At 33.9% G+C, this 134,442-nt stretch overlaps 9 protein-coding genes, 2 long non-coding RNA genes and 2 pseudogenes across 14 annotated transcripts; 2 read left to right on the top strand and 11 right to left on the bottom strand.

Annotated features, from left to right (window-relative positions):
* Window positions 1-18,734: 18,734 nt before the first annotated feature.
* Window positions 18,735-22,855, bottom strand: LOC100250293 (uncharacterized). Of its 3 annotated transcripts, none has more exons than XM_010649484.3 (4): window positions 22,577-22,851; window positions 21,345-21,773; window positions 20,378-20,631; window positions 18,735-19,091 (listed from the first exon to the last, which is right to left on the bottom strand). In XM_010649484.3, exons 1-3 carry the CDS (start codon window positions 22,679-22,681, stop codon window positions 20,404-20,406), a joined length of 762 nt encoding a protein of 253 aa, XP_010647786.1. In that variant the 5' UTR covers window positions 22,682-22,851; the 3' UTR covers window positions 18,735-19,091; window positions 20,378-20,403. The 3 variants fall into 3 exon arrangements, with proteins under 3 accessions (XP_010647786.1, XP_002284957.1, XP_010647787.1); XM_002284921.5 differs by lacking the exon at window positions 18,735-19,091 and adding an exon at window positions 19,110-19,451 and having other exon boundaries at window positions 22,577-22,855; XM_010649485.3 differs by lacking the exon at window positions 18,735-19,091 and adding an exon at window positions 19,110-19,426.
* A 3,604-nt stretch (window positions 22,856-26,459) lies between these two features.
* Window positions 26,460-35,143, bottom strand: LOC100255475 (probable N-acetyl-gamma-glutamyl-phosphate reductase, chloroplastic). 2 transcript variants are annotated; one of them, XM_010649486.3, is made up of 15 exons: window positions 34,923-35,119; window positions 34,769-34,835; window positions 33,970-34,125; window positions 33,608-33,715; window positions 32,296-32,382; window positions 32,129-32,179; window positions 31,935-32,006; window positions 31,002-31,121; window positions 29,831-29,891; window positions 29,642-29,722; window positions 28,157-28,236; window positions 27,966-28,055; window positions 27,416-27,544; window positions 27,180-27,305; window positions 26,460-26,734 (listed from the first exon to the last, which is right to left on the bottom strand). In XM_010649486.3, the coding sequence occupies exons 2-14, from the start codon at window positions 34,820-34,822 to the stop codon at window positions 27,198-27,200; spliced, it is 1,197 nt and encodes a 398-aa protein (XP_010647788.1). In that variant the 5' UTR covers window positions 34,823-34,835; window positions 34,923-35,119; the 3' UTR covers window positions 26,460-26,734; window positions 27,180-27,197. The 2 variants fall into 2 exon arrangements, with proteins under 2 accessions (XP_010647788.1, XP_002284953.1); XM_002284917.5 differs by having other exon boundaries at window positions 34,769-35,143.
* A 1,048-nt stretch (window positions 35,144-36,191) lies between these two features.
* LOC100255624 (kinesin-like protein KIN-12D) lies at window positions 36,192-51,676 on the bottom strand. Its single transcript, XM_059735891.1, has 38 exons — window positions 51,286-51,676; window positions 50,501-51,191; window positions 49,489-49,644; window positions 49,316-49,399; window positions 48,430-48,549; window positions 48,213-48,326; window positions 48,037-48,129; window positions 47,780-47,940; window positions 47,611-47,685; window positions 47,431-47,518; window positions 47,287-47,345; window positions 47,124-47,187; window positions 46,967-47,032; window positions 46,707-46,874; window positions 46,358-46,462; window positions 46,031-46,266; window positions 45,884-45,953; window positions 45,729-45,794; window positions 45,566-45,610; window positions 45,396-45,475; window positions 45,184-45,268; window positions 43,204-44,910; window positions 42,628-43,080; window positions 39,451-42,435; window positions 39,264-39,371; window positions 39,037-39,158; window positions 38,856-38,943; window positions 38,613-38,687; window positions 38,234-38,476; window positions 38,023-38,121; window positions 37,787-37,861; window positions 37,648-37,706; window positions 37,456-37,567; window positions 37,248-37,362; window positions 36,955-37,115; window positions 36,798-36,863; window positions 36,586-36,705; window positions 36,192-36,495 (listed from the first exon to the last, which is right to left on the bottom strand). Exons 2-38 carry the CDS (start codon window positions 51,188-51,190, stop codon window positions 36,358-36,360), a joined length of 9,351 nt encoding a protein of 3,116 aa, XP_059591874.1. The 5' UTR covers window position 51,191; window positions 51,286-51,676; the 3' UTR covers window positions 36,192-36,357.
* Window positions 51,677-59,269: 7,593 nt separating this feature from the next.
* Window positions 59,270-61,100, bottom strand: LOC104878793 (methyl jasmonate esterase 1-like). The gene is made up of 3 exons (XM_059735890.1): window positions 59,978-61,100; window positions 59,739-59,870; window positions 59,270-59,649 (listed from the first exon to the last, which is right to left on the bottom strand). Exons 1-3 carry the CDS (start codon window positions 60,428-60,430, stop codon window positions 59,368-59,370), a joined length of 867 nt encoding a protein of 288 aa, XP_059591873.1. The 5' UTR covers window positions 60,431-61,100; the 3' UTR covers window positions 59,270-59,367.
* Window positions 61,101-61,540: 440 nt separating this feature from the next.
* LOC132253559 (jasmonate-induced oxygenase 2-like) lies at window positions 61,541-63,055 on the bottom strand. The gene is made up of 3 exons (XM_059735889.1): window positions 62,499-63,055; window positions 62,091-62,418; window positions 61,541-61,990 (listed from the first exon to the last, which is right to left on the bottom strand). Exons 1-3 carry the CDS (start codon window positions 62,939-62,941, stop codon window positions 61,733-61,735), a joined length of 1,029 nt encoding a protein of 342 aa, XP_059591872.1. The 5' UTR covers window positions 62,942-63,055; the 3' UTR covers window positions 61,541-61,732.
* Window positions 63,056-70,306: 7,251 nt separating this feature from the next.
* LOC100260695 (jasmonate-induced oxygenase 2-like) lies at window positions 70,307-71,735 on the bottom strand (annotated as a pseudogene).
* A 6,581-nt stretch (window positions 71,736-78,316) lies between these two features.
* Window positions 78,317-79,003, top strand: LOC132253533 (uncharacterized). Its single transcript, XR_009465363.1, has 2 exons — window positions 78,317-78,463; window positions 78,646-79,003. It is a non-coding gene; the product is annotated as an uncharacterized LOC132253533 (long non-coding RNA).
* Window positions 79,004-91,393: 12,390 nt separating this feature from the next.
* LOC100260547 (methyl jasmonate esterase 1-like) lies at window positions 91,394-93,585 on the bottom strand. The gene is made up of 3 exons (XM_059735888.1): window positions 92,463-93,585; window positions 92,224-92,355; window positions 91,394-92,134 (listed from the first exon to the last, which is right to left on the bottom strand). Exons 1-3 carry the CDS (start codon window positions 92,913-92,915, stop codon window positions 91,853-91,855), a joined length of 867 nt encoding a protein of 288 aa, XP_059591871.1. The 5' UTR covers window positions 92,916-93,585; the 3' UTR covers window positions 91,394-91,852.
* A 440-nt stretch (window positions 93,586-94,025) lies between these two features.
* LOC100265761 (jasmonate-induced oxygenase 2) lies at window positions 94,026-95,540 on the bottom strand. Its single transcript, XM_003631570.4, has 3 exons — window positions 94,984-95,540; window positions 94,576-94,903; window positions 94,026-94,475 (listed from the first exon to the last, which is right to left on the bottom strand). Exons 1-3 carry the CDS (start codon window positions 95,424-95,426, stop codon window positions 94,218-94,220), a joined length of 1,029 nt encoding a protein of 342 aa, XP_003631618.1. The 5' UTR covers window positions 95,427-95,540; the 3' UTR covers window positions 94,026-94,217.
* A 7,251-nt stretch (window positions 95,541-102,791) lies between these two features.
* On the bottom strand, window positions 102,792-104,220 carry LOC132253558 (jasmonate-induced oxygenase 2-like; annotated as a pseudogene).
* A 6,581-nt stretch (window positions 104,221-110,801) lies between these two features.
* Window positions 110,802-111,488, top strand: LOC132253532 (uncharacterized). Its single transcript, XR_009465362.1, has 2 exons — window positions 110,802-110,948; window positions 111,131-111,488. It is a non-coding gene; the product is annotated as an uncharacterized LOC132253532 (long non-coding RNA).
* A 12,390-nt stretch (window positions 111,489-123,878) lies between these two features.
* Window positions 123,879-125,735, bottom strand: LOC100243439 (methyl jasmonate esterase 1-like). Its single transcript, XM_002284908.5, has 3 exons — window positions 124,948-125,735; window positions 124,709-124,840; window positions 123,879-124,619 (listed from the first exon to the last, which is right to left on the bottom strand). The coding sequence occupies exons 1-3, from the start codon at window positions 125,329-125,331 to the stop codon at window positions 124,338-124,340; spliced, it is 798 nt and encodes a 265-aa protein (XP_002284944.1). The 5' UTR covers window positions 125,332-125,735; the 3' UTR covers window positions 123,879-124,337.
* Window positions 125,736-131,531: 5,796 nt separating this feature from the next.
* On the bottom strand, window positions 131,532-133,132 carry LOC100253819 (jasmonate-induced oxygenase 2). Its single transcript, XM_059735886.1, has 4 exons — window positions 132,978-133,132; window positions 132,488-132,887; window positions 132,080-132,407; window positions 131,532-131,984 (listed from the first exon to the last, which is right to left on the bottom strand). Exons 1-4 carry the CDS (start codon window positions 133,081-133,083, stop codon window positions 131,727-131,729), a joined length of 1,092 nt encoding a protein of 363 aa, XP_059591869.1. The 5' UTR covers window positions 133,084-133,132; the 3' UTR covers window positions 131,532-131,726.
* Window positions 133,133-134,442: the final 1,310 nt, after the last annotated feature.

The following is a 134,442-nucleotide window of genomic DNA, read 5'->3' as shown; positions in this document are numbered from 1 at the left end:
CAGTTTGATAATACACCAGATTATTCTTACAAATGCACCACTGCACTACTCACTTATTTTATACATTGCCATTTTTATTTTAGTCCCGTTTGGATGCACTCTCTATTTTTTTTTTTAATTATTTTAAGGATACGTTTGATTGACAGGATAGGATATGATAAGATATGTATATCTTAAAATACCACATCCTATTGGATAAGATATGCATATTATAGGATATGATTTCTAATAAGATATGATATCTTGTATATATATATATATATATATATATATCCTATGAACATGATATTTTAAGGTAGTATATTATGTTTAATTTGTAAAATAAATAAAAACTAATATAAAATCTATATTAATTTCAATGTTTAAAATAAAATTTATTTCTAAAAAATGAAAATTTTATTATGTTGTTTAACAATATTCATGATTAAAATATTCAAATTTTACAAATAAAATGTTTTTATACTATGTTATTTAATATATAAAAATAATTTATATATCATATATTAAAAATATTTTAAAAATATTTTTTTTAGTTTTTCTTTTTTAATCATAAATTTAATTTATAATAAAAAAAATATTTTGTAAAATAAGTATATTAAAAAATAAAAAATTGATAAAAATTAATTTTTGAGACATGAGATATGTATATTTTATATTTGATCATGGGATGAATGTATCCCATGTGAAAGGGATAGAAAAAAGAGGTTGGATAGTATTTTCTATTACTTATCTTATCTTATATTTGGTTGAATATATGATAGGATAAGTGATTAAATAACTTATAGGTGAACAAATTTTTAGAATGTAATTGTATGAGAGTTCAAAACGACACCGTTTTTGGGAGGTTTCATAACATAACTTCCATTTCACTAGCATGGTTCCCGTTTTCCTCTATTTTTTCCTTGAAATGTTCATGACGTTACTCTCTATCCCTCTCAAGAAAGTCCCTTGATTTTCTTGGCTCCTCTCCTACAAGATTTATCTGAATTTCCCATCAGACTTGGAAGATGAATGAAGAAGATCAAGATGAGGACGAAGCAAACAAGGATGTCCTTCCAGAAACCATTGATCATCGCAAGATAAAGGTGGAGGCAGAAGAGGCCCCGAAAGGCGCAAATCCGCTCTTGCGCTTCTATGGTTATCCTCAATTCTCTACCTTCTTTATTTTAAATGATTTCTTTACTTTAACTGATTTCTTGTCTAGCCTTTACTTTCCTTCTTCACTTGTGTTTGTTTTGATGGAAAATGGCATGGAATCAGGGAAGAAAGAAATGAGGTGGTGTTGCCAATTGCCAATTGCTTGTTGCCTAGGATCAAGATTTGTTTGAACAATATTTTTCTTTCTCCTTTCTTTATTTCTTTCTTCTTCTTCTTCTTCTTCTTGTTTTCTTTTTTCTTTTCGGTTTTGGAGCGTCCATTATCAACCCCACTTCCAACCTTTTCTCTTTTAGTTCTCTCAATTAAGAGGGTACCTATACCTGCTTAAGATTTTTGTCTTATCTGATTTCTTCTTATAGACTCAGTACTACTAAGATAAGTTATAAAGATATCTATGACAAGTTGTCTTGATGCAGTGGGACTGTGTCTCTAGGATTTGGTTGAGTTGACCATTAAGCGTTCAGTCATTTTCTCTGGTAGATGCATGCATGGCTGATGAGTGTGCCTCATCCCCAGCTTCTGATAGGATAGGATTGTTGCGATGTAATGGTAATGCTGGAGGCATGCCCGATGGGGGTGCCTGATGCAATATGGCTAGAGGGTTTATGGGACCATAGTATGAAGGATCTGGAAGATGGTCATTTGGGATTGGGTAACTTGGGTGGGGCACTACAGTAAAATTAAGAAACTGATCAGATGTAATGAGCATTTAAAAAAGGGCACTTAAAACGGAAAAGACAACTTCCAGATGACTAAGGACATTGCTTGTATGGTTAATAACATTGACATTGAAAGAAACTTCTAATAAATTAAGAGCACCAGTTTTGCCTCCTGCCAAAAACCTTTCCATAAATTATAGGCTTCACAAAAATTTGTGTTTGTCTATATTATACTCCTCTGATTCACCCACACATGACTCACCCAATCAATCAGCAGGTCAGTAATCCGTCCTATCGATGACTCAATCTGCTTTCTTGTTCCACCCAATACCACTCTTCTATTTGTACCCACAAAGCATGGTCTAGTTTCAATCTGAAAAAAGCATGACAATTTTTATTCAACCCTCATACAACAAGGATGAAAATATTAGTAATCACGGATATATCGGTACTTCGATCTTACGAATATATCGGATATCTAGGAGATATATTGGTGGATATTCTTGAAAAAAATATCGGTAGGCTTAAAATTGTTAAAAACTCATGAAAATGCAAGGAAAATCTCACAATAATATAATTAGAAGTATAATAGACATTTTAAAGTTGTTTTATTGAAAAATTTGATATACATATGATATAATTTGTGATATTAGATGTAATTATATCATGTTGATCTATAAGAAATGTTAATTTTGTAATTGTTCTCATTATAAAGTCACATAAAATACTTCATTTCATTAAATATCAATAATTTGTACATATTACATTGCAATGTCCTTTTAGTACCAAAATGAGGATCGATGTAGTTCAATGGGATTGATAGATGAAGGAACCCCGGCTTGCTATTGGAGACAATATTGGTACCAACTCAATGAGCCTTGATAATATTGGTTATAAATTATAACATGCCATGCATATATCTCTTGAGTTCTGCCTATTGCCTCTACATGGATAAGATACTCAAAGTTCACCCATGTGTTAATGCCAAATCCTTCTTCATGTATCAAAAATTCATTTTTTTTTTATCAATTTTTGTTTTTTAATATTTTCATTTTACAAAATAATTTTTTTATTATTATAAACTAAAATTTAAGATTAAAAAATAAAAACTAAAAAAAATATTTATAAAACAATATTAATATATGATATATAAATTATTTTTATATATTAAATAACATAATATAAAATAACATTTGTAAAGTTTAAATATTTTAATTGTGAATATTGTTAAACATAATAAAATTTTCATTTTTTTAAATAGAAAATATTTGAATGTGATAAAAAAATTTTGAAACAAAAAAATAATATATATATTTCATATTATTTTTTATTTATTTCATAAATTAAATATACAATATACATATTCTATCATATCCTATCCTGTAACCTAAGTTAATAATTAATAACTTAAGATGAACAATAATTTACTCAAGAAAGAAAGATGTTGAGATGTTTAAATAGTTTTTTTTTTCGTAATAATTTTTATATGAAATGTATGATTTTTTTTTAACAAAAAGGATGAATTTACTCTATCATTTAAAAAAAATTAAAATTGAAGTAATAAAAATGTTTTAAATGCCTCTATTTGAAAAAGGAATCTCCGAGAAGAAGTGAGATAAATATCACTGATAAACACAAAAATTTAGTTCTAAATAAGAAATGTCAGTATATACATTTCTGGCCTTTACTTTCCTTCTTCACGTGTGTTTGTTTTGATGGATTTTGGAATCGGGGAAAAAAGAAATGAGGTGGTGTTGCCGGTTGTCAATTGCTTGTTGCCCAGGATCAAGATTTGTTTGAAAAATCTTTTTCTTTCTCCTTTCTTTATTTCTTTCTTTCTTCTTCTTATTCTTTTTGTTTTCCCTTTTTTTTCGGTTTTGGTGCGTCCATTATCAACCCCACTTCCAAGCTTTCCTCTTTTAGTTCTCTCAATTAAGAGAGTACCTACACCTGCTTAAGATTTTTGTCTTATCTGATTTCTTCTTATAGAACTATATTATTTATTTATGTTGGAAATTTTTACTGAGCTACTAATCTCATTGTTTTATTGGGTAGGAGTGATTTTAGAAATATTCTATGCATTGTTTCCTTTATTCTTCTCCTCGATCTTGATTCTCTTTCTTGAATTCTTTAAAGTGGACTAGACAGGCCATGTTTTGTCTGGTCTGTATTATTTCATTTTTGTTCATTTTCATCTGTTGTGCTTTTAAGTTTCTTCAACTGTTTGAAAGTAAACTCAGTACTACTAAGATAAGTTATAAAGATATCTATTGACAAGTTGTCTTGATGCAGTGGGACTGTGTCTCTGGGATTTGGTTGAGCTGACCATTAAGCATTGCATGCATGGCTGATGAGTGTGCCTCATCTCCAGCTTCTGATAGGATAGGATTGTTGCGATGTAATGGTAATGCTGGAGGCATGCCCGATGGGGGTGCCTGATGCAATATGCCTAGAGGTTTATGGGACCATAGTATGAAGGATCTGGAAGATGGTCATCTGGGATTAGGTAACTTTGGTGGAGAGATGTTAGGATAAGAGTTTGCATCGTTGAGATCTTTATCTCTGATGTTATCAACAGTCTGATGTGGAGAGGTTAATTTTAGAATAAGAGTTTGCATTGCGAACTCTATCTTTGATGCTGCTATCTTTTGTTGGAGAGATTTTAGGATTCAAATAAGAGTTTGAATAATCTACAACCCTATCTCTAATGGATAATGGGTGCTCCAAAGCTGGGAAAAAAAGGGAAAAAGAAAGAAATTAATAAAGCAAGGAGAAAGAACAAATTGTTCATACAAAGCTTGATCTTGGGCAACTATCATTTTCGAGGATGTTTTTCAAGACCCTTTGTGAACTACTTTGAAATTCCATCCTATCTATCACATGATCTATCCCCTGATGCAGGGGTAAAATTGTCAACAATTAATGTGCCTAATTCACAAAAATTTTGATATCATCTTTTAGAATCATCACAAGAATGATATTCATGTATGGCAATATGAATCACCACCTCATTTCTTTCTCGATTACACTTTCCATCAAAACAAATAAATAGAAGAAGAAAAATAAAGGCTACACAAGAAATCATTTAAAATATAGAATATGTTGAGAATTGAGGATAAGTACTGCAAAAGAGCAAGAGCGCATGGGAGTTGTTCATTCTCTAGATTTCACCTTCCTCCTCTTTCTCTTGAGACAATCAATGGTTTGGAAGGTCATCCATGCTTGCCTCATCTTCTTGTTATGAAATGATACTTGAACAACAGGCAAAAGTAGTTATATGGTAAAATCCCTCTTCATTTTCTTGTTATGAAATGATACTTGAGCAACAGGTAAAAGTAGTTGCGTGCTAAAATCCCTCTTAATTACAAGGGGACCTCCAATATCCATTATGAAGACATAATTACAACATCTCTCTCAATTATGAGGAGACAACATTAAAGCTTGCAAAAAGGATGAAGGCCTCCTTTTATAGCACAAGGAGGTTCCTTCTTTTTGTCTTCTTTAAATGTGAGATGACTTCAATCTTAACATTCTCCCACTTGAAGTCATTCTTTTATATCTTGCCCTAACACATGCATGTTGCTTACGTTACTTCTAAGCCATAAGAGGATCTGCACCAGCTGAATTTGTCAATATTAATTGGTTTTGTCAACGCATTTGCTAGATTATCCTTTGTATGAATTTTTTTGCATATTCACGTTCCTTGTTCCACCACGTCTCAAACAAAGTGATATTTAACTCCTATGTGTTTAGTCCTTAAATAAAAGGTGGGATTGCTTGCAATATGCAAGGCACTTTAATTGTCACAAGATAAGGAAATCTTTTTATTTTTATTTTTTATTTTAATGTCATTCCTAAGATATAAGAAGTCTAATTAATTTCATTTAAGAGGGATTAATCATTTAATTGCTACTTACTAACTTTAACCTTCGTCAATAGTAAGCAACATCTTTAAAAGTTATAAAGTTAAAGGCAACTTTATTATAATTCCTTAGGTAACCATATTTCATGGTACTTATCACTCCCACTAATATAAACATTCTTAGTGAACCACACATTATTAATTTTAACAATCACTCATGGTACTTCGATTGGGATTGTAAATCTTATAATCTTTAGGGTAGTAAGAGATACTTGACATACTTTCAGCTGATTAGCATTAAATTACGATTTTACTTGATATAACATAAGTATCCAATGTATAAAGAGTTTAGTAGCAATTATATCTAGCATTTACTACCTTAAAACATAATTGACTAACTTCATACTTTGATTCTATGTGCTGCTTAATCTCATTACATATATGCCTTCAAAAATAATAACCGTAGCCATTTTTCTTTTTTCTTTTTAGTTAAAACATGGTAGGCTTGAAATAATATATATATTATAAAAAATGATTTTGAAATATAAATATTTTACATCTCATTGGAAACATAATCATTGGTATTAAAACCAATCTTAGAAAAGGAAAACTTTAATTAAATATGATTTTAATCATAGAAAAGAACAAAACTTAATTTTTCTTTTAAATTGTATTTTAGAATTTATGCAATCTTTCAACTTTTCATAATTTTCCAATAAAGTGACACTCAACATTTTGAGTTTCCTTTTATGATTCTTGATAATTTCACAAGAATCATCTTTCAATTGGTTCATTCATAATTCTTGTGGGCCTTAATCATCAATTTTCATTAATTAATCTTGCTTCCTTTCAAAGAAATATGATGACTAATTCAATCATATCACACTCATTCTTAATAGTGTTTAGGATCGATTTGAAGTGGTCTATACTAAAACAAGATTACATAATACAAAAATTCATTCGTTATTCCCAAGATCTTTAGTATTGTAGTCATACAATTTTGAAGGACTCATTTCCTATGTATCATCAAATTTCATGATGATATTAATTAGTCTTTGGATATTCTTTATTTAGAAAAAAAAACTTAATATTGCAAAATAATTAGTAAATTTGAAGACAACATTGTAACATAAAATATCATGCTTTTCATGATTAAACTTGATAAACTATAAACAAAAAAATAACCAGATTCAAACAAATAATTTAAACAAACAACATATATATTGCAACTCTCCTTTTAGCAAATATTATAATATATAATAACTTTATAATGATACTTTTAATATTTTCTTTTAACTGATAACTTCATAGTCCATGTTAAAAATACATTTACAATCTTTGGATGTGCAAATAGTCTAACTAAAGCATATGATTTATCCCATCATATTCATTATTTTTAAAATGGTTAATTTACCTTTGGGTAAATTCTTAAATATCTTATGATTAATGAGCTTCAATATAGTCATTCATGAAGTACTTAAATATGTTTCAAGCATCCATAAGCAATAAGTAATTGAATAACATAAGCATGTATTACATAATCCGAAATTCATGAAACACTCAAGTTCGACCACTTTGGAGACTAACTTTACATTATATGAATTTTAAAATTTTGTAATAAACATCATTTACATCGTTAGAGGATGTTCATCAAACTTTCTGGTATAGTTACTTTGGTGACTAACACACTATAAATGATACAAAATTCAACATGATAATACAATTATCTTATAAACATTACTTTGTGATAAATCAATATTTAACTAGTATTATAAGTATTATATAATAGACAAACATATAAGTTTATTGGAAAACCATAATATTACAACAATTTATATGCAAAATTCAATTTATTATTGATACAAACTCATAATTTATATGCATAAATGTTACATCAACTGTCATAAGGTATATATATATATTAAAAACATTGGCAGTATAATCTATATAAAATATATGTTATTCAATTCACACACACACACACACACACACACACACACATATATATATATATATATATATATATATATATATATATATAATAAAGACACAATACCATAAACAAAATCATGCTTATGATTCAATCAAAAGTGGTTAATGCATAAATCAACTCAATAAATTTCATGAATCAAGAAAGCCATTCACTTCATATATTAGCCATTAAACATACACTATATTTTATTTATAATTCCTTTTTAGGTCTAATGGATTTATTTTCTATCATTCAACAATAATTTTTTTTATTTATTTGTGAGATTAGTTATCTTTTACTAATTACAAGAAGTGTTGAGATTAATTGATATTATTAAAATCCAGATAAAATTAAAGACAACCCTAGAAAAGTATAAAAGCAAATACATTATTTAGAAGGGGTAACTTTTTTCACCAAAATAGGATCCAATCATACACTTTTAGATTTTCACTTTTTCCTTTTAAATTGTGAGGTCGAAGGCATTAGAAACTCATATCGCTTAGCTAGCCCATATGAGATGGAAATCTTCCAAAGAAAACTCTTCCATTAAAAGTATTTCAAGTAAAAACATTAGGGTATGTTTGGTAGTGATTCTAGGAAGTATTTTTAATATTTATAATACTTTAAAGATAAAAAATTTTAAGTGTTAGAAATATTAGAAACACTTTCTAAAATTACTATCAAAGGCACTTTTAATATCTTAAACTATCACTATAGATGATTTTTCTATAGGAGTCCGAGTAACAATGTCTTTTGGAGTCCAAAGCGCTACCCTTATGCCACAGATCCACAACGTGTAAATCTTGTCCACTAAATATATTTGACTAAAAATTCCTAAATTTTTAATAGGAGGGTCACGGAAAGCGAACAGGTAATGAAGTACCTCCGAATTCAAATTTCCTTAATGGGTGAAACCAAAATGATACATAAAAGGAACTTGACCATTGAGTGAGGTGCATCATGCATCCAAGTTCGATTGACCCATTATTCTTATAAATGCACCACTACACTACTCACTGATTTTATACACTACCAATTTTATATTAGAAAGAGTATGAATTCCCTTGTCCTCTTATCAATTACCTTCAAAAGTTTAAAATTTGTGATAGTAAAATTTTTCATAAATTTTAATATTAGATTAACTTTCAGGCACATGTTTATAAATAATTTAGATCATCAGATAGAAATGATCATCGATATAAACTTGATATCCAAGGGAACTCATGATTTATGTGTGAGCAAATAAAAGCAATTTGTCCATATATCCAACAAAAAGGAAGAAATACTCAAGTGATGACTGCATGGTGACACACAAGGCCATCAAATCTTATCTGATGAAGCTAGCCTGCACCTCCACTTGCATTATCTAAGATCTTACCACAGAATTTACATCAGACCCTACTTCATCAGCCAACATTAATGCTAGGATTATTTATCTTTTTCTACAAAATGGAGATAAACCAAAAGAAGAAAAAAAAAAAGAAAAAAAAAAAAAGAAATATAGTGGTTAACCAGCACTACCTTCAGTTTGCAAGACAACAGTTCCCTGCTACTGAATGGTTGATTGCAGCTGGAGCTTGATGCTATGGGATGAAGGAAATTAAGCCGAATTCCCAACCTGTGAGAAACAAAAAAATAGAGAAAACATACACTAAAGAAAAACAATCACATGCAGAAAGATAGTATTTACGTGGTTCGGCAATTTGCCTACGTACACGGAGTTGTAGGGATATCACTATTATAAGGGAAGAATACAAAATACAACTTGTGGCTACAATATTTTCTCTCTATATAAAACACGGCAACCACACTACACTAAAAAACCCTAATTGCAAAAGGCGGTTCCACAATGGGTAAAACGGGCCCAAAAAAATATTGCACATTAAAAAAAAACCACGCAATATTATTTGGGTCGGGTCGTCAAACCAAATCAAACAAAACTAGGCTCCACAAAGCCCGATATGGGACTGTCTCTAGGATTTGGTTAAGTTGATCCTTTCTAAGTCGTTCTATCTTTCAGTTATTGTCTGTGGTTTTTGAGGCTTGTATTGATTTATGGATGTGAGTCTGCTTGATGCTCACAGTTTGTGATTGGATAGGATTAATTCTATCAAGTAATGGTAGTAGTGCATAGTAGGTTTCAAGTCGGGGTGCAGGAGGCATGATGCACCATGGGCTTGCCTGATATTGATTGTTTAAACGTATAGGATATTGTGAGGTGAGGTGATCTCTTGGCTGAAATGGTGGACGCAAGATTGACTGGTGCTCTATATTGTGAAAGCCTGGATACGGAGTATAGTAGTGGTCGCTTGGATGGGGAAGAGGAGTTGCAAGCTTGGGTGATGGGTTTTCTAGATGGTACCACGCAGTTGACGGGATGTGATAGTGACATGCAGGGAATTAAGCCAAATTCCCAGCTCGTGAGAAAAAAAAATAGAGAAAACACACACCAAAGAAAAACAATCACACGCACAAGACAGTATTTACGTGGCTCGGCAATTTGCCTATGTCCACAGAGTTGCAGGGATATCACTATTATCAGGGAAGAATACAGAGTACAACTTGCGGCTATAATATTTTCTCTCTATATAAAACACGACAACCACACCACACTAAAAAACCCTAATTACAAAAGGCGATTCAACAATGGGCAAAACGGGCCCAAAAAAATATTGCACGAATATTGCACATTAAAAAAAAAACACACACAATATTATTCGGGTCGGGTCGTCACACCATATCAAACAAAACTAGGCTCCACAAAGCCCGATATGGGAATGTCTCTGGGATTTGGTTGAGTTGATCCTTTCTAAGTCATTCTATCTTCCAATTATTGTTTGTGGTTTATGAGGCTTGTATTGATGTATGGCTGTGAGTCTACCTGATGCTCACAGTTTGTGATTGGATAGGATTAATGCTATGACGTAATGGTGGTGGTGCATAGTAGGTTTAGAGTCGGGGTGTAGGAGGCATGATGCACCATGGGCTTGCCTGATACTGACTGTTTAAACGAATAAGATATTGTGAGGTGAGGTGATCTCTTGGCTGAAATGGTGGATGCAAGATTGACTGGTGCTCCATATTGTGAAAGCCTGGATACAGAGTATGGTAGTAATGGCTTGGATGGGAAAGAGGAGTTGCAAGCTTGGGTGATGGGTTTTCTGGATGGTACCACGTAGCTGGCGGGATGTGATAGTGACCTGCAGGGAATTAAGCCAAATTCCCAGCCCGTGAGAAAAAAAAAATAAAGAAAACACACACCAAAGAAAACAATCACACTCACAAGACAGTATTTACGTGATTTGACAATTTTCCTATGTCCACGGAGTTGCAGGGATATCACTATTATCAGGGAAGAATACAAAGTACAACTTGCGGCTATAATATTTTCTCTCTATATAAAACACGACAACCACACCACACTAAAAAACCCTAATTACAAAAAGCGGTTCCACAATGGACAAAACGGACCCAAAAAAATATTGCACGAATATTGCACTTAAAAAAAACCACGCAATATTATTCGGGTCGGGTCGTCAAACCAGATCAAACAAAACTAGGCTCCACAAAGCTCGATATGGGACTATCTCTGGGATTTGGTTGAGTTGATCCTTTCTAAGTCGTTCTATCTTTCAATTATTGTATGTGGTTTCTGAGGCTTGTATTATTGTATGGCTGTGAGTCTGCCTGATGCTCACAGATTGTGATTTGATAGGATTAATGCTATCAAGTAATGGTGGTGGTGCATAGTAGGTTTCAAGTTGGGGTGCAGGAGGCATGATGCACCATGGGCTTACCTGATATTGACTGTTTAAACGGATAGGATATTGTGAGGTGAGGTGATCTCCTGGATGAAATGGTGGACGCAAGATTGACTGGTGCTCCATATTGTGAAAGCCTAAATACAAAGTATAGTAGTGGTGGCTTGGATGGGGAAGAGGAATTGCAAGCTTGGGTGATGGGTTTTTTGGATGGTACCACGCAGCTAGCGGGATGTGATAGTGACCTGCAGGGAATTATGCCAAATTCCCAGCCCGTGAGAAAAAAAGAAGAAGAGAAAACACACACCAAAGAAAACAATCATACGCACAAGACAGTATTTACGTGGTTCAACAATTTGCCTATGTCCACGAAGTTACAGGGATATCACTATTATCAGGGAAGAATACAAAGTACAACTTGCGGCTATAATATTTTTTTCTCTATATAAAACAAGACAACCACACCACACTAAAAAACCCTAATTACAAAAGGCAGTTCCACAATGGGCAAAACGGGTCCAAAAAAATATTGCACGAATATTGCACATTAAAAAAAAAACCACGCAATATTATTCGAGTCAGGTCGTCACACTAGATCAAACAAAACTAGGCTCCACAAAGCCCGATATGCCTAGAGGTTTATGGGACCATAGTATGAAGGATCTGGAAGATGGTCATCTGGGATTAGGTAACTTTGGTGGAGAGATGTTAGGATAAGAGTTTGCATCGTTGAGATCTTTATCTCTGATGTTATCAACAGTCTGATGTGGAGAGGTTAATTTTAGAATAAGAGTTTGCATTGCGAACTCTATCTTTGATGCTGCTATCTTTTGTTGGAGAGATTTTAGGATTCAAATAAGAGTTTGAATAATCTACAACCCTATCTCTAATGGATAATGGGTGCTCCAAAGCTGGGAAAAAAAGGGAAAAAGAAAGAAATTAATAAAGCAAGGAGAAAGAACAAATTGTTCATACAAAGCTTGATCTTGGGCAACTATCATTTTCGAGGATGTTTTTCAAGACCCTTTGTGAACTACTTTGAAATTCCATCCTATCTATCACATGATCTATCCCCTGATGCAGGGGTAAAATTGTCAACAATTAATGTGCCTAATTCACAAAAATTTTGATATCAACTTTTAGAATCATCACAAGAATGATATTCATGTATGACAATATGAATCACCACCTCATTTCTTTCTCGATTCCATTTTCCATCAAAACAAATAAATAGAAGAAGAAAAATAAAGGCAAATAGAAAAAGAAAAATAAAGGCTACACAAGAAATCATTTAAAATATAGAATATGTTGAGAATTGAGGATAAGTACTGCAAAAGAGCAAGAGCGCATGGGAGATTGTTCATTCTCTGGATTTCGCCTTCCTTCTCTTTCTCTTGAGACAATCAATGGTTTGGAAGGTCATCCATGCTTGCTTCATCTTCTTGTTATGAAATGATACTTGAACAACATGCAAAAGTAGTTATATGGTAAAATCCCTCTTCATCTTCTTGTTATGAAATGATACTTGAGCAACAGGTAAAAGTAGTTGCGTGGTAAATCCTTCTTAATTACAAGGGGACCTCCAATATCCATTATGAAGACATAATTACAACATCTCTCTCAATTATGAGGAGACAACATTAAAGCTTGCAAAAAGGATGAAGGCCTCATTTTATAACACAAGGAGGTTCCTTCTTTTTGTCTTCTTTAAATGTGAGATGACTTCAATCTTAACATTCTCCCACTTGAAGTCATTCTTCTATATCTTGCCCTAACACGTGCATGTTGCTTACGTTACTTCTAAGCCATAAGAGGATCTGCACCAGCTGAATTTGTCAATATTAATTGGTTTTGTCAACGCATTTGCTAGATTATCCTTTGTATGGATTTTTTTGCATATTCACGTTCCTTGTTCCACCACTTCTCAAACAAAGTGATATTTAACTCCTGTGTGTTTAGTCCTTAAATAAAATATGGGATTCCTTGCAATATGCAAGGCACTTTGAATGTCACAAAACAAGGAAATTTTTTTAAAAAAATTTTATTTTAATGTCATTCCTAATATATAAGAAGTCTAATTAATTTCATTTAAGAGTGATTAATCATTTAATTGCTACTTACTAACTTTAACCTTCGTCAATAGTAAACAACATCTTTAAAAGTTATAAAGTTAAAGGCAACTTTATTATAATTCCTTAGGTAACCAAACAAACCCATTGGGCAACAATATTCGTACGTCTCCTAGACCCACAACATCCAAGGCTGAACCATCAACCAAATACACCTTACCAAAATCACCTGTAGCATAATTCTATGTGATTTCTCAATGTGGGGTGGTATGAAACGAAGCTCCTAAATCCAAAACCCAATCATCAAGTGGACTGTCTACTGCAAGAAGTAATGCATCATGTACCTCTTATGTTATAGCATTAGAAAAATCATCTGCATTATTCTTCTTAGGACTTTTGCATTGCCTTCTAAAGTGGCATGTTTTCCCACAGTTCTAGCATTGTATTTGTTGGCCTGATCTAGATTTGCTTCTGTTCCAATTAGAATTTCTGGATTTTGATCTACCCCGGTTTGAATTTCTGTCATTACCTTTGCCTTTTGTCTCAAGGTTTAGGGCAGAACCAGATCCTGAGGTTTTGCCTACATCTCTTCGGCGAATCTCCTAAGCCAGAATTAAATCTCGTATATCATTGTACTTGGGTTTTTCCTTTCCCTTAGAATTGCTTACTGCCATCCTCATTGCCTCCCAACTGTTTGGGAAAGAAACCAAGATGATCAGAGCACAAATCTCATCATCAAAATCAATTTCTACATACAACAATTGATTTGTGATTGTATTAAATTCATTCAGATGTTGTGCTACTGATGCATTCTTTGCCATCTTCAAATTGAACAATTTCTTCATCAGATGCACTTTATTGTTTGCAGACAGCTTTTCATACATACCGGACAAAACCTTCATCAGATCTGTTGTGGTATTCTCCTTTACAACATTGTGTGCAACAGACCTAGACAGAGTTAACCTAATAACTCTTAGAACCTGTCTGTCAAGAAGCGCCCATTCCTTAGCCTTCATACTCTTAGGTTTTGTCTCCAAAAGAGGCAGATGCAATTTCCTCCCATAGAGATAATCTTCAATTTGCATCCTCCAATACGCAAAGTCTGTGCCATCAAAATTTTCTATTCTAGACGTCTTTCCTGTTTCCCCTGTCATTGCTCCCACTCAAACCTAACCCTAGGCTCTGATACCAATTGAAGGGAATTAAGCTGAATTCCCAACCTATGAGAAAAAAAAAAAAAACACACGCAAAAAAAAACAATCACACGCACAAGACAGTATTTACGTGGTTCGGCAATTTGTCTACGTCTACGGAGTTGTAAGGATATCACTATTATCAGGGAAGAATACAGAGTACAACTTGTGGCTACAATATTTTCTCTATATATAAAACACGGCAACCACACCACATTAAAAAACTCTAATTACAAAAGACCGTTCCACAATGGGCTAAACAGGCCAAAAAAATATTGCACGAATATTGCACATTAAAAGAAAGAAAAAAAGAAAGAAAATTGTCGTCAACTAATGTACCCAATTTCAAAGGAATCATCACAAGTACTTTACTAGAACCAAACTATCCCCAAGAATGATCGTATGTATCTATACGTACGACAACACCACCTTATTTCTTTTTTCCCTAATTCCATTTTCCATCAAAACAAACACAACTTCCAGTACTGAAGAAGTTAAAAGCTAGCCAATAAATCATTTAAAAGAATGTAGAGAATTAAGGATAACCATAGAAGGGCAAGGGCAAGGGCGCTGGAAAGAGTTCTCTTGAGATTTCTGCACTTCTTTTCCATACGTCTTTCTCTTATGGCAATCAATTTTTGAATCTTCTCTTTCTCGACCTTTCTCATCCATGCTACGTGTTGTCAGACTTTCCTAGTATGAGAGGAAATCTGGAGAAGTTTGTGCAGGAGGAAGGCCGACAATATCAAGAGACTTTCTTAGGAGGTATAGAGAAAAATGTTGCAAACATTTAAGGGGATAAATGGAGCGAAATGTGAACCTTGCTGGTGAAATGGAAGTTATGAAACCCCCTCTAAACGGTGTCGTTTGGAATCTCGCATAATGGCATTCCAAAAATTTTGTTCACTTCACTGACATTTCTGCAGATTTAGAACTCAATTTTTGAGTTTATGATGCCCTTTTAAGGAAAAGAAAATATAATTATTAATTATAATAATTTAAATATTTCATTATTGCCTCTCATTTTTCATTAATTTACACTTGATTGATTGAATATGATAGAATAAAATATGCATATACTAAAATCATACATTTTTTTCTATAATATGACATTTATATTTAATAGAAAAATATTTTATGATATGACATTTATTGATGTATTGGTAATTTTTTTTTCATTTTTACAATGGGGCAGATGCATCTTACGATGCACTATTTTATTGGTTATAGTCAAATTGGAACTCATTTAGAGTTGGTTAATCTTTTAGGTACATAGATGACAATAGAGAAATTATTCAAATTGGAAAGAGGCATTCAAATGTCCGAAAGGGCATTCAAACATCTCACATGGCCTTCCAAATGCCCCTTCCCCAAGTGAATTTATTTTCTTGTAATTTTTTTAGATTTATGGAGTTTTACGGAAACTCTTAGGTGATTTTTCTATATATAATTGGTGTTCTTATGTGAGTTTAGTTATCATTTACTCGTTGTTAAAAAGTGTTGAGATTAATTAATGTTATTAAAATCTAGATAAAATTAAAGAATTGGGATATCTTGCATAAAGTATTAATTTTTATATAAGTATCCAATGTATAAAGAGTTTAGTAGCAATTATATCTAGCATTTACTACCTTAAAACATAATTGACTAACTTCATACTTTAATTCTATGTGCTTCTTAATCTCATTACATATATACCTTAAAAAAAAAAAAAATCATAACTGTAGTCATTTTTCATTTTTCTTTTTAGTTAAAACATGGCAGGCTTGAAATAAATTAATATATATATATATATATATATATATATATATAGCTTGAAACGTTATATATTATAAAAAATGATTTTAAAATATAAAATATTTTACATCTCATTGGAAACATAATCATTGGTATTAAAACCAATCTTAGAAAATGAAAACTTTAATTAAATATGATTTTAATCCTACAATAGAACAAAAGTTAATTGTTCTTTTAACTTGTATTTTATAATTTTAACTTGTACTCAACATTTTGAGTTTCCTTTTATGATTCTTGATAATTTCATAAGAATCATCTTTTAATTGGTTCATTCATAATTCTTGTGGGCCTTAATCATCAATTTTCATTAATTAATCTTGCTTCCTTTCAAAGAAATAGGATGACTAATTCAATCATATCACACTCACTCTTAATAGTGTTTAGGAATGATTTGAAGAGGTCTATATTAAAACAAGATTACATAATACAAAAATTCATCAGTTATTCCCAAGATCTTTAGTCTTGTAGTCATATCATTTTGAAGGACTCATTTCATGACGATATTAATTAGTCTTCAATCATGGATATTCTTTATTTAGAAAAAAACAATAATAAACTTAATATTGCAAAATAATTAGTAAATTTGAAGATAATATTGTAACATAAAATACCATGCTTTTCATGATTAAACTTGATAAACTATAAACAAAAAAATAGCCAGATTCAAATAAATAATTTAAACAAACAACATATATATTGCAACTCTCTTTTTGACAGATATTATAATATATAATAACTTATAATGATACTTTTAATATTTTCTTTTAACCGATAACTTTATAGTCCATGTTAAAAATACATTTACAATCTTTGGATGTACAAATAGTCTAACTAAAGCATATGATTTACCTCATCATATTCATTATTTATAAAATGGTTAATTTACCTTTGGGTAAATTCTTAAATATCTTATGATTAATGAGCTTCAATATAGTTATTCGAGAAGTACTTAAATATGTTGCAAGCATCCATAAGCAATGAGTAATTGAATAGCATACATAATCTGAAATTCATGAAACACTCAAGTTTTGTCACTTTGGAGACTAACAATCTTTACAGTATATGAATTTTAAAATTTTGTAATAAACATCATTTACATCTTTAGAGGATGTGCATCAAACTTCCTAGTATGGTTACTTTGGTGACTAACACATTATAAATGATACGAAATCCAACATGATAATATAATTATCATATAAACATTACTTTGTGATAAATCAATATTTAACTATTATTATAAGTATTATATAATAGATAAACATATAAGTTTATTGAAAACCATAATATTACAACAATTTATATGCAAAATTCAATTTATTATTGATACAAAATCATAATTTATATGCATATATGTTACGTCAATAGTCATCAGGTATATATATATTAATAATAAAGATACAATACCATAAACAAAATCATACTTATGATTCAATCAAAAGTGGTTGATGTATAAATCAACTGAGTAAATTTCATGAATCAAGAAAGCCATTCACTTTACATACTAGCCATTAATCATACACTATATTTTACTTACAATTCCTTTTTAGGTCTAATGGATTTATTTTCTATCATTCAACCCATAATATTTTTTATATTTATGGAGTTCTTGAGAAACTCTTAGATGATTTTTCGATGTTATATTCGATGTTATTATGTGAGATTAGTTATCTTTTACTCATTACAAGAAGTGTTGAAATTAATTGATATTATTAAAATCCAGATAAAATTAAAGAATTGAGATATCTTGCATAAAGTATCAATAAGATATATATATATATATATATATATATATATATATATATATATATATATATATATATAACTTAGAATTATCATATCTCATAATATAAAAGAGATTTTATAACATATCTCATTGTTTTTGTGATGGAGTAACATGAGATAGAATAAATGATAATATGATTTACCCGTATTCAAACAACCAAACGTGACCTTAATCATTTACAATCAAATATGAAACAATTCTTAGGTTACATTAGATGATACTTTCTATTTTTATTTTTAAAAATAAAAATTTCTATATAAAATATAAGAACTTATGATCTTAAAAATAATTTTCAACATTTAAAATATTTAAGGAAGTGAAAAATTCCTAAGATATGTTTATGAATGTTTTTATAAACATTTCGCAAAAACCAATCTTCTAAAACAATTCTTAAAAACGGTGTTCAATTGACTATCACTTAAGAACATTTATCGAACATGTATCCCTCAACCTTTTGCATAAGAATCCCTAAACTTCCTATTTTCAAAAAAGGAAATGTGAAAAATATATTTGTAATAGAGAAAGGTTTTGAGCACGGACATCCGTGTGCTACACAATGAAAACGGCTTGAGAAAACGAACCCATTCACAGGAACATGGAAGGCCATATTGAAATAGAAAAGGAAATAAAAGAATATTTTCTGTGACAGGCACGTCTCGCTTAGCTAGCCCATATGAGATGGAAATCTTAAATCTATAATTATACTCTTCTCCCTCCATCATCTCAAGCTCAGTCACTCGGCCTGTATCAGTTGGATTATCCATACAATGAACCATTATAGAAGTTTTAACACAATCATCTTCCACAGTTCCACCCACTATAAATGTGATCCACAGTCTGCAAAAAGATCAAATATTTAGAAACCAGAAACTCTCTTTCTGTTTCTCTATAAATGATTTACTCTTTTAGTATTCTACAAGTCTACTACAACCATAACAACAAAAGAAATGCTATCTGACAGCAAAAAGCTTTATAATCCCCTAGTAGTTTCTACTCTCAGAAGGAAAAAGAAGAAAAAAAGGAATTGCGTAAAAGAGCTCATCATGTCTAGCATTCATCAAGTTTTCCCCAGGTGCCCAAGCACTAAATTATTCAAATTCTTATCAGTATCCACCATCTCCTGTGTCAAGTGATGGATCGATCAGCAGTGTAGACTGCCCAATCACCCCAACCTTCATCAATAAAAACAATTATCACCTGTAACAAGTCAGAAAACCTCAAGGATTTATTATGCCATGAAGCTCTTAAACTACATGAGAGAAGAATAACAAATAATTTGAAATAGACAAACTTGTTTGGTCATACATATGATCTTGACCAAGGTTTCTAGGAACATGTAGGGGAATCCAAGGTAGCAGCAATTTTAATGCAATGGTTGAAAAAGTTTCTTTCACTAAGAGGAGCTTTTGACTGATTCACCCAAAAAAAGAGGGAGAGGGAGAGGGAGGAGGCTGGCAGTGTGATTTGCAAACTTGAGAAACTAACATGTTAGAGGAATTGCTCTATTAAAAATCTACTAAATAACTTCACTGCCCATGGTTGATGTAAGGTACAAAACCATGGATCATGTGATAGTAAGATACTACAAGGAACTCAACTCACTAAGCATCATCCCAACCACTTGAGACAACTATGCCAATCATTTTACATTAGGGAACCAACTCTCAGTTCTTTAGGTTCAGTTCTGAAGATTCTGAAGCACGATACAGGAAAAAATTAGCTATTTAACAAAGTAAAGAAAAGATGAACAATTTGTAATGGTGTCAGGTGGGTGTGGGGGTGGAGGTGAGGACACCATAGGTCAACACTACTTTATTATGTAGTCATTTGAAGCATCAGATTATCATCAGCTAGAACAAGATGTGAGGCAAGCACATAAAACAAACATCAATACCATCACAATCTTCTTAACAAAATATGGAGCAAGACTAGTCTATGAATACCCGCACAATACTAATAAAAGATAGAATATGTTGGTAAATGCTATGTTCTTAGAAACTGGTTCATCAAAGAATCTGAATTATAAATAAAACCAATTTATTAATGCCAACCATGAAACCTAAGTAAAGAAACATATTCATGCACACATATACGCGCTCTCTCCAAGGGACAGCCTTTAATACCTGCTGCAAGGGATGTCCCAATAAAGTTAGGGTGTGTTTGGCACAGAACCACTGCCATTTAAAGATTTCCGCTGAAGAAGGGTTTCACGGGGCCTTCTATACCACAAAAACACAGACCACAGAGTCCTCAATAATCCCCCATTTGCAAAGTGTGGAATGAAAATGCGGCCCCAATATGGGTAATATGGGCCTGGCAATTTAAGCAATGTGAAGAAAATCGCAATTGCAATCAGATGCCAGGCAACTTCTGCATCCTGAAAATCAAACATGTAAAACTACAGTCAAATGAATATCCAACAAGAATTTCCTTTCATTTTTACATGGAAAGATAGGTCTTAGAAGTATGCAGTCAAATCAAATGTAGGGCACTTGAAAAAAAAAAAAAAAACCTACAAGAGCAACCCACCCAAAACAAGGTACATCTCGAACCCATGGGCTTCTACAACCATCCAAGAAGACACTCAAAACTGAAAGGATAACTATGAGATACTACATGGACAGTCCATATATGGCAGACTAGTTACTTTGGTACACATAACATAATGACTATATTCAGAAGGGAGGAATCCACCATTTCCAGTGTTCATCATGATGATCTCCTCTTTCAAAATATTGCACCATCAAATAAGATGAACCTAGACATTCTATGAGAATCCTCAGATATAGATCATATATGATCCAGGAAAAAAATAATCTGTGGCAATTAATTTTGTTGGTTTATTTTCAGATGAAGCATTATAGATGAGATCCACCAAATGCGGAAATGTAGCAACATTCACAAAATTTCTGGATACTTCTGTCAATTTCAGGTATTTAAATGTCAGGAGCACCTATTCCTCAGCATCAGCTTATGTTACTTCACACTGAATGTTTAACAAGAAGTTTTCAGTAGATCATATTTATAAACTACTCAAACAGTGTCTTAGGCATCCTAAATATATAATTCATGGAACATAAATATTTCAACCTTGAGAACTGGAGATAGCTCCAAGGCAGCATCTTTTAGAAGCCCAGCAACAACAATGCCAATAAGTAGTGGAATTGGGACAAGGAATAATTTCTTTTCATTCGCACAGTAGGACATCTCACTGAGTGAGGAAACAGCCAGCAATGGTGCACATAAGTATTTGATGACTGCCAAAGTAAGATCAAGGATAAGTTGAATAAAATTCTCCAATGTTCTGTTCCAAGGGAAGCTCTTGACTGGCTGAGGAGAACTATCCCACAATGTTCTTGCCTTCTCAATTATAGCATCCAAATTTAACTTTTCAGGGTCACCGGAGTGTCCTGCAGTCACCTTTATTTTTGACAGGAGATTCGACCTAGCATTCTGAAATTGCCCATTTGGTTTAAAACTTAAAATGCAGCCATTTGTCTTTGTATACCATGACAATCCCTGGTACAACAGAGAATCTTGTCAACTAAAAGAGATACTTCAGTATAGAAAGAAATTAAAATGAAAAGTTGAAAATAGATTATTTTGTTCCTCACTAACACATGACAAACATTATAAATGTTTCAACAGTAATGCAACATATTTCTATCCAAACAAAAGACCATACTTATGAAGAGAATCATTGAACTACAGAATGGTTATTGAAGGACCAAAGCACCATGCCCCATTGATTTGACCAGAAGATGGATGTATTAACACTCTTTGGAAGAACATAAACCATAATACCTTACAAATGCCATATAGCACAATATGCAATGAATTCTACCAAGGAAAAAAAAAAGAAAAAAAATCCAACCTACCTCCCAGGCAATTGAAAATTCAGAATGTCAGAACTCACCTAAACTAAGCCTAATATGGTTATAATTAGATTCATCTAGCCGCGGTTTTCATTTACCCCGAACCCAACAAGACAAAAATAAAAGGTTCAAGAGTTTAATTCTCTACTTTTGCTACCCTTTCTGAGCAACCAAACAGAAAAATACATAAACACAATGAACACACATAAAGAAGATATACTCTTCAAATCAATAAAATCCCCAAATAAGACCCACAAATCTTTGGTTTTCTTCTCATTTCTCAGCAACCAAACAAGGCTTCATATAACAAAAGCAGGCGAGAAAAATAAAAAGAAAATAAAACTTCAAAATCAACAAAAGTTCCAAATTGGAGATAACCAAGATATTCGAAAGAAAAATTTACAGGCATTTATAAATCAGATTTAGATCAAAAAACAAAAAACATACCTCGAATTTGGAAAGAAAAGGAGAATGGGTTCCAAGAGACATTTCAGAGGAAGGTCGACGGGGAGTGGAAGCAGTAAAGAAGTGGGTGGGATACGTAGACGACATTTGTGAGAAAGATGAAAGCTTTTTGAAGAAAAGGGTAATTCAGATGATGGGTTCGAACCAGGACGCCATGGATTGAGCTACAAGGACGAAGGATAAGATGCGCAGGGTTTAAGTGGTGAAGCTCAAAAATCCCCCACTAATGTGGCTTGTTTGGTTTGTTTCTCCTCTCATTATTTTCTGATTTTACAAAATTTTATAATTCTTTATATTTTAAAAAAACTACACCAAATTATGTACTTTCAATTAATTAATTAAAAGTTTTTTTTTTCCTTTCAATTAATTAATTAATTAAAACTTGTATTTTTCTTTTTAAATTTGTATAACCTATACGAAAATTTGAGAATTGAAAGATGAGAACTTGGATTTGATTACTCAAGGAAATCAAATTAGTTAAGAAATATTAATGTAAGAAGGCTCTTACTTCAACAATTAAAATAAATATTTGTTTTTACAAAAATAGAGATAAAATAGAGATTAAGAGTGAATTTCTAATTTGTAAATAGAATTGAAAATTAAAATAATTATACCATTAATTAAGAATATTAATTGTTTTGTTTGTAAATTTTAAGATTTTATTTTGAATATAAAATTGTTAACCAAACCACGTATACACATAAACAAAAAAATAAAAAAGAATACAAGATTTTTAATGTGATATTAATGCAATCCCTACATCCATGGAGTGCGTCAACACTCAACAGTCCACTAATTAAAAGTAATAAGAAGAGTTATAATAGTGAAACTCTTGAAAACATCTCCCAATTGTAGTCCTATATCAAAAAAATAAATTTTAAAATATAAAAGCGCTAAATATATAATAAGGGTAAACTCGTCATTCATCTCATAAAAAAAATCTCCAAGGGACGTTGCCCCCTTCAACCCCCACAAGTTGATCGAGCATCTCAATCCCTGGTATCCTAAGTGAAGCGCAACAAAACTAATTAAGATTTCACAATCCAATAATATTTATGTCTTCATTATTTTGTTAAGTTGCCTAAAAAAGTTTTTTATAAAAAAAAATTAATTTGAAGGTATTATTACATACATAATAGTTGAGTCATTATCTAATTTTATTTTATATATATATATATATATATATATATATATATATATATATATATATATATATATATATTTTTATGCGGACATGAAAGTTGTTCCATAAGAGGTAAAAATAGAAATTTTTTAAGTAATACATCTATTCTATCATGTTTACACTGTTTCCATGGAAAAGGGTAACGGAACATAATATAAGGCGACCCTTATTTATTATTGACATCCAATCTTCTTACCAAGCTAATAATAAAAATAATGCTAAAAATAGTAATTGGCATCACTTTGCTTGTGTCAATATGAGGCCAAGCCTTATGCGGGGACACATTGCACTCGTGAGTATCTATGGCATGCAAAATAACGTGTCTTAGAAAATCAAATATACTTGTGAGGCTAAGTATCACATCAATGTACGGGTACGAGTGCTATTAGTGCTAGGTGTTGGCTTAGTGACAATATGAAAGATGGTAACACATGGTGATGACATCATGTACACACACACACACGTGAAGTATCCTATGGACATCTAAACTCAATAAAAATTAAAGTGTAAGATGTTACAAGTTGAAATTTTCTATAATTAAATAAAATTCATTAGGGTGTGTGGAAACACCTTTAATGTCTTCTCCTGTCACAATGAGAGAACCTTCAAAAACATTTTAAGAGAGGTTGGGGTGACTCTTTCCAAGGGTGGTGATAGAATATAGGTGACAACAGGTATATCACTCCGAAAGAATGACATGAAGCCTCATATATGAAAAAGATTGATGGTGAAGGTCTTACTAGTATGCATCCTAGGCAAAATACCACGAGTCTAGTACAAACCATGAACACAATGTCATGGGGTACAGTTGTTACATAAGGCCTAAGCTATACATGCTTTGGAATCAATAATATTGTCATGTATATGCCAATAATGCAATTGATGTAGATCATAGGCTAAGAAGAAAGCTTGTTTTGCATAGTTAACATTATAATAAGGATGTGGGCTAGGAAAGGGTTTGACACACATGAAGTTATTTATACATACATTAGTAGACTGAGTACCACACATGGGTTAAATAGGGTGCAACATTTAGTATTAGTGAAAGACCAAACAAAAGTTGTTGGCATGGTAAGAATAAGACACATTGAGGCAAAAAAATGTGACATTGACATTGGGGGAAGCCTAAGTAGGAGGTTGTTAAGTTGTCATGGAAATGATACTTGGTATGAAAAGCATCTAAAATGGAATACATGGTGGGTTGATAGGCTTGCTACACACGACACATTGGATAGGAGGCATGCAATGGTGCAATATGACTAAGGAAGTTGACATGATCAAAAGCGTGAGTTGTTGAAGAAAGAGATGGTATGGGCATAAATAAGCAATGCAACTACTTTGAAATATGGGAAAGGTATTGAGTATAGAAGAAAACTATTAAGACAGGAGACAATAATTGAAGTCATGCATTGAACCAGATGTGGGTGATTCCTAGAACATGGTTGTATTTGGTGCTATAAAAAGTGAACTTTGCTAGGCCTTTTTTTATCAATCTATCAAGAAGGAAAATTATGGAGTCTTGTTTTGAAAATACCTTCGTTGTTTTCTTATAATTACTCGAGGTTTGATGCAAATTTGAGGTTTTTCCCTTTAAAATTTTGTATTGTTTATGTGCAATTGTTGTGCATTTTATGGAGCTAGCAAGTGGTTGGTTTAGAGGGTTTCTAAGCATGCTTGTAACAATAATACAAGTAATATTTTTGTATTTCTCAAATTTTGTAAATTTCATAAATTTTTATATAATATACCAAGAAATTCTCTACAATGACAAGATATGTGGCATGATCACTGCTCTACCAAGTGGCAAATCAAGAGAATGGAATGCAATTGTTAGGATAAATGGCAATGGCCAAAGCCATGAGCCGAACCACTACCTAAAATGTGGGTTCTATTAGTAGGTTTGTACTTAAAGAGACAGGTATAGTTGGTGCATATACAAAGTTTACTTTACTATACCTCTTTATATGAACTTACCAAGGAAATGTTGTTCAAAGAAGACCTTAGCCATTTTTTAGCAATTAGTTGAGAGTTAATGCAAGTTAAAGGGTTTTTCCCTATAAAAAGTTGTGTTGTTTGCCAATTTTATGGTTTTGTAAAGGCTCACTTAGAGGACTCCTCAATGGCACAAACACCGTAAATATTAAGAATAGACCTCATACTTGTGACACTTAAGACCATATTTAGTTATCAAAAAGCCTCTTTACTTCACCTGACTTGAAAGCACAGTAGAAGGATGTAAGAGACAGCTTCTCATTTAGTGTTCTCCCCAACGAATCTATCCTCCTCTTCCATAAGACCCCTTTTCTCATGAAGCCTCCCTCCTAAGCAAACTCTCAACACTCTCCCACTCTCAATCATGGAAGTATCTCAAGAAACATTGGTTCTGAAGCCCCTGCCCATTTGAAGCCTCCCAAGGCTGAACCAACCTTAGAAGCAATGCAGCCAAGGAGATCTTCCCATTAATTAACCAACTTGTTAAATTTTGGTAACTTTACAATATTCATTGACCATTGGAAAGACGATTTTGGTTGCAAAGAAATTTTTTTTTTTCATTTAATATTTTTTTGAAAACAGTCTGTCCTTTGTTTGGTAAGAAAATGAGAAGCTAAGAAAAATGAAAAAGCGAACAATCAGCCATTATTTTCTCATGGGTGAATGAATGTATGTTTAGAGATCAAGAAGTAATCAAATGTTCCTGGGAAGTCGAGAGGCAGAGTCCTTATTGCAATTAAAAATCATTCTAACAAAGATGAACCATTATTTTATCAACCCTAACAAGAAGATCTGGCACCCAAGATTGTTTCGAGGATCAACTGTTTAACAGCATATATAGCTTCTAAAGGAAAAACTATTTATAAATACATGTCCCAACAATGTTCTACAATACTGGATTTCCATTTGCAAGCTCTTTAACCCACTGCAGTGGCTTCAAGATACGGATTCCGTGCCAAAGTTACCTGCAATAAACCGGTGTAGATCAGTTATGCAGAAGCGAGGTTATGCACAACTACAACCCTTGTAGATGAACATGGCAAGGTTCAAAATTTTGGTTTCCACATGAACTTTGCAAGGTTATGCACAACTACAGACTTTGTTGATTTTGACTATGTTCTTCAAATTCAACAATTATTCTGGAATTTCAAAATCTAGTCTCTGCCCATAAGAATGAGCGATGCATGTTGAAATGAACACAACAGCATAGCCAACACGTTAGAACAACATCAATTATGCAAAATGGTTCTGGTCAGAGGGGCTACAAGGAAGGCCAAAAGGTGGAGACAGCAGAAAGAAAAAACTCGGTGGTCTGTGCTCAACATGGACACAAAGCCTAGATCAAGTAGAGTGGTAGAAAAGGATTTCTTATTCAATAAGCTTTGTTTAAGTTCAGACTTGAATGCTTACCCTTTAAGGTAGAGTATCTTATGGAAACAATGGCTGGTAGAGAAGTCCTGTATTCTCCGGCAATCCCATCATCACATTAAGATTCTGCAAGGCTTGACCAGAAGCTCCCTTCACAAGATTATCAATCTGCAGCAAGGATTTGAGACCTTAGCCAGTGATAGTAGGATTATTAATAACCTTTCATACTAGAAATATGAAGGAATTCTAAAACATGAACAAAGGAAATTTAAACATACAACAGATACTATAATTGCTCGTCCAGGGATTCGATCAGGAAAGACATTCAGAAGACAGTAATTGGATCCACGGACATTTCGAGTATGAGGAACAACTCCTTTCTCCAGCAAAATTACAAATTCTTCGTCCTGAAAAGAGCAGTGGATATGATTAAACCATCAGACTCATGGAGAAATACAAAGATGATATCTACAATTAATCAACTGCCATTCACGTTGGGCCTTCAGAAAGGACATTAATCAGGCCAAACAAAATAATCAATCACCCAAACCAATAAAACCCCTTGAGATACAGAATAAACAAATAAATGGAACTTTTATGCATTATACGATAATCTAACTAAATTAAGATTATTGTTGGTCAGAAGATTAAATGGCAGGTGATGCAGGCAAATTTATCACTTGACAGATAATTATAAGATAGCTTCTCTGGGGTGTTTGTGCCTGTGTCATGAATTTGAAGCTCTATTCTTTGTGAACATTGGCTGTGAATCAATGAGACCCCTAAAAGTGAAACCAGTGTGTGAAAGTCACATCATGAAACAAATACCTCATAGGCAATCTTTAATTGTTTGTACAAATCCTCAATTGTGACTCCTGGGGTCATTTCCACGTATATAGTTGATTGCATACCACGGCTCTGTCACACCATAATATGAATATAATGTTTAACTGCTTTGTGAGTAAAGAGACAAATGACAATATTATAAGTACTTTTATACATCTGAATGTAACCACTACCATTGGCATTAGGTGAGGAGTGAAGCTGACAGTCACTTTTGCATGTGCAGCATCTGAAAGTCCCTGCTCAATCTCAGGAACTGAAACTCAAAAACAAAATCCAGATTATGCATCAAAATCAACCAAATGACAACTTCGAATTTTGTATCATATGCTTTTGGAGCCATTAAATTCCATGTAAAGAAAATTCTTCCTACTTCCTCTAAATTATCTTAAATAATTAAATAAGATGAACATCAATATGAGACTTCTCTAGCATAAAGTGAAGATGGTCAACATGCAATTGTATCTTTATTATAAAAAATATTGCTAGAACATCCTCTCCCATAGTTTTGCAAGATTGCTTTCCTATGCATGACTAAGAAATAATTTTTGAAGCTTTAGTTTTTCCACCCTGAACATAATATCAGGCAATGCAGGTCTGGTGCAGGCCAGACTAATATCATATTCGAGATGCAGCCAAGCAGGCAGGGGCAGGACAGAAAGAAATCATGTGCATGTATATCTATATCTAAATGAGGGTTATAAAATCTCAACAAACCAAAAAGGTAAAAAGCCCTCTCTCTAGGATCATGTTTAACGGTTCCTATCTCTGAGCCCAGGGTCCAAGCCAAAGGAGAGAGTACAAGCGAACAACCCCCATGGGACGTATTTTTCCCTCATTGGACCCATTTTCTTTTGCCTTCTTGTCAAAGGCTGATCTATTCAACTGCCAGCAAGCTAGTTTAAGAGAGAAGGGCATCTATTATCTTTGTCTTGGATCAAGAAAGAGTGATAGGTTGCAGAGAAAGGACAGTCAATAGAAGCAATCGTCAGAGGAACTTTCCTTCACTTTTGACTGATGCTAGCCAAGGATGCAATGAAGTGATTTGGGATAAAGATTGTGATGGATTACATTTAGCTGTAGGGGTAGAGATGACTGTGGGCTGTACAGAGATTTTGGAGAAAACTGTACCTTTATCCCAGATATGAGGGACATTCAGGGACTCCCAAGGATAAATATATAATAGCACTATAATCCGGGTGTGTGAGGGGAAGTGGGGGAGGGGATTGGCATAAACCTAAACCCATACTGACCTCAACCTGGGTCCAAAAAATAGAATGGATTAAATAAAAAATAACCACTCATACACTGATTGCAACTTTATCAAATCCATCCCAGTAAAGATTAGATGGAACAGGTCACTTCAAAAACTCGCCCTATTGACATCCGTGAACTTTTCTTTTTATCATATTCAACATCCATAAACTTGGTAAAGCTATTATGACAAAGATCCACTACAATAATATACATTTTCCATTAAAACCATTAAGTGCCAGATTCATTCAGCATGCATCAGTCCCCACCCCACACAAAGGAAAAAGAAATCAGCATGTTAAAAGTAATCATGAAAAAATATTATGAATTTAAATGGAAAGAAAATAATTGTAAATAGATAGGGATTTTGCTTCATTGTAATATCATTCTGATTTACAAAATCTTACCATGGCGATGCCTTGTAATACCATAAGAATGAATGCCTTCAGCTATTTCAGTGTACAGATTTGCCTCCTTGGCACCACGACCTGCAAAATGCACCAAATACCAAAAGCTGCTGAAATGTGCTGCAAGTGGAATCAAGAATATATACTGCTAAGAATTTGCATTAAAAATAAAAAATAAAAAATCCTAACCTGCTCCACTCACACCAGATTTTGCATCAATAATGAGATTTCTTGTTTCAATGAGATTAGCCTGCAAACCAAATGCAAATCTGAAAAACACAGGGCACTTAATAGGGACATCTGAGAAGACGAGACCCCCAAGAATGGTCCAGTCAGAAACTATGCATGGCAAGCTTCTGTTGGCAATGGATGGTTCAGATATTAAATCTAGAGAATAATTGCAGTTACCCAAAGGGGTTTGATATTATGTGCATCTCAAACACTTCCATGTCTCCAGATGATCAAATACCTCTCTTATTTGTCTAATTTGGGAGATCAAATATTCATTAAAATCAGAGTAATTAATGCAGCCGAGGGGATCTTAAAATTAATTAGTTCAATTTGTTAAATCATGGAAACGAAACAGCACCTGCTTAAAACAAAAATGCATGTCAAGTGCTATAAAGGGCCATCAGGTGTAGCTTAAGAGTAGTGACCTCTAACAATAAACTAGAGGCCTCTAAGTTGAATCTCCCTGGTATTTAAGGGGTACAGGGTATAGGAGCAGGCCCAAATTGCTTGAGATTTGTTTTGCAGAAGTTGGGATAAAGGCCTTGCTATTCGGATGAATCTCTCCCCATTATATAAAAAGATTTAGAATTTGAGACCTAAAGCTTAAGTTTTCATGGTTAGCTACTTAATTCAGCTCATCCACTGTACCTGTCCACACAGTACATTTCCCTAATCTGCTTTTTGGTGTATCTTGATATTTTTTTTATAGGCAAATAAAATTTACTAAAAAACACCAAGCTTTTTGGGTGTGTTGATACTCAGTACATGATAGGGTGTCTCTCAGCATGGCTTTCTTCCTTCCCCCCCACCCATAGTTCTTTCTTCCTTTTTCTCAATTTGTAGAATGGATATAAACCAATGCTTCTTCATTTTGTACTGGATATACTGTATGTCCTAACTATTAAGAGCTTCCTATTGAACTGTAAATGAATTTTTCTCATGCATCTCTGTGCATACAATGAAATTTTAGATATATTAATCCAGTTTCTAATATTTCTGAAATCTAAGAAACAAACAAAGCATTTCTCCCTATAGAAGATACTGCAAGACCTTGGCTCGTACTCAAAACTCAAAAATCAAATCAAATACATAGAAAAACTTTAAAAAAAACAACAAAACAGGCACAAACCTTCAACAAAGGAACAAGAGGAAGCTGAATGGTTGTAGGATAACAGCCAGGATTGGCAACAAGACGTGCAGCTTTAATTTCTTCCCTCAAAATCTCTGTCAAGCCATACACTGCTTCTTTCTGATCCAAGTAAACAAAAAATTCACTAACATGATGAAAAAAGCAAGTGAAAAGAAAGTTGTGCTCAGATAGTTTTCAAGGATCATTATATTGAAGGCCTGTGTTATGTCATACCATTGCCCACAACAACAAAGATGACTTGATGACAACAGATAAATATTACCACAATTAAAATAGTTAAGTTGTCCTTAGCAAGCAATTCTAAGGGAATGCTCAGTGAAATCCATCATCATATGTAAAGCACCATGCATCAAAATGCACGTTGTACCTCAAATATAGTATCCAAAGAGATTTCTCCTAGGAAATTCTTTCCATGGATTCTTGTCCTCTAATGTTGCAAAAGATCACCCAACCAAATATATATGATGATGACAGCCATCAAACACTTGAGGCATTTATAATATTGATATGGTGGACAACAACCTAGGAAGATATGAACAACTTAAATAACAAATATGCATATTTGAGCAACTATAAAGACTCAAATTTGAATACAATGTCCAAGAAACTCAAAATAACAACAACAACAACTATAATAATAATAACACTAACAATAATAATAATAATAATACTTCCTACCTCCATAGTCAAAAGATTAAATTTAAATTTAAATTTTAATATAAGGGTTTCCAAAGTACAATCAAAGTGAGAAAGATCATTCTCCAACAATTCTATTTTATTTAATTGAGTTTGGAAAGAGAATACCATATGGATGGGTATACAACATCAAAGCCAAAAACTCCCGAACCCAGAACTTCTGACACTCTCCTTAAAAGATATCTCAGGTGCACACTTAAGAAAATAATTACCTACCTGCAAATCTGGGGCTCTGTGTGGCTGACCATACCATTCTTCATATTCAGCAATTTCTTGCAGACGAAAGTCCTGCAAAAGCATCACTTAGAATAGATAAGGTAAAATCTTCAAATTTCTAATTAACTGCAGGACGCATGTAAAAGAACCACTTAGACTGCAAAGAAAGGTAGAAGTGTGCATCTAAAGCGTACTGCAGAAAGGTCAACAATCTTTAAACTCTTGGGAAGAGCTTTGATTATGTCCTGTAAAAAAACAATCAATACATAAATGATTAAATAAAAGGAACTTAGTAAATGGTTTGTCATATTTAGAAATTAAGCATATGGCCTCATTTTTGCTGATTGAATGAGTAAAGGACCTGTGTGGTTCCATGTGGCAAACAACAAAACACAGCATCCACATTAGAAAATTTTGCATCCTTGATAGCAACCATATCTGGTAAATCCTGTAAATGTAAAGAACTGTAAGCTCATCAACATTTGCCACCTTGCAAAACATGTTGGGGGAGGGGGTTGGGGGGTGAGAGAGAGAGGAAGAGAGAAAATTAAGCTCTCTGCCTAAATTTCAGGATATCATCATTAATTGTCTCCACTAAATAAAAAACTCCCAGTTTTATTCTACTGGTTTCCTTGTTATGCATAGGATTCACTTTTTAGGTTAATTTTTTCTTCTAAGAAACATAATTTATTTTCTTATACTGCTTTGGATGTGCTGAATTATTTCACATGTGACACTGATTTCCATGACTGGAGGTAAATTATAAAATAATAGTTTTGAGAAAACCATGTAATGGAGCTACTGACAAAATTCTATGGGATCCAAATTATAGAGGTATCTGAATCCTGCTAATGTCCATTAAGGGCCAATAAGGCAGGTTGTTAAATTGGTGGTTGCCCACTCTAAGCTACCAATGCCAAGAAATAATTAAAATATGAAAGTAAAGCTGAGACAGAGAACTTTGAGAAGGGCTAGGTTTGCATTCATAGCACTAGTTTAGTTTTTTGCACAACATCCATGTGCATTCATTTTTGTAGTCATATCACATTCGTTCTATCCATGCCATGCTGTCTACAACTCCCATTTTCCAGTATTCCAAGATTCAATTTGACTCAAACACCTATATTGGTTTCGGAGAAACAGTGTTCTTTCCAAAAATCCCTAATTCAACATTCCCACCAAACAATCATTATGCAATTTTTTAATTTAAAAGAGAATGGTGGGATTTTGTTTAGGAGTGAAAGAAGATAAATACAAATTAGGAGAGTCAGTCAAATGAAATCAAATATGTAGCAACACTCTTAATTCTGATCCTCCAAACTAGATGGACCTCAATTGCAATTACATTTTTAGTTGTATTATTTATTGATTTGACATTTGTTTTAACAATTATTAAAAAGGTATTTGGTCAAAGTCACCATTGAATAGCCAATTTAAAACATATTAGTTGGTTGAGGTGCAGATGCAGGGCATGTACATAATAAGCTACCAACTGGAATGATACATTTTTCTAAAACACTGCTGTGAATATAAATCAAATTTACCACAATTAACTATTGATTGAGTTCAATATGTTCCATGCAAAAAAACTATTTCTAATCAGTATCATTGCTGCAAAAGCAATCATTGTACCTTAAACATAAGGAAAACCCTGAAAATATAAAGAGTCATACTTGTGTGATCAAATGTGGAAATACTGATCCAATTGATTGACCAGCTTTTCTGTCTGCAGTCATGAGGGTAATGCCAAAGTGTGGATGGTTTGCCAGAAGTCTAACAATCTGCCAGGAAATATCATTCCATATATTACATGAATGAAGACAATTTACCATCACCAAGTTGGCAGTGATTCTGAAAAGTGGTTTTAATCTTTATAACACTTGAAAATATTTATTTTTTAAGCATTAAAAGTACTAGAAACACTTTCCAGAATCACTACCAAACACACTCTTAATCATCCTCTTCTTTGAAGTTCCTAAAGTACATTTCAATGGAAAGAAGTGTTATGGGTATCTTTATGAGAAAAACAGAGTACCTCTGAACCAGTGTAGCCACTGGCCCCAAGTACACCAATCCGAACTGCCTTTCCAGATTTCTCGGCTTTTGCCTCTGCAAACTGCACGCTTTGCGGGGATGAAGTCACTGATCCTCTAATATGAAGCTTCCTTCCATTTGAACTCTTCGTTTCACTCTGCAATTATGTAAAAAGAAACATGCATGTAAATAACATTTCCCACCAATTCAAATCTTAAAAGTTACCAACTTTCAGTTAGGTATGGCTTGAAAACAATCACCCTTCTTGTTCCTCTTGATTTGATTGCTAATAAAACTCAGGACAATGAAAATAAAATTTTAAGTCTGATGCTTTCAGCTATTTTACTTCCAAAGAAATGGAAAACTCCATCTCAATAACACCCAGCTTCCTTCCATTTGGAATCTTAGTTTCACTCAACAACTCAATGAAAAACCGGTAACATTATTTCCCACCATTTTGAATCTTCAAAGATAAATTTTCAGTTTAGCATAGCTTAAAAAAAAAAAAAAAAAAGTCCCCTTTCTTATTCCTCTCGTTTGGTTGCGGAGAAAACTCAGGAAAGTACTAATAAAAGTTTAAGTTCTTATTTATCTATTTTACTTCCAACAAATGGAAAACTCCAACACAACTCAACTCAGCCAAGTAGCAGAACAAGGTACTCTGTTTCCAGTGAGCTAAATGTAAAAAAATATATATATAAAATTAAGACAAAATACTCATTACGTGTCTTTTCTTTTCTTCTCCTGCATTTTCTCTCTAACCAAACAGAACTTTACCGAATCTTGTCATAACTACCAACCTTCCTGAACCATTCCCGATCAAAACGAATCGAACTCAAGTGTGCAGAGCTCATTTTCGATCAAAATCTGCAGAAGCCAACAGCGAGAAAGATGTTTCAGATTAGGGTTTCGTTTTGTATGGGGCTTCAATTATCAGATGCTCGGGGAATTTACTCAAAGAATAGGATGCTTGAAATGTGAAATTGGGGTTTATTCCAATGATGCCTTTGGGTGTGTGGAAGAGAAAAAAAAGGAAGAAAAGGGAAAAACAAAAGCTTCTCCAGAGCATCAATGGCGAAACCCTAATCTGAAGCTGACTCCACTGTAAGTGGGGGGTGGGTGTACGAAAATTCTATGCGACGTAGGTCAAAACGTGACGTGTAATGAGAAGATTTGTCGCTTTAGAGCTTGCTTTTAACACTTTATTTTAATATTCTTTTATTATAAAATATTTTACGTATTTTATTTTATTTGGTTAATCGATAAAGAGTATAAATGTCCGTACATTTCAAAACAAATGAAAATGAATTTGATAATAATTTTAAAACCTTAAAAAATTTTATCTTTCAAATAGTAAAAAAAATACTTTTAAAAATTATTATCAAACACATTTTAAATAAAAAACCAAAATTATCATCAACGATGATTATACACTTTATTTTATTTTTAATTTTTTTGTAAATAAACCTTTTTTCCAAAAATATATATATAATTTCATGTGCCATTTTTATTATTGAATTAATTTTAGATAGATGCTATTTATGTATGATATTTTTTTCATATTTTCCCATCTTTTCACTTATTTTTCATCATTTCTATTGTCCAAACATTCTTACTATTTGGAATAAATAAATAATTTTGAATTGTAGTTTAAATTTGATGTAAATTATATTTTTAGGTTGAATCATTTGTTATAACGCATGTAACAGACCTGAGCCGAGACACGTGACACGTGCTACTATCTGTGTTACAACACGTGCCACGGCTTGTGCAAATGGTAGGATTATAAAGTGAGACAAGAGGTAGATTTTAAAGTGCATATTTTTCACATACATTTTCGAGGTAACTTAGGTGGTGTTTGTTTTTTATTTAATTTTAAATAAAACCTTAGTGTTAAATATTAGGTTGTTTGTTTTTGTAGTATTTTATTTATATTAAATATTAAAATATAAAAAAAAATCAATATGTTATTTTTTCTATTTAAAAAAAATTACATATTTTGACTTTTTCTATTTAATAAAAAATTTATAATAAGTCATGAAAAAGTAGATAAACAACCTAAATTCTGAAAACAAATTGTTTTCAGCAAAAAAACCAAAAAAACAAACACCACCTTAGGCTTGTCCACTTTGACTGATTTTTGAGAAGCCTGAGGTATTGATTTGCATGGAATGTATGCAGAGCAGAGTGCAACATAAAATGGCCTGTTCATGAACACAGATGTGACGCAAACTTTCAATTTATAATTGAATCATATAAAATATGAAAGTATATACAAGAGCTGATATACACAAGAGGATCAATGAAACAAAAGAATAGCCCAGCTTGGATTTCAATGACTGTTAGCAGAAGGTTAACCACTATTCAACCAGCAGCTGATGGGCCCTGTCTATCGATCTAAAGCTGAAAGAAATGGAGTTTGGGATACCCTCTGGGGAGTTAGATGGTTCTCATCTGTCCTTGAGCTTAATGGTGAGGGCTGTGGCACAAGCTCGGAGAGTCGAATTCTTTCATTCACAATCTTATTCTGCAGAAGGATCAGCAGTTTCTTAGTTTCCTGCATTTCAGTTCGTAGTGAAGCAAACTCCTATTTAAAGAAGGGGAGTATTCCCCCTACCTTAAACTTCAAATCTTGTGATTCTCTTTCCAGTGTTGTGAGTCGATTCTTGAGCTGCTCAAGAGCTTCTTCAGCCACAGAGAGGCTTATTTCAGACACTGGTTTTGTTATTCCAGCTACCTGAAAGTTCATTTCAGATAATAAACGGTTACTGTTTCAATCTCTGGGTCTCTCTGGGCAGACCCAATACAAGAAAAAAAAAATTAACAAACCTTTAAAATGCTGGTACACAAGTTCAGGAACTTCTGTGCTAATTGCAGCCTCTCTTCTTCTGTTTCCTGTTGAAGATTCAGTTGATTGTTAGGTGATGTACTCCTGCTGTGGATTGCACACACATCATGCATACTGCATACTGACACTGATACCAACCTTAAGTTTATTACTCAGCATTTGTTCCTCATTGAAATCAATACTCCTACCACAGGAAGCACGGTAGCGAGCAAGCTCTTCTTTGACACGTGAAAGAATCACCTCTGCCCGCCTTAGCTTATTGCTAAGATCTTCATTTTCAATCTTCAGTAGATTGTTTTCTTCCTGTCATTTAAGTTTGTTGCTAAATGTTTACTTCAGAAGAGAGTGAAAAGGACAGAAAATATGGTTTTTTTCTTCTTTTCTTTTTTTTTTTTTTAAAAAAGGCAAACATAAACATAAATAAAAATAACTTGCCTTGATTTTGGCATGATGATGAATGCGCTGCTGGAGGTTTTGCTGTCCAGACAGCTTCTTTACTTCTCCTTCAAGTTCCATCACCTTCTTCTTATGTTTTACATTCTCCAACTATACAGATCAAAGACAGTAAGGCCACAAAAAAACAAGTATAATAACACTAATTTTAATTTACCCAGAAGAATAAGACTAATTTATCCGAACCTTCAACATTTCATTTTCAGTTTTAAGTAACTGATCTCGCTGACGGAGCTTTTCCAGGGCAATTTGTGCAGCCACCATCTCAGCCTGTTTGCGATCAATTTCCTCCAACCATCTACAAAGTAATGCACAGAACAAACTTACACATGACTATGGACAGCCAGATTTCCCCAATTTTGAAGTACAGTTGCTTACCCTTGCCTCTCCTCAACAAACTCATTTAACTGCTGCTTTAGCTTGATTACCTCCTGCTCCTGAACGAAAAGGACACAATTCAAGATAACAGACATGAACATACCCAACTTATCTTCACTATAATCACAGTTAACTGTACCTTTGCTTGAGATTCTATGCTATGAAGTTGAGCCTTCTCTGTTATCTTCTGCACTTGTTGATTATCCAACACCGACTACCATCACAGAATGGGAAATGTGATAAGCACAAATTATATGTATGAACTGCTGTTTTTCAAATATACCAAGAGGACAGTAATGATAGCTCTTGTATTATTCATAAATTCTAAGATATATCATTGAATCAAAACAATAGTATGCAACTTCATAAACTTACTGTATACTTGGTCATATCTAATTTTAATCCCAATAAATCTCGAATTACATCATGGGTCATGCTTTCTGTAGCAGCTAGTCTGGCATTCAATGCAAATATCTGAAAAAAATATATATACACACTTGATTCTAGTAAACAACAGTAATGATGCACATCCAATATGAAAGGAATTATGTTTCTGTAGGAACTACATGGGTGCAGTAAGGCTTACCTCTTTCTGCCGACTTGCAGCTAAGGCTTCAAGCTCTTCAATGCGAAGCCTTCCAGCAAAAAGCTCCTCATCCTTCTCCAATTTAATTTGTTGTACCAACCCTAATCCAATGCATTTGAAAGGGGAACCAGAACCCCTAGACTTTGAGGCATTTTTCTCTGATTTATTTGATGATGAATTTTGTACATGGGTGGAAAAGCCCTCAGGCTTGACTTGTTCAACCATGGCTTCCAATGCCTTGAACTGTTTTCAAGTTTCTGAGTCAGTGGAATTAATGGAATTTGTGATGAAAGTAGCAGAAATCCCATTCATGCCTTGCAACATTATTGCAAGAGTATGCTAGTCAGTCTAATCTGTGAAGTAATATGTGGTGACCTACCTTTTGCTTGTATTCACTAGCCTGTGCCTCTGCATGCAAATTCAGCTCAGAGATGTGTGCCTTCAACTGGGCAATCTATTGGAAAATAACAGAAACAGAAACTCTTAGTGCTTGAGCCAAATTAAAAAAATAAAAAATAAAAAAACCACCGGGTTCAAAGTTGCTTCAGTGAAATAGAATCAACCATTGAGTTAAAAAGAAAGATACAAACAAGTGTACAAAAGGTGCAGAATTGAACTTTACCTCCGCAACCCTGTTAGCTATGTCTCTCTCAAGAACTTTTATATGCTCTGAGGCTTCTTGAAGAGCTTTCTCTTTCTCATCTAAATGCCTGAAGACGAAAAGGTTATTTATTGGAATTAATACAACAGTGCATCATGGTTCTGCAATCCAAGCAAACCAAAAAGTATAATAGCTTTTGAACCTTTTCATGTCAGCATCACTACTCTCAACATTTTGCATCTGATGTTTTAAAGCATGAAGCTCCAGTTCTAGCTCCTCTCTTTGTAATCGTTGTCGTTCAGCTTCTCCTTTGACAATGTCAACCTAACAAAGTAGAAATCCAAGTCACTACATGATAATAAAAATGCAAGTTCAGGAAAAAAAATTAAACAATGGATGTTACTAACTACAATCAAGGACACAGCTCACCTTATTTTCTAGTACATTTACAGTACGTTCTAGCTCTTCCACAGACCTCTCTAGTAGCCTTACCTCCTCTTCCTTATCTTCAGCATAAGTCTTTCTTGATTCTGCTATCTGACATTGATATACAAAATAGAATTAGCAAACATGAAACAAATGAAACTAGTAATAAGAAATTAGCGAGGTAAAAAACCTGTTGAGCTTCTGTAGCAATTGCTTCATTTTCATCAGCACAAGCCTGCGCTTTTTCTAGTTTTTCTTTCAAAGTAAGGACCTCCACTTGGAGATGATCCCTTTCATTAGTAAGTTCACTCAGATTGCTCTTCAAGGAGTCGATTGAATCATTCATTTGGCCGAGAGCATTACTCATTTCAAATATATCCGCCTCCAAACTGTCAATTACCTTCCTTCTCTCTGTCAACTCCTCCTCAATGGAACTTTTTGCTGCTAAAGCATCTTCAACATAAGCTCTTAGTTCCTGATTTTCAAGGGAAAGAACTTTTAGAGACTCTCTTCCCTTTGAAATATCCAACTCTAGATTAGAGATTATGCCTATTTTCTCCTGCAACTGGGCTTCAAATACTTGGCCACGAGCAACAGCCTCATCCAGCTCACCCGATCTTACTGCAAGTTCCTGTTCTAAGGATTCTAAAGAAGCTGCCAATTCTTCAATTTCATCTTTCTGATCCTTACTATTAGATGCAGACTCCTGCAGTAGGCTCAGATCAAATAGCAATCCTTTTAAAACATCATCCTTCCTCGACAACTCAGTTTGAAGAGACAAATTTTCAGACACCAGCTTTTGAGCAAGGCACTCCAAACATTTGACTTCTTCCATGAACTCAGATGTCTTTTCTAAATTTTCACAAATCTCCTGAAACATTTTATCTATAATTGTAGTGCTCTGTTTGTCCAGAGCATTACATATTCTGCTGCCCATCATATCTACAGTTTCCACTGCATCAACACACTTGACCATCTTCAAGCTTGACATTTGGAGTATTTCATACTGAATTTTCTCTTGAGAGCTAAGTTTGCCTTTCAGGAAAATATTCTCTTCCTCCAATGTATGTACTTGGTTAACATGGGTTTGCAAATCCTGGATTTTTAACCCTATATCCTCCTTAATGACAGATTGAGAAAGTTGGAGTTCATTCAGCTCCACATTTTTCATGTTGAGATCGGTCTGTAAACTGGCAATGGAAGTCTCCAAGGAGCAAACTCTATCTTGCAATCTATGGTTTTCCATATCTATTGATTCAAATTCAGACTTCCTCTCCTCCAAATCTTGAAGAACATTGCAGCATTCTGTCTTCAACTTCATTACCTCTGTTTTCAGCAGCTTGTTCTCCTCCTCCAGCAGGTTCATTTTGCTAATCTCTGCATCTTTTATGTCCAACGCTTCTTGAAGATTGCATGATGAAGTTTCCAGCAAAGAAATGTCATTCTGCAACTTTTGGTTTTGTTGATCAAGGACAGAGATTTGACTGGAAGAACATTCTAGAGCTGTTTCCTTGATCTTCAAATCTTCTTGAACTTTTCTGTATTCAGCTTCAAGCTCTTGAACCTGGATCATCAATCGCATCTTAGCTTCCATAAGCTCACTAAGTTCACCTTTCAATGCATCATTTGTACAAGCAAAATCCTTTAGAAGCTGAATATCTTGTTCAAGAACCTTGTTTTCTGCATTCACCTCCGCAATTCTTGAACTGTTTTGGTTCAGCTTTGACAATAAGTCCTGCCTCTCTCTCTGCACTTCTTCAACTTCATTCTGTAGCAGGGCAACCTCAAATTCTTTGTCTGCAAAACAATGCTCCTTCAGATCTGCATCAACCTTAAGAAAAATCATTTCTTTCTTTAAGTTCTCAAGGACTGCATGCCAACTGATTTGCTCCGAACAAGCAACAGCCTTTATATACTGAATATCTTCTTCAAGTACCTTGTTTACTGAATCCACTTCTGCAATTCTTGAACTGCTCTGATACAGCTTTAACAACAAATCCTGCTTCTCCCTATGTGCCTCTTCAACTTCTTTTTGTAGAATGGCGACCTCACCTTCCTTGTCCACTAAGTACTGTTCCTTCAGATCCGCATCTACCTTGAGAAAAATTGTTGCTTTCTTTAAGCTCTCCAGGACTGTACACCATTCAATCTGTTCCATTTCCGCATGAGCTTTCTGGAGAGCCATATGTTCTAACTCTGATGTCAAGATGAGCGACTCAATGTCTTTCGAGTACAAGTCTATCATGAAAGATTCAGCCTGAGATTTTATAACTTCATCTTTATCCTGAAGTAATTTCTGTTGATCCAGAAGCGATGCCAAAATATTTGAGTTACTCAGGTCTAACTCCTTCATTAGAACAGCAAGCTCGGAACCCATATAATTAGACCTGTGCAACATTGACTCCTCTTGGAGTTGTAGATCTAATATTTTTTTCTCAAAGGCAGTTAACTTGATTCTGAGCTCCCCAGTTTCTTCTTCTTTCCTTGAGATGCGATCAAAACTGTTCTTGATGTCAGCCAGCAGTTTCCCCTTAAGAATTCTACACATTTCAAGTTCTTGTCTGGTCTTAAAATTGTGCTCCCTCAGACCTGCTATAACAGAGTTTGATTCACACAGCCCATGGTGAAGCAAACCATTTTCTGCATTCAGTCCCATCACAGTTTCCAATAAAATTCCCATGTGACAAAGGTCTAGCACAGACACAGCACAATCCTTTACAACTAGCTCAGACCAGATGTCCTCAAGCCATGACCGAATCAACCTTGTACACTGTAGAAGCTGGGACTTCATGGAATGGAAATCATGGGCTATAGCCATGAAATCTTCATTGAAGGTGGTATGAACTTCTGCAAAAATACCCTCCATCTCCAGAACCATGCTTCTTGTTTCTGTCAAATTCGAGGCAACCTGCTTTTCAAGGTTTTCATATTGCTGATACTTCAAATCATTGGAGGATTGCAAGCTTTGAACCTCACTAATTAAACTGCCCCTCTCTTTCTTCAGCCTTTCTATCTCAAGCTTCATTGTTTCATTTGCTATCATTAGTCCATTGATCATAATATCTGCTTCTTTCATTGTGTCTTGTGCCTCTTCAAATTTAGAAAGAAAACAGGAAGCCTCTGCAGTTTTCTGAGCTGCAACTATCTTTGCATCACCAACTTCAAGCTCAAGTGACTGTCCAAAATTTGAAGAAAAAAAAGAATCATCAACAATTGTCTAATGCTGAATAAATAGATGAATGAGTGGACCTTCAATCTATTTTTCCAATTATTAGTCTGCATAAATAATAAGGCTACATTCAGATTTTTAGTGTAAGTAACAGCACAGGATTTGGACAAAACAAAATTAGAAAAGATAATGGAATACCTCTTTTGTTTCAAACCAATGAGAGCCAGTCTCTTGAACAATTTGCTCAACTTTCCGTATCTTATCATTGAACACCACCATCTTGAGTCCAGATTGTTCTTCAAAATTCCTCATAGCTGATTGCAGCAAAAGAACTTGATCCATAAGACATTTCATGTTTTCTCGACTCTGTTTCTCCGATATCCAAATCTCTTCTTTCTCAACACGTAATTTTGCCATCTCAGCTTGCACTCCTTTTAAGCTTTCAAGGGCAGATTCTATTTCCTTCTTCAAAAGGATAATAGTAATATCTCTTGCATGTACATCCTTGCAAGGTCTGGAATCCAAAATTTTCTTATCATTGTGATAAACACTCTTGCCAAATTTAAAGGAGCACTGAGAGCTATCAGTTTTCAGGTCTGCAACAGAATGCACATCTATGTTGTTGGTTTCTTCATCAGGTTCAGTATCTGTCTGCAACAATGTCCAGATAAGTAATGAATGAATAATATATCGTTCAAAAATCTCAAGTAGAAAATATAAGTAAATTAACCACAAGACCTCATCACTTCATCAAAAGTAAGAACATTTGCTTACCCGTCTTTCAGAACTGTCATTGGTAGACATAGACACTCGTGAAGTATCTATTTTCATAGGACTTCCAACCCGGTCCGCATAATCATCCATGCATGACATGAGTGTGGAAACACCACTTTGCAGCTCGGCTAGTTTCTCTTGTGTTGTCAAAATTTCCTTTTCTTCAATATCTTCAAGCTTCTGTTCCAAAACTGAAGCACGTTTCTTCTCCTCAGAGAGCTTCACTTTCAGTTTACCGCAACTTTCCTCTGATCCTTCTAGTTCCACTCTCAGAGTTTGAATCATCTTCTCTGCTTTTTCAATTGAAGCCACCTGATCTTGGAGAAGATCATCCTTCCTCAGGTTCATCCCTTCTGATTCACTCAGCTGGATATTCTTTTGCTTTAATGCACTGACATGATTCAAATTCATCTCAGACAGTCTGTTCACAATTACAAAAGCAACTGTGGCACAAACTGAAGCTTTTTGAATTTGATCTTCCCCCAGCTTAATCCTATTCTCCAGCTTTGCAATGGTAGATGCTTTTGCACTCAACTGTGATTTCAACAGGAGGATTTCCCTTTCCTTTGCATCACACTCTTGCTGGTGTGCTTCAGTGATTACCATAGCTGCTCCTTTCAAAGACCTCAGCATGTTCTCCATATCACTTCTCCTATTGTTTGCATCCTCTAAACATCTGTTGAGTTCTTCAATGAATAATTCCTTTTCAGAGATGATTCTTATCATCCGGCCAACTTGTTCAGAAATCCAACTTCTTTTATGGGGAAAGGAACTGGAAATGAGGTCAACCTGATGAGAGGCATCAGTGAGAGCATCATGCCCATTGGTGAGAACTTCTTCAATCTCACAGGTTAAATGTTCCCATTCTTCAGATAATATTCTTAGCTCCTCATCTTTCTCCTCAAGCTTTTCACCTAATATTTTGTTATCTTGAGTCACATGGTATAGTTTTTCCTCCAGTACCTTTGCTTCAGTTTCCAAAAGCATCATGTTCTTTTTGGTCTCTATCTCTTTCAAATTGCTATCTTGAACTTGCTGCTGAAGACTTGTAAGTTCTTCCTGCAAGCAGATAATCACTGCAGCAGTTTCAGCCTCAGCTTGCCTATGAACTTCATCCATCTCTTCTTCATTTGAGATCTGAAATGCACGATCACTTTGATACCACATATTTAGTCTCCTAGCCTTTTCAAGAGAATTTTGCATTCTCTTCAATTTGGCCTGTAAAGGGGAATCCTCACTTTCTGAATGGTTGGAAGGTGGATGATCTCTCAGTTCATGACAACAAAGTTGCTCTTTCAGAGAAAAGATTTCAAGCTCCTGCTTACTCAAGAGCTCCATATAATGACTTTTGCTGTCCCTAAGATTCTCCATCTCATTGATAGAGAGAATTTGCTGGGACTCAAGTGCTTCAATAACAGACTTTGCATCCTTCAGTTCATCCTTAGCTTCTTCACATTGTTTGCTTATTGAAAAAACCTTCTGTCTTGCCAACTCAAGCTCTCTATTTAAGCCCAACGCCCTAGCCTCTATTTCACAACGAGATGACCTCTCTTCTTTCAGGATAATCTTTAGCACATCCAGCTCTAGCTGCAAATGAAGGAGTTCTTCTGTATGTTTCAGCAGATCTTCCTTCTTCTCCTCTTCCCTCTCTTTTTTAACTGCCTTAAGTGAGTAAGCTTCAAAAGATAAATCTTCAACAGAGGATTCCTGAAAGATATAGTTATTAGCACCTGGTAAGAGAACTAGAATATGTACATATTACAGATTTAAAAAAGGAAATAGTAATTCTAAATGACTGGAACAGGCTCAAACATATATTAAGTCTTATGAACGCATTTGATCATGTGATAATGGCAACAGGCTCATATAAGTTTGCAGTGAGAACTTTATTATGTTTCTAGTATCATTTATTCCCAAATCCTTTTTCTCCTCATCCATAAAATCAGGAGAGTCATACAAAATAGCATTGAATAACAGTACCTCCATCACCACATCCATACTGTCATCTGGAACATGGGGTGCAGATTGGAGATTGTTCAACATAGAGTGTAGATTATCTATTTCTCTGCAGAAGATGCACATAAACCAAAAAAATCATGTAAATGGTTCCAGTCTGAAAACATTTAAAAAAAATGATATTGCAACCAGGAGGTTAGACAGAGTTTAAAACCAGGATGATTAGATTTGCTTACCTACTAAGTTTTGCATTATCCTCTAAACAAGAATTTAGGTTTCTCCTGCATTCCTCTAACTCATTGGCAGTGTGTTTCAACTGAAATCAAGAAAAAAATAAAATGAGATAAAAGAATTACTTCTACAATAAGAAGAAAAATTGTAATTTTATTTGGACAGGATAAGCAACCTCCAAATGTAGTGAATCGTTTTCTTTGCTGACACATATCACTTCCTGTGCCAATTAAAAAAAAAGGGGGGTTTGTCAAGAAATGATGTTCACAGAATTAAATCTGCATCATAGTTGGGTTGGGAAGGGAAGCTAAAGATATACAAGAAGGTACATGACCAACCTGAGGCAGGCTATTGAAATTTGGATGGTTGTGTGGCTTAGAGTTCCCATCAAGAAATTGAAGCAACTGTAAACAGAGAGCTTTAGTTTATAGATTCTCCAAGCAAATAAATGAATTAAAAAAAACTGCATTGTTGTTTTAGAGTCTGCAAAAACCTGATGACGCAGTTCTGATACTTCAGTCAAGAGCATATCTCTCTCCCCTTCTTCATAGAAATCTTGAAATCTATAAATGCCACAATATGTAGGATGTTAAAATTGTTACAAGATTTCAGCCTCCATTGCTGTTTTTAAGAAAATTACCTTCTAAGTTGGTCCAAAAGCCTGATATTCTCCAAGGCAAACCGAGTCACTTCTGGGTTTCTGTCAACTTTAGCTTGAAGCAACAAAATCTCTTCAGAGAGTGCACTGTTCTCTTGCAGTAAATATGTATCTGCAGGTATTAAGCCACTTAGAAGTGATTCCATTCTTTGTATCTTCTCTTCCCGAAACCTAAGCATCATTTTGGTACACCTGGTGTCTTCCTCTCTTTGACGAACCTGAGAAGCAACACAAGTTAGGATAAACCACTTTTCACAGGGCACTGAAATTCTACTTCTTTCTTTAGAAATCAAAGAAAAAAAATGTTACCAAACGGTTTAACTGTTCAATTTCAGCTTCAAGTTGTTTTATAGAGGTTTCTGCCATCTGCTCCCTTCTCAACGCACCAGAAAGTGTAGTCTCCAAAGCTTTAAACTAATTCAACATAGTTTTCAGCAGTAAATATTCATTATAACATGGACAGTGACATAACATGCTTGTAATAGGAAAGAAAGAGATGAGTTGCTATTGGAGAGAGGGGAGTTCAATCCATATATAATGCTGTTTCACCATGAGGAATTAGATTAACTACCATGACCCACAAATTCTTATAGTTCATCCATATATTAATCCTGGTCATTTTATGAAACTAAGATACATATACTACAGTCTGGCATACCTGTTTAGAAGACATTCTCACAATACACTTGTCATCAACCTTCTGCTGATCCTCAGGAAATTTTTCTGTGGAAGCATTTCCTTGTATATGTGTTGTGTCTCCAACAGTTGTTGAACCAAATGACAGAGACCTAGAGACGTTCTGACGTTTGAGGGCTGAGAGCTCCTCCTATTGCAAGAATTACCCGTTACAATAACAAATGCATAGTACTTCACATGTGAGATCCTGTATATTAAAATATTTATAAAATTAAACACTACCTTTAAAAGCCGTATCTCATGTTGTAGTGCAACTACATCCCTTGAAGAATCTTCATTCACCACAGCCTTCATCATGAACAACAAGAAAATGCATGAACCAAAACTTATTGATGCCTCCATGAAATTAAATAAGCATGCATTAATCTCAGAAACTTACATTATTTTGTATGAGTTTTGCTCGTTGAGCAAACTTTAGAGTGTTCAGAGTTTCAGCAGAACAGCTGCATAATAATGATAACAATAATAATAGTGTATCAGTAATTGGTGACCATATGTCTGAGTTGAAGAGAAAGTGAAAGAGTGTAATCATATTGACCAACCAGATAGAAGGGCTGACATTAGCAATTATCATTGTTTTGGAGTTTCCACCAAGGGAGTCCTGCATTGGTTTTTGTGGCAAACATGATATCATGAGACAGGATTGCAAAGTTAACAAGGGCAGAAAATAAGGAGTTAGAATTGACCTGAAGAAGAAAAGTCAGCCTTGAATCTCTATAGGGAACGTGCCTTGGCTTCCCATGTGCCACATCCAGTAGAACCATTATTACATGACTGCAATAGAAGTTTATCCATAATACTGATAAGAAGTGCTGAGAATAAAGGCAAAGATATTAGTGACAGAAATTTGGTATTAATTGAAGTACCCTAGTGTAGATAATGATTTGTTAATGTTTGCAGCTTCCTTTAAACGCTCCCCTTCAGCACCTGAAGTTTTCTGCCTGTTGCGGGTGATAATGAGTCCAGTCAGTGTAACACCATATAAATATGTTATGCATTATATATACTTCCACACGCTCAGGTACAGTACATTACCTTTCTGAGCCAGCAAGATCAACTAGGTTTAGCCTGGCAAATCGTAGGTTAGTTGTGGAATCCTTTTCCCACCTACTCTCAATTACGCATGTAAACACACTATGCGAGCGACTACTCTCTCTATTCATATTTGTTGCCGCAACTTTCCTATTTGAGGAGCCCTATTAGGAAAAACCATGGATTCAAACTCACGACTCATGAAAGAGAGATAGTAGATCAGCCTTAAAATAACAAGATAAGGATCAAATGTTGATAACCTGAATTAGAAGCCTAAGAATGTCACCAACAGTCTGGACTTCAAATTCTGAGAGATTTTCAACATAAACTCCTTTCATAATATCCTCCCGCAGCTACAGAAAAAAATAATAGCAAGTGAGAAAAATAACTTCCAAGTATCCCAGAGGCCGTAGGCTTACAAAAGAATTGGACTTACTAGCAAATTTGTAGATGAAGGGTCAAGTAGATCCGTAATTTGTTCATTATAAATCTCTAAGAAAGAGCACTTGCAAAAATATTTTAATCTCTCGTCTCTCCGGCTTTCCTCTTCCTGCAACCAGAAGGATATAATGGGAACAGACACCAATCAAAACTATATGATGAGGCATATATCAAAATCTGAACAGTGATCAAGCAAAGAGTGTCAAAATTACCGCTCTTATTCTTGCGAACAAGAATTCAAAAATGCGCGGGGTCATCCCACGGTTTGGACTGGGATTGACTTCTAACTCTTCAATTTCACCAAGCATTGTATGTGTCTTTCCACTTCCCGTCTACATAGTTAAACTCACATATATCAAAATAAAAGGAGATGTGCTTGGCTTGGGATCAGGATGAGAAAAAACAAAAAAGAGAATTCTAAAGAAAAATTTAGCTTTTCTCCCTGTCCATAAACCATAAAATTGGCACATGAATTTAAGAAAATGGTAACACATCTTTCAATTTCTCCAAACCAGTAAAACCAAGAACCATAACATTGCCCGATCAGCAGATTAAGGATCCATCACATGACACATGATAGCATACTTCTACACACTGCCAGAATCGTAGAAATGTGTGGAATAGGACAAGCCTCATGAGTATTGTAATTATTTTGCCTATGAAGGAAACGAAAGTTGACCCCAGTCCCCCACCACCTTTTGTTTCACCAAGTATAGTACTCAGAAGCCCTCCCAGTTTTCATCATGATTTGTTATCTCATATTATCTATTCTGTAAGGAAAAAGTTCAGATAGAAAGTAGAAAAACAGTTGATGATATGTAAATTAGTATTTGGAAACACATCCATGATAAAACTTCCTTGTAAGTTGGGAGCAGTAATGTTAATATCCTACTGAACACAGAATTACAATTCACAGATGCAAGTAAGGAAATGAATCTGATTCTCCATTTTTTCACGCTACCATGCCTGATAAGTGGTGTGTTCTATAGTTGTTTGTAACTAACTATTCTACATTAGCATCCGAAGAACTGAAAAGGAGACTAAAAAAAAAGTTCAACAACTTAATGTATGAAAATAGACTCATATTTCAAGAAATACCTGACCATAGGCAAACATACAGCTATTATAACCTGACAAGCAATTCTCCACCATTGGAAGACCAGCCATCCTGAAAAGTGTTTCCTGCAAGATTTCAACTTTCACACAATAGTCCACAAGCTATAAGAAAGCTCAGACTCATAATTATGTTGTTTCTTTGGTTCTAAACAAACCTGGTCAATTGTTTCACATGCGACATGGTCAAATGTGAATCGCATCTCTGGTTGGCCAATCCAAGTGATGCTTTGTGCACTTTCCTGCTTCAAGCACCTGTTGTAGCCATGCATACTCCGCTCAATGCTATTGGGAGGACGAACACGTATAAGAACCTATATAGTTTAACAACCATCAGCGTAACACCCACAAACAGTCGAAAATCAGGAGTTTGCAGGAAAATTCAGAATTATTCCTCAATTTTCACAAAAGAATAAACAGGAAATTGTAGAAAAATGCTAAGGATCCTTTTGGATCATGTAAAGTTTGAAGGAGATGATGGGGAAATAAACTAAGGAGAAAAATGAAAGGACAGAAAGAGTGAGAACAATAAGAAATAAGTTCAAGATTAATAAAATTCTCTCCCATCCTTCTCCAATTTTGCTCATCTTTTATGCGGGGAATGAATCATTTGAATATGGAAAAGCTTTTTAAATAATTTAGCTTAAATTTTATTTTTCTTAAAAACTTTTTATGACAAATCAAACGAGACATTTTTTTTTTTAGATAAATAAGCACGGAATGTATAACAAGAGGCAAAAAAGCCACAAAGCATACAGGGGGGTATACAAGGCAGCTAAGGCCTCACAACCAAGAGACATTGAAATTCACTTTTTTTTCTCCCTACAGCTTCCTCCAATCCAAACAGACCCTAACTTAAGTTATATTTTATCATCTGGCGTTCAGACATTTTCCTCTTATTAAAGAAACTAATTCTCTTAATTGGTTGCTGAGAAGCCTTAGAAAAAGAACAAGAAAAAATGAAATCTGAAATACCTACACATTCTGTTCTTTCAGTTCTCAAGAACACACCATGTGGACACACATACACATATAAATTCCATTAGGCATTATTCAATTATAAGGCTCTGACCCAGACAAGGGAAAAAAACCAAACAACACCTAATTCACATAAATTTGAAAGGAAGAAATTTTACTAAGCACAAAAATGAAATTCCATATTGAGCTAACCTGTACATTATGATCCATCCAGAATGATGGATCTTCCCTGAGGTCGAAGTGAGGCACTTCAACAGTATTAACCACAGTAGATGGACCACAAGAAACTGGAATCCCTTTATACAATTGAGCAAAGTTCCCAGATCGATTACTCCCATTTCCATCAATCTTACTCCGAAGCCCTGGATTGGGGGGCTTGGTAACACTCTTTGTTGGAGTGCTTTGGGTCGAATTGCATTCAGAATAGTTCAAAGTACCCTTCCCCACTGTCCGTGTAGATCGAGGAGTCGTGTTTGGAAAAACCCCATTTCCAAACCCAGCTCCTCTGCTCATTTGACTTCCATCATCACGGGATTCAGGAACAACTGAGTTGGGTTCATTCTTCTGAGCCCACCCAAATCGATTCCTCCCTGAAAGCCCAATACCTTGTTTGTCTGGAGTTCGACCTGGCAATGCGGTATCAGAGCTTTTGCCTTTGGCCTTAGTAGGAGTTCTATCCACCTTATTCCGAAAACCCGATTCTGGTTCCACAAACGGTTTGGAAGTCTGAGTAGAATCTGGAATTGTGGTCAGCGGAGGACGCATAGCGTCCACACCAGTCTGCATTGCCGATAAATCTGTAGGATTTACAGGCACATTCTCTATTTCCTCCACGGGATTCTTTGCAGAATTCCGGCGAAAAAACTTCAGATCCCGCAACATTCTAATTCAAAAAGTCGAGAAATTGAACATCAACAAAAATGGAGAAGTGAATGTGAGAAATGCGAAAATGAGGATCAAAATGGGAACATATATACCTGAAAGATGAATTGAAAAAAAGAATCCCTAGTGGGCGAATTCCTGAAATCTTTTCCAAAAAATTTTACTGGTTCTTGCTAGGGTTTTCGGTGAGAATCATAAGAAAAAAACAATGCAAGATAGTTAAAAAAAAGGGTAAAATAATTAGATCTCAATTCAAGATGCCCATCGAATATCGCACACACTCACTCATTTTCTCTCTCAGTTTCTTTGTGGGTTCTTGGGTTTCAACTCCAACATGGCTATCTCTCTGTAACTCTCTCCTTCTCTCTCTAGATTCTTGGATTTGAACTCATCTCTCTCTCTGTCCCTCTTTCTTTCTCTCTCTCTTTGTACTTCGTTTTGGAGGGTTTTTGGGTTTGAACTCCAACGTTGCTGTGGTTTAAGAGATGGAAAATGGACGGCTCAGATGAATTCCAGATTTGAAATTCCGATGCGGGCACCGTAAACTTGATCGCGCTTTTACGTTTGAATTACAAGGGCATCTTGGGAATTAAAAAGTGAAAATTTGAATCATTATAATTATTCCAACAACGGCAACATAGTCTTTGTTGTGGGCCCCAACTCTTTATTCTTTGAATAAGATGTGGGATGTCCCAGGAGCTGAGAGAAATAATATTTTTATGAAACAAATAAATTTAAAAAAAAATAACAACACCACCACCAAAATATTCTTAAACTTTTTTCATAAAATTTATACTTATATTTTTAAATTTTTCTTTTTTTTTTTCAAAAGCATTAAATTTAAAATTTAATCAAATTGTGTTTTTTCTATTTCTAAAATAAATAAATAAATAAAACTAAAATATATTAAATAATTTATCTTGTTTTCCTATTTAGATGAGAGTGGTATTTATAACCATAATAAATAAAAGTAGACTATAATTTCTAAAAAAAGGTATATCCTAAATAAAAGTAGCTTTTAAGTTAATTTACCCAATTGTTAAAAACTAGTAAAATTATTTTTATTATAGATTTTTTATTATCAATTATTGAAAGTGCATTTGTTAGCATTTCTAATCAAAGTGTTCTTCATAGAAGTGTTTTTTCATAAAGAGTTTTTTTTTTATAGGAAAATCACCTATGAAGTAATTTAGAAAACATTATAAGTGATTTTTTAACATTATAAGTGATTTTTTAACACTATAAGAACTCGTTTGATAATAATTTTAAGAATTGTTTCTTTAACATTTTTAACACTTGAAAATTTTTATCATTTAAGTATTAAAAATATTATAAACGGTTTTTAGAATTATTATTAAATGCATTCTAAAAATATATTTGGTAGTGATTTTAAAAAGTATTTTTATTATTTTTAATACTTAAAAGATAAAAAATTTTAAGTATTAAAAATATTAGAAACGTTTCCTAAAATCACAATCAAACGCAATCTAAGACTGCGTTTAACACTAATGATTTGAATATCTCCATTTGCATCTTTGCATATCCCTGATTTTCATTAGGTGATGATGGAAGGCATATAATGTACCGTAGAAATATGAAGAATGATTTTTATCTAACCTTCTGGCTGCAAATTGCAAGAGCTCCTTTGAAGCTTTTCTGGCCAAACTAACACAAAAGGCCCAATAACTGAAAAGCCCATTCCGCCCACATGGGGAACCATGAGCCATTCCAACTGAACGCTGATTGTGACTTGGGCCAGGCCCTAACAAATTTTAAAAACTAAATCCCAATGTATTTGGCAGCTTATAGAAAGTGTTTTTAATTTTTTTATACTTGAAAAATAACAATTTTTAAATGTTAAAATAAGTAGAAATACTTCCTAAAATCACTTTCAAACGCACTTTTAATGATCGTTCAAAATTTTAAAAGTTTTTTCCTAAATTTTGGCAAATCCTTAAATATTTAAAAAACATTTTTTAGAATTACTAACAAATGGATTCAGATTCACCAAATCAATACCAAAAGGTTAAAAATATCACCGAATCAATACCAAATGGTTAAAAATATTATAATGAGTACATGATAGAAACAAAAATAATCACAAGTTACATATAAACTATATTCAAAGGAAAAACAAGTCATCCCTACTATTAAACAATCAATTACAAAAACCAAGTCTTACCAAACTCAATTGTTTAAGCTCATTGATCTCACCCACTTTGCACATTTTCTCTATACCCCGATTGGTTTAAGCTCATTGATCTCAATGTAGATGCACCTTGAGTTCTAATCAAGGAAATCGGCTTTGCATTGAGAACCAAACCAAGATTTCATCTGTTGGTTTCTTGGAAAGCCCCACTAGAACTAGATTGAAATCTTTGTAATCTCTAGAACCTCAAGATATGAAATCTTCAATCAGTCAATCAAATACTAAATTTGATTCAATTCTTCAATCCTCCATATTCCTCAATGAATTCTTCAACAAAAACAATTTTTTTTTTTTTTTTTACATGATAGTATTTTTTTTTTTTAAAAAAAAATAGTTCTAAAAATTTATAACATAGTCATTATTTTTTAAAAATAAAATAAAATAAAATAAAATGTAGAACAAAATATAAATAATTAGAGGAAATTGTTTTTATTAGTATTTAAAAATAATAGGAAAACATAAAGATATAAAAAAATCATAAAAATCAAATAAAATTGAGCATAATATTAATATTCTTCTTTCTCTACAATCTAATACTGATAAAAAAAAATCTTTGAATATAATCTTTATTTAAATTACACGTGTTTTTTGTGAATTCCTTTTAACTTTTTTCGTTAAGCAAATAAATACAAGATCAAATTATACTTGATATATAAAATTATTAATTTTTAAAAATAATTTAAAACTCAAAACTCGATTTAATTAGTATTAAAAAGTCATAAAACTCAATAACATTAAAAATTCATTTACCAAAATTCATATTGAATGACTTAATTAGTTTTTTTACATATATCATATTTTTGCAAATTTTTTCATTAGGCAGATAAACTCTATCAAATAAGACTGTGTTAAGTTCATTAATAAGTCTAATAAGTTTTAAAAATAACTCAAAATTCAAGTAGTGATTTAACAAAAGCTATAAATTTATAGATAAAAATTAGTTTAAAATGATTATTATTTCTCTTCCATGTAAAATTATTTAAAAAATATTTTTATCAAACAAATAAATTCCAAATTAAAGAAAAGTCTTTTAAGTTATAGAGAAAATGCTTCAAACATTATAGAGAAAATATTTTTAAATTTGAATCTTACACTTTGAGATATTATGATATTAAGATCTTTCAATTCTTTAATAGTTAGTCATCTTCTACATAAAATTAGTCTAGAAGGACTAATATGATTTTACTACCCAAATACAAGTAAGAAAGGGGTTTTTTCTTGGTTTCCAAAAATTAATCCAAAGTCTATATATATTATTAGATCAATTCAAATTTAATTTCTTTTTATAAGAATTGGATACTTATTTACCATAATAAATATTAATGATCATATCTATTTATTTTATATTTTCAATTCAAAAAAAAAAAAACTTAGAAAAAACTCATTCATTCCTCTTATATTATGTTGACATTAATTTATTCACCACCTACAATGATTTTTCAATTCATACTCATGTATTGTGATGTAAATAAGGTCAATTCAATCGGTTTTTGAATTAAAAATGAACTGAACTGATATAGTAAGTTTTATATGTGATAAAAATCGAACGAACTAAATTTGGAGTAAAAAAACCAAATTGAACCAAGCCTTCTGAGGTATGTTTGATTTTCGTAAATCGGTTTTGACCCAACTTAATAAATTTTTTTTAGTCCTAAACCTAGTTGTAGATTTATATTTATTTTGAGCCCAAATCTCATTAATTTGAGTTTATATTAGGCCATAAGTCTAATTTGTTTTTAAAATTAATTAAAATCAACTTATATGTGATGTTAAAAATATATTAAATGTATTTAAAATTAATTTGACCATAATATAAAAATAATGAATTACTTTAATAGAATATAATATATAAACAAATTTATAAAATATCAAAGAATAATATATAAGTTATATTGGTTTCAATTAAGAGACAAGAAAATAAAAAATTGAACCAACAAAATTAGTTTTCAAAATTCTCAAATTAAACTAACCTTTTTTATTTTTGAAAACTGAACCAATATGATTAGTTTTGGTTGATTTGGATCATTTATCGATTTTTTGGTTTTGTTTACACTTCTACTCATTCATTTCACATATATCTCTATAGACATTGGTTCATTCCCCATTCCCCAATGACTGTTATTTTATATTCTGTTTTATCAAATCAAACTCGACCTCCACTATCATCATTGTTTTACATTCTCTTGTACAAACTCAATTATACTTTTAATTGTCTTCTATTTATCTTCCTTCCTCATGCAAAAGAAGCTATACTTGTATATCTCATTTGTGAATGTAAATCTCTCTTTAGTGATATTCAAATTTTAACATTTTGGATTCATGTATAATATATATATATTTAATGTATGTATATATATACACCCACATACATATCTATGTATTTTTAATAAAATTATTAAAATGGTTCTAAATACTTGCTAAAATGCACCATCAATCAAATAATATTACTTTTATAATTCAAATCTTATTACTTTGTACCTGTATTTTATTCATTTGTATCACACGTGAGTTCTATTATTTTGTACCTTAGTTAAACCATATTGTACCTTGATCCTATTTATTTATACTTTAATATCATTATTTGATATTTTGATCTCATTTATTATATCTTGATCTTATACATTTGTATCTTTATTCAATGATTTATATTTCACCATATACATTTAATAGTCTAAATCTAAAATTCAATTGGTATTAATTCGGTACCTAATATTTCCCTAAATAATTACCTGTATGCTAACTAATGTTTTAAAAATCGAATTGGACCGATCGATTCGACCACCATCCGGACACCAATTTGGTTTGGTTTGGTGGTTTGAGCCGAGTAGTCTTTGAAATGGCGTTGAATCACCAAAACCGGCTGTCAAAAAAATTGACCTCTATTCATATGTTTGCATAATGTTGTTACACTCATTGCTAAACTATAATTCGAAAGATAAAAGAACTTTTCATACTTATTCTATGCAATTAAAGTCAAGATATTCCAGGCATATACCATATTCTTTCAAGATTTGAAAGAAATGTTACGATTTCAGCATTAAATAATGAATGTCGATTAACAATATTGCTCAGATTCTTTAGGCAAAGGTCCCAGCCTAGAGATTGATAATGTTTCTTTGAAGCAAAATGGCAAAATGGAGTAACACAAGAAAGCCAGAACCAATTAAGTGTCCACAGACAAAAAAAAAATTATTTATTTATTTTCTGAACCACCCCTGAACTTGACACCTCCCATACGGTCTGATCTGCATTTCTGTGGCACTATTTCCCTTATTCCTAACCATAAATCTACTGCCATCTCAATAATTCACATCCTTATCCACTCCTTATCTGGGGTTGTAACACTTTTTTCAAAAAGATTTTTTTTTTTTTGTCAAGGGGTGGACAAGGGTCCTCATGAGACAAGCTGTGGAATAATTATAAACCCACTTGGGTAATGGTTTCATTGTCAGGGTAATAGTATGTAAGGTGAAAATCAGCTGGGTCTATCATTCTTGTTTCCATGTGACTGTTTCCAAGGATAACTCAACCTTCAAATCCATCGAGCAGTCATATAAAAATACACGCAGATTTCATACAGATCGGATAACTCACTCATATGCCTAATCACCAGTCGCCAACTTGAGTGTAAAAAAAGCGTGGGCCGATATTATTTGTATATGGGTTTGACTGTTTGAGAGAGAAAGGTGGGGTGTCCCTTGGAGGCGTCCAAAGGCCATATTTGAACCTGCCTTTGATTATCGCCATTGCAAATCAACAGCTTGTAGTATAAATATATTAATGGAGACCAAGACTCAAATAGAGAGAGAGACGCGGGGATGCGATAAAGAGAACAGTATAGCAAAGAGTATATAAGCATTTCTCTTGCTGTAATGATGATTCAGAGACTGGAAATGTGTATATCACTGCTGAAAATGGCAGTAGAGTTTGTGCTTGTTTTCGCGGAGGCTGTCGGGCTAGTTATCAACCACAGTGCCACACCGCTTTGGGCAAACTCAGCCTCAGTTGGCAATGATGTTTCTGTCCCTTTTATCGGTTTTCTTCTTTGAATTCTTCGTCTTGTAGTTTCCTTCCTTACCAGAATGCCCATTGGCCATTGTATATGTTGAGGGTTCTTTTTTGCCTTAATAGATTTTCTTAAGGATGTGAATGTTTGATAGGAGAGAGTATATATACACATCTATGTAAACTTTGATTAAATTTTGTTCTGGGTGAGCTTCATTTTCTGCAAATTCATTTGCTGGTAGCTTTGGAAATGAATCTTCAGTTGTTTGAGTGCTGATTATTTGCTTGCTTCACTCGATTTTGTGTTGTTCCTTTGGTAATAATCTTGTTGGGTGGATCAAGGAGAAGAGCCATGATCAGAGGGAAAATAGAGTCTAGAGAAAGAAAAGATATAATGATGATTAAGAAAGGCTTTAATATACTTGCAAGATCAGGAAAAAAAATTTTTTGGGTAATCAATTATTTTCTTGCTTGATATGGGTTTGATACTCTTTTTCAATTGGTGATCCTTCTGGGAAGATCAAGAAGAAGAAAATGGAGTCTAGATGAAGAAAAGCTCTAATGGCGATTATTAATTGATTTCTGATGAAATAAAAGTCTGTTTCCATCATTCTTAATATGGTTTCTTTTGTCAAAAATAGAAGATGACATGGTTTTCATAGTCCCTGCAGTACTTTACTCATCAAACTCATAAATTTTGAACAACTTTGAGCTAACCTTCTGCATTAATTTGGTGCATCTGCGCAGTTGCAGAGTATGAACACCCACAAAATCTTAATATGAATCTTTTGGGGCAATAGCTTCTATATATATATGGATGATTAGAACAAAGAAAACATTGGGTTCTCCATGGCCATGATCATATATCTGCCATATAAAATGCAGGTTTTCCTAACACTAACCCCTTATTTTAAGAAAGTCAAGTTATTTTAAGACCTCATTATTAGACATGCCCTAGAAGCATTGGTATGTGATTAAGAGTGTGTTTGAGAATAATCTAGAAAACGTTTTTAGTATTTTTAACACTTGAATGATATAAAATTTCAAGTATTAAAAAGATTAAAAACATTTTTTAGAATTACTATTAAATAAACTCTAAAAATGTGTTTAACAATGATTCTAAGAATTATTTATATCATTTAAATTTTTATTTTTCAAGTATTAGAAATATTATAAATACTTTCTAAAATTACTACCAAGTACAATCTAAAAATAGATAATAATATCATTTAAAATATGTGGCACTGAAATTTTGATAATTTTGAATGTCATAGTGTGGATTCGAAGAAACAAATGGTATCCAAGATCTTTTCCTTTTCCTGGGAAACATTAGTCTTGGTCAATTATGAACTGCTACACGTTGCCTATCATGATCATATTTATATTAGCTTTGATTTCTATGGGGATATAATTTATTTGTACGCTAATCATAGAGGTGATACATGTGATCCACATGTCATATTTGGATTCCTTTGGTCAATGGAAGAATACTAATTGCTCCGGTCCCTTCCTTTTTCAAAGTAGGATGATCAGGCCCTTTGATCTCTTCCACACCTTCTGGCTGTTTTTTTTTTTGTTCTTTTTTCTATCATCCAGAGCTGAAAAGCCTTGATGCCCTCCTTGACTTTCCCAAGATAAAACACCTTATCTTCACTTTCTTTCTTTTCCCTTGAAATTTGATTTTGGATCTGAAATTCAGGGCTTATGACCCTGTAGAAGAAAGACAGATATGAATCTTGGGATGATTTGAACTTCAGGTTGATTTTATGCACACTGTTTAAAACTCCTGAAATATAGTTGTATATTGCAATACATTTATAATTGATGCAACTGAACCGTGATGTTTCTATTAGTAAAAATTTCTTTGAATCAATCCACAGCTCAAAGTACCAATTTCTATTGAAACTTTTTTCTTTTCCTGCTTATTCAATTGTTTCGTTTTCCACATAATGGTATGACAACATCAAGAATACTTCTCATCAATTGCCTGCAGGTGAACCCAAAGCTCTTTTGGCTTAGACATCATGACCATGTGATCAGATCCTTTAATCTCTTTAACAGCATCAGGTGGGTTTTTTTGGATCATCCAGAGTTGAAAATCCTTTTTCATCACCTTGTCTTCCTCAGAAATAATAAAGACACGTTTAACCGAGGCATATTTTTTCCACAACATGAGCTCATTTGACGTGTCTTCTTCACTGAACAAGCGTACGGGTCTCATCAACATAGTCCCTAGTGCCAAGTCCTGGAAAATTTATGCCCAAAATGATATAACAACGACAATGAAAGGTCTCATAATTTTGGTTGTAAGGCCTTAATTAATGGAGTTCTCACCTCAGTTGGGCTCAACTGATACAAATTCAGTGATAAGAACAAGGGGCCAAAGGTGAAAGTGGTGGGAGGATTGTTGGGGCCATTATCATATGTGAACTGGCTGTCTAGTAGAGGACCTTGTCTCCTGGATGTCTTCAATAAGAAGTAGAAACCAGGCTAAAAGTCAGAAACAGGGGAAGCCTTCCCCTCTTAATCAACAAGTAAATTTCTGTAAAAGAAAAATAGAATGTATGAAGTACCTCTTGATTGAGTGTGGAAATGTTGAGAGTGGGACCAGGCATTGAGGCAGTGACAAAAACAGCTACAGAAACCTTTTCTGGGAACTTCTCCATGGCCTGAGAAATGGCCAACCCACCCGAGCTGTGTCCAACAAGAACCACCCTCTCATCTGCAGGGAGTGACTCCATGAAGTCCCTCAGTGGCTGGAAATACTCAGAAATTAATCGCAGATCACCCACTTGTTTTGTGTTAATTCCAGAAGCAGCCAAATCCAGAGCAGTGACTTTGTGGCCAGATGATTTTAGTAGTGCCACAATCTTGTACCAAGACCAGGCACCATGGCAAGACCCATGAACTAGAACAAAGTGCTTGACGGGATTAGCCTGTCTCCCCTCTGATGCCATTGGATACACTGAAGAAACAAGAAAAATCAGAAAGGAAACCAAAATCATATGCTTCTTCCCTGCCTCCATACTCCTTTCCTGTTACAGAGATGGTCAGCACCCATCATTTTAAAGGGCACAACTGGGTAGGTTTTCACTACAACTACTAATCTAATGGATTAAAAATTTTCCTGTGAAATTGACTCTAGAAATAAAATAAGGATTAAGGATTCAAGAACATGTACACATTGATTGCCAGGGTTTAAAAGATGACACATGCACCTGCGTCACACTCTTTTTCAATGATACAGAAGTTATGCAAAGGAAGAAAGAATGAAATATACAGAGTGAAGTAGTTAACTCCTCCCCTTGAATTCTTCTCTTGTCCGGATTGGTTTGTAACTGCAGACATTTTCTTTTCCCAATGTGATCTGTGGATTGAGTTCTGATCTCAATTTGTTTTTGGCATTTTTGGTTTTGCTTCTGCAAATCTTGAGATGTATCTTTCAATTAATATAAGTAAGTTATGCAGTAAAGGTTTTTGGACATATAAAATGTTAGCCAAACCTTTCCCATGGCGGGTTGAAGGTACTTTGGGGTAGGCTTGGTCAAGCTTGATACCTCAATCTGACTGAAACATGATGTTTTCACCCATTTGAATTGGTCAAAGCTGTGTAGACTAGCATGATTCCTTTAATAAAGAAGTTGTTTTTGGATTAAGACCTACAACACAAATTTGACTTAAGTACATCTATTTAATAATTATGTATTAAAATAATTATGATTAATTGAGTTGAAAACAATTAAATTAAAAAGTTAATTATATTGACTTAAATAAAACCTGACTCAACCGGATTATTAAATAAATTACTCAACTTGTTACATGTTTAATAATTAAATTATATTTGGGTTTATACTTTTAACTTAATTATTATTTATGTTATATTTGAGTTGACTTATTTAGTCAGAGTATCCATCCATAAATTTAATTTGATATGACATGAACACTACCCACCAACATTAATTGTATCCCTCGCTTTAAGTTCCGGTGGCAGCATGAGTTTGGCCTCTGTTTTGAGTGTTGGATGAATGTCGGATTAACCTTTCCCATGGCTGTCAAATTCCTCATAAATTATTGGTGATTGTAATAATTTCCTCATAAATTAATGGTGCTATATGCTTCTTTAGGATCCATTGATCTTAATAAATCTCTTCCTGGTATAGGAAGAAAATGACTATTCCATTAAGGCAGCAGGCATTGCTGCTTATTTATCAAGCAAATTACATTATTATTTTCACACCATGTACTTATCCTATATACCGCATGGTGAACTTCAGAGAGCTAAAACAAGCTCTTCTTGATTAAAGATAGATAATGTCCTACTGACCCTTTTACTCTGATGCCTTGAAATGAGAAATTTGGATGTTTTCCACATCAAGCTTCTTGAAATTACTGTGCTTTCTCGTAGCAAAGAACTTTCCCCAGTTGTATGCTCTGTACTTTGGCTTTTCCCCCTTCGTCAGCTCCTCCAAGGGCTGCACCCAAACACGGTGCCCGGGATTGAAAAAGAACGGAATCGAAAACCTTTCCCTCTCTGAATTCACCATCACCCTGTGCTCCACACTCTCATAAGTATCGTTGCTCCAGACCTGATTTAACATCAGTATAATTAGATAAATGGGTGTGAAAAATTCCTTGAGCCAAACTGTACTGATAAGCATGTACTAATTCAAAGTTCTTGGGTGGTACCTGAATTATATCCCCAACATTGATAATATAAGCATCTGGGGTGGGCTTAACTCGAATCCATTCTCCATCGGTTTTTCGCTTTACTTCCAATCCTCCAACATCATCCTGGGCAAGGATGGTTAAGGCTCCGCCATCCTTGTGGCGACCAACGCCCAGAGCTAGGTGAGGGATGGGGCAAGGTGGGTAGTGATTGAGGCGGATGAAGTTCGTTGATTCTTCAAAGAAAAGATTGAATCTGTTTTCCGGCAAACCTAAGCTCAACGAGATGAGTCCCAACAGCTTGAAGGCTAATTTTTCCATTTCTCTAGCATATTCTTCACATACCTCCCTATATAAATCAGTTCAATTAGAACAAAAAAGCTAAGTAAATCACTGTAGTGACTCTGCCTTAGCTGGTGAAATTTGTACCTTAATTCAGGAGGGTACTGAGGCCACTGATTGGTCAGCTCTTTGAGCTCCTTGTCGTCAGGATCAGGCGAAACAGGGATCACGGTGGGGGTTGACACCACGAAATCAAAAACTTCCTTCCAGTCCCTAACGTTCTTGGTAAGCTCGGAATCATAATACCCCAAAGGATTCACCTCATCTCTATTCACCTTCCTCTTCTCCTCCAATGGCAGAGCGAAGAATTTCCCCGCCGCATCCTCAATTTTCCGGCGAGACTCCGAGGGCACCCCATGGTTGATGACTTGAAAGAAGCCCCAATTCTTGGATGCATCAGCTATTTGAGAAACATGGTTGGAAGCATTGGCGGAAGAGAGATCAATGAGGGGGATGCCTTCAGCTTCGATAACAGCGAGCTTAGGCCTATGTTGGGCGTCTTGGATGAAGGCTGGATCGACCTCTCCCATGGCTGTGGTAGTGGTTAGAAGTTAGAAATGGGGGTTAAGCACTGGTGGCTGCAGGTGAAGATGGTGACGAGAACTTGGGCCACTTGGCAGGTAGTTTTTGTAGTGTGGTGGGGTTGGTTTAGTACATTGAACCTGGACATAATTTGGGTTACGTTTTAAGGTTTGGTTGAGGGTGTGACCTCATGGATTGCGCATATATTAATGATAATTGGTCAAGTGATACTGCAGTCCCAAAGGGAATCTCTCTCAATGATTTTACCGACAGCTCCCTCCACGTTCAAATGTTTGATCCGTATTTGAATTGGAGTCTAATGCTCTGATCAAAGACACCTTTCGCTTAGTCGATCAGTGTTTGATTACTAAATAAGATGGTGTCACAAATATTTTTGAATTCTAGGTCAAAGTCAACGAGTGTAAAGGTTATCAATTTGATATGATAAGATAAATTGTTTACAAACACTTTTAAAAATGATTCTTAAAAAATATTTTTTTTTTAAGTTTAAAAACCATTTTTAAAACGCTTTTATAATGTTTTTACAATAAAGGTTTATTTAAAAACTTATATTATTATAAACTTTTTTTTTTTTTTAATATTTTTAAAATAATTTTTATATATAATATTTTATTTTCAATCATTTTTTGTATTTATTCTTTTTTTTAAACAATTTTTTTTTATAAAAAAGGTAAAACGACAACTAAAAATAAGTTATCAACAATGCCTTATTGTCATGACAATTTTCAAAAACATGTTTTAGAAACAATTGAAAATCAAAGTATTTTCATATTGCTTTATTCCCAGAAACAAAAAATTATTCTGGGTAACGGTTCCAAATGTATCCTTCATTTGGTTATCTTATTATACATGAAATGTGGAAAAAACAAACACAAGAATGGTGAAATTATAATTTGTTAAAAAGAAGAAAATAATAGTTAGATTGATTTGAAATTTGTTAGAATTTTTCTTTTCTCTTGAATTAATGTGGAAGTTTCATGACAAGTAAGAAGAAACAAAAAAGATCTTAAAAAAAAAATAAAAAAGAAAATAGAAGAGTCCAAAATGTTCAAGAAAAATGCAAGAGTTTAAAAAAAGTAGAATTTTTAGCAAGAAAAAGGTAGGATTAAAAATGTCTTATAACAATATAAATTAATTAAATCATTAGTTAGCCATTTGCTCTCATCCTCACACAAGGACTTCTCTAGATCTCATGGCTGCCCAATATGTATGAACAACTTTCTACAACAAATAAGGTACACTTAATTAAAAAGTTGTTTAATTTAAAGATGTTCGAGAATGAGAATTTCAAGCAGCATTTGAACGAATTTAATGAGATCACAAATTAATTAAATTTGATTGTTATTAAATTTGATGATAAGATTCAAGCCTTATTAAACCTCGGTTAATTGTTTAAGAGTTGGAAAAACACAATCACTTCAATCAGTAGTTCATTAAGAAAATCAAAATTGGTGTTTTTGAAAGTAGTATACATGATTATAACTGAGGAGATTAGGAAGCATGAAGAAGGTTTTTCCAATTCATGATCAACATTAAACATGGAGAGCAAAGGTAGAAATCAAAATAAAGGTAATAGGCGTGATAAATCCAAATAGAGGAATGATAGGTTGAAATCTAGAAATTCCAAAAATTCCTAACATTAGACGAGTAAGAAAGATATCAAATGTTGGAATTGTGATTAGAGCTAAAATATGTGCTCCAATAACACATATTTGATATGATTCATGCACCATAAGACATTCAAATCATCCGACTCTACCCAAATCGATGCTATGGCCTTAACCATGAGTTTAACTTGTATTTGAAGATTTATCTTAGGTTTAAGGGAAGAAAAGAGTACAAATTGAATCAGTTTAGATTTTGAAAGAATGAGATGGGGTTAAATGAGAAAATTAACAAGTCAAGACTCATGAAATATAAGGAAAAGCAAGATGAGGATATCACGAGTTTGAGAAATAAGGAATGACCATTATGAAGTAAGAAATAAGGCATACAAACATAGAAAATGAGACATGAAGCCAAATTCATCAAGTTTGTATGGAAATTGGGATTCAAAATCTGGTGGTAACATGTACTTTGACTTTAAGATGAAATTTGGAGCATTTCCCAAAGTCCATTTTAGGCAAGCTATATATTGTTTTGAAACTTGAGAAGTTAAGAATTCAAAACTTCAAAAGATGTGCAAATTAGAGGTAAATAAGGAAGTTATGCACATTTAAAGCAAATTGGTTGGAGAGGAAAACTAAGTTCAAAATTGGTAACTTGGATTTGAAATGATTTTTGTCCATTTAAAACTCAAAGGAATGAAATAAAACTTTTGGAATAGGCTAAGTTTGAATCTCTCTACTTGTTTCAAACAAGAGGCATACATTTCAAAGCCAAACAAACATGCATGGGCAATGAGTGAGTTCAAAATTCATTGTGAATTTTGAATTCACCTTGTTGACTTCAAATTGGACCATTTATTTCCCACTTATGAGTTCAAAATTGATTTGGAACTCACCCAAATATCGAACTCAACCACTAGTGACCGATTTTGAGCTCCAAGACATGTCAAAACGAGTTTCAAATGTCTCTATCCAATTCAAAATGCATCATACTCATTTAGAACTCGTAATTTTTGGGTTTTTTTTTTAAGGTTATTTATGAATTTTCATTATAATAAGTGGTCAATGAGAGTGTACCACATGTTAGGTCATTAAAGTTACTATATAAACTCTTTTAGTTCTAGAGTTTAGGTGATTTTCCAAGAGTTAGGCATTTTGTGGGGAAGAATACAAGAACTTTGGTTTATTTCTTTCGTTCTTTATTGAATATATTGTTTTTAGTTTTCTTTGATTCAAATTATGAATTTTTAGCCTATTATGGATTGTGAATGTGACATTACCCCCAACAAAGGATAAAAAGCTATCTTGGGACTTGAAACATAAAAACTTAATGGTTAGAAAACTTATAGGGACATTAGGTAAATTATTATAACAATAAGATTAATTAATGGTTGAGTTACAATTTATTAATTTTTTATCCTATCATTGTGAGTTAGTTTAGAGAATAATATAGTAGGTTATTATTCAATACTAGTGATTCTTGGTAACTCTTGATCATTAGTTATCCTGATTTTCCTTATAGTTATCTGCCCCAAAACAAAGCTATAAGAAGTAGGAAATGTTAAAAAGCCAAACCTTAAATTGATAATAATCTCATTCATTTGATGGTTTTCAGAATTTGTTTTTTGTTAAAAAAAAAAGAAAAGGTTTTAGATGTAATTTTGAGTTATAGGGTACGACTCAAGTTGATCGTAAGCGACCAAGAATTCCAAAACCTTAAGATCACTCTAGTTAAGAAACCTTTGTTATCTCTATTTCTACATTTTAAGTTAGATTGTGGAAAACCTCAAATTTAAATCAATTAAATTAAAAATCAATATTCGTTTTGTTATTAATTTAGCTTCTTTTACTTAGTTTCACTTCATAAAAGTTAATTCACATATTGTTTTTCACTTTAGGATTTAAATAAAAACGATTCATTTATCCTAGTATTGACAAATTCCATAAGTTAGTCCCTAAGGATAATATCCAGAGTATTATAAAAGTCGTAGTGACCCTTTCTCTAGTTTTTTTCTTGACCAAAGTTGTTACATAAAAAGGCTTAGTATTTTAGATAATAGAGAAGATTAGTCAAATTGTGGAAAGAAGGAACATTATAAAAATGAGTGCAAGGCTGCCAAGAAGGATAAGAATGGTGACAACAAGACCAATGCGAATGTTGTGTCAAAAGAATTAGATGATGCTCTTATTTGCTATTTGGAGAGAACAACAGAATAGTGGGTATTAGATTCAGGGACATCATTCCATGCTACCTCAAATGGAGAATTATTTGAGAATTATGTCTCAGGTAATCTAGGGATGAAGTATCTAGGTGATGACCAAGCATGTGTTGTTATTGGCATAGGTGAAGTGTAGATCAAATTGAATGGATTTGTATGAAATTTGGATAATGTGAGGCACATTTCAAACCCGAGAGAGAATTTTATTTCCATTGGGTAGTTAGCGAAAGATAGCTATTTGCCATGGTAAGAAGAATGATACTCTTTACATGACAATGGATGGTTGTGAGTTTATTGCCCTTGTTGAGAGCAAAGAAGATTCGAATTTATGGCATTAGAGGCTTGGTCACATGAGTAATGATGGGCTGAAAATTATACACTTGAATGGGAAGTTGTTAGGTTTGAAGTAAGTTGACATTAACATGTGTGAAAGTTGCATACTTGGGAAACAAAAAAGGGTTAGCTTTAAGAAAGTTGGAAGAACTCCAAAAGAAGCAAAACTAAAGTTAGTTCATACAAATGTTTAGGGACTTGCTTCAGTTTCATCTATCGGTGGAAGATCCTATTTTGTGACCCTCATTGATGATCATTTGAGGAAAGTGTGAGTATACTTTATGATACACAAATGAGAAGTGTTTGATGTATTCAAGAGATGGAAATAATGATGGAGAATAAGACAGGTATGAGAGTCAAGAAGTTGCAGTTTGATAATGGTAGGGAGTATGAAGACTTTGAGTTCAAGAAGTTCTATTATGAAAATGGAATTAAATTGGAGAAGACCGTGCCAAGGACACCTTACCAGAATGGTATAGTAGAATGAATGAACAAGACATTCATTGAAAGAGAAAAAAACATGTGTATACAAGCAAGGTTTTCAAAGGAGTTCTAGGTAGAAGCAATCAACACAACAACTTACTTGATCAATTGAGGACCGTCAACTTACTTGGATCACAAAATATCGAAAAAAGTGTGAACTAGAAAAAAGGTAAAGTTTTCTCATTTAAGGGTATTTGGTTGTGTATCATATATATATATATATATATATATACATATTAGTGATCATGACATAAACATACTTGATGCTAAATCACTAAAATGTACTTTCATTAGCTATGGTGTTAATGATTTTGATTATCAGTTTTAGGATGACCAGAATAGGAAAGTGATTAGAAGTAGGGATGTCATATTTAATGATAAAGTTTTGTATAAGTAGAGAGATGCAATACATTTCAATAGTTTGGTACAACCTGAACCTATTTACTTTGAGCTAGATGATGTCCCATAGAATAACATGACAAATAAGACAGGTCAGAATCATTAGATTGAGGAAAATACTACATAGGATGTTAATATATCACAAGATCTAGTTTCAATTCCTACTTTGAGGAGATCTAACAGGCCACATGTACCAAATAGGAAGTATTTAAATTATTTGCTATTAATAGATGGAGGTGAACCAAAATGTTATGATGAAGCATATCATATGGAAGATAATAGCAAGTGGGAACTTACAATGAAAGACAAAATGAAGTCTCTTATTCTTAACCAGACTTGGAAGCTAGTCGAGTTACTAGTGGGTAAGAAAGTTCTTCATAATAAGTGGGTGTATTAAATTAAGTAGGAACATGATGGTTCTAAGAGATATGAGGCTAGATTGGTGGTAAACGGGTTTTAGCAGAAGAAAAATGATTAACTATACAATCATTTTCTCTCTAGTTGTGAAACTAACTATTATTCGATCTGTTTTGAGTATTGTAGCGATAGGGAGTCTACATATAAAGCAATTAGATGTGAAGATATCTTTCCTCTATGGTGATTTGGAGGGGGAAATTAATATATATGCAACAACTAGAGGGTTTTGTAGTGAAGGGTAAAGAGAATGTGGTGTGCAAATTAACTAAGAGTCTGTATGGTTTAAGACAAGCCCCAAACAATGGTATAGAATATTTGGCACTTTCTGTAAAAGAATGGGTATCTCAACTGCAATGCAGGCCATTGTTGTTACTTCATAAAGGTTGGTTCTATCTATATTATTTTGTTACTGTATGTTGATGACATATTAGTAGTTGACACAAATTTAGATGAAATTAACAAGTTGAAGAAATAGTTGTCTATTAAATTTGAAATGAAGGACTTGGGCGCAACAAAGTAGGTACTTAGGATGAAGATTAGTAGAGACAAATAAACAGGCATCTTGTGGTTATCTTAGGCTAAGTATATATATTCATAAAGTATTGCAAATATTTGACATGAGTAATGTTAAGGTAGTTAGAACATCATTAGCAAATCATTTCAAGTTGTCTAATTAAACATTGCCCATGGGCATATGAGGAAAGAGACTTCATGGCAAAGGTCACATATGCCTTAGCCATTGGAAGTTTGATGTATGTTATGATATGCACGACACTAGACATTGCCTATGCAATGGAAGTTGTGAGCATATTTATGCCAAATCCAAGTAAGTAGCATTACGAAGCAGTGAAATGGATGCTTAGGTACTTATATGGTACTACAAAAAAGTGTCTACATTTCAGAAGGAGTGAGTTAAAATTGGAAGGATATGTGGATGTTGATTTTGCCAATGAGATAGATAATTGGAAAAGTACTATAGGGTATGTGTTCACTTTGGGTACTACTGCTATTAATTGGATTTCTCAATTGTAGAAGATTGTTATTTTATGTACAATTAAAGTAAAATATGTGACTATCACAAAAGTTAGTAAAGAAATGATTTGGTTGTAGAGTTTGTTAGCAAAGTTGGGATTCAAACAAGATATGAATGTTTTGCATAGTAATAGCCAAAGTGCAATACATTTGGCTAAGTATTCAGCATTTCATTCAAGAACTAATTATATTACACTTTGTTATCACTTCATCAGGTTTTTGCTTGAAGATAGGGTGTTAACACTTGTGAAGATACAAGATAGGAAGAATCTAGTTAACATGTTAACCAAAATAGTGATAACAGAAAAACTGGAGTTGTGTGCAACTTCAATTGGTCAAGATCGTGAAAATAGGTTGTTTGAGTGCACCCTCATACCCATTAATCATTGAAGGAGAATGTTTACTTGTGTTTTAGTCTTCAAGTGGAAGATTGTTGGATTGTGAAGCTTGAATTAGTTTTGTTATGCTTCACTTAGGATGGTAAGGGTCAAGCTAGCCGATTAGCTCATAGGGGTTGAAGGGCGCAATGCTCTCTAGAGAATTTATTTATTTGTTTTTATGTAATAATTGACGAGTTTAATCTTATTATATATTTTAACCCTTTTATGTTTTAGGGTTTTATTTTTTAATGAGTGAAGTAGCAATTGAGAAGTTTTTTGAGAGCTTTGCCATTGCACTCCTTCTCATTCCTTTTGTAGTGGATTGTTGAGTGTTGGTGTACTCCATTGATGTAGGGATCAAATTGATCGTCAAACCATGCTAAATTTTTTTTTTTTTTCTCTCTGCTTATACATGTGTGTGTGATTTGGTTAACATCATTTATCTTAATAATTCTCTTCCTAGAATAGGAAGAAAATGATGATTCCATTAATGCAGCATGCATTGCTGCTTATTTATCAAGCAAATTACATTATTATTTTCACACCAAACCTCCAAATTCACCACGTACGTATCGTATATACCACATGGTAAGCTTTAGAGAGCTAAAACAAGCGCTTATTGATTACGGATAGATAATGTCCCACCGACCTTTTTACTCTGATACCTTGAAATGAGAAATTTGGAGGTTTTCCACACCAAGCTTCTTAAGATTACTGCGCTTTTTCGTAGCCAAGAACTTTCCCAAGTTGTATGCTCTATACTTTGGTTTTTCCCCTTTCGTCAGCTCCTCCAAGGGCTGCACCCAAAGATGGTGCGCGGGATTGAAAAAGAACGGAATCGAGAACCTTTCCCTCTCTGAATTCAGTATCACTCTGTGCTCCACACTCTCATAAGTGTCGTTGCTCCAAGCCTGGTTTAATATCAGTATAATTAGCCAAATAGGTGCAAAATTCGGTGAGCCAAATAACTGATAAGCAGGTGCTTATAATTCAAAGTTCTTGGGTGGTACCTGAATTATATCCCCAACATTGATGATATAAGCATCTGGGGTGGGCTTCACTCGAACCCATTCTCCATCGGTTTTTCGCTTTACTTCCAACCCTCCGACATCATCCTGGGCAAGGATGGTTAAGGCTCCGACATCCTTGTGGTGACCAACGCCCAGAGCTAGGTGAGGGACAGGGCAAGGTGGGTAGTGATTGAAGCGGACGGAGCTCGTTGATTCTTCAAAGAAAAGATTGAATCTGTTTTCTGGCAAACCTAAGCTCAGAGAGATGAGTCCCATCAGCTTGAAAGCTAGTTTTTCCGTTTCTCTCGCATATTCTTCACAGACCTCCCTGTATAAATCAGTTCAATTAGAACAAAAAAAACTAAGTAATTCACTGTAGTGACTGTGCCTTAGCTGGTGAAATTTGTACCTTAATTCAGGAGGGTACTGAGGCCACCGATTGGTCAGCTCTATGAGCTCCTTGTCGTCAGGATCATCCGAAGCAGGGCCGAAGGCGGGGGTTCTCACCACGAAATCAAAGACTTCTTTCCAGTCCCTAACGTTCTTGGTATGCTCAGTATCAAAGTACCCAAAAGGATTCACCTCATCTCTACTCACCTTCCTCTTCTCCTCCACTGGCAGAGCGAAGAACTTCCTCGCGGCATCCCAAATTTTCCGGCGAGACTCCGAGGGCACCCCATGGTTGATGACTTGAAAAAAGCCCTAGTTCTTGCATGCATCAGCTATTTGAGAAACATGATTGGAAGCATTGGCGGAAGAGAGATCAATGAGGGGGATGCCTTCAGCTTCGATAACAGCGAGCTTAGGCCTATGTTGGGCGTCTTGGACGAAGGCTGGATCGACCTCTCCCATGGCTGTGGTAGTGATTAGAACTTAGAAATGGCAATTATGCACTGGTAGCTGCAGGTGAAGATGGTTAGAGGACTTGGGCAACTCGGCAGGTGGTTTTTATAGCATAGGGGTGTTGGTTTAATACCTTGAACCTGTACGTAATATGGGTTACGTGTTAAGTTCTAGTTCGGGGTGTGAGCTCATGGGTTGCGCATATGTTAATGAGATTTGGTCAAGTGATACCTAGCTATTTCCACGGCACCCTCAATATTCAAATATTTCATCCGTACTTGATTTGGAAGGTTGATTAGTAAATCTGATGGTGTAATGTCTATTTTTGAATTCAATGCTTTATATTTAACGGTGGAGATAAGAAAAATAGAAGAGTTGATAACGTTGAAGAAAAAATGCCAAAGTTTTAAGAAGGTAGAGTTTTGATGAGAAATAGGTAAAATTAAAATTGCATTATAATAATATAAATTAATTGAATCGTTAATCACCCATTTCATCTTATTCTTATCCACAATTGTTGATCGCTGATTGCTACAAAATTCTAAAGAATTCTTCCACAAAGACAAATCACAAGATGTTCAATAACATCTACGCTTTTGCACCAAAAATTATATAAGGGAAAAAAATGATGCACAAAAAATAATAATAATAATTGCTATATCTAATATTTTTTCATAAGAAAACTAACTACAATAAATTTTAAAAGCAAAAAGCATTCTACCATATCTAAATAATAGATTATTAAATTCTCTATTTTTCAATTGGATACTTTTTTAAAAAAAATTAGAAACATCTATATAAAAATAAAAATCACTTTAATTTTTTTTAAAATTTAAGATAATAAATTTTTTTATAATATTTTAGTTCTTTTAAATAATTTTTAAAATTATTATTTTTTCAATATAAAATTTTAAGAGTCTTTGTATTTTATATACAAGTTACTAATATTCTCTTATTTTAAACATAAAAAATAAAAAATGTATCCAAATGAATTAGAAAATAACAAAGTTGAATAAAAATAGTCTAACCGTCTTAAAGCTAATAATGTTTGGCAGAAAACGCTTAAATATACTTGTATTTTTCCTCACTGGTCAGCTCGAAGGCTTCACATTCACATGGTGCGCCGGTAAGAAGAAGAATGGAAGTGAAACCCTTTCCTTCTTGTGCCAACCCACACCGAGAGCGAGTTCCAGCCACGAGCATGGCGGATGGTGATTGAGTCGGATGAAGCATTAGCCTTCGAAGAATTCATTCAACCGATCCCCCACCAAGCCTAAGCTTAAGGAGATGAGTTCCAAGAACTTGTAAGCTAATTTTTCTATTTCTCTAGTATATTTTTTTTCCAAATTTTCCTGAAAATAAATCATTATATAAAATATATCAATACTCAAAATAAATTTAATAAAATCTTGTCTTAGCTTTATGTCTCTAGTTGAGTCTGTTTGGCTTCGAGCTGTGCATTTATGTCTCCAGTTGAGTTTGATAGGCTTTAAGTCGCACCTTTACACCTCTAGTTGAATATGTTGACTTTGAGCCATGCCTTTACGTTTTGAGTTGAGTCTATTCGGCTTTGAGCCACACCTTTACATTTTAGTTGAATTTGTTCGATTTCAAGTTGCACATTCACGTCTCTAATTGAGTCTATTCAGCTTCAAATTGCATCTTCACATTTCTTGTTGAATTTGTTTGGCTTCAAGCTGCACCTTTATGTCTCTAATTAAGTTTGTTTGGCTTTAAGTTTCACCTTTATGCCTTTAATTGAGTTTGTTCGGCTTTGAGTCTCGTCTTTACGTTTTGAGTTGAGACTATTTGGCATTGAGCTGCATCTTTATGTTTCGAGTTGAATCTATTCATCTTCAAGTCGTGCCTTTACATTTCTAGTTGAGTTTGTTCAACTTCAAGTCATGCCTTTAAGTCTCTAGTTGAGTTTGTTTAGCTTCGAGCTGCGCCTCTACATCTCTAGTTGAGTTTGTTTGGCTTCGTATCACATCTTATGTTTCAAATTGTGTTTATTTGACTTCGAGTTGTGCCTTTATGTTTCTAGTTGAGTCTATTCGGCTTCAAGCTGCACCTTTACTTTTTGAATTGAGTTTGTTCGGCTTTGAGCAACGCTTTTACGTTTCAAGTTGAGTTTGTTCGGCTTTGAGCTAAGCCTTTACGTCTCTAGTTAAGTTTGTTCAACTTCGAGCCGCATCTTTCCATTTTGAGTTGAGTTTGTTTGGCTTTGAACCACATCTATGTTTCAAATTAAGTCTATTCAGCTTCGAGTCGCACTTTTATGTCTTTAGTTAAGTTTGTTCAGCTTCGAGCAACACCTTTATGTTTGAAGTTGAGCCTATTTGACTTCAAGCCACACCTTTACATCTCTAGTAGAGTTTGTATGGCTTCAAGCCATGCCTTTCTGTTTAGAGTTTAGTCTATTCAGTTTTGAGACATGTCCTTACGTTTCAAGTTAAGTCTATTTGGCTTTAAGTTGCGTCTTTACATTTCGAGTTAAGATTGTTCGACTTTGAGCTGTGTCTTTACATCTTTAGTTGAGTTTGTTTGACTTCAAGCTACGCCTTTACGTTTCAAGTTGAGTTTATTCGGTTTCGACTTGTGTCTTTATGTTTTGAGTTGAGTCTGTTTGGCTTCAAGTCACACCTTTATGTTTGGACTTGAGTCTCTTCAAATTTGAACTACACCTTTATATATCCAGTTGAGTCTGTTCAACTTTGAGTCACACCTTTGAGTTTTGAGTTTAGTCTGTTAAGCTTCGAGCCACACCTTTACATCTCTTGTTGAGTCATATTTGGCTTCGTTCTACGCCTTTACATTTCCACTTGAGTTTGTTCAACTTTGAGTCGTGCTTATGTTTTCAAGTTTATTCAATTTCGAGCCGCATCTTTAGCCTTATTAAGTTTGTTTGAGTTTAGTTGTACCCTCACCCATATCCTTAGTTTTAAGTTTATTCAGCTTCAAGCCATGCATTTGTCCTTGTTAAGTCAGTTCGACTTCGAGCCACATCCTAGTTTTGAAGTTGTTTGTCCTCGAGCCACACCTTCCTTTCTTTTTGAGTTCATTTAGGGTTTTCTCCTTTCTCGAGTTTATTAGGGCATTCCCTTTCATTCGAGATCATTTTTCTTTGAGTTGATCACTCTTTATCTTGGTCGTCCTTGAATTGTTCATTGTGTCATGATTTGGTGTTTTTTATTGCATCTATACTTCCCACATTGTCTATATCTTTATCCTGATGATTTTCTTCCCCAATATGTGACCTCGATCTTTAAGCTTAGCATGCCATGTGCTAAGACAATTTTGAGTGCTATTTTGTTCTTCAATGCAATTCACTTCATACCATTCATCACTCATGTTTTACTATTCGTGGTCATTTCATTCGTGATCTACATTGAAGAGAGGCATATTTGTAGGCCCTTTATTTTTCATATAACACATATTTTCACATTTTTTATTTTCCTCTCGCCCCATACTCATTTTTGGTGCTCGTTTTGGATCCTTCTTGCTTAATCATTCATGGTCCCTTACTGGTCCATGTTTACTTGACTCATTATTCATTTTTTAACTGCATTTTAGAGGCCATGTAGGAGGAATTTTGAGTCCAAGCTTATTTTTTAGAGACCCTTAGTAGCTGGTTCATATGAGGACATGCATCCTCATTGGGTAGGTTTTTTCCATTTTTTAGAGGGGTTTTCTAGAGGCTTCTAGGGTGAGGACACTGTTCTCATCTTGGCCTTTTTTTTTTGTCCCTTTTTAAAGGGATTTTCTAGAGGCTTCTAGGGTCAGCTAGGAGAGCACGTTGATTGATGCCTTGATATGGATACCAGATGCCACATTTTATCTTGTTGAACATTGGTTAGCTATGGACTTGTTACTGCTTTACTTTTCTGTTTCGAGTTAACTTTGGAAATGAATCTGAATATAGCTAGACTGGTATTTGAAGCTTGATGTTTAGAGAATCATATTTTAGTTGTTTAAAATTCATTTTGGCATGTTCGGTTGCTTCAAGCTCATTGATACAATAATGAAATGGAGCTTTATATATTTGTTACTGGGTTGGCTCTCTGTTTGGTTATCTTTAAGTTTTGCATATTTCACTACTACAAAAATAGTTTATGGTGTCACTATTTACGGTGTCACTTTTAAAATAATAACATCATAGGGTTTATAATTAATAAAGGTGACACATCATATAAAAAATCTTCAATTGAGGTAGTTAGATGATATTAATTTTATATTTATAGTGTCATTTTTTGGGAAGTGACATCATATAAAATAAATTTTTTTAAGTATTATAACTTAATGAGCTCACTTTTAGAATTAATAATGATGGATACTATATAAAAATCCCATTGTTTCCATATCTCACCCACAATCCAAAAAATCTCAATATATAAATCCTATATATAAAATCATGATCTTCTTCAACCTTTTCTCTCACCCATCCATAGTCAACATGCTCAAAACCGACATTCTTCACTTTGTGGACTCCCAGGTAACCCAAAATCTCTTGGATCTATCAAATTTTTTTTCTTTTATTAATGCCATTATATTAATTGTTTCAACATCTTTGTATTATGGTTTTTGTGAATTGTGTTTTCTTGAGTTGTAGGGAAGAAAAAATTAGGTTTAATCTTCTAGCATGGAACAAAAAACTATAGATTAATTGATTTTTTTAATCTAAACCAAACACATGATCAAGTCCTTAAAAAAAAGTGAAAAACAGGAAAAAATGAATGATTTTTAATATGTATTTGTGTGAGAATAACAGGTACAAATTTTTTTTAAGATATACTATCACATAATCTTCATCATTTCTAAAAAACGAGAAGAGGAAAAAAAAAAAAGAATGATTTTTCTGTTTGTATCTAAGTGGGAATGAGATATAGAATTTCGTTGAGAGTATCCAACCCCAAAAGGACCAATCTGGGAAGGCATGTGTGGTATTGACGAGAGATGATAAGATGGAAATCAAAACCATAACCATGTTCTCTCTGTGTCTTTCTATCCTCTTCAATTAATTCATGGGCATAGATATTTTATTTAGTTTCTAAAATCCAATTAGTTAGATATTTTATTTGATTTTGTTTTTATATTTAAGTATTTGAGTTTTGGAAAGTTTTTATATTTTGTTAATAGAAATAGAAATTTTTATATTTTTTATTATTAGGAATTTCTATTTTGTTAAATTGTAAGTATCTATCTCAATAAGAGATTATTAATATTCAAATGAAAGTGATGAAAGAGAGTAAATATTTTAATGCTCAATTATATTTTAATGTTATTTTTTTTTTTTACATAAGGGTTTATTTATGTTTTCAATTTTGAAGTTCCCTTTCCAAGTCCACCAACAAAAGTAGTGTCCAACCTTAAAATGGGCATGTGTGGTATTGACGGGAGATGATAAGATGGAAATCATAACCATAGCCATGTTCTCTCTATGTCTTTCTATCATCTTCAATTAATTCATGGGCATAGATATTTTATTTAGTTTTTATATTTAGTTTATTTAGTTTCTAAAATCCAATTAGTTAGATATTTTATTTGATTTTATTTTTATATTTAAGTAGTTGAGTTTTGGAAAGTTTTTATATTTTGTTAATAGAAATAAAAATTTTATATTTTTTATTATTAGGAATTTCTATTTTGTTAAATTGTAAGTATCTATCTCAATAAGAGATTATTAATATTCAAATGAAAGTGATGAAAGAGAGTAAATATTTTAATGCTCAATTATATTTTAATGTTATTTTTTTTTACATAAGGGTTTATTTATGTTTTCAATTTTGAAGTTCCCTTTCCAAGTCCAGCAACAAAAGTAGTGTCCAACCTTAAAATGGGCACGTGTGGTATTGACAGGAAATGATAAGATGGAAATCATAACCATAACCATGTTCTCTTTGTGTCTTTCTATCCTCTTCAATTAATTCATGGGCACAGATATTTTATTTAGTTTTTATATTTAGTTTATTTAGTTTCTAAAATCCAATTAGCTAGATATTTTATTTGATTTTGTTTTTATATTTAAGTAGTTGAGTTTTGGAAAGTTTTTATATTTTGTTAATAGAAATAGATATGAGGACTTAAAGGGTTTATATTTAGGTAGTGCTTGAGCCAAGGAAAATGATAGTCCACTATCTTGACCCTATGCATCACAAACCATGTGAGGACTTAAAGGATATCGTAAACATGTAAGTTCTTCCTATTATTTTTCATAGTATTATTTTTAAATAAAAAAAATACATTCACCTCAAACACATTTTTATTATTATTTATATATATTAAAACATATAACATTTACCTATTTTAAAAATGCACCCATTGAACTTATTTACATAGGGCTCTTCGAATATTTGCAAAGAAAACATCTAAGAGGGAGCCATCTTAGCAACTAGTGCAGGTGACATCCAAAAATTTTTCTTTACACATTAGCTTATGCATTTGCACCATTTATATATGTGAGTACTAATGTTATTTTATAATTGATCGATTAGTGTCCAAGACAAGAAGGAGGGTTCGAATGTGGCTACTTTGTTATGAGATTCATTAAAGAGATAATTTTTGATCCTACAATTATTGCTTCAAAGGTATTACTTATTAAATGAATTGTACATAGTTTTAGGCTTCCAAATGTTATGCATTTTAATGTTATTTTCTTATTTGATTTCAATTTGGTAATAAAAAAAAACATATTCTCAAGTAGAATTCGATGAAATTAGAGGAGAATGGGCTACTTTTGTGCTACAACTAATCATGAATCATGTTGATGCATCATGATCACCATGCATGGTGAGTCCCTTAGCTACTACATGAATTTTTTCATAGGTATTGTATAGTAATGCTTATTCTTTGAATAATGTTTCTATTTGAAAAAAAAATTAATTCTTAGATTTGTTCATTTATGATAACATAGATCCATGTTTATTTTCTTCAATAAAAATCTCTAAAACTCATTAAATTTTGAAATGCAGGTATACACTCTTGGGAGGGTGAAATGGAGAATAAAAAGAAAGAAGAAGACAACAAGATTTTGGGTTTTTAAATGCAACTCTTATGTCATACATTGTAGGACATAAACGTTACTTTAATTGCAACTGAGAAATTTAGATTTTTAGATGGGACTTCTATGTCATTTTATGGTTAGCCGGTTTTATGCTTATGAAATGGAGGTATACATGAATCTTGGGATCTTTAACATTTCTAAATCATGTTTTGGTATGTATTCACTCTTCTTTTTTAGTTTTGATGGGTTTGATATGTTGGACGTACTATCCTTTTGTGAACATTTGATATACAAATATTATTAGATGATCAATGTATTATGAGTTATTTCAGAAACATTACAGAAAAATGAGTTAAATATAATATGATTGTTATATTTATGGACAAAATATAAACAGGTTAATCTTATTAATTCATAAGCATTACAAAAATCAACAACTAAAACCAATCATATATTCCACAATAATTTACAATGATGTGATACCATAACTCAAAGGTGATGTATTTAATGTGACATCATAACTCAAAGATGATGTATTTAATGTGACACCCTATCATCACTAGAAATATATGGTGTCACTTCTGAATGAGTCACCATTTATCTACTTTGGTGTCACTTCCAAATACGTCACCAATTGGTACCCTCTATGGTGTCAGTGGAGAAGGTGACGCTATGTTGTAGTGACACCTTATGTTTATGGTGGCTCGTTATAAATGTCACCATATACCTTTTTCCTTGTAGTGTTTTCTTTTCTCGTTGCCTTATCTTCTTTGAGGGGTGTCGTTTGAGAAATACATAGTGGAAGAAATGGGAAACTGAAGGCTTATCCTGGCATCGACCTCGCGTTAAGGAATGACTTGATCGAAGAACATATGATTTTTTCAAATACCCAGAACTCACATCAAAAGAAGCCTCGGAGTTTAGGTCAAACACATCATTTGATAAGGAGTATACCTTTGCCTTTGGTGATTTTATTGACTTTTGCATGATGGACATCCGAGGGTGGGGACTGGAAGAGAAATGATGAATCTGCCCAAGATAGTTTGTCTAGAAAGGAACTTGTATTAAATGATGGTTACTGTCACACCCCTGAAGATCACACTAAATTTTTCACAAGTGCGCGGTGCTAAGGACCCTTCCTTAGCCAACCTTCATTCCCAGCATTTAGAAAAACCTAGTAAAAGCACAGCAACAGTAAATCAACAGGGACACAAACGTTTATAGGAAACCTTTCCTAACTTGTATTAATTCACTCTACAAGACAAAATTGTTTTTTTGAAACAGAGTACAATGCTCACACCCAAGCATTACGAGAAGGAACCCTATCCCAAACTTTCTCTCTCTCTCTCTCTGTGTTTCAAGGCTGCAGGAGCCTTTTTAAAAGACCTAGCCTGCAGTTACACATTTGAATTTTCAAATTCAAAAGTTGGAGCCAACATGATGGTTTTACAACTGGCCAGAACTGCCCATAACTGCCTTGCATAACCACCCACCACCCAGATAGTGGCCTGCACATGCCACCCACTTTCACCAGCCATCATCTCCTCAGCCAACTACAAGTCAATTGGCTGCTTAACTTGATCACCTGATGTCCTAGCTAGCTGCCATTGACTAGTTACACTGCCACTAGCTAGCTGCACTACCATCTCCTCAAGCCTTGCTCACCAAGATGTTGGAGAGTCCCCCTAACAAGCTGCCTCTTTCCCCGCAAGGTGCCTCTTGTGATCTAGTGCTCACCAGCGTGTCTTTGATCAAGGCCTTCTGATCTAGGCAGCATGCACCAACCAACTGACCAGGTGTCTGGTGCATCAGTGTGCCTTCCCCATACTAATGTGTGAGCCCGTGCCATGTCTAGGTGCCTATGGCTTGGGCTTGTTGCTTGCTTCCCCTGTCAGGTCCAACTTTATAGCAACGAGCCATGACATTGCGCCCATGACTGATCCCTCTTGGTGCACAGGGCATTACGCCCCCGTACTGTGCGTAGGCATCATGGTGTGAGTCAGCTATTGTTTGGTGCCCCATTAGACCATGACATTGTGCTCATGGTTTCATCAGCTGGCTCATCGCACAAGGCTTAGGCGGCCTCGTGCTTGCGTGGGGAGGAGGTAGGCCGCATCAGGCCCCGTGCCATTGCGGCCACGGGGTGCACACCACACATGTCGTGGAGCCCATGTGTGCGTGCTCGAGTCGCGTTCGTGTGTCCTAGGCACGCCCAAGGCTGTGCCATGGTGCCCCCTTGGTGCGGTCAAGGCTTCCCTTGGTGCTCCCTCCTTTGAGTCACCTAATCCCCCCTTAAAGAGCAATACAAGCCGTTTTCATTGTTTCTGGAGGAGACATCAATAGGTCTGAGGAGGCATAATGGAATAATAAATAATTATAAATTAAAATTCCTAATGTCCCTCAGCCTTCATCTACACTGCCTAAGTCAGGTGCGCACGCGATGCCCATCTGGTGCCCACGCGATGCATGTCTGGCTTGCCCACAGTGCGCGCGTGGTGCGTGTCTGGCTAGCATGCGATGCGCGTTTAGCCCACTCATGGTGCGCGTCTGGCTCACCCGTGGTACGTGCACGGTGCACGTCTGGCTCGCCCACTGTGCGCACGCGGTGCGTGTCTTGCTCGCCCACGGTGCGCGTGCGGTGCATGTCTGGCTCACCCGCGACCTCCTCACATAGCCCTTGGAGTTTGAACTACCAAACCTCTAGGCTTTCCTTGTTTTCAGCCTAGGCTCTCATGGGTGCAAGGCCTACCCATGAGGCCTTTTCCTCCATGGTTAAGTCAAGAGACTAAGGAGCTGACAGTTACCCACTATGTTAGATGCTGAAATTTGGGTATGAGGACTCCCAGTGGCATCAGAAAGATGAGTTGCACAATCCTTCTCACAGTAGAAAGTTTGACCTTCGAAGTTGGGCTTTTTCATGGCCGGACAAGAGGAGTGATCACAATAGTGCAAGCAGAGCCTGTCACGACCCAAATTCTGGGTGAACTTATCCTATGACTCTAGGTCAAAGGTTTGGCATTAAGGGTTACACCTATTCATTCTAGCTGTCAATCTTGATAACTTGATTTTTTTTTTCTCGATAAAACAATATCTAATCCCAAATCAATTTATTAAGCTAATAACTTGATTTTTTTATATTTATAAAACAACATCTAATCCCAAATAAATTTATTAAGCTAAGATTTACTACATCATATTATTTTATTTTATTTTTCAAAAATCAACCACTACACTATCACTTATTCACAAGTATAATAAATCTGTCAAACATCTTATTACCCAAAATGATAACCCAAATATTTACAAAAAAAGTTTTACAAATTAATAAAATATAGTTTAAGTTATGAAAGTTCTTATAAATCAAATTAGTATGTGCTAAAATATAATATAACTAAAAAACAACCATTATTATGATTCTTTTGCTTTTTGAAACACTTCCTAATTTTCCTATGGCTCCTTAGAAACTATATTTGCATTTAAAAATTTTAGAAAATAAATGGATGAGTATTTCCACATTGCTTAGTAAGGTGTTTTACACCTACACAGATTAAAAATTCTAAGTCAATAAAACACAATTATATATCAAAGTGTAATTATATAATGTACTACAACTATACACATTTAAACTAATCAAAATTATCATTGACCATAATCAGACTCCAAATAATACAAATAACATTTATTATCTCCCAAAAACATAATATGTAATTTTGTTTCCAAAGAAAAATATTAAATAAAAGTTTTAGGGTTAAACCATCTTACATCAAATATGAAAATCTAACTATTAAAACCAAAATTGGACTCCATAAAAATGTTCTTTACGTTAAATAGAGTGTTCTCCTAAAATCTCATGCAAAACGGAACTCATTTGGCTTGTCGGACGACAACCCAAATATCTGCTGCACCTTCCTTGTTTCTTCTTTTCCTTTGTGTTTCCGTTCGCGTTCTTCTATCTTTTATATTCTTCTTTCTTCTCCGCAAGACATTCCTATTATTATTATTATTATTATTATTATTTTCATTTTCTCTTTTCTTTCTCTTTTCAACTTTAAGCCACTGTTCCCCCCTCCCCCTTTTCTTTTTTATTATTCTTTATCAACCACACCATGTTAAGAAATTTATTTATTTTAATCCAAAAATCTACTTAAATATAATTTCATACTTTTCTTAATAAATTAAATTATTATTCTTTATTTCATATTCTACAATTATAACTTATACTCAACATACCCCCCTCTTTTTTTATTAATATTCTTTATCAACCACACCATGTTAAGAAATTTATTTATTTTAATCCAAAAATCTACTTAAATATAATTTCATATTTTTCTTAATAAATCAAATTATTATTCTTTATTTCATATTCTACAATTATAACTTATACTCAACATATGATTTACTATCTTACGAAAAATACTACTATATTCTTAATTAAATTTACTATAAGTCTACTTTTCAAAAAAAATAATTTGACTTTAATTACTTGAAACATTTTTATTATGAAATTCATTTAGGACATGATTTCATTAATTATGTATTAAAAAAAATCAATTTTAGAAAAAATCTGAAACATAAAATAATGCTTCAACATCAAGAAGCTGAAATTCATAATAATATTTAATCCTTTAATTTTACCAATATTTATTTATCAATAAAATTTAAGCAATATTCTGAAACTTAATTCCATTAGTTATTTAGTCATTCAATTTATAAAAATCATATTCTCAACCTTTGGTATAACTTTTATTTAATTTACTTCATTTGTCAAATTTCTGAATTGAATCAAAATTTCAAAAGTTAAATTCACTAAATTCGTATTTAATTAATCTAGCCTTTTATATTCCCTAAATTTATATATCATAATTTACTCTTAATTTAATTTCAATTCAATTTTATTTGATGTTTTTTTAATTCTATAAGGTTTAATTCTAATTATAAAAATTATTGATTTGTTATAAAATTAAATTCAATTTTTTTAATTATCCATTATAACAATGTGATATAATATAAATTTTTACCAAGTTTTTCTCACTATAATTCTCTATAATTAAATTAATGCTCATAATATACTTAATATTTAATTTTTCAAAAATAATATCAATAATTATTTGATGGTTGAATTTTTCTCCAAATTTAAATTTAATTTTTGAAATTCCTACTATTTGCATATGATGTGACGAAAATTTTATACTATTGACTTTTTATTAACTTTTTCAAAATTTCTTTCAATTAAATATTAACATGTGAATTTTGCCATTCTTTTTTTACTATGTGACTAATAATTTTATGATAACTTTTCTGATCCTGACATGTCATTAAAACCCCGGTTGTTATAGAGCCAGTCAAATTAAGCCTGTTATCCGAGTGAAGCCACTGCCTTGTTCTATCTCCGATGGTCTGCTCAGCTCCTTCAACCCCCATCGCTCTCCTCTTTCCAAGTTCTCCATTGTCAGTCTAGAGCCAACAAGGGTCGCAGAAATCCTTAAAGATTGACCTACATGGTACTGTGAGTAGCGCGATGTGGATGTTCTTAATGTGTTGTCTACTAGAGCCAAATGAGTGTTTGATAAGACCCAGTGAAGGTGTAAAAATTATATAACGAAGCTTGTAGAAAGACTTATAGAGTTAGAGGGAAGGCATCTCAACGAAGTTGGGCTTTTGTATTGTGAATCTGGCAAATTACCTATACTGCATGGATCGTCACTCTTTTCACGTGGAGGTACACAGGTCCTTTGTAATGTGACACTTGGGGCATCACAAGCTGGTGAGGCTCAACGACTGGATTCTCTGGACGGTCCCCCAACAAAGCGCTTCATACTTCACTGAAATTTCCCGGAGTTCTCAATTTTATGAAGTTGGCCGACTCCTTAACCCGCACTGTTCCGCAGCAGTCACATAAAGATTTGACATTGAAATTGATCTGGTTTTTCCTTTGCCAATGGTGGTGGGCGCTTTGTATGTAGATTCCGAAGGAACTTCCGACTTGATGGCTGTGAGTGGTAAGGTTGGAGAAGATACTACTGGGTCTGCCCCATTAGTTTTCCATTGTTAAGGTAGTTTGGTGCACAGCTTCCTGGATCATCTACACCACCAGCACCTCCAGCCTAAGCTGGCGGATCACTCTCTTGTTCTTTTGCTTTCTTGCGATGGAGCTCCATGCTCTCCTTCCCTCATTTTTTTTTCTTGGATAAATACTCTATAAAGCATCCTCTCTCAATGCTCTATCTAAACTCACTTGCTCATTTCACATTTTTTTTCTTTTTGGATGCTTTCTTTATGCTCCCAGGCATATGACAGTTTTTTATGACTATTTTTGAAGTTGGGATTCAGAATTCACTAAAATCTTTTCTCAAACTTGGATTTTTCTCCACAACTCAACCCTAACTTCTTTTCTATCAGTACCAAGGCTAGAGAATATGGTTTATACGCTTGTATTTCGTTATGTTCCAAGCCCACAAGATGATCAATAAGTTTCTCTCTAGATTTTACATTGGAGTTGATTGATGACATACCCTTATAAGGTACTATATTCTCTTCCTTAGGTACTGCTTTTTCTTTCCTTATATACTACCTTTGCAACCTTGGGTGCACGATCGAATCCATTGTTTCATGGCCACTTCTAGTAAGTCAGGAACTTATGTACATGTGTGCTACATGTCTTATAGGTACTACCTTTACATTCTGTAGGTACTACCTTTACCTTTTTTAGGTACTACCTTTACCTTCCATATAGGTACAAATATGATTAATGATAAATAATAAAATTGCATATATTTTCTTTCTTTTTTTTTTTTTGATTTTTTTTGGGTCTTTGGTTTGGTTTTTATTTATGTGTTTGTTTCTTTTAATCTTTGTGTGTGTGTGTTTTATTTTATTTTATTTTTTTTCATCCCTATGCAGAAGATGTAGAGGAAGCAACATCACATCAAGGTGAATTTTTCTGTTCATTTAAGCCTAAAGGTTCTGGATTCACAAAATGGTGGGAACTAAGGGTGAGAAACTGGAAAAAAAAATGTTGGATTGAGCTACATTTGATCAATAGTGAATTTGCAAAAAAGATTGTAGGAGAGGTTTCTTGAGGTGGACAAGGTCAGAAGCAAAGAGCCTTTTCCTAGTTTTTGGGGCTGGTTCCTTGAGTTTTTGTGAAGAACTTATTGTTAACATGTGAATTCATTCAAGGTAATTTATGTAAGATTTTCTAGATTTTACAAGTGAATGCACCTTAGCTTTTCCTATTGTATTTGTGTTTTTTTAGGTTGATTATTTTATTGATCGTCACCGCTCAAGGAATGGAAGCAATAGGGTCTCTAGATGTAGTGCCTAAAGCGGGCATACAGGCATTGTTAGGAATATGCTTCCCATGTCCAACAAGCAGATTGACACCACCCAAAGCCAAGGCATCTTTGGACTAGGAGTTCTAGCTTCTACTTATGTGGACTTTGTAGATGTTGTCTGACTCTTCTAAATATTTATTATTGTGTAGTAGTTATACACATGTACTTTGTTTAAGTGAATTGATTATTGGATTTTTAGTTAAATCAAATTTAAGGGTATGTTGTTTAATTTACTAGTGATCTCTTGTTTGTAATTCTTGTTATCATATATAGATCTTTGTTAGCATTTGCCAATTTCCTCAATAACAACTATATTAGTTATCAGTGGAATGAATCTTGAGTAACTTGTAGTATCATTTTTGGTTTTGAATTGACTAATCTGTTTTGGAAGGATAAATTAGATATATGAGCTTGATTGCTAACAGTAGTTGAGTTTGTTTTGATCTCGGGATATTTGCCTTGTTGAATAGGACATAGATTTTGGGTCCAAAGAGTTGAAAATTGATGAGCTTAACTAGGACATAGATTTTATCCCGTTGGGAGAACCACAACGTACACTAACCAGGGTTCCTACAACAAGCTAATAACCATGATTTAGAAATGTGATTTCCTTAAAGGGAAGCATTTCTAATCTTATTTGAAAGGAAACTTTGATGTCTTAGAATATTAATTTAAAAACAACAATTAAGGTTATATTAACTATTATAATAATTTATTAATTATATAAATATGATAATAACTATTAAAATGAAAGTATTAAACGTAAAAAAGTTTAATCCTGTTGGGTAAAAACTTCATCAATATTTTATTATTGAACTTCTATTATATAATCAAACATAGTGATGATCATCGGTTGGATTAATCAACACTTGTTTCATAAATTGAACAACATATAACATGATCAACCATAAACAAACAAGTAAACATCATACTAGATAAAACTATCTCTTAAGATTTCTATTATTACATGTTTAAATTACAAATCATATTTTTGCAACTTTCGTAAAATTATGCAATAGATATGATTAAAATTACGAAACATCGGAAATGTATATTGATTCATTATTCAGATTCATCATATCATATATATCCTTTAGTAGTCCATAAGATCAAATAATAACCAAAATTCAAAAAATATGTTTTATGATCCAAAATTGATTGACACTAATATCATTTGTTAAATAAACTTTATGTGAAATAATTATTTTGGAAAATCAATCTGGATGCATAATGCATAATAGGTATAAGAAATAAAGAAATGAAAAAATAATAATTATATTCTTGTCTTAATCCATAATACTGATAACACTTGTAATGTGAATTTGAGTCATTTTGTGAATTGTTGAGTCAAGGTCTTCAACTCACCATTCTCATTTAGTAGATGAGTCAATTGTGTGGTATATGTTGTTATAAGTAAAACAACTAAAAACATAAGAATGCAATACGACTTAGGACCTTAACTTTATAAAAAAGATTTTTAACTCTTAATATTCTCATAAAAGATTATATGAGAGTTATACTCATTATTTATAAACATTATACACAGATTAATGGACAATGGTAAACTACCAACTTGAATTCATTCATGTAATTGTATAGATTACACTTTTTCATCTTCCTCTATTAGTCATAAACTTTATGTACAAATGAAATCTCATAAAGATGGAGTTACACAAATTGTAATACCATATTCTTATAAATGAAAATTTTCTAACTTTGTATTTATAATTTTAATCTTCTATGTTAGAAGTTGAATTTGTTTCACATCGCCAAGTTACTGGGTTATTATGTTGTTTATATATGTGGATTGGGCACCCTCTCCAAGCTAGCTTTTGCGAATGAATTCTATTCAAACCCATTTAACATGGTATCAGAGCTTGGTTTGACTGGGGGTTGTGGGTTCGAGCCACCTCTTCACAATTCGCATGTTTGTTCCTTATTTGCATGTTTGGAAGTCTAGAAAAGGCTATTTGCATTTGTTTGTTTGTTTGTCTCTTCACATGTAAATATGGGACCACACATAAGAGAGGGTGTTAAAAAGCATGATATGTATATTGAACCTAAATCTTGTAAGTTTAAGCTTTTAGGAAAATTAGTAATTCAACATTCTATACATAAAATTATTTGATGTCCAATTAATTGATTCACCTACCTATCAATTAATATACTTTTAAATAAAATATATTTCAATCCATTACACAAATATAATTAAAACAAAATACTATAGTAATATGAGTATGTGACAAATAAATAAAATAAAAATAATCACGTGTTACATGTAAACTATATTCAAAGGAAAAACCACAAGTCATCCTCACTATTAAACAATCCATTGTATAATGATCAATTACAAAAACCAAGTATTACCAAACTTAAAAGTATCTAAATCATACTCACTTTGCGCATTTTCTTTATACTTGGATCCTTTAAACACATTTATCCCAATCTGGATGCATCTTGAGTTCTAATCAAGGAAATCAACCTTTGAGTAAAATTTTCATCAAGTTAAAGTCTCTTTATATCATTGAGAACCATATCAAGATTTCTTTTGTTGGTTGCTTTCAAAGTCCCACTAGAATTAGAATGAACATTTTATAAACTCTAGGACTTTAACATATGAATTCTTCAATGAGTCAATAAATTTTATCTCCATAGATGGACTTCAATGAATTTTTCAACAAATTAAAGGTGTTAACACTAATTTCATATTAGAAAAATAAAATAAAATCATGTGACACATATTGATATATATATAGGTGTTGTCTGGGATAAATAGACTGAATTCATGAGAAAATTATTTTTAATTTTGCAAAAATTATATATATAAGAAAGTTTTTAGACTTACTAAAACACATTACTAATCAAGTGGTAATATTTATATCTCATTATTTTGTAATCAAGTCTCATTCATTTGTATCACATATGAGGCCTATTATTTTATACCTTACTCTTATTACATTGTACTTTGATCTTATTTGTTCATACATTGATTTCATTTCTTTATATGTTCATCATATTTATTTATATCTCAATCTTAATTATTTATATCTTTATTCAATAGTTTAGATTTCATTACATATTTTTAAATATTTTAATTTGAAATTCGATATCTTACTATTTTTCTAAATAGCTACCTATAATCCTTTGTAGACTCAAAATTCACTTCAACCCATCAAAAAAATCGACCTCTCTTTGTAAGTTGCTATACTCATTGCTAAACTATAATTCCAAAAATAGCAGAACTTTTCATACTTATTCTAGGCAATTAGAGTCGAGATGTTCCAAGCATATACCATTTTCTTTCAAGATTTGAAAGAAATGTTACGATTTCAGCATTAAATAATGCATGTCGATTAACAATATTGCTCAGATTCTTTAGGCAAAGGTCCCAGCCTAGAGATTGATAATGTTTCTTTGAAGCAAAATGACAAAATGGAATAACACAAGAAAGCCAGAACCAATTAAGTGTTCACAGACAAAAAAAATTTATTTATTTATTTTCTGAACCACCCCTGAAATTGACACCTCCCATACAGTCTGATCTGCATTTCTGTGGCACTATTTCCCTTATTCCTAACCATAAATCTGCTGCCATCTCAATAATTCACATCCTTATCCACTCCTTATCTAGGGTTGTAACACTTTTTTCAAAAAGATTTTTTTTTTTTTTCGAAGGGGTGGATAAGGGTCCTGAGACAAGCTGTGGAATAATTATAAACCCACTTGGGTAATGGTTTCATTGTCAGGGTAATACTATTTAAGGTGAAAATCAGCTGGGTCTATCATTCTTGTTTCCATGTGACTGTTTCCAATGATAACTCAACCTTCAAATCCATCGAGCAGTCATATAAAAATACACGCAGATTTCATATCTTGAAGCTTGTCCTGTGTTCAGATCGGATTACTCACTCATATGCCTAATCACCAATCGCCAACTTGAGTGTAAGAAAAGCGTGGGCCGATATTATTTGTATATGGGTTTGACTGTTTGAGAGAGAAAGGTGGGGTGTCCCTTGGAGGAGTCCAAAGGCCATTTTTGAACCTGCCTTTGATTATCGCCATGGCAAATCAACAGCTTGTAGTATATATATATTAATGGAGACCAAGACTCAAATAGAGAGAGAGACGCGGGGATGCGATAAAGAGAGAACAGTATAGCCAAGAGTATATAAGCATTTCTCTTGCTGTAATGGTGATTCAGAGACTGGAAATGTGTATATCACTGCTGAAAATGGCAGTAGAGTTTGTGCTTGTTTTCGCGGAGGCAGTCGGGCTAGTCATCAACCACAATGCCACGCCGCTTTTGGCAAATTCAGCCTCAGTTGGCAATGATGTTTCTGTCCCTTTTATCGGTTTTCTTCTTTGAACTCTTCGTCTTGTAGTTTCCTTCCTTACCAGAATACCCATTGGCCATTGTATATGTTGAGGTTTCTTTTTTGTCTTGATAGATTTTGCCTTGGAAAGTGTCGTACTACCAGCTAAAAGATGTGAATGTTTGATAGGAGAGAGTACATATAACATCTTTGTAAACTTCGATTAATTTTGGTTCTGGGTGAGCTTCATCTTCTGCAAATTCATTTGCTGGTAGCTTTGGAAATGAATCTTCAGTTGTTTGGGTGGTGATTATTTGCTTGCTTCACACGATTTTATGTGTTGTTCCTTTGGTAATAATCTTGTTGGATGGATCAAGGAGAAGAGCGATGATCAGAGGGAAAATAAAGTCGGGAGAAAGAAAAGCTATAATGGTGATTATTAATTGAAATCAGATGAAATAAAAGTCTGTTTCCATCATTCTTTTGTCAAAAATGGAAGATGACCTGATTTTCATTAATTTGGTGCATCTGCGCGGTTGCAGAGTATGAAGACCCACAAAATCTTAATATGAATCTTTTGGGGCAAAAGCTTCTATATATGATGGATGATAAGAACAAAGCAAATCTTGGGTTCTCCATGGCCATGATTATTTATCTGCCATATAAAATGCAACCCCTTATTTTAATAAAGTCAAGTTATTTTAAGGCCCCCATTATTAGACATGCCTTAGAAGCATTGGGTCTGTGATTAAAAATGTAGTAATATCATTTAAAATACCTAACACTGAAATTTTGATAATTTTGAATGTCATAGTGTGGATTTGAAGAAAGAAATCGTATCCAGGATCTCTTCCTTTTCCTGGGAAACATTAGTCTTGGTCAATTATGAACTGTTACACGTTGCTATCATGATCATATTTATATTAGCTTTGATTTCTATGGGGGTTATAATTTTTTTGTATGCTAATCATAGAGGTGATACATGTGATCCACATGTCATATTTGGACTTAGAACCAATCATTGGATTCCTTTGATGAACTGGCAATGGAAGAATACTAATTGCTCCGGTCCCTTTCTTTTTTCAACGTAGGATGATCAGGTCCTTTGATCTCTTCCACACCCACTGGCTGTTTTTCTTTGTTCCTTTTTCAATCATCCATAGCTGAAAAGCCTTGATGCCCTCCTTGACTTTCCCAAGATAAAACACCTTATCTTCACTTTCTTTCTTTTCCCTTTAAATTTGATTTTAGATCTGAAATCCAGGGCTTATGACCCTGTAGAAGAAAGACAGATATGAAGCTTGGGATGATTTGAACTTCAGTTTGATTTTCTGCACACTGTTTAAAACTCCTGAAATATAGTTGTATATTGCATTACATTTATAATTGATACAACTGAACCATGATGTTTCTATTAGTAAAAATTTCTTTGAATCAATCCACAGTTCAAAGTACCAATTTCAATTGAAACTTTTTTCTTTTCCTGCTTATTCAATTGTGTCGTTTTCCACATAATGGTATGACAACATCAAGAATACTTCTCAGCAATTGCCTGCAGGTGAACCCAAAGCTCTTTTGGCTTAGACATCATGACCATGTGATCAGATCCTTTAATCTCTTTAACAGCATCAGGTGGGTTTTTTTGGATCATCCAGAGTTGAAAATCCTTTTTCATCACCTTGTCTTCCTCAGAAATAATAAAGACACGTTTAACCGAGGCATATTTTTTCCACAACATGAGCTCATTTGACGTGTCTTCTTCACTGAACAAGCGTACGGGTCTCATCAACATAGTCCCTAGTGCCAAGTCCTGGAAAATTTATGCCCAAAATGATATAACAACGACAATGAAAGGTCTCATAATTTTGGTTGTAAGGCCTTAATTAATGGAGTTCTCACCTCAGTTGGGCTCAACTGATACAAATTCAGTGATAAGAACAAGGGGCCAAAGGTGAAAGTGGTGGGAGGATTGTTGGGGCCATTATCATATGTGAACTGGCTGTCTAGTAGAGGACCTTGTCTCCTGGATGTCTTCAATAAGAAGTAGAAACCAGGCTAAAAGTCAGAAACAGGGGAAGCCTTCCCCTCTTAATCAACAAGTAAATTTCTGTAAAAGAAAAATAGAATGTATGAAGTACCTCTTGATTGAGTGTGGAAATGTTGAGAGTGGGACCAGGCATTGAGGCAGTGACAAAAACAGCTACAGAAACCTTTTCTGGGAACTTCTCCATGGCCTGAGAAATGGCCAACCCACCCGAGCTGTGTCCAACAAGAACCACCCTCTCATCTGCAGGGAGTGACTCCATGAAGTCCCTCAGTGGCTGGAAATACTCAGAAATTAATCGCAGATCACCCACTTGTTTTGTGTTAATTCCAGAAGCAGCCAAATCCAGAGCAGTGACTTTGTGGCCAGATGATTTTAGTAGTGCCACAATCTTGTACCAAGACCAGGCACCATGGCAAGACCCATGAACTAGAACAAAGTGCTTGACGGGATTAGCCTGTCTCCCCTCTGATGCCATTGGATACACTGAAGAAACAAGAAAAATCAGAAAGGAAACCAAAATCATATGCTTCTTCCCTGCCTCCATACTCCTTTCCTGTTACAGAGATGGTCAGCACCCATCATTTTAAAGGGCACAACTGGGTAGGTTTTCACTACAACTACTAATCTAATGGATTAAAAATTTTCCTGTGAAATTGACTCTAGAAATAAAATAAGGATTAAGGATTCAAGAACATGTACACATTGATTGCCAGGGTTTAAAAGATGACACATGCACCTGCGTCACACTCTTTTTCAATGATACAGAAGTTATGCAAAGGAAGAAAGAATGAAATATACAGAGTGAAGTAGTTAACTCCTCCCCTTGAATTCTTCTCTTGTCCGGATTGGTTTGTAACTGCAGACATTTTCTTTTCCCAATGTGATCTGTGGATTGAGTTCTGATCTCAATTTGTTTTTGGCATTTTTGGTTTTGCTTCTGCAAATCTTGAGATGTATCTTTCAATTAATATAAGTAAGTTATGCAGTAAAGGTTTTTGGACATATAAAATGTTAGCCAAACCTTTCCCATGGCGGGTTGAAGGTACTTTGGGGTAGGCTTGGTCAAGCTTGATACCTCAATCTGACTGAAACATGATGTTTTCACCCATTTGAATTGGTCAAAGCTGTGTAGACTAGCATGATTCCTTTAATAAAGAAGTTGTTTTTGGATTAAGACCTACAACACAAATTTGACTTAAGTACATCTATTTAATAATTATGTATTAAAATAATTATGATTAATTGAGTTGAAAACAATTAAATTAAAAAGTTAATTATATTGACTTAAATAAAACCTGACTCAACCGGATTATTAAATAAATTACTCAACTTGTTACATGTTTAATAATTAAATTATATTTGGGTTTATACTTTTAACTTAATTATTATTTATGTTATATTTGAGTTGACTTATTTAGTCAGAGTATCCATCCATAAATTTAATTTGATATGACATGAACACTACCCACCAACATTAATTGTATCCCTCGCTTTAAGTTCCGGTGGCAGCATGAGTTTGGCCTCTGTTTTGAGTGTTGGATGAATGTCGGATTAACCTTTCCCATGGCTGTCAAATTCCTCATAAATTATTGGTGATTGTAATAATTTCCTCATAAATTAATGGTGCTATATGCTTCTTTAGGATCCATTGATCTTAATAAATCTCTTCCTGGTATAGGAAGAAAATGACTATTCCATTAAGGCAGCAGGCATTGCTGCTTATTTATCAAGCAAATTACATTATTATTTTCACACCATGTACTTATCCTATATACCGCATGGTGAACTTCAGAGAGCTAAAACAAGCTCTTCTTGATTAAAGATAGATAATGTCCTACTGACCCTTTTACTCTGATGCCTTGAAATGAGAAATTTGGATGTTTTCCACATCAAGCTTCTTGAAATTACTGTGCTTTCTCGTAGCAAAGAACTTTCCCCAGTTGTATGCTCTGTACTTTGGCTTTTCCCCCTTCGTCAGCTCCTCCAAGGGCTGCACCCAAACACGGTGCCCGGGATTGAAAAAGAACGGAATCGAAAACCTTTCCCTCTCTGAATTCACCATCACCCTGTGCTCCACACTCTCATAAGTATCGTTGCTCCAGACCTGATTTAACATCAGTATAATTAGATAAATGGGTGTGAAAAATTCCTTGAGCCAAACTGTACTGATAAGCATGTACTAATTCAAAGTTCTTGGGTGGTACCTGAATTATATCCCCAACATTGATAATATAAGCATCTGGGGTGGGCTTAACTCGAATCCATTCTCCATCGGTTTTTCGCTTTACTTCCAATCCTCCAACATCATCCTGGGCAAGGATGGTTAAGGCTCCGCCATCCTTGTGGCGACCAACGCCCAGAGCTAGGTGAGGGATGGGGCAAGGTGGGTAGTGATTGAGGCGGATGAAGTTCGTTGATTCTTCAAAGAAAAGATTGAATCTGTTTTCCGGCAAACCTAAGCTCAACGAGATGAGTCCCAACAGCTTGAAGGCTAATTTTTCCATTTCTCTAGCATATTCTTCACATACCTCCCTATATAAATCAGTTCAATTAGAACAAAAAAGCTAAGTAAATCACTGTAGTGACTCTGCCTTAGCTGGTGAAATTTGTACCTTAATTCAGGAGGGTACTGAGGCCACTGATTGGTCAGCTCTTTGAGCTCCTTGTCGTCAGGATCAGGCGAAACAGGGATCACGGTGGGGGTTGACACCACGAAATCAAAAACTTCCTTCCAGTCCCTAACGTTCTTGGTAAGCTCGGAATCATAATACCCCAAAGGATTCACCTCATCTCTATTCACCTTCCTCTTCTCCTCCAATGGCAGAGCGAAGAATTTCCCCGCCGCATCCTCAATTTTCCGGCGAGACTCCGAGGGCACCCCATGGTTGATGACTTGAAAGAAGCCCCAATTCTTGGATGCATCAGCTATTTGAGAAACATGGTTGGAAGCATTGGCGGAAGAGAGATCAATGAGGGGGATGCCTTCAGCTTCGATAACAGCGAGCTTAGGCCTATGTTGGGCGTCTTGGATGAAGGCTGGATCGACCTCTCCCATGGCTGTGGTAGTGGTTAGAAGTTAGAAATGGGGGTTAAGCACTGGTGGCTGCAGGTGAAGATGGTGACGAGAACTTGGGCCACTTGGCAGGTAGTTTTTGTAGTGTGGTGGGGTTGGTTTAGTACATTGAACCTGGACATAATTTGGGTTACGTTTTAAGGTTTGGTTGAGGGTGTGACCTCATGGATTGCGCATATATTAATGATAATTGGTCAAGTGATACTGCAGTCCCAAAGGGAATCTCTCTCAATGATTTTACCGACAGCTCCCTCCACGTTCAAATGTTTGATCCGTATTTGAATTGGAGTCTAATGCTCTGATCAAAGACACCTTTCGCTTAGTCGATCAGTGTTTGATTACTAAATAAGATGGTGTCACAAATATTTTTGAATTCTAGGTCAAAGTCAACGAGTGTAAAGGTTATCAATTTGATATGATAAGATAAATTGTTTACAAACACTTTTAAAAATGATTCTTAAAAAATATTTTTTTTTTAAGTTTAAAAACCATTTTTAAAACGCTTTTATAATGTTTTTACAATAAAGGTTTATTTAAAAACTTATATTATTATAAACTTTTTTTTTTTTTTAATATTTTTAAAATAATTTTTATATATAATATTTTATTTTCAATCATTTTTTGTATTTATTCTTTTTTTTAAACAATTTTTTTTTATAAAAAAGGTAAAACGACAACTAAAAATAAGTTATCAACAATGCCTTATTGTCATGACAATTTTCAAAAACATGTTTTAGAAACAATTGAAAATCAAAGTATTTTCATATTGCTTTATTCCCAGAAACAAAAAATTATTCTGGGTAACGGTTCCAAATGTATCCTTCATTTGGTTATCTTATTATACATGAAATGTGGAAAAAACAAACACAAGAATGGTGAAATTATAATTTGTTAAAAAGAAGAAAATAATAGTTAGATTGATTTGAAATTTGTTAGAATTTTTCTTTTCTCTTGAATTAATGTGGAAGTTTCATGACAAGTAAGAAGAAACAAAAAAGATCTTAAAAAAAAAATAAAAAAGAAAATAGAAGAGTCCAAAATGTTCAAGAAAAATGCAAGAGTTTAAAAAAAGTAGAATTTTTAGCAAGAAAAAGGTAGGATTAAAAATGTCTTATAACAATATAAATTAATTAAATCATTAGTTAGCCATTTGCTCTCATCCTCACACAAGGACTTCTCTAGATCTCATGGCTGCCCAATATGTATGAACAACTTTCTACAACAAATAAGGTACACTTAATTAAAAAGTTGTTTAATTTAAAGATGTTCGAGAATGAGAATTTCAAGCAGCATTTGAACGAATTTAATGAGATCACAAATTAATTAAATTTGATTGTTATTAAATTTGATGATAAGATTCAAGCCTTATTAAACCTCGGTTAATTGTTTAAGAGTTGGAAAAACACAATCACTTCAATCAGTAGTTCATTAAGAAAATCAAAATTGGTGTTTTTGAAAGTAGTATACATGATTATAACTGAGGAGATTAGGAAGCATGAAGAAGGTTTTTCCAATTCATGATCAACATTAAACATGGAGAGCAAAGGTAGAAATCAAAATAAAGGTAATAGGCGTGATAAATCCAAATAGAGGAATGATAGGTTGAAATCTAGAAATTCCAAAAATTCCTAACATTAGACGAGTAAGAAAGATATCAAATGTTGGAATTGTGATTAGAGCTAAAATATGTGCTCCAATAACACATATTTGATATGATTCATGCACCATAAGACATTCAAATCATCCGACTCTACCCAAATCGATGCTATGGCCTTAACCATGAGTTTAACTTGTATTTGAAGATTTATCTTAGGTTTAAGGGAAGAAAAGAGTACAAATTGAATCAGTTTAGATTTTGAAAGAATGAGATGGGGTTAAATGAGAAAATTAACAAGTCAAGACTCATGAAATATAAGGAAAAGCAAGATGAGGATATCACGAGTTTGAGAAATAAGGAATGACCATTATGAAGTAAGAAATAAGGCATACAAACATAGAAAATGAGACATGAAGCCAAATTCATCAAGTTTGTATGGAAATTGGGATTCAAAATCTGGTGGTAACATGTACTTTGACTTTAAGATGAAATTTGGAGCATTTCCCAAAGTCCATTTTAGGCAAGCTATATATTGTTTTGAAACTTGAGAAGTTAAGAATTCAAAACTTCAAAAGATGTGCAAATTAGAGGTAAATAAGGAAGTTATGCACATTTAAAGCAAATTGGTTGGAGAGGAAAACTAAGTTCAAAATTGGTAACTTGGATTTGAAATGATTTTTGTCCATTTAAAACTCAAAGGAATGAAATAAAACTTTTGGAATAGGCTAAGTTTGAATCTCTCTACTTGTTTCAAACAAGAGGCATACATTTCAAAGCCAAACAAACATGCATGGGCAATGAGTGAGTTCAAAATTCATTGTGAATTTTGAATTCACCTTGTTGACTTCAAATTGGACCATTTATTTCCCACTTATGAGTTCAAAATTGATTTGGAACTCACCCAAATATCGAACTCAACCACTAGTGACCGATTTTGAGCTCCAAGACATGTCAAAACGAGTTTCAAATGTCTCTATCCAATTCAAAATGCATCATACTCATTTAGAACTCGTAATTTTTGGGTTTTTTTTTTAAGGTTATTTATGAATTTTCATTATAATAAGTGGTCAATGAGAGTGTACCACATGTTAGGTCATTAAAGTTACTATATAAACTCTTTTAGTTCTAGAGTTTAGGTGATTTTCCAAGAGTTAGGCATTTTGTGGGGAAGAATACAAGAACTTTGGTTTATTTCTTTCGTTCTTTATTGAATATATTGTTTTTAGTTTTCTTTGATTCAAATTATGAATTTTTAGCCTATTATGGATTGTGAATGTGACATTACCCCCAACAAAGGATAAAAAGCTATCTTGGGACTTGAAACATAAAAACTTAATGGTTAGAAAACTTATAGGGACATTAGGTAAATTATTATAACAATAAGATTAATTAATGGTTGAGTTACAATTTATTAATTTTTTATCCTATCATTGTGAGTTAGTTTAGAGAATAATATAGTAGGTTATTATTCAATACTAGTGATTCTTGGTAACTCTTGATCATTAGTTATCCTGATTTTCCTTATAGTTATCTGCCCCAAAACAAAGCTATAAGAAGTAGGAAATGTTAAAAAGCCAAACCTTAAATTGATAATAATCTCATTCATTTGATGGTTTTCAGAATTTGTTTTTTGTTAAAAAAAAAAGAAAAGGTTTTAGATGTAATTTTGAGTTATAGGGTACGACTCAAGTTGATCGTAAGCGACCAAGAATTCCAAAACCTTAAGATCACTCTAGTTAAGAAACCTTTGTTATCTCTATTTCTACATTTTAAGTTAGATTGTGGAAAACCTCAAATTTAAATCAATTAAATTAAAAATCAATATTCGTTTTGTTATTAATTTAGCTTCTTTTACTTAGTTTCACTTCATAAAAGTTAATTCACATATTGTTTTTCACTTTAGGATTTAAATAAAAACGATTCATTTATCCTAGTATTGACAAATTCCATAAGTTAGTCCCTAAGGATAATATCCAGAGTATTATAAAAGTCGTAGTGACCCTTTCTCTAGTTTTTTTCTTGACCAAAGTTGTTACATAAAAAGGCTTAGTATTTTAGATAATAGAGAAGATTAGTCAAATTGTGGAAAGAAGGAACATTATAAAAATGAGTGCAAGGCTGCCAAGAAGGATAAGAATGGTGACAACAAGACCAATGCGAATGTTGTGTCAAAAGAATTAGATGATGCTCTTATTTGCTATTTGGAGAGAACAACAGAATAGTGGGTATTAGATTCAGGGACATCATTCCATGCTACCTCAAATGGAGAATTATTTGAGAATTATGTCTCAGGTAATCTAGGGATGAAGTATCTAGGTGATGACCAAGCATGTGTTGTTATTGGCATAGGTGAAGTGTAGATCAAATTGAATGGATTTGTATGAAATTTGGATAATGTGAGGCACATTTCAAACCCGAGAGAGAATTTTATTTCCATTGGGTAGTTAGCGAAAGATAGCTATTTGCCATGGTAAGAAGAATGATACTCTTTACATGACAATGGATGGTTGTGAGTTTATTGCCCTTGTTGAGAGCAAAGAAGATTCGAATTTATGGCATTAGAGGCTTGGTCACATGAGTAATGATGGGCTGAAAATTATACACTTGAATGGGAAGTTGTTAGGTTTGAAGTAAGTTGACATTAACATGTGTGAAAGTTGCATACTTGGGAAACAAAAAAGGGTTAGCTTTAAGAAAGTTGGAAGAACTCCAAAAGAAGCAAAACTAAAGTTAGTTCATACAAATGTTTAGGGACTTGCTTCAGTTTCATCTATCGGTGGAAGATCCTATTTTGTGACCCTCATTGATGATCATTTGAGGAAAGTGTGAGTATACTTTATGATACACAAATGAGAAGTGTTTGATGTATTCAAGAGATGGAAATAATGATGGAGAATAAGACAGGTATGAGAGTCAAGAAGTTGCAGTTTGATAATGGTAGGGAGTATGAAGACTTTGAGTTCAAGAAGTTCTATTATGAAAATGGAATTAAATTGGAGAAGACCGTGCCAAGGACACCTTACCAGAATGGTATAGTAGAATGAATGAACAAGACATTCATTGAAAGAGAAAAAAACATGTGTATACAAGCAAGGTTTTCAAAGGAGTTCTAGGTAGAAGCAATCAACACAACAACTTACTTGATCAATTGAGGACCGTCAACTTACTTGGATCACAAAATATCGAAAAAAGTGTGAACTAGAAAAAAGGTAAAGTTTTCTCATTTAAGGGTATTTGGTTGTGTATCATATATATATATATATATATATATACATATTAGTGATCATGACATAAACATACTTGATGCTAAATCACTAAAATGTACTTTCATTAGCTATGGTGTTAATGATTTTGATTATCAGTTTTAGGATGACCAGAATAGGAAAGTGATTAGAAGTAGGGATGTCATATTTAATGATAAAGTTTTGTATAAGTAGAGAGATGCAATACATTTCAATAGTTTGGTACAACCTGAACCTATTTACTTTGAGCTAGATGATGTCCCATAGAATAACATGACAAATAAGACAGGTCAGAATCATTAGATTGAGGAAAATACTACATAGGATGTTAATATATCACAAGATCTAGTTTCAATTCCTACTTTGAGGAGATCTAACAGGCCACATGTACCAAATAGGAAGTATTTAAATTATTTGCTATTAATAGATGGAGGTGAACCAAAATGTTATGATGAAGCATATCATATGGAAGATAATAGCAAGTGGGAACTTACAATGAAAGACAAAATGAAGTCTCTTATTCTTAACCAGACTTGGAAGCTAGTCGAGTTACTAGTGGGTAAGAAAGTTCTTCATAATAAGTGGGTGTATTAAATTAAGTAGGAACATGATGGTTCTAAGAGATATGAGGCTAGATTGGTGGTAAACGGGTTTTAGCAGAAGAAAAATGATTAACTATACAATCATTTTCTCTCTAGTTGTGAAACTAACTATTATTCGATCTGTTTTGAGTATTGTAGCGATAGGGAGTCTACATATAAAGCAATTAGATGTGAAGATATCTTTCCTCTATGGTGATTTGGAGGGGGAAATTAATATATATGCAACAACTAGAGGGTTTTGTAGTGAAGGGTAAAGAGAATGTGGTGTGCAAATTAACTAAGAGTCTGTATGGTTTAAGACAAGCCCCAAACAATGGTATAGAATATTTGGCACTTTCTGTAAAAGAATGGGTATCTCAACTGCAATGCAGGCCATTGTTGTTACTTCATAAAGGTTGGTTCTATCTATATTATTTTGTTACTGTATGTTGATGACATATTAGTAGTTGACACAAATTTAGATGAAATTAACAAGTTGAAGAAATAGTTGTCTATTAAATTTGAAATGAAGGACTTGGGCGCAACAAAGTAGGTACTTAGGATGAAGATTAGTAGAGACAAATAAACAGGCATCTTGTGGTTATCTTAGGCTAAGTATATATATTCATAAAGTATTGCAAATATTTGACATGAGTAATGTTAAGGTAGTTAGAACATCATTAGCAAATCATTTCAAGTTGTCTAATTAAACATTGCCCATGGGCATATGAGGAAAGAGACTTCATGGCAAAGGTCACATATGCCTTAGCCATTGGAAGTTTGATGTATGTTATGATATGCACGACACTAGACATTGCCTATGCAATGGAAGTTGTGAGCATATTTATGCCAAATCCAAGTAAGTAGCATTACGAAGCAGTGAAATGGATGCTTAGGTACTTATATGGTACTACAAAAAAGTGTCTACATTTCAGAAGGAGTGAGTTAAAATTGGAAGGATATGTGGATGTTGATTTTGCCAATGAGATAGATAATTGGAAAAGTACTATAGGGTATGTGTTCACTTTGGGTACTACTGCTATTAATTGGATTTCTCAATTGTAGAAGATTGTTATTTTATGTACAATTAAAGTAAAATATGTGACTATCACAAAAGTTAGTAAAGAAATGATTTGGTTGTAGAGTTTGTTAGCAAAGTTGGGATTCAAACAAGATATGAATGTTTTGCATAGTAATAGCCAAAGTGCAATACATTTGGCTAAGTATTCAGCATTTCATTCAAGAACTAATTATATTACACTTTGTTATCACTTCATCAGGTTTTTGCTTGAAGATAGGGTGTTAACACTTGTGAAGATACAAGATAGGAAGAATCTAGTTAACATGTTAACCAAAATAGTGATAACAGAAAAACTGGAGTTGTGTGCAACTTCAATTGGTCAAGATCGTGAAAATAGGTTGTTTGAGTGCACCCTCATACCCATTAATCATTGAAGGAGAATGTTTACTTGTGTTTTAGTCTTCAAGTGGAAGATTGTTGGATTGTGAAGCTTGAATTAGTTTTGTTATGCTTCACTTAGGATGGTAAGGGTCAAGCTAGCCGATTAGCTCATAGGGGTTGAAGGGCGCAATGCTCTCTAGAGAATTTATTTATTTGTTTTTATGTAATAATTGACGAGTTTAATCTTATTATATATTTTAACCCTTTTATGTTTTAGGGTTTTATTTTTTAATGAGTGAAGTAGCAATTGAGAAGTTTTTTGAGAGCTTTGCCATTGCACTCCTTCTCATTCCTTTTGTAGTGGATTGTTGAGTGTTGGTGTACTCCATTGATGTAGGGATCAAATTGATCGTCAAACCATGCTAAATTTTTTTTTTTTTTCTCTCTGCTTATACATGTGTGTGTGATTTGGTTAACATCATTTATCTTAATAATTCTCTTCCTAGAATAGGAAGAAAATGATGATTCCATTAATGCAGCATGCATTGCTGCTTATTTATCAAGCAAATTACATTATTATTTTCACACCAAACCTCCAAATTCACCACGTACGTATCGTATATACCACATGGTAAGCTTTAGAGAGCTAAAACAAGCGCTTATTGATTACGGATAGATAATGTCCCACCGACCTTTTTACTCTGATACCTTGAAATGAGAAATTTGGAGGTTTTCCACACCAAGCTTCTTAAGATTACTGCGCTTTTTCGTAGCCAAGAACTTTCCCAAGTTGTATGCTCTATACTTTGGTTTTTCCCCTTTCGTCAGCTCCTCCAAGGGCTGCACCCAAAGATGGTGCGCGGGATTGAAAAAGAACGGAATCGAGAACCTTTCCCTCTCTGAATTCAGTATCACTCTGTGCTCCACACTCTCATAAGTGTCGTTGCTCCAAGCCTGGTTTAATATCAGTATAATTAGCCAAATAGGTGCAAAATTCGGTGAGCCAAATAACTGATAAGCAGGTGCTTATAATTCAAAGTTCTTGGGTGGTACCTGAATTATATCCCCAACATTGATGATATAAGCATCTGGGGTGGGCTTCACTCGAACCCATTCTCCATCGGTTTTTCGCTTTACTTCCAACCCTCCGACATCATCCTGGGCAAGGATGGTTAAGGCTCCGACATCCTTGTGGTGACCAACGCCCAGAGCTAGGTGAGGGACAGGGCAAGGTGGGTAGTGATTGAAGCGGACGGAGCTCGTTGATTCTTCAAAGAAAAGATTGAATCTGTTTTCTGGCAAACCTAAGCTCAGAGAGATGAGTCCCATCAGCTTGAAAGCTAGTTTTTCCGTTTCTCTCGCATATTCTTCACAGACCTCCCTGTATAAATCAGTTCAATTAGAACAAAAAAAACTAAGTAATTCACTGTAGTGACTGTGCCTTAGCTGGTGAAATTTGTACCTTAATTCAGGAGGGTACTGAGGCCACCGATTGGTCAGCTCTATGAGCTCCTTGTCGTCAGGATCATCCGAAGCAGGGCCGAAGGCGGGGGTTCTCACCACGAAATCAAAGACTTCTTTCCAGTCCCTAACGTTCTTGGTATGCTCAGTATCAAAGTACCCAAAAGGATTCACCTCATCTCTACTCACCTTCCTCTTCTCCTCCACTGGCAGAGCGAAGAACTTCCTCGCGGCATCCCAAATTTTCCGGCGAGACTCCGAGGGCACCCCATGGTTGATGACTTGAAAAAAGCCCTAGTTCTTGCATGCATCAGCTATTTGAGAAACATGATTGGAAGCATTGGCGGAAGAGAGATCAATGAGGGGGATGCCTTCAGCTTCGATAACAGCGAGCTTAGGCCTATGTTGGGCGTCTTGGACGAAGGCTGGATCGACCTCTCCCATGGCTGTGGTAGTGATTAGAACTTAGAAATGGCAATTATGCACTGGTAGCTGCAGGTGAAGATGGTTAGAGGACTTGGGCAACTCGGCAGGTGGTTTTTATAGCATAGGGGTGTTGGTTTAATACCTTGAACCTGTACGTAATATGGGTTACGTGTTAAGTTCTAGTTCGGGGTGTGAGCTCATGGGTTGCGCATATGTTAATGAGATTTGGTCAAGTGATACCTAGCTATTTCCACGGCACCCTCAATATTCAAATATTTCATCCGTACTTGATTTGGAAGGTTGATTAGTAAATCTGATGGTGTAATGTCTATTTTTGAATTCAATGCTTTATATTTAACGGTGGAGATAAGAAAAATAGAAGAGTTGATAACGTTGAAGAAAAAATGCCAAAGTTTTAAGAAGGTAGAGTTTTGATGAGAAATAGGTAAAATTAAAATTGCATTATAATAATATAAATTAATTGAATCGTTAATCACCCATTTCATCTTATTCTTATCCACAATTGTTGATCGCTGATTGCTACAAAATTCTAAAGAATTCTTCCACAAAGACAAATCACAAGATGTTCAATAACATCTACGCTTTTGCACCAAAAATTATATAAGGGAAAAAAATGATGCACAAAAAATAATAATAATAATTGCTATATCTAATATTTTTTCATAAGAAAACTAACTACAATAAATTTTAAAAGCAAAAAGCATTCTACCATATCTAAATAATAGATTATTAAATTCTCTATTTTTCAATTGGATACTTTTTTAAAAAAAATTAGAAACATCTATATAAAAATAAAAATCACTTTAATTTTTTTTAAAATTTAAGATAATAAATTTTTTTATAATATTTTAGTTCTTTTAAATAATTTTTAAAATTATTATTTTTTCAATATAAAATTTTAAGAGTCTTTGTATTTTATATACAAGTTACTAATATTCTCTTATTTTAAACATAAAAAATAAAAAATGTATCCAAATGAATTAGAAAATAACAAAGTTGAATAAAAATAGTCTAACCGTCTTAAAGCTAATAATGTTTGGCAGAAAACGCTTAAATATACTTGTATTTTTCCTCACTGGTCAGCTCGAAGGCTTCACATTCACATGGTGCGCCGGTAAGAAGAAGAATGGAAGTGAAACCCTTTCCTTCTTGTGCCAACCCACACCGAGAGCGAGTTCCAGCCACGAGCATGGCGGATGGTGATTGAGTCGGATGAAGCATTAGCCTTCGAAGAATTCATTCAACCGATCCCCCACCAAGCCTAAGCTTAAGGAGATGAGTTCCAAGAACTTGTAAGCTAATTTTTCTATTTCTCTAGTATATTTTTTTTCCAAATTTTCCTGAAAATAAATCATTATATAAAATATATCAATACTCAAAATAAATTTAATAAAATCTTGTCTTAGCTTTATGTCTCTAGTTGAGTCTGTTTGGCTTCGAGCTGTGCATTTATGTCTCCAGTTGAGTTTGATAGGCTTTAAGTCGCACCTTTACACCTCTAGTTGAATATGTTGACTTTGAGCCATGCCTTTACGTTTTGAGTTGAGTCTATTCGGCTTTGAGCCACACCTTTACATTTTAGTTGAATTTGTTCGATTTCAAGTTGCACATTCACGTCTCTAATTGAGTCTATTCAGCTTCAAATTGCATCTTCACATTTCTTGTTGAATTTGTTTGGCTTCAAGCTGCACCTTTATGTCTCTAATTAAGTTTGTTTGGCTTTAAGTTTCACCTTTATGCCTTTAATTGAGTTTGTTCGGCTTTGAGTCTCGTCTTTACGTTTTGAGTTGAGACTATTTGGCATTGAGCTGCATCTTTATGTTTCGAGTTGAATCTATTCATCTTCAAGTCGTGCCTTTACATTTCTAGTTGAGTTTGTTCAACTTCAAGTCATGCCTTTAAGTCTCTAGTTGAGTTTGTTTAGCTTCGAGCTGCGCCTCTACATCTCTAGTTGAGTTTGTTTGGCTTCGTATCACATCTTATGTTTCAAATTGTGTTTATTTGACTTCGAGTTGTGCCTTTATGTTTCTAGTTGAGTCTATTCGGCTTCAAGCTGCACCTTTACTTTTTGAATTGAGTTTGTTCGGCTTTGAGCAACGCTTTTACGTTTCAAGTTGAGTTTGTTCGGCTTTGAGCTAAGCCTTTACGTCTCTAGTTAAGTTTGTTCAACTTCGAGCCGCATCTTTCCATTTTGAGTTGAGTTTGTTTGGCTTTGAACCACATCTATGTTTCAAATTAAGTCTATTCAGCTTCGAGTCGCACTTTTATGTCTTTAGTTAAGTTTGTTCAGCTTCGAGCAACACCTTTATGTTTGAAGTTGAGCCTATTTGACTTCAAGCCACACCTTTACATCTCTAGTAGAGTTTGTATGGCTTCAAGCCATGCCTTTCTGTTTAGAGTTTAGTCTATTCAGTTTTGAGACATGTCCTTACGTTTCAAGTTAAGTCTATTTGGCTTTAAGTTGCGTCTTTACATTTCGAGTTAAGATTGTTCGACTTTGAGCTGTGTCTTTACATCTTTAGTTGAGTTTGTTTGACTTCAAGCTACGCCTTTACGTTTCAAGTTGAGTTTATTCGGTTTCGACTTGTGTCTTTATGTTTTGAGTTGAGTCTGTTTGGCTTCAAGTCACACCTTTATGTTTGGACTTGAGTCTCTTCAAATTTGAACTACACCTTTATATATCCAGTTGAGTCTGTTCAACTTTGAGTCACACCTTTGAGTTTTGAGTTTAGTCTGTTAAGCTTCGAGCCACACCTTTACATCTCTTGTTGAGTCATATTTGGCTTCGTTCTACGCCTTTACATTTCCACTTGAGTTTGTTCAACTTTGAGTCGTGCTTATGTTTTCAAGTTTATTCAATTTCGAGCCGCATCTTTAGCCTTATTAAGTTTGTTTGAGTTTAGTTGTACCCTCACCCATATCCTTAGTTTTAAGTTTATTCAGCTTCAAGCCATGCATTTGTCCTTGTTAAGTCAGTTCGACTTCGAGCCACATCCTAGTTTTGAAGTTGTTTGTCCTCGAGCCACACCTTCCTTTCTTTTTGAGTTCATTTAGGGTTTTCTCCTTTCTCGAGTTTATTAGGGCATTCCCTTTCATTCGAGATCATTTTTCTTTGAGTTGATCACTCTTTATCTTGGTCGTCCTTGAATTGTTCATTGTGTCATGATTTGGTGTTTTTTATTGCATCTATACTTCCCACATTGTCTATATCTTTATCCTGATGATTTTCTTCCCCAATATGTGACCTCGATCTTTAAGCTTAGCATGCCATGTGCTAAGACAATTTTGAGTGCTATTTTGTTCTTCAATGCAATTCACTTCATACCATTCATCACTCATGTTTTACTATTCGTGGTCATTTCATTCGTGATCTACATTGAAGAGAGGCATATTTGTAGGCCCTTTATTTTTCATATAACACATATTTTCACATTTTTTATTTTCCTCTCGCCCCATACTCATTTTTGGTGCTCGTTTTGGATCCTTCTTGCTTAATCATTCATGGTCCCTTACTGGTCCATGTTTACTTGACTCATTATTCATTTTTTAACTGCATTTTAGAGGCCATGTAGGAGGAATTTTGAGTCCAAGCTTATTTTTTAGAGACCCTTAGTAGCTGGTTCATATGAGGACATGCATCCTCATTGGGTAGGTTTTTTCCATTTTTTAGAGGGGTTTTCTAGAGGCTTCTAGGGTGAGGACACTGTTCTCATCTTGGCCTTTTTTTTTTGTCCCTTTTTAAAGGGATTTTCTAGAGGCTTCTAGGGTCAGCTAGGAGAGCACGTTGATTGATGCCTTGATATGGATACCAGATGCCACATTTTATCTTGTTGAACATTGGTTAGCTATGGACTTGTTACTGCTTTACTTTTCTGTTTCGAGTTAACTTTGGAAATGAATCTGAATATAGCTAGACTGGTATTTGAAGCTTGATGTTTAGAGAATCATATTTTAGTTGTTTAAAATTCATTTTGGCATGTTCGGTTGCTTCAAGCTCATTGATACAATAATGAAATGGAGCTTTATATATTTGTTACTGGGTTGGCTCTCTGTTTGGTTATCTTTAAGTTTTGCATATTTCACTACTACAAAAATAGTTTATGGTGTCACTATTTACGGTGTCACTTTTAAAATAATAACATCATAGGGTTTATAATTAATAAAGGTGACACATCATATAAAAAATCTTCAATTGAGGTAGTTAGATGATATTAATTTTATATTTATAGTGTCATTTTTTGGGAAGTGACATCATATAAAATAAATTTTTTTAAGTATTATAACTTAATGAGCTCACTTTTAGAATTAATAATGATGGATACTATATAAAAATCCCATTGTTTCCATATCTCACCCACAATCCAAAAAATCTCAATATATAAATCCTATATATAAAATCATGATCTTCTTCAACCTTTTCTCTCACCCATCCATAGTCAACATGCTCAAAACCGACATTCTTCACTTTGTGGACTCCCAGGTAACCCAAAATCTCTTGGATCTATCAAATTTTTTTTCTTTTATTAATGCCATTATATTAATTGTTTCAACATCTTTGTATTATGGTTTTTGTGAATTGTGTTTTCTTGAGTTGTAGGGAAGAAAAAATTAGGTTTAATCTTCTAGCATGGAACAAAAAACTATAGATTAATTGATTTTTTTAATCTAAACCAAACACATGATCAAGTCCTTAAAAAAAAGTGAAAAACAGGAAAAAATGAATGATTTTTAATATGTATTTGTGTGAGAATAACAGGTACAAATTTTTTTTAAGATATACTATCACATAATCTTCATCATTTCTAAAAAACGAGAAGAGGAAAAAAAAAAAAGAATGATTTTTCTGTTTGTATCTAAGTGGGAATGAGATATAGAATTTCGTTGAGAGTATCCAACCCCAAAAGGACCAATCTGGGAAGGCATGTGTGGTATTGACGAGAGATGATAAGATGGAAATCAAAACCATAACCATGTTCTCTCTGTGTCTTTCTATCCTCTTCAATTAATTCATGGGCATAGATATTTTATTTAGTTTCTAAAATCCAATTAGTTAGATATTTTATTTGATTTTGTTTTTATATTTAAGTATTTGAGTTTTGGAAAGTTTTTATATTTTGTTAATAGAAATAGAAATTTTTATATTTTTTATTATTAGGAATTTCTATTTTGTTAAATTGTAAGTATCTATCTCAATAAGAGATTATTAATATTCAAATGAAAGTGATGAAAGAGAGTAAATATTTTAATGCTCAATTATATTTTAATGTTATTTTTTTTTTTTACATAAGGGTTTATTTATGTTTTCAATTTTGAAGTTCCCTTTCCAAGTCCACCAACAAAAGTAGTGTCCAACCTTAAAATGGGCATGTGTGGTATTGACGGGAGATGATAAGATGGAAATCATAACCATAGCCATGTTCTCTCTATGTCTTTCTATCATCTTCAATTAATTCATGGGCATAGATATTTTATTTAGTTTTTATATTTAGTTTATTTAGTTTCTAAAATCCAATTAGTTAGATATTTTATTTGATTTTATTTTTATATTTAAGTAGTTGAGTTTTGGAAAGTTTTTATATTTTGTTAATAGAAATAAAAATTTTATATTTTTTATTATTAGGAATTTCTATTTTGTTAAATTGTAAGTATCTATCTCAATAAGAGATTATTAATATTCAAATGAAAGTGATGAAAGAGAGTAAATATTTTAATGCTCAATTATATTTTAATGTTATTTTTTTTTACATAAGGGTTTATTTATGTTTTCAATTTTGAAGTTCCCTTTCCAAGTCCAGCAACAAAAGTAGTGTCCAACCTTAAAATGGGCACGTGTGGTATTGACAGGAAATGATAAGATGGAAATCATAACCATAACCATGTTCTCTTTGTGTCTTTCTATCCTCTTCAATTAATTCATGGGCACAGATATTTTATTTAGTTTTTATATTTAGTTTATTTAGTTTCTAAAATCCAATTAGCTAGATATTTTATTTGATTTTGTTTTTATATTTAAGTAGTTGAGTTTTGGAAAGTTTTTATATTTTGTTAATAGAAATAGATATGAGGACTTAAAGGGTTTATATTTAGGTAGTGCTTGAGCCAAGGAAAATGATAGTCCACTATCTTGACCCTATGCATCACAAACCATGTGAGGACTTAAAGGATATCGTAAACATGTAAGTTCTTCCTATTATTTTTCATAGTATTATTTTTAAATAAAAAAAATACATTCACCTCAAACACATTTTTATTATTATTTATATATATTAAAACATATAACATTTACCTATTTTAAAAATGCACCCATTGAACTTATTTACATAGGGCTCTTCGAATATTTGCAAAGAAAACATCTAAGAGGGAGCCATCTTAGCAACTAGTGCAGGTGACATCCAAAAATTTTTCTTTACACATTAGCTTATGCATTTGCACCATTTATATATGTGAGTACTAATGTTATTTTATAATTGATCGATTAGTGTCCAAGACAAGAAGGAGGGTTCGAATGTGGCTACTTTGTTATGAGATTCATTAAAGAGATAATTTTTGATCCTACAATTATTGCTTCAAAGGTATTACTTATTAAATGAATTGTACATAGTTTTAGGCTTCCAAATGTTATGCATTTTAATGTTATTTTCTTATTTGATTTCAATTTGGTAATAAAAAAAAACATATTCTCAAGTAGAATTCGATGAAATTAGAGGAGAATGGGCTACTTTTGTGCTACAACTAATCATGAATCATGTTGATGCATCATGATCACCATGCATGGTGAGTCCCTTAGCTACTACATGAATTTTTTCATAGGTATTGTATAGTAATGCTTATTCTTTGAATAATGTTTCTATTTGAAAAAAAAATTAATTCTTAGATTTGTTCATTTATGATAACATAGATCCATGTTTATTTTCTTCAATAAAAATCTCTAAAACTCATTAAATTTTGAAATGCAGGTATACACTCTTGGGAGGGTGAAATGGAGAATAAAAAGAAAGAAGAAGACAACAAGATTTTGGGTTTTTAAATGCAACTCTTATGTCATACATTGTAGGACATAAACGTTACTTTAATTGCAACTGAGAAATTTAGATTTTTAGATGGGACTTCTATGTCATTTTATGGTTAGCCGGTTTTATGCTTATGAAATGGAGGTATACATGAATCTTGGGATCTTTAACATTTCTAAATCATGTTTTGGTATGTATTCACTCTTCTTTTTTAGTTTTGATGGGTTTGATATGTTGGACGTACTATCCTTTTGTGAACATTTGATATACAAATATTATTAGATGATCAATGTATTATGAGTTATTTCAGAAACATTACAGAAAAATGAGTTAAATATAATATGATTGTTATATTTATGGACAAAATATAAACAGGTTAATCTTATTAATTCATAAGCATTACAAAAATCAACAACTAAAACCAATCATATATTCCACAATAATTTACAATGATGTGATACCATAACTCAAAGGTGATGTATTTAATGTGACATCATAACTCAAAGATGATGTATTTAATGTGACACCCTATCATCACTAGAAATATATGGTGTCACTTCTGAATGAGTCACCATTTATCTACTTTGGTGTCACTTCCAAATACGTCACCAATTGGTACCCTCTATGGTGTCAGTGGAGAAGGTGACGCTATGTTGTAGTGACACCTTATGTTTATGGTGGCTCGTTATAAATGTCACCATATACCTTTTTCCTTGTAGTGTTTTCTTTTCTCGTTGCCTTATCTTCTTTGAGGGGTGTCGTTTGAGAAATACATAGTGGAAGAAATGGGAAACTGAAGGCTTATCCTGGCATCGACCTCGCGTTAAGGAATGACTTGATCGAAGAACATATGATTTTTTCAAATACCCAGAACTCACATCAAAAGAAGCCTCGGAGTTTAGGTCAAACACATCATTTGATAAGGAGTATACCTTTGCCTTTGGTGATTTTATTGACTTTTGCATGATGGACATCCGAGGGTGGGGACTGGAAGAGAAATGATGAATCTGCCCAAGATAGTTTGTCTAGAAAGGAACTTGTATTAAATGATGGTTACTGTCACACCCCTGAAGATCACACTAAATTTTTCACAAGTGCGCGGTGCTAAGGACCCTTCCTTAGCCAACCTTCATTCCCAGCATTTAGAAAAACCTAGTAAAAGCACAGCAACAGTAAATCAACAGGGACACAAACGTTTATAGGAAACCTTTCCTAACTTGTATTAATTCACTCTACAAGACAAAATTGTTTTTTTGAAACAGAGTACAATGCTCACACCCAAGCATTACGAGAAGGAACCCTATCCCAAACTTTCTCTCTCTCTCTCTCTGTGTTTCAAGGCTGCAGGAGCCTTTTTAAAAGACCTAGCCTGCAGTTACACATTTGAATTTTCAAATTCAAAAGTTGGAGCCAACATGATGGTTTTACAACTGGCCAGAACTGCCCATAACTGCCTTGCATAACCACCCACCACCCAGATAGTGGCCTGCACATGCCACCCACTTTCACCAGCCATCATCTCCTCAGCCAACTACAAGTCAATTGGCTGCTTAACTTGATCACCTGATGTCCTAGCTAGCTGCCATTGACTAGTTACACTGCCACTAGCTAGCTGCACTACCATCTCCTCAAGCCTTGCTCACCAAGATGTTGGAGAGTCCCCCTAACAAGCTGCCTCTTTCCCCGCAAGGTGCCTCTTGTGATCTAGTGCTCACCAGCGTGTCTTTGATCAAGGCCTTCTGATCTAGGCAGCATGCACCAACCAACTGACCAGGTGTCTGGTGCATCAGTGTGCCTTCCCCATACTAATGTGTGAGCCCGTGCCATGTCTAGGTGCCTATGGCTTGGGCTTGTTGCTTGCTTCCCCTGTCAGGTCCAACTTTATAGCAACGAGCCATGACATTGCGCCCATGACTGATCCCTCTTGGTGCACAGGGCATTACGCCCCCGTACTGTGCGTAGGCATCATGGTGTGAGTCAGCTATTGTTTGGTGCCCCATTAGACCATGACATTGTGCTCATGGTTTCATCAGCTGGCTCATCGCACAAGGCTTAGGCGGCCTCGTGCTTGCGTGGGGAGGAGGTAGGCCGCATCAGGCCCCGTGCCATTGCGGCCACGGGGTGCACACCACACATGTCGTGGAGCCCATGTGTGCGTGCTCGAGTCGCGTTCGTGTGTCCTAGGCACGCCCAAGGCTGTGCCATGGTGCCCCCTTGGTGCGGTCAAGGCTTCCCTTGGTGCTCCCTCCTTTGAGTCACCTAATCCCCCCTTAAAGAGCAATACAAGCCGTTTTCATTGTTTCTGGAGGAGACATCAATAGGTCTGAGGAGGCATAATGGAATAATAAATAATTATAAATTAAAATTCCTAATGTCCCTCAGCCTTCATCTACACTGCCTAAGTCAGGTGCGCACGCGATGCCCATCTGGTGCCCACGCGATGCATGTCTGGCTTGCCCACAGTGCGCGCGTGGTGCGTGTCTGGCTAGCATGCGATGCGCGTTTAGCCCACTCATGGTGCGCGTCTGGCTCACCCGTGGTACGTGCACGGTGCACGTCTGGCTCGCCCACTGTGCGCACGCGGTGCGTGTCTTGCTCGCCCACGGTGCGCGTGCGGTGCATGTCTGGCTCACCCGCGACCTCCTCACATAGCCCTTGGAGTTTGAACTACCAAACCTCTAGGCTTTCCTTGTTTTCAGCCTAGGCTCTCATGGGTGCAAGGCCTACCCATGAGGCCTTTTCCTCCATGGTTAAGTCAAGAGACTAAGGAGCTGACAGTTACCCACTATGTTAGATGCTGAAATTTGGGTATGAGGACTCCCAGTGGCATCAGAAAGATGAGTTGCACAATCCTTCTCACAGTAGAAAGTTTGACCTTCGAAGTTGGGCTTTTTCATGGCCGGACAAGAGGAGTGATCACAATAGTGCAAGCAGAGCCTGTCACGACCCAAATTCTGGGTGAACTTATCCTATGACTCTAGGTCAAAGGTTTGGCATTAAGGGTTACACCTATTCATTCTAGCTGTCAATCTTGATAACTTGATTTTTTTTTTCTCGATAAAACAATATCTAATCCCAAATCAATTTATTAAGCTAATAACTTGATTTTTTTATATTTATAAAACAACATCTAATCCCAAATAAATTTATTAAGCTAAGATTTACTACATCATATTATTTTATTTTATTTTTCAAAAATCAACCACTACACTATCACTTATTCACAAGTATAATAAATCTGTCAAACATCTTATTACCCAAAATGATAACCCAAATATTTACAAAAAAAGTTTTACAAATTAATAAAATATAGTTTAAGTTATGAAAGTTCTTATAAATCAAATTAGTATGTGCTAAAATATAATATAACTAAAAAACAACCATTATTATGATTCTTTTGCTTTTTGAAACACTTCCTAATTTTCCTATGGCTCCTTAGAAACTATATTTGCATTTAAAAATTTTAGAAAATAAATGGATGAGTATTTCCACATTGCTTAGTAAGGTGTTTTACACCTACACAGATTAAAAATTCTAAGTCAATAAAACACAATTATATATCAAAGTGTAATTATATAATGTACTACAACTATACACATTTAAACTAATCAAAATTATCATTGACCATAATCAGACTCCAAATAATACAAATAACATTTATTATCTCCCAAAAACATAATATGTAATTTTGTTTCCAAAGAAAAATATTAAATAAAAGTTTTAGGGTTAAACCATCTTACATCAAATATGAAAATCTAACTATTAAAACCAAAATTGGACTCCATAAAAATGTTCTTTACGTTAAATAGAGTGTTCTCCTAAAATCTCATGCAAAACGGAACTCATTTGGCTTGTCGGACGACAACCCAAATATCTGCTGCACCTTCCTTGTTTCTTCTTTTCCTTTGTGTTTCCGTTCGCGTTCTTCTATCTTTTATATTCTTCTTTCTTCTCCGCAAGACATTCCTATTATTATTATTATTATTATTATTATTTTCATTTTCTCTTTTCTTTCTCTTTTCAACTTTAAGCCACTGTTCCCCCCTCCCCCTTTTCTTTTTTATTATTCTTTATCAACCACACCATGTTAAGAAATTTATTTATTTTAATCCAAAAATCTACTTAAATATAATTTCATACTTTTCTTAATAAATTAAATTATTATTCTTTATTTCATATTCTACAATTATAACTTATACTCAACATACCCCCCTCTTTTTTTATTAATATTCTTTATCAACCACACCATGTTAAGAAATTTATTTATTTTAATCCAAAAATCTACTTAAATATAATTTCATATTTTTCTTAATAAATCAAATTATTATTCTTTATTTCATATTCTACAATTATAACTTATACTCAACATATGATTTACTATCTTACGAAAAATACTACTATATTCTTAATTAAATTTACTATAAGTCTACTTTTCAAAAAAAATAATTTGACTTTAATTACTTGAAACATTTTTATTATGAAATTCATTTAGGACATGATTTCATTAATTATGTATTAAAAAAAATCAATTTTAGAAAAAATCTGAAACATAAAATAATGCTTCAACATCAAGAAGCTGAAATTCATAATAATATTTAATCCTTTAATTTTACCAATATTTATTTATCAATAAAATTTAAGCAATATTCTGAAACTTAATTCCATTAGTTATTTAGTCATTCAATTTATAAAAATCATATTCTCAACCTTTGGTATAACTTTTATTTAATTTACTTCATTTGTCAAATTTCTGAATTGAATCAAAATTTCAAAAGTTAAATTCACTAAATTCGTATTTAATTAATCTAGCCTTTTATATTCCCTAAATTTATATATCATAATTTACTCTTAATTTAATTTCAATTCAATTTTATTTGATGTTTTTTTAATTCTATAAGGTTTAATTCTAATTATAAAAATTATTGATTTGTTATAAAATTAAATTCAATTTTTTTAATTATCCATTATAACAATGTGATATAATATAAATTTTTACCAAGTTTTTCTCACTATAATTCTCTATAATTAAATTAATGCTCATAATATACTTAATATTTAATTTTTCAAAAATAATATCAATAATTATTTGATGGTTGAATTTTTCTCCAAATTTAAATTTAATTTTTGAAATTCCTACTATTTGCATATGATGTGACGAAAATTTTATACTATTGACTTTTTATTAACTTTTTCAAAATTTCTTTCAATTAAATATTAACATGTGAATTTTGCCATTCTTTTTTTACTATGTGACTAATAATTTTATGATAACTTTTCTGATCCTGACATGTCATTAAAACCCCGGTTGTTATAGAGCCAGTCAAATTAAGCCTGTTATCCGAGTGAAGCCACTGCCTTGTTCTATCTCCGATGGTCTGCTCAGCTCCTTCAACCCCCATCGCTCTCCTCTTTCCAAGTTCTCCATTGTCAGTCTAGAGCCAACAAGGGTCGCAGAAATCCTTAAAGATTGACCTACATGGTACTGTGAGTAGCGCGATGTGGATGTTCTTAATGTGTTGTCTACTAGAGCCAAATGAGTGTTTGATAAGACCCAGTGAAGGTGTAAAAATTATATAACGAAGCTTGTAGAAAGACTTATAGAGTTAGAGGGAAGGCATCTCAACGAAGTTGGGCTTTTGTATTGTGAATCTGGCAAATTACCTATACTGCATGGATCGTCACTCTTTTCACGTGGAGGTACACAGGTCCTTTGTAATGTGACACTTGGGGCATCACAAGCTGGTGAGGCTCAACGACTGGATTCTCTGGACGGTCCCCCAACAAAGCGCTTCATACTTCACTGAAATTTCCCGGAGTTCTCAATTTTATGAAGTTGGCCGACTCCTTAACCCGCACTGTTCCGCAGCAGTCACATAAAGATTTGACATTGAAATTGATCTGGTTTTTCCTTTGCCAATGGTGGTGGGCGCTTTGTATGTAGATTCCGAAGGAACTTCCGACTTGATGGCTGTGAGTGGTAAGGTTGGAGAAGATACTACTGGGTCTGCCCCATTAGTTTTCCATTGTTAAGGTAGTTTGGTGCACAGCTTCCTGGATCATCTACACCACCAGCACCTCCAGCCTAAGCTGGCGGATCACTCTCTTGTTCTTTTGCTTTCTTGCGATGGAGCTCCATGCTCTCCTTCCCTCATTTTTTTTTCTTGGATAAATACTCTATAAAGCATCCTCTCTCAATGCTCTATCTAAACTCACTTGCTCATTTCACATTTTTTTTCTTTTTGGATGCTTTCTTTATGCTCCCAGGCATATGACAGTTTTTTATGACTATTTTTGAAGTTGGGATTCAGAATTCACTAAAATCTTTTCTCAAACTTGGATTTTTCTCCACAACTCAACCCTAACTTCTTTTCTATCAGTACCAAGGCTAGAGAATATGGTTTATACGCTTGTATTTCGTTATGTTCCAAGCCCACAAGATGATCAATAAGTTTCTCTCTAGATTTTACATTGGAGTTGATTGATGACATACCCTTATAAGGTACTATATTCTCTTCCTTAGGTACTGCTTTTTCTTTCCTTATATACTACCTTTGCAACCTTGGGTGCACGATCGAATCCATTGTTTCATGGCCACTTCTAGTAAGTCAGGAACTTATGTACATGTGTGCTACATGTCTTATAGGTACTACCTTTACATTCTGTAGGTACTACCTTTACCTTTTTTAGGTACTACCTTTACCTTCCATATAGGTACAAATATGATTAATGATAAATAATAAAATTGCATATATTTTCTTTCTTTTTTTTTTTTTGATTTTTTTTGGGTCTTTGGTTTGGTTTTTATTTATGTGTTTGTTTCTTTTAATCTTTGTGTGTGTGTGTTTTATTTTATTTTATTTTTTTTCATCCCTATGCAGAAGATGTAGAGGAAGCAACATCACATCAAGGTGAATTTTTCTGTTCATTTAAGCCTAAAGGTTCTGGATTCACAAAATGGTGGGAACTAAGGGTGAGAAACTGGAAAAAAAAATGTTGGATTGAGCTACATTTGATCAATAGTGAATTTGCAAAAAAGATTGTAGGAGAGGTTTCTTGAGGTGGACAAGGTCAGAAGCAAAGAGCCTTTTCCTAGTTTTTGGGGCTGGTTCCTTGAGTTTTTGTGAAGAACTTATTGTTAACATGTGAATTCATTCAAGGTAATTTATGTAAGATTTTCTAGATTTTACAAGTGAATGCACCTTAGCTTTTCCTATTGTATTTGTGTTTTTTTAGGTTGATTATTTTATTGATCGTCACCGCTCAAGGAATGGAAGCAATAGGGTCTCTAGATGTAGTGCCTAAAGCGGGCATACAGGCATTGTTAGGAATATGCTTCCCATGTCCAACAAGCAGATTGACACCACCCAAAGCCAAGGCATCTTTGGACTAGGAGTTCTAGCTTCTACTTATGTGGACTTTGTAGATGTTGTCTGACTCTTCTAAATATTTATTATTGTGTAGTAGTTATACACATGTACTTTGTTTAAGTGAATTGATTATTGGATTTTTAGTTAAATCAAATTTAAGGGTATGTTGTTTAATTTACTAGTGATCTCTTGTTTGTAATTCTTGTTATCATATATAGATCTTTGTTAGCATTTGCCAATTTCCTCAATAACAACTATATTAGTTATCAGTGGAATGAATCTTGAGTAACTTGTAGTATCATTTTTGGTTTTGAATTGACTAATCTGTTTTGGAAGGATAAATTAGATATATGAGCTTGATTGCTAACAGTAGTTGAGTTTGTTTTGATCTCGGGATATTTGCCTTGTTGAATAGGACATAGATTTTGGGTCCAAAGAGTTGAAAATTGATGAGCTTAACTAGGACATAGATTTTATCCCGTTGGGAGAACCACAACGTACACTAACCAGGGTTCCTACAACAAGCTAATAACCATGATTTAGAAATGTGATTTCCTTAAAGGGAAGCATTTCTAATCTTATTTGAAAGGAAACTTTGATGTCTTAGAATATTAATTTAAAAACAACAATTAAGGTTATATTAACTATTATAATAATTTATTAATTATATAAATATGATAATAACTATTAAAATGAAAGTATTAAACGTAAAAAAGTTTAATCCTGTTGGGTAAAAACTTCATCAATATTTTATTATTGAACTTCTATTATATAATCAAACATAGTGATGATCATCGGTTGGATTAATCAACACTTGTTTCATAAATTGAACAACATATAACATGATCAACCATAAACAAACAAGTAAACATCATACTAGATAAAACTATCTCTTAAGATTTCTATTATTACATGTTTAAATTACAAATCATATTTTTGCAACTTTCGTAAAATTATGCAATAGATATGATTAAAATTACGAAACATCGGAAATGTATATTGATTCATTATTCAGATTCATCATATCATATATATCCTTTAGTAGTCCATAAGATCAAATAATAACCAAAATTCAAAAAATATGTTTTATGATCCAAAATTGATTGACACTAATATCATTTGTTAAATAAACTTTATGTGAAATAATTATTTTGGAAAATCAATCTGGATGCATAATGCATAATAGGTATAAGAAATAAAGAAATGAAAAAATAATAATTATATTCTTGTCTTAATCCATAATACTGATAACACTTGTAATGTGAATTTGAGTCATTTTGTGAATTGTTGAGTCAAGGTCTTCAACTCACCATTCTCATTTAGTAGATGAGTCAATTGTGTGGTATATGTTGTTATAAGTAAAACAACTAAAAACATAAGAATGCAATACGACTTAGGACCTTAACTTTATAAAAAAGATTTTTAACTCTTAATATTCTCATAAAAGATTATATGAGAGTTATACTCATTATTTATAAACATTATACACAGATTAATGGACAATGGTAAACTACCAACTTGAATTCATTCATGTAATTGTATAGATTACACTTTTTCATCTTCCTCTATTAGTCATAAACTTTATGTACAAATGAAATCTCATAAAGATGGAGTTACACAAATTGTAATACCATATTCTTATAAATGAAAATTTTCTAACTTTGTATTTATAATTTTAATCTTCTATGTTAGAAGTTGAATTTGTTTCACATCGCCAAGTTACTGGGTTATTATGTTGTTTATATATGTGGATTGGGCACCCTCTCCAAGCTAGCTTTTGCGAATGAATTCTATTCAAACCCATTTAACATGGTATCAGAGCTTGGTTTGACTGGGGGTTGTGGGTTCGAGCCACCTCTTCACAATTCGCATGTTTGTTCCTTATTTGCATGTTTGGAAGTCTAGAAAAGGCTATTTGCATTTGTTTGTTTGTTTGTCTCTTCACATGTAAATATGGGACCACACATAAGAGAGGGTGTTAAAAAGCATGATATGTATATTGAACCTAAATCTTGTAAGTTTAAGCTTTTAGGAAAATTAGTAATTCAACATTCTATACATAAAATTATTTGATGTCCAATTAATTGATTCACCTACCTATCAATTAATATACTTTTAAATAAAATATATTTCAATCCATTACACAAATATAATTAAAACAAAATACTATAGTAATATGAGTATGTGACAAATAAATAAAATAAAAATAATCACGTGTTACATGTAAACTATATTCAAAGGAAAAACCACAAGTCATCCTCACTATTAAACAATCCATTGTATAATGATCAATTACAAAAACCAAGTATTACCAAACTTAAAAGTATCTAAATCATACTCACTTTGCGCATTTTCTTTATACTTGGATCCTTTAAACACATTTATCCCAATCTGGATGCATCTTGAGTTCTAATCAAGGAAATCAACCTTTGAGTAAAATTTTCATCAAGTTAAAGTCTCTTTATATCATTGAGAACCATATCAAGATTTCTTTTGTTGGTTGCTTTCAAAGTCCCACTAGAATTAGAATGAACATTTTATAAACTCTAGGACTTTAACATATGAATTCTTCAATGAGTCAATAAATTTTATCTCCATAGATGGACTTCAATGAATTTTTCAACAAATTAAAGGTGTTAACACTAATTTCATATTAGAAAAATAAAATAAAATCATGTGACACATATTGATATATATATAGGTGTTGTCTGGGATAAATAGACTGAATTCATGAGAAAATTATTTTTAATTTTGCAAAAATTATATATATAAGAAAGTTTTTAGACTTACTAAAACACATTACTAATCAAGTGGTAATATTTATATCTCATTATTTTGTAATCAAGTCTCATTCATTTGTATCACATATGAGGCCTATTATTTTATACCTTACTCTTATTACATTGTACTTTGATCTTATTTGTTCATACATTGATTTCATTTCTTTATATGTTCATCATATTTATTTATATCTCAATCTTAATTATTTATATCTTTATTCAATAGTTTAGATTTCATTACATATTTTTAAATATTTTAATTTGAAATTCGATATCTTACTATTTTTCTAAATAGCTACCTATAATCCTTTGTAGACTCAAAATTCACTTCAACCCATCAAAAAAATCGACCTCTCTTTGTAAGTTGCTATACTCATTGCTAAACTATAATTCCAAAAATAGCAGAACTTTTCATACTTATTCTAGGCAATTAGAGTCGAGATGTTCCAAGCATATACCATTTTCTTTCAAGATTTGAAAGAAATGTTACGATTTCAGCATTAAATAATGCATGTCGATTAACAATATTGCTCAGATTCTTTAGGCAAAGGTCCCAGCCTAGAGATTGATAATGTTTCTTTGAAGCAAAATGACAAAATGGAATAACACAAGAAAGCCAGAACCAATTAAGTGTTCACAGACAAAAAAAATTTATTTATTTATTTTCTGAACCACCCCTGAAATTGACACCTCCCATACAGTCTGATCTGCATTTCTGTGGCACTATTTCCCTTATTCCTAACCATAAATCTGCTGCCATCTCAATAATTCACATCCTTATCCACTCCTTATCTAGGGTTGTAACACTTTTTTCAAAAAGATTTTTTTTTTTTTTCGAAGGGGTGGATAAGGGTCCTGAGACAAGCTGTGGAATAATTATAAACCCACTTGGGTAATGGTTTCATTGTCAGGGTAATACTATTTAAGGTGAAAATCAGCTGGGTCTATCATTCTTGTTTCCATGTGACTGTTTCCAATGATAACTCAACCTTCAAATCCATCGAGCAGTCATATAAAAATACACGCAGATTTCATATCTTGAAGCTTGTCCTGTGTTCAGATCGGATTACTCACTCATATGCCTAATCACCAATCGCCAACTTGAGTGTAAGAAAAGCGTGGGCCGATATTATTTGTATATGGGTTTGACTGTTTGAGAGAGAAAGGTGGGGTGTCCCTTGGAGGAGTCCAAAGGCCATTTTTGAACCTGCCTTTGATTATCGCCATGGCAAATCAACAGCTTGTAGTATATATATATTAATGGAGACCAAGACTCAAATAGAGAGAGAGACGCGGGGATGCGATAAAGAGAGAACAGTATAGCCAAGAGTATATAAGCATTTCTCTTGCTGTAATGGTGATTCAGAGACTGGAAATGTGTATATCACTGCTGAAAATGGCAGTAGAGTTTGTGCTTGTTTTCGCGGAGGCAGTCGGGCTAGTCATCAACCACAATGCCACGCCGCTTTTGGCAAATTCAGCCTCAGTTGGCAATGATGTTTCTGTCCCTTTTATCGGTTTTCTTCTTTGAACTCTTCGTCTTGTAGTTTCCTTCCTTACCAGAATACCCATTGGCCATTGTATATGTTGAGGTTTCTTTTTTGTCTTGATAGATTTTGCCTTGGAAAGTGTCGTACTACCAGCTAAAAGATGTGAATGTTTGATAGGAGAGAGTACATATAACATCTTTGTAAACTTCGATTAATTTTGGTTCTGGGTGAGCTTCATCTTCTGCAAATTCATTTGCTGGTAGCTTTGGAAATGAATCTTCAGTTGTTTGGGTGGTGATTATTTGCTTGCTTCACACGATTTTATGTGTTGTTCCTTTGGTAATAATCTTGTTGGATGGATCAAGGAGAAGAGCGATGATCAGAGGGAAAATAAAGTCGGGAGAAAGAAAAGCTATAATGGTGATTATTAATTGAAATCAGATGAAATAAAAGTCTGTTTCCATCATTCTTTTGTCAAAAATGGAAGATGACCTGATTTTCATTAATTTGGTGCATCTGCGCGGTTGCAGAGTATGAAGACCCACAAAATCTTAATATGAATCTTTTGGGGCAAAAGCTTCTATATATGATGGATGATAAGAACAAAGCAAATCTTGGGTTCTCCATGGCCATGATTATTTATCTGCCATATAAAATGCAACCCCTTATTTTAATAAAGTCAAGTTATTTTAAGGCCCCCATTATTAGACATGCCTTAGAAGCATTGGGTCTGTGATTAAAAATGTAGTAATATCATTTAAAATACCTAACACTGAAATTTTGATAATTTTGAATGTCATAGTGTGGATTTGAAGAAAGAAATCGTATCCAGGATCTCTTCCTTTTCCTGGGAAACATTAGTCTTGGTCAATTATGAACTGTTACACGTTGCTATCATGATCATATTTATATTAGCTTTGATTTCTATGGGGGTTATAATTTTTTTGTATGCTAATCATAGAGGTGATACATGTGATCCACATGTCATATTTGGACTTAGAACCAATCATTGGATTCCTTTGATGAACTGGCAATGGAAGAATACTAATTGCTCCGGTCCCTTTCTTTTTTCAACGTAGGATGATCAGGTCCTTTGATCTCTTCCACACCCACTGGCTGTTTTTCTTTGTTCCTTTTTCAATCATCCATAGCTGAAAAGCCTTGATGCCCTCCTTGACTTTCCCAAGATAAAACACCTTATCTTCACTTTCTTTCTTTTCCCTTTAAATTTGATTTTAGATCTGAAATCCAGGGCTTATGACCCTGTAGAAGAAAGACAGATATGAAGCTTGGGATGATTTGAACTTCAGTTTGATTTTCTGCACACTGTTTAAAACTCCTGAAATATAGTTGTATATTGCATTACATTTATAATTGATACAACTGAACCATGATGTTTCTATTAGTAAAAATTTCTTTGAATCAATCCACAGTTCAAAGTACCAATTTCAATTGAAACTTTTTTCTTTTCCTGCTTATTCAATTGTGTCGTTTTCCACATAATGGTATGACAACATCAAGAATACTTCTCAGCAATTGCCTGCAGGTGAACCCAAAGCTCTTTTGGCTTAGACATCATGACCATGTGATCAGATCCTTTAATCTCTTTAACAGCATCAGGTGGGTTTTCTTCGATCATCCAGAGTTGAAAATCCTTTTTCGCCAGCTTGTCTTCCTCAGAAATAATAAAGACACGTTTAACCGAGGCATATTTCTTCGACAACATGAGATCGTTTGACATGTCTTCTTCACTGAACAAGCGTAAGGGTCTCATCAACATAGTCCCTAGTGCCAAGTCCTGGAAAATTTGTGCCCAAAATGATATAACAACAACAATGAAAAGTCTCATGATTTTGGCTGTAAGGCCTGAATTAATGGAGTTCTCACCTCAGTTGGGCTCAACTGATACACATTCAGTGATGAGAACAAGGGGCCAAAGGTGAAAGTGGTGGGAGGATTGTTGGGGCCATTATCATATGTGAACTGGCTGTCTAGTAGAGGACCTTGTCTCCTGAGTGACTTCAATAAGAAGTAGAAACCAGGCTAAAAGTCAGAAACAGGGGAAGCCTTCCCCTCTTAATCAACAAGTAAATTTCTGTAAAAGAAAAATAGTATGTATGAAGTACCTCTTGATTGAGTGTGGAAATGTTGAGAGTGGGACCAGGCATTGAGGCAGTAACAAAAACAGCTACAGAAACCTTTTCTGGGAACTTCTCCATGGCCTGAGAAATGGCCAACCCACCCAAGCTGTGTCCAACGAGAACCACCCTCTCATCTGCAGGGAGCGACTCCATGAAGTCCCTCAGTGGCTGGAAATACTCAGAAATAGATCGCAGATCACCCACTTGTTTTGGGTTAATTCCAGAAGCAGCCAAGTCCAGAGCAGTGACTTTGTGGCCAGATGATTTTAGTAGTGCCACAATCTTGTACCAAGACCAGGCACCATGGCAAGACCCATGAACTAGAACATAGTGCTTGACGGGATTAGCCTGTCTCCCCTCTGATGCCATTGAATACACTGAAGAAACAAGAAAAATCAGAAAGGAAACTAAAATCGTATGCTTCTTCCTTTCCTGCGTACTCCTTTCCTGTTACAGAGATGGTCAGCACTCAAGCATTTTAAAGGGCACAATTGGGTAGGCTTTCACTACAACTACTAATCTAATGGATTAAAAATTTTCCTGTGAAATTGACTCTAGAAATAAAATAAGGATTAAGTATTCAAGAACATGTACACATTGACTGCCAGCGTTTATGTCTTTTCAAAGATGACACATGCACCTGCGTCACACTCTTTTTCAATGATAAAGAAGTTATGCAAAGGAAGAAAGAATGAAATATACAGACTGAAGTAGTTAACTCCTCCCCTTGAATTCTTCTGTTGCCCGGATTGGTTTGTAACTGCAAACATTTTCTTTTCCCAAAGTGATCTGTGGACTGAGTTCTGATCTCAATTTGTTTTTGCCATTTTTGGTTTTGCTACTGCAAATCTTGGTATGTATCTTTCAATTAATATAAGTTATGCAGTAAATGTTAGCCAAACCTTTCCCATGGCGGGTTGAAGGTACTTTGGGGTAGGCTTGGTCACGCTTGATACCTCAATCTGACTAAAACATGATGTTTTCACTCATTTGAATTGGTCAAAGCTGTGTTGACTGGCATGATTCCTCTAATAAAGAAGTTGTTTTTGGATTAAGGCCTGCAACACAAATTTGACTTAAATACATCTATTTAATAATTATGTATTAACATAATCATAATCAATTGAGTCTAAAACAATTAAATTAAAAAGTTAATTATATCGACTTAAATAAGATCTAACTCAACCAGACTATTAAATAAATTATTCAACTTGTTATATGTTTAATAATTAAGCCGTATTTGGGTTTAAACTGTTAACTCAATTATTATTCATGTTATATTTGTGTTGACTTATTTAGTCAGAGTATCTAAATTTAATTTGATATGACATGAACACTAACCACCAACATTAACTGTATCCATCGCTTTAAGTTTTGGTGGTAGCATGAGTTTGGCCTCTGTTTTGAGTGTTTGATGAATGTCGGATTAACCTTTCCCATGACTGTCAAATTCCTCATAAATTATTGGTGATTGTAATAATTTCCTCATAAATTAATGGTGCTATATGCTTCTTTAGGATCCTTTGATCTTAATAATTCTCTTCCTAGTATTGAAGAAAATGACTATTCCATTAATGTAGCAGGCATTGCTGCATATTTATCCAACAAATTACATTATTATTTTCACACCAAACCTCTAAATTCACCATGTACTTATCCTATATACTGCATGGTGAACTACAAAGAGCTAAAACAAGCTCTTCTTGATTAAAGATAGATAATGTCCTACTGACTCTTTTACTCTGATGCCTTGAAATGAGAAATTTGGATGTTTTCCACATCAAGCTTCTTGAAATTATTGCGCTTTCTCCTCTAAGGGCTACACCTAAACACAGTGCCTAGGATTGAAAAAGAACAGAATAAAAAACCTTTCCTTCTCTGAATTCACCATCACCCTATGCTCCACACTCTCATAAGTATCGTTGCTCCAGACTTGATTTAATATCAATATAATTAGACAAATGGGTGTGTAAAATTCCTTGAGCCAAACTGTACTGATAAGCAGGTACTAGAGATGATACATGCTTTGAGAGTTAAAGATTGTTCTTTCTATAAATCAAGGCGATAAGTATACATACAATATACAACCTAGTTGCCATTACAAACTTACCAAATTAATTCCACAATAAAGGGAATTATACATGGTTGGTTACCAAAGCAAATATAGGAGATTAGTTGTACATATTACTGAAATATAGAGATCTGATCACGGAGGATTTGATAGAGATTGAAGTTGACTTTCAAATGAACCATTTTCCTGATCATGACCCCTCAAGATAGACTTCGATTGAATGCCTAGCTTGATGCACAAGTGTTGTAGACGAGCTAAGGATTGTGGCTTTGTTAAGGCATCAACAAGTTGATCGGCGGAAGCAACATGAGACACGCGAAGAGTGCCGTCTTGAACTTTGTCACGCATGAAATGAAAATCAATAGCAGTATACTTCATCCAAAATGGAAAATTGGGTTGGCGCATAAGTAGGTGGTACCAACATTATCACAATAGATTGGCATGGGTTTGGGAACTGAAACACCCAACTCAAGTAACAGGGAATCAAACCAAGGAAGTTTGGAAGAAGTTGCAGCTACAACACGATACTCTGCCTCAGTTGAGGAACCTAGCCTAATCTACATCGGAGAAGACATGAAGGCTAAGAGGGGATCATTTCTGAAGAAACAAGTCATGATGCGTTGTATCTTTAAGATAACATAGAAGATGTTTGAGTGCCAACCAGTGAGTGGTAGTCGGTCTATGCATGAATTGAGAGAGTTTATTAATCCACAAAACAATGTTTGGTTGAGCGAAGGAGAGGTACTGAAGACCACCAACAATAAATTGATACTCAATCGAATCGGTCAAGGATGTGCCATCCATAAGGCTAGGTATCTGAGAAGTTGACATAGGAGTTGTGACTGACTTGGAATCCATCATTTTTGTGCGCTCCAAAAGATCTAAAACATATTTGTGTTGAGAAAGAAAGAGACCAGATGAGCTTGGAATAACTTCAACCCTTAAAAAATAAGATGGAACACCTAAATCTTTAATGGAGAACCAAGTAGCAAGTGTGTGAACAAAACGATTAAGAGTACCATCATCATTGTCAGTAATAATAATATCATCAACATACACAAGTAGGAAAATGGTAAATAGACTTCTTATGGATGAACAATGAAGTGTCAGACTTGGAGTTCACAAACCCTTGATAGAGTAGAAATTGATTCAATTCTTGATACTAGGCACGTGGTGCCTGTTTGAGGCTATAAATATCTTTCTTAAGATGACACACATGGCTTGGAAACTGAGGATCAATAAACCTTGGTGGTTAAGCCATAAACACATTTTCGGCAAGAGTCCCATGAAGAAAAGCATTGTTCACATCAAGTTGGCAAAAGTGACCAATCAAAGGACAAGACAAGACTAAGAATGAGTTGAACAGTAGTAGGTTTCACAATCGGGCTGAATGTCTCAGCATAGTCAATACCAAGGCGTTGATGAAAATCCTTGGAGACAAGACAAGTCTTTTATTGAGCAATAGAGCCATTAAGATTGCGTTTGATTCGGAAAATCCATTTGCAACCAACTAGATTCTGTGACTTAGTAGAAGGATTCAACTCTCATGTGCCATTATGAAGAAGAGCATCAAATTCTTCAAACATAGCTTAACACTACTCAAGAAGTTTTAGAGCCTGGGTAACACAGGTAGGTGCAACATCAGGAGTGGTAAAGACAAGAGCATACTTAGTGGATGATTTGAAGACATTATTCTTGGATCTTGTAACCAGGGGATGGGTGTTGAGGGTAGGGGGTCGAGTGGGTGGAATGAGGGAAGGGGCAGGATGTGGGATTGAAAACAAGATTGGACTTGGAGAGGAAGTAGGTTGGGGTTGTGTAGTCTCAGCATTGGGGGATAATATAATTAACTGACCAGCAAGAGTGGTATCATGAATGGTCAAATGCTCAACTAGAGTGGTATCTAAGATTGTATTGTCCTGTGATGAGGGAATTGACATGGGAGGGAATGAAATAGGTGGGACTGTGGTGGGTGGAGGTTTCTCGGTAATTAAAGAAAATGGGAACACTGTCTTGATATAGGTGACATGACAAGAGGTGAATAACTTGTGGGAAACTTGATCAAGGCAAAGGTACGCACTTTGTGTAAGAGAGTAACCTAAGAAGACAGATGGACGAGATTTGGATTGAAGTTTGTGGTCATTTTATGGACGTAACCAAGGATAACAAAGACAACCAAACACTCATAATTCGTCAAGATTAGGTCTGTGATTGAATAATTTCTCATAGGAAGAGAAGAATGAGAGGTTTGGTTTATGTTTTCGATTAATAAGATAGATTGCGACTTGAAAGGCAAAGAGCAAAAAAGAAGTAGGCATGGATGCATGATGGAGAAGGATGAGTCCGATTTTGACAATGTGTCTATGATGACGTTCGAAGTAACCATTATGCTCAGGAGTGTGAGGTTGGGTGGTGAGATGAGTAATGCCAACAAGAGCAAAATAATATTTTAATGCTAGAAATTCACCACCATTGATTTGAATTATTTTGGAACTAAAGTAGTTTTCAACTAGAGCTTTAAATCGAACAAAAACATCGTAAACATTAGATTTATTTTGAAGTAGAAATAACCAGACATATTTGGTGAAGTGGTCGAGAAAGATAACATAGTATTTAAAGTTATCATTTGATACAATGGGAGAACTCCAAACATTTGAGTAAATAATTTGTAAATGAGATGAACTTGTAATAGCTGTGTGATTTCTAGACCTTTACTGTCACCAATAATTATGTCGTCTGGGCCAGCATAGTCAGAATGCAAAGATAGATTCTGAAGATCATTAGATATGTGGTGGGAGACACTAGAATCCAAGAGCCAATTTGGAGAGACAATAGTTGGTTGAGTTGCCACGTGTTTGTGCTGAAGAGGGGTGATAATTGTAATTGGGTAGAACACCATGATGTTGATTGGTAACATATCTAAATGATGGACATCTTTTTGCCGAGTGTCCTTGAACGCCACACAATTGACAAGTCCCCTTATATGGATGAGGGGTGTGATTCGAAGTATTTGAGGTAGTCATTGGTTGAGGTTGGTTGGATGTGCGTTATTGAGACAAAGAGTGAGGTTGTTGATTGAAGAACCGATGAGATTGTGGTTGTTTGGTAGCAACATTGGTGGAAGCAGGCAATGAGACATTCCAAGAAGAATTCTTGACAGCATTAGAATTCATTTGAGCCTAAAGAGAGAGCAATTTCTTATAAAGTTCCTCAAATGAAACAACAGTTTCATAGGCACGGATGGTTGAGTGTAGATCTTTGTACGTCTCAGGAAAACCACAAAATATTTGAATAATGAGTTCCTTAGGGTCTATGGTGACGTTCACGAGAGAGAGAACATCAATGCAAATTTTAACAGATTGCATATAATCTGTTATGGACTGAGTGCCTTTGGACAAGTTGTCGAGTTGAGTTTGATAATGAATTATTCGGCCTCGAGATGCTTTAGCATAGGTGATGTGAAGTGCAGACCATGCCTCATGGGAGGTTGTGGCTGATGCAATGAATGAGACAATTGTTGGACTAAGTGATGAAACAATAGCATTAAGAAGATGGTCTTGACAAATCCAATGGGTGTATGCTGGGTTTGGGGTTGCAGTGCTATTTTTTGAAGTAAGAGTGGTAGAAGGACATGGTAAAGTGCCATTGACATATCCCAATAAATCATAACTGACTAGGAGAGTGTAAAATTGGAGTCTCCATGTAGAAAAATTGTGTTGAGTGAGTTTGATGGGGGTTTGGGAAGAAACGTTTATGGCTATGAGGTTTTGAGTAGTGTATATAGAGATGCTGGCAGTAGTGTTGATGGAAGAAACAATTGAGGGGGAAGGGCTAGAGCCTTCGTTGGTTTATGGGTTCGGTGAGGCCATGAGAATCAACTATGTGAGCTATGGTTGTTTTGATACCATAAAGACGATACAAGCTTTGAGAGTTAAAGATTGTTCTTTCTATAGATCAAGGCAAGAAGTATACATATAGTATACAACCTAGCCGTTATAGACTTACCAAATTAATTCCACAATAAAGGGAAAACTATACATGGTTGGTTACCAAAACAAATATAGGAGATTAGCTATACATATTATTGAAATATAGAGACAGAGGATTTGATAGAGATTGAAGTTGACTTTCAAACGAACCATTTTCCTTATCAGGTATCCCCAACATTGATGATATAAGCATCGAGCTTAACTCAAATCCATTCTCCATCAGTTTGATGTAGAGGTTGAAGTGATGATGAGTGATAAATAGGTTGGTACATCTTATTATTTATAGTGGTACTTTTAGTTACTAACATTATTACTTTTAGGTAAAAATAATGTTACTATCTTTAGTGACATATTTGATATAGGGATTGAAGTGGTGATAGATGATGTGACAATTGCATATATAGGGTCCAATCAAGTGTATTTATTTGCTTGCTTGTATAGGTCACAACCTGCTTGCAATTGTGGTTGAAGGGTAATATTGGAAGCCAAAGGGACATTTTGAATAATAATTTGGGAAAAAGCATTCATCAGACATAGCAAGTATTTCCCAGCATTGCTGCTTATTTATCAAGCAAATTACATTATTATTTTCACACCAAACCTCCAAATTCACCACGTACGTATCGTATATACTGGATGGTGAACTTCATAGGGCTAACACAAGCTCTTACTGATTACAATTGGATACTGTCCTACTGACCCTTTTACTCTGATACCTTGAAATGAGAAATTTGGAGGTTTTCCACGTCAAGCTTCTTGAAATTACTGCGCCTTCTCGCAGCAAAGAACTTTCCCCAGTTGTATGCTCTGTAATTTTGCTTTTCCCCTTTCGTCAGCTCCTCCAAGGGCTTCACCCAAACATGCTGCCCGGGATTGAAAAAGACCGGAATCGAAAACCTTTCCCTCTCTGAATTCACCATCACCCTGTGCTCCACACTTTCATAAGTATCATTGCTCCAGACCTGGTTTAATATCAGTATAATTAGCCAAATGGGTGTAACTGAGTCAAACAGTACTGATAAGCATGTACTTATAATTCAATGTTCTTGGGTGGTACCTGAATTATATCCCCAACATTGATGATATAAGCATCTGGGGTGGGCTTAACTCGAATCCATTCTCCATCGGTTTTTCGCTTTACTTCCAACCCTCCGACATCATCCTGAGCAAGGATGGTTAAGGCTCCGCCATCCTTGTGGCGACCAACGCCCAGAGCTAGGTGAGGGATGGGGCAAGGTGGGTAGTGATTGAGGCGGATGAAGTTCGTTGATTCTTCAAAGAAAAGATTGAATCTGTTTTCTGGCAAACCTAAACTCAACGAGATGAGTCCCAACAGCTTGAAAGCTAATTTTTCCATTTCTCTAGCATACTCTTCACATACCTCCCTATATAAATCAGTTCAATTAGAACAAAAAAGATAAGTAATTCACTGTAGTGATTGTGCCTTAGCTGGTGAAATTTGTACCTTAATTCAGGAGGGTACTGAGGCCACTGATTGGTCAGCTCTTTGAGCTCCTTGTCGTCAGGATCAGGCGAAACAGGGATCACGGTGGGGGTTGATACCACGAAATCAAAGACTTCCTTCCAGTCCCTAACGTTCTTGGTAAGCTCGGAATCAAAATACCCCAAAGGATTCACCTCATCTCTACTCACCTTCCTCTTCTCCTCCAATGGCAGAGCGAAGAATTTTCTAGCCGCATCCTCAATTTTCCGGCGAGACTCCGAGGGCACCCCATGGTTGATTACTTGAAAGAAGCCCCAATTCTTGGATGCATCAGCTATTTGAGAAACATGGTTGGAAGCATTGGCGGAAGAGAGATCAATGAGGGGTGTTGGGACGTCATTTGTTTTGAGTATATTTGGCTCTGTGCCAGTCAAGGGCGTCACAGAGTGGCCTCCCCAGGATTCAAACCCAAGTCCAAGACTTAAGGACGATAAGGTTGCCCTCCTGGTACCATCTGTGCTGCACGTCCCAACAAGGGGGATGCCTTCAGCTTCGATAACAGCGAGCTTAGGCCTATGTTGGGTGTCTTGGATGAAGGCTGGATCGACCTCTCCCATGGCTGTGGCTGTGGCTGCAGGTGAAGATGGTGACGGGAACTTGGGCCACTTGGCAGGCGGTTTTTGTAGTGTGGTGGGGTTGGTTTAGTACATTGAACCTGGACATAATTTGGGTTACGTTTTAAGGTTTGGTTGAGGGTGTGACCTCATGGATTGCGCATATATTAATGATAATTGGTCAAGTGATACTGCAGTCCCAAAGGGAATCTCTCTCAATGATTTTACCGACAGCTCCCTCCACGTTCAAATGTTTGATCCGTATTTGAATTGGAGTCTAATGCTCTGATCAAAGACACCTTTCGCTTAGTCGATCAGTGTTTGATTACTAAATAAGATGGTATCACAAATATTTTTGAATTCTAGGTCAAAGTTAACGAGCGTCATCAATTTGATTTTATAAGATAAATTGTTTAGAAATACTTTTAAAAATGATTCTTAAAAAATATTTTTTTAAGTTTAAAAACCATTTTTAAAACACTTTTATAATTTTTTAGAATAAAGGTTTATTTAAAAACTTATATTATTATAAACTTATTTTTTATTTTTTTAATATTTTTTAAATAATTTTTATATATAATATTTTATTTTCAACCATTTTTTATATTTATTCTTTTTTTTTTTTAAAAAGGTAAAACTATTAAAAATACTTAAAATAAGTTATCAACAAATGCCTAATTGTCATGACAATTTTCAAAAACATGTTTTAAAAACAATTGAAAATCAAAGTATTTTCATATTGCTTTATTCTCAAAAACAAAAAATTATTCTTGGTAACGGTTCCAAATGTATCCTTCATTTGGTTATCTTATTATATAAGTTTTAAAATAAAATACAAAAAATAATTTTCAATGATAATTTGTTATGGTTTTATCCAAAAATTTGATATTTTTAATTAATTAATTTATTGATACGTATATTCCCACACATATTTTCATAAATGGAACCATATAAAAAAATATTGAATTAAAAAAAATAACACATGAAATGTGGAAAAAACAAAACACAATAATGGTGAAATTATGATTTGTTCAAAAGAAGAAAATAATAGTTAGATTGATTTGAAATTTGTTAGAATCTTTTCTTTTTTTTCTTGAATTAATGTGGAAGTTTCATGACAAGTAAGAAGAAACAACAAGAATCTTAATTTTTTTTTTTAAAAAAAAGAATCCCGAATGTTCAAGAAAAATGCAAGAGTTTAAAAAAAAAAGTAGAGTAGAGTTTTTAGTGAGAAAAAGGTAAGATTAAAAATGTCTTATAACAAGAAAAATTAATTAAATCATTAGTTAGCCATTTGGTCTCATTCTTACACAACGACTTCTCTCATGGCTGCCCAACATGTATGAATAGCTCTCTACAACA

This window comes from Vitis vinifera, chromosome 3 (genome assembly GCF_030704535.1).
Source record: "Vitis vinifera cultivar Pinot Noir 40024 chromosome 3, ASM3070453v1".
Lineage (NCBI taxonomy): Eukaryota > Viridiplantae > Streptophyta > Magnoliopsida > Vitales > Vitaceae > Vitis > Vitis vinifera.
Note: the sequence above shows the minus strand (reverse complement) of the source record. Positions and strands in the feature narration are given on the sequence as shown.

Bases quoted from the DNA above. Each gene is read 5' to 3' on its own strand.
- LOC100250293 (XM_002284921.5), bottom strand. From the start codon at position 22,681: ATGTCGTCTACGTATCCCACCCACTTCTTTACTGCTTCCACTCCCCGT. The intron at 21,774-22,576 runs GTATGTTTTTTG...CTGTTGTACCAG, and splicing joins CTTTTCTTTCCAAATTCGAG to GGATTGTCATGGTATACAAA. The intron at 20,632-21,344 runs GTTGAAATATTT...TTTGATTTTCAG, and splicing joins AGCTATCTCCAGTTCTCAAG to GATGCAGAAGTTGCCTGGCA.
- LOC100255475 (XM_002284917.5), bottom strand. From the start codon at position 34,822: ATGAGCTCTGCACACTTGAGTTCGATTCGTTTTGATCGGGAATGGTTC. The intron at 32,180-32,295 runs GTCCTTTACTCA...GTTTTTTTACAG, and splicing joins TGCCACATGGAACCACACAG to GACATAATCAAAGCTCTTCC. The intron at 29,892-31,001 runs GTTTGTGCCTGT...TTTGGTTTGCAG, and splicing joins CTCTTGTTCCTTTGTTGAAG to GCTAATCTCATTGAAACAAG.
- LOC100255624 (XM_059735891.1), bottom strand. From the start codon at position 51,190: ATGTTGCGGGATCTGAAGTTTTTTCGCCGGAATTCTGCAAAGAATCCC. The intron at 48,550-49,315 runs GTATTTCTTGAA...TTAACTATGTAG, and splicing joins GTATGTTTGCCTATGGTCAG to ACGGGAAGTGGAAAGACACA. The intron at 43,081-43,203 runs GTAAGCAAATGT...ACATTGTTGCAG, and splicing joins ATGACAGTTCTGAAAGACGG to ACAGATACTGAACCTGATGA.
- LOC104878793 (XM_059735890.1), bottom strand. From the start codon at position 60,430: ATGGAGGCAGGGAAGAAGCATATGATTTTGGTTTCCTTTCTGATTTTT. The intron at 59,871-59,977 runs GTACTTCATACA...TTCTTATTGAAG, and splicing joins TTTCCACACTCAATCAAGAG to ACATCCAGGAGACAAGGTCC. The intron at 59,650-59,738 runs GTGAGAACTCCA...TAAATTTTCCAG, and splicing joins ATCAGTTGAGCCCAACTGAG to GACTTGGCACTAGGGACTAT.
- LOC132253559 (XM_059735889.1), bottom strand. From the start codon at position 62,941: ATGGGAGAGGTCGATCCAGCCTTCATCCAAGACGCCCAACATAGGCCT. The intron at 62,419-62,498 runs GTACAAATTTCA...TGATTTATATAG, and splicing joins CAGTACCCTCCTGAATTAAG to GGAGGTATGTGAAGAATATG. The intron at 61,991-62,090 runs GTACCACCCAAG...ATGTTAAATCAG, and splicing joins ATGTTGGGGATATAATTCAG to GTCTGGAGCAACGATACTTA.
- LOC100260547 (XM_059735888.1), bottom strand. From the start codon at position 92,915: ATGGAGGCAGGGAAGAAGCATATGATTTTGGTTTCCTTTCTGATTTTT. The intron at 92,356-92,462 runs GTACTTCATACA...TTCTTATTGAAG, and splicing joins TTTCCACACTCAATCAAGAG to ACATCCAGGAGACAAGGTCC. The intron at 92,135-92,223 runs GTGAGAACTCCA...TAAATTTTCCAG, and splicing joins ATCAGTTGAGCCCAACTGAG to GACTTGGCACTAGGGACTAT.
- LOC100265761 (XM_003631570.4), bottom strand. From the start codon at position 95,426: ATGGGAGAGGTCGATCCAGCCTTCATCCAAGACGCCCAACATAGGCCT. The intron at 94,904-94,983 runs GTACAAATTTCA...TGATTTATATAG, and splicing joins CAGTACCCTCCTGAATTAAG to GGAGGTATGTGAAGAATATG. The intron at 94,476-94,575 runs GTACCACCCAAG...ATGTTAAATCAG, and splicing joins ATGTTGGGGATATAATTCAG to GTCTGGAGCAACGATACTTA.
- LOC100243439 (XM_002284908.5), bottom strand. From the start codon at position 125,331: ATGGCATCAGAGGGGAGACAGGCTAATCCCGTCAAGCACTATGTTCTA. The intron at 124,841-124,947 runs GTACTTCATACA...TTCTTATTGAAG, and splicing joins TTTCCACACTCAATCAAGAG to TCACTCAGGAGACAAGGTCC. The intron at 124,620-124,708 runs GTGAGAACTCCA...CAAATTTTCCAG, and splicing joins ATCAGTTGAGCCCAACTGAG to GACTTGGCACTAGGGACTAT.
- LOC100253819 (XM_059735886.1), bottom strand. From the start codon at position 133,083: ATGGGAGAGGTCGATCCAGCCTTCATCCAAGACACCCAACATAGGCCT. The intron at 132,888-132,977 runs GTACCAGGAGGG...TGACTGGCACAG, and splicing joins TGGGACGTGCAGCACAGATG to AGCCAAATATACTCAAAACA. The intron at 132,408-132,487 runs GTACAAATTTCA...TGATTTATATAG, and splicing joins CAGTACCCTCCTGAATTAAG to GGAGGTATGTGAAGAGTATG.